The sequence below is a fragment of the Gorilla gorilla genome, chromosome 10, assembly GCF_029281585.2.
Source record: "Gorilla gorilla gorilla isolate KB3781 chromosome 10, NHGRI_mGorGor1-v2.1_pri, whole genome shotgun sequence".
Taxonomy (NCBI): domain Eukaryota; kingdom Metazoa; phylum Chordata; class Mammalia; order Primates; family Hominidae; genus Gorilla; species Gorilla gorilla.
The window spans coordinates 46,476,538-46,620,716 of NC_073234.2; the positions used below are offsets into that span (position 1 = coordinate 46,476,538).

Here is a 144,179-nt window from a genome sequence, read left to right on the forward strand (position 1 = left end):
AAGGCTCCTAGATCTGATAAACAACTCTAGCAAAATTTCAGGATACAAAATCAATTTTTAAAAGCTGGTAGCATTTCTATACACTAACAACATCCAAGCTGAGAGCCAAATCAAGAACACAATTCCATTCATAATAACCACCAAAGGAATGTTGAAAAAAAATACCCAGGAACACAGGTAGCCAGGGAAGTGAAGATCTCCACAATGAGAATTACAAAACACTGCTGAAAGAAAACAGAGATAACACAAACAAATAGAAAAACATTCCATGCTCATGAATAGGAAGAATCAACATTGGCAAAATGGCCATACTACCCAAAGCAATTTACAGATTCAAGGCTATTTCTATGGAACTAATGACGTTTTTCATAGAATTAGAAAAAAACTTTTCTAAAATTAATATGAAAACCAAAAAGGAGCCCAAATAGCCAAAGCAATCATAAGCAAAAAGAACAAAACTGGATGCATCACGCTACCTGACTTCAAACTATACTACAAGGCTACAGTAACCAAATGGCATAGAACAATACAAAAAAGAGACATATAGACCTATGGAACAGGGTAGAGAAATAATGCCGCACACCTCCAACCATCTGATCTTTGACAAAGCCAACAAAATAAGCAATGGAGAAGGGATTCCCTATTCAATAAATGGTGCTGAGATAACATGGTAGCCGTATGCAGAAGATTGAAACTGGACCCTTTCCTTTCACCATATACAAAAATCAACTCACGATGAACTAGAAACTTAAATATAAAACCTAAAACTATAAAAACCCTAGAAGAAAACCTAGGAAATACCATTCTGGACATCAGCCCTGGCAAAGATTTCATTATGAAGACTCCAAAAGCAATTGCAACAAAAACAAAAAATTAACAAGTGAGACCTAATTAAACAAAAGAGCATCTCTTCACAGCAAAAGAAACGATCAACTGAGTAAACAGACAACCTGCAGATTGAGAGAAGGTATTTGCAAACTATGCATCTGACAAAGGTCCAATGTCCAAAATCTATAAGGAACTTGAACAAATCAACAAGCAGAAAACAAACAACCCCATTTAAAAAATGGACAAAGAACATGAACGGACATTTCTTAGAAGACATACACACAGCCAACAAATTTACAAAAACATGCTCAGCATCTCTAATCATTAGAGCAATGCAAATCAAAACCACAATGAGATACCATCTCACACCAGTCAAAATGGCTGTTATTAAAAAGTCAGGAAAATAACAGATGCTGGTAAGGTTGCAGAGAAAAGAGAACACTTATACAATGTTGGCAGGAGTGTAAATTAATTCAGCCACTGTGGAAAGCAGTTTGGCAATTTCTCGAAGAACTTAAAACAGAGCTACCAGTCAACCCAGCAATCCCATTACTGCATATTTACCCAAATGAATATAAACTGTTCGCCATGAAGACACATGCATGTGTATGTTCATCCCAGCACTATTAACAATAATAGCAAAGACATGGAATCAACCTAGATGCCTATCAATTATGGACTGGATTAAGAAAAGGTGGTACATATACACCATGGAATACCATGCAGCCCTAAAAAAATAAAATAAAATAAAATCTTGTCATTTGCCGCAACATGGATGGAGCTGGTGGCCATTATCCTAAATTAATACAAGAACAGAAAACCAAATACCACGTTTTCACTTATAAATGGAAGCTAAACATTTAGTACACATGGACACAAAGAATGGAACAATGGACACTGGGACCTACTCGAGGGTTGAGGGTGAGGATGAGAATCAAAAAACTACCTATCAGAAGGCAAAGAAGTCCAGGCATGGTGGCTCACACCTGTAATCTCAGCCCTTTGGGAGGCTGAGGAGAGTGGATCACTTGAGGTCAGGAGTTCAAAACCAGCCTGTCCAACATGGCAAAACCCTGTCTCTACTAAAAATACAAAAATTAGCCAGGCGTGGTGTTGCATGCCTGTAATCCCAGCTATTCAGGAGGCTAAGGCATGAGAATCGCTTGAACCCCAACGGCGGAGGTTGCAGTGAGCTGAGATTGTGCCACTGCACTCTAGCCTGGGTAACAGAGCAAGACTTCTTCTCAAAAATAAAATAAAATAAAAAAGAAGGCAAAGGAGGAGCAAAGTCACATCTTACATGGTGGCAGGCAAGGGAGCTTGTGCAGGGGAACTCCCATTTTTATAACCATCGGAACTCATGAGACTTATTCACTACCATGAGAACAGTGTGGGTGAAACTGCTCCTGTGATTCAATTATCTTCACCTGGCCCTGCCCTTGACACATGGGAATTATTACAATTCAGTGTGGGATTTGGGTGGGAACACTGCCAAACCATATCAAATGAGGAAGGACATCTTGAGTTTAGGGCCCAATGCTCCCCTCTCTGCATCCCTAAACCCACTGTTTTTTTCCATCGCAATCACCACATTCCAACCTACAAACATTGGGTTGGGTATAAACTACTGTGTTTTGCAACCTGAGATCATTTCAGGGGATGAACACTATTTATGAGGTTTCCCCAGCCGTGTGGAACTGTGAGTCAATTAAACCTCTTTCTTTTATAGACTACCCAGCCTTGGGTATGTCTTTATTAGCAGTGTGAGAACAGACTAATACACCACTCTAGCTGCCTTCCTGATTGCTGGAGATCCATTCAAAGAATAAAACAAGAAGCTTTATCCTAATTATCATGTAAGTCTTCCCCCTAAAATATCAAGAACTAAGTGGAAAATCCTTCAAATACATCTTCAAATTAAAGCATCTAAAAGTCTAAATTAAAGCGTCTAAAAGCATCATGTCAAGGCTTGAATGGAATGACATAAATGCAGTTTATTGGGTTTTCTTCTTTCAATCAAAATTCAAGGTTAATTTTAGCAGTGCTTCAGATCATTTTGGACATCTTTTATTAGCAAGTCAGAACTTTTAATTATGAATAAATTTGGTGCCACAGAGAAAATGATAGGACTCTTCCAGAAAGGTTTTTATTAGCTAGAGACAAAATTAATTTGAATACTTGATTTTTTTTTTCCACGGAGGAAATACTTTTACTTAAAGATTGTTTTTGTTTGTTTCTCTGCTTGTTTTATATTTGGTAAATTCCCAGAAAACCCCTATTACTGGTATAATAATGTATATAATTGAACCAAGTAATAAAGCATGCAAATAATTGTTTGAAACAAAAAGAAAGAAAAACTACCTATTGGATACCAGGCTCATTACCTGGGTGACAAAATGATCTGTACACCAAACATCTGCAACACACAATTTACCCATGTAACAAACCTGCACATGTATCCTCAAAGCTAAAATAAAAGTCAGAAGAAAAAAAAGAAGGTTTTTATTCTCACAAGTCAATATTTTCTTATCCCTAGCCTTTGACAATCTGAGTCTTTCTAGCATTTCTAAGAGACGATCTGAACATAGCAATTTGATACAAGAAGATTACACTCGAATTTATTTCATTCCTTCACCTGCTTATTGGAACAAACAATAATTCTTACTCCTTTATGAGACTTGAAGAAAATTACTCCCCAGAAGTTTAAGGGGACTTTTCTTCTATTCATTAAATTCAGGGCTGTGGAGAAAGCAGCTTCTTAATAAATGCTGTTTAACCATGAAGTCTCTGAAAACTAGATCTTACAAAATTTGCAAATATCTATATTTTATTTCCAGTAGAAAATGGGAAATAAGAGTGTGGTCTGACAAGACATCAGGGAGTACTGAATGTAAAGTAAGAATTTCCTACCTGTAGCAGAATTATTATTATTGTCTTAATGTCTTTGCACATTAGCAATGTAAATGGCTGAGTTAGCAATTCAATTAGCATATGGAAAAAGACAAGACAAAGTCACTGCAACCCAGGTTTTGGAGAGTAAAGGCCAGATGTGTGTACAGTCCTAGCAGCTCATCAATAGATAAGTGCATTAAAATGAGTGGTTTTATGAAGAATGTGGTTTCATTAAGAAAATCCCCATATGTTAATTTTCTGGAGAAACTCAAAAGTTAATTTAAACAGACTCTGTCTCTCCCACTCATAAGCAGCATAGGTCTCCAAGGAAGATCGTTCAACCACAACCAGTAATTGTAACTGTACGTTTATTTTGGACTTTCTTAATTACTGCTAATGCTTTTAAATATTTTATTTTCCTAGTAATGAATTATGTATGCAAATGAGGAAAACCATATTACTGTAGTCTCTGTATTTCCACTGAGTTTATTTGAAAATGACTCATATAAAGAGTTTGATTTTTAAAATATGTAAGAAAGTTAGCTGGAGATGCAGCTTCTCAGCTGTTGACAATGTTTTTGTACCTGAATTTAAATGTATGTGGTTTTTCTCACTGGGAAAAAAAAAATTGCTAAGGAGTAAGATTCCGAAAGGTGCTAGGAACTGTTAGTGCTTGAAAGACAGGGGCATTGGAGTTGAGAGGGGAAGAGAAGATCACTATAAGGCATCTCTCAGACCTTGAACTTTGAAATCCTAAGGTAGAATTCTAAGATAGGAGAAAAGGAGAGATCCAATATCAACTGCTTTTGAGAAATGTCTATTGAGGTCTTTTTCTCATTTTAAAATTGGGTTACTTGGTTTTCTTTGCTGTTAAGTTCCTTATATATTCTGGATCTTAACCCCTTGTCAGATGCATAGTTTGCAAATATTTTCTCTCATTCTATGAGTTGTCTCTGTTAATTTTTTCTTTTGCTTTGCAAATATTTTTTAATGTAATCCCATTTATTTATTCCTGCTTTGTTGCCTGTGTTTTTGAGTTCTTGTTTAAAACATACTTGCCCAGCTCAGTTTTGAGGGACTTCTCTTCTGTTTTCATTTAGTATTTTTATAGTTTCAGGTTTTATATTTCAGTCTTTAAGCCATTTTTAGCTTACTTCTGTATATGGTGAGAAGTAGGGGTCTAGTCTCATTCATCTACATGTGGCCATACAATTTTCTCAGTATCACTTATTGAAGAGACTGTCTTTTCCCCAAGGTGCTGTTCTTGGCACCTTTGTTGAAAATCAGTTGGCCGTAGGTGTGAGAATAACTTGTATCTAATTCTACAGAGGACACTCTCTGGAAATTCATGGTGCACATGCCTTAAAATATTCTCCCTAAAGGCCACTCCTATTCTCATGTCATACCAGATACTACCATGTTTTCTGGTGAATGTCCAAACTTTGTCCTGCCATGGTCTGATTTCCTACGATTTTCTTCACTTACCACTGAAATTATAGACAGCTTGAAATGGGAACTCAGGCAATGGTCAATCCCTTACTTTTTAGGAGGGTCTCCTTGACTTCTTGTATGATCACATAAACCTTGATAGGAGTATTATGCCTAGATCAAACGGAGACAGAACTAAAGAGGCTAGTAAGCTTTTTTTCTTCTTCTTTCTACTTTTCTCCACCATACAATACCTCAGTGGAATTTGTTTGAACTGAGAAATGTCTAACTGAATCTTTCTACAGCCTATGAAAAGGTATTCCATGGCCTGAGCTTCATCCACCAACTTGGATACAGCATACAGAATTCTCTGGATTCCTTTAGCTCTGAGAAACACTATCACAATGAGTTCAGTGTTCCCACATACTACATCCACTGTTGCCTACACCTCAAAAATGGCCAACAAATATGTTTTTTAAATGCTCAACATCACTAATCATCAGGGAAATGCAAATCAAAATCACAAGATATTATCTCACACCAACTACAATGGCTAGTATCAAAAAGACAAAAGAAAACAAGTGTTCGCAAGGATGTGAAGAAAAGGGAACACTTGCACACTGTTGGTGAGATTGTAAATTAGCACAACCATTGTGTAAAAACAGTGTGGCGTTTCCTCAAAAAGTTAAAAATAGAACTACCATGTAATCTAGCAATCTCACTACTGAGTATGTAGCCAAACGAAATGAAGTCAGTATGTCAAAGAAATACGTGAACTCCCATGTTTATTGTAGTAGTATTCACAGTAGCCAAGATATGGAATCAACCTAAGTGTCCAACAATGGATGAATGGATTTCAAAATTTGTGATATATATACACAATGGAATAGTATTTATCCATAAAAAAAGAATGAAATCCTGTCATCTGCAAAACATGGATGAACATGTATGACATTATGTTAAGTGAAATAAGCCAGACACAGGAAGACAAATACCACATGAGCTCAGTCATCTGTGGAATCCAATTTTCTTAAGTTGATATCCTAGAAGTTACTAGAACAGTGGTTACTAGACTGAGGAAAGGAGGGGGAAGTACAAGGAGGGAAGGGGTTGGTAAATGACTACCAAGTTGCAATTAGATAAGAATAAGTTCTGGTGTTCTATTGCTCAGAAGAGTAACTATGGTTAACAGTTAGATATTGTATATTGCAAAATAGCAGGAAGAGAGGCTTTTCAATGTTATCACCTGGGAGAAAAAATAAAGGCATGAGGTGACGAATGCACAAATTGTCCTGATTTGATCATTAGACAACATGTATATATGTATCAAAACATCAAATTGTGCCCCATAAAGATATACTATCATAACGCATTAAGAAATAAAACAGCAATTTCTTCAGGTTCATCCTAATACAATCTTTGTGGTAAGTAATTTGACAACACATATGATTATTTAAAATCTATCTATACTTTAGCAATTCTATTCCTAGGATTTTATCCTACAGCTTTATTTGCTCATGTGTAAAATCACTCTTGTACAAGAATATTCATCATCTCACTGTTTATAATGGGAAATATTGGTAACTATTTACATCTATACACACAAAAAGTTTAAATAAATTGCAATACATTTCTAGTCTAAAAAAGAAATTATTAATGAATATGTATTACCTAACTTAGCATAGCTCTTAGGTTGCTAGTCACTTAAGTTTTGAAACTCTTTTTAGGCAGACATACTGTAACACCAAATAAAACTAGTCATCATTCACAAATTAGTATCTGTTAAATTATTTTTACAACACATACATGTTAGGCATGCATTACAAAAGCAAACACCTAAAAAGCTAAGTACATGGGATTTGTTTTCTCTTTACTACTGTCCTTCATATATTAAGTAATAGATATCAAGCACAGTTGGCCCTGGAACAACACAGGTTTGAACTGTGAAGGTCCACTTACACACAGATGTTTTTCAACCAAAGTTGGATTGAAAATACAGTATTCGCAGGTGGCGAGTGGATGGGAAGTGTCTTGGAGCCAATCCCTTGCACACAGCATGAGATAATCGTATTTCATTTTTACTGCATCTTTGCTTGTACATTTGTCTTTAGATTGAATTTGTAAATGTTATAATCTTAAACATCGAGTATATATAATATTAGTTTGACTAGTAAGCTCAAGAGGAATAAAAAGGTATGTTCATATACTTAATGCTAATCAGTCAGAAAATGTAGCTGTTTTTATTGAACCAACAATATTAAAATAATCTTATTTACCAAAAATGCACCTAAGTCACCTGAACTTGAAAGATATTTGGGTTAGTCCTTACATATCTGGGAGTTTGGGGAATATTTAATATATATAAGCACGGACCAATCTCTAAGCCAATTGAATACAAGTTCTTTAAGAGAGTTTGTACATTAATCTGGTAATCCAGCAATAGAAAAATGTCACATATACATAACATACATACATAAACATACATAAATATGCATAAACATGCATGCTTACTGATGAAAACAGATATTCTATAGCTTTCATTTTAAAGATTAGTTATGAGTCAATAATATAAAACACTGCTTTGTATAAAACAGTTGAATCTCATCTTTTTACCATTTTAAATGTTTATCCTAATTGCGTTTCTAGCAAAAATGGAACATGGTAAATTTGCCTGTTCAACATAAGGCTAAAGTTCTTACCATTATTTGTTGAAATAAGTATTATTTGTTGAAACATCTTTAAGATTTTCATTGCTCTGATGGACAATTTAATGGAGGCTGGGACTAGATTCTAGTCCAGGGACTAAGGAGACATCAAGCACCTGTTTGGAGAGCTTCAATACCCGTCTAAATGGATAATAAAATATCCGGTGTGTTTCCAATTAGCCTTTTACGTCTTAAGCCTCAGGTAGTTGCTACTGGGGGAAGCTGAGTCCCTTAAAAGCCCCCAATGGTAGCAGAAGGTTTAGAGTTCAAGTGATTATAAGGAGCTGAGGGATTGAAGTATGAAGCAAAAAGTCCAGCAGAAGTGAACAGAGGAGTAGAAACGGTAGGGTTTAAAGGGAGACATATCAAAGGATTCAAAGGTGCTGAAGGGAAGATTCAAGGTGGTAAGAAGAAGGAAGAGAGGAACTGATGGAAAAGGAGAAGTCTTAGAGAAGCCAGTTTGGGGAGATCATAAGTTTCCCAAAGAGGTCAATGAAGTTCTAAATTATCCTTAGCAAAATCATGCCAACTGAAAGGAGGTAGACAGATTCAGAGAAGCATAAAGTCTGCAGGAGTTCAAGGAGGGGATTTTAGTCAACTAAAACGTTCCCATGAGAGAGACAGGATCAAATAGAGAAAACAAAGAGACCTCACAAAGAACCGGGGAAAAAAAGTGTTCAGCCCAGGAGTCACGGAGTGCATCCTCCCTTGAAACAAATGAGCTAAGAATTTTCCAGCCCATGGCCAGGGTCAGAGCCAGGAGTCAGGAAAAGAATCATCCTTACTCCAAACAAAGAAGCAGTAAGAAAGACCTTCAGCCCCACAGGTATTTGAAACAATGAAACCTGAGCCTCTGACATAACTTCTGCTTTCCTGGGACTCTAACCTAGCTTCTTACAAACAGAAAGCACAGAATCCTAATGCAGCCTCCATCTGCGACTCTAACTCAGCTTCTAGAATACACACAGAATCCTAATAACAATCTGTCCTCACTGATTATCAACATCATCCAGAGTAATGCTTCAAGAGTCTGACCCACCAATGGATCCGTGATCAATCAGTCGGGAGTGAAGACGAAGCCTTCAAAGGTACACAATTAGAGTCCTAAGTGAGATGTCCAAGGTTCCAGTGATGAATCTGATCATAACCAAGTCAGTGAAAAAAACCAACATACCATGTCTTATTCATATATAATAGTCATCCCAATTATGCATTCAGGTGTCAAAGTCCTCTAGCCAGTGACAACCAGGAGCACATCTGGATTGAAAAAGTTGGATTTCTTACTTGTTTCAATGGGAGACAGCACACACCATGGGGAACTGAGAGAGGTGTCTTATTGTCAGGGTGTTAGAAAAGAGTATTTTAGGATTTGGGCTTGAGTCAGGAGATTTGAGGGAGTGATCAGGGAAGTGAGGCTAACCTCTGGATTGGATGCTGTCAGCAAACACAAATAATGCTAAGATTAGGTGTGTTGATAAACAGTATCTAAAAGGAGGGCAGACTACAGTGAAGCTTAACCTATAATTCATAATGAAGCAGCAACCACTGAATGAGAGAGAGGAATGTTTAGTATTCTATGGTTTGCACACTAACTCCGGTTTTGTCTGTGCTTAAAAAAATATGCATTGGTTTTTCTTTTTACTCTCAATTCATCAGTCACTGAATGGCCTTGTCTGATGCTGGTATTTTGTGAGATTGTGTCCAACAGGAAAACACCATTGCCTAACTGTGAGCATCCAGTCACCTTCTAACAACTCTGAAACTTGGCTGTGTCAAACCAGTACCCAGATGCCAGGAGTTCCTTTCTTCTTTCTTACCACACATGCTAAGTCATTACGGGTAAGAAAAAAATTCTGTCAGTTGATAGGAGAGTTTGGCAGAATCAAACTGAACATTTGTACCTAGTAAGTATTGATCAGTCTATCCATATTAGAGAAATCTCTAGTCCTTAGTATTATGCCCAAAACTAGTGTCTTATTTAAAAAAGAAACTGAAATAAATAGGAAATCTAGTTATTAGTAGGAGCACAAGGAAGTATTAGGTAAAATCTGAAGTGTCTGTCACTTGGATTGTCTAAACACTGGACAACCACCCCATAGCCCTTAAGAAATACCATTTTTATGTTGCTCATAGTTATTTTTTATTTGAAAGAAAATAAACTGATTAGAGATAAAGGGGATATCGTAGGCAAGGTAAGTAGTTGGATGAAATCACAGGAAGCATGAATAGTTGTGACCAATTGCAGAAGACTCAAGCTGATTCCATCTCAGGGACACACTCTACCATTCAGGAGATCCCCAATCCACTTGGGTAAAACTGCAAGAGAAAAACATATTGTCAAGGGGCTTCGACAAAGGATGAAGAATGTGGATTTATTCTTCAGAATCTGAGGGAACTAACAAGTGTCAAATGTCAACTAAACTCAGGGGATTCGAAAGGAACATGGGATTGTAATTACGGGAAGATAAACAACCAATTTCTGTCCTTAAAGATTTTGGAAATATAGCCCTAGACGGAAGCCCAGGTAGGTTGGAACTTTAGAGAGAACTAGAAGAAAGTCAATACGTATGAGTTTTCCTATAACATGGCACAGAGATCCTGCCTTCTTCTGGTAAGAGAGAAAAGCCATTTTCTCACTCACAGTCTACTTTACAGATTATTGACAGAGTTCCAAGCACTGATTCAGACATGAAAAAGTATAAAGCAATATTTGAAGAAAATTTCTTAGGGACTTTGATTGTATGGGTGTAATTTGAATCCTTTTTCCTTCTGCCCGTGTGCTCAAAGGAAAGTTTCTCATTGTAACTCTCCATTTGTTTGAGTGCAATTTCCTTTTTCTTTCTGCCTGTGTGCTCAAAGGAAAGTTTCTCATTGCAACTCTTCCATTTCCTCATCTTTAAAATGTTTATTTCATAGAATGACTGTGATATTTAAATTATAATATATATGTAAATTTTATGACACAGTTCCTGGCATATGTTCCGATTGAATAAATGTTGTAATCAACACTACGTGAAAGTTAAAGGTCAAGAAAAAGTGAACCCAGAATAGGAAGAATGTACCTTGATCCTCAATGAATGTCCAAAACCCCAGAAATACCCTGAATAGCACTCAAAATAATCTGCCTCAAGAAAGATTGTAAAATCATTCATTGTTAAGCTATTTTCTATTTCGGGAAAATTCTCTAAAGGAAACAAAGATTTTACTTGATTACCTGATTTTTAAATTGGCTGATTTAAACACACACACACACACACACACACACTACCTGATTTAAAAAAATAATAATAATAAGCGGTTACCTAGCTTCATGGAGACACTTATTTTGGTCTTTCCAATGATGTTTCTACTAAGGAAGAGTTTTCCTTAATAAATGCCAATATTTCAAGATCCATTCAGGTAATATTGGTAACCTAGGAGTCAGGTAACCTCCTGACTCCTCTGATATTTATCTGTTGACTTGACTTAGAAACTACAAGGATTTAGAGAACAATGTAAAGAAGAGTTCTCCCTGACCTCAGAAACAGAGTCTCTGTGAGAATAGAGAACCCAAGGAATCAAGGAGCCACATAAAGGAAGCACACAGATGGAGGAGTCTTGCTACCTGGAATGTCTTTCCGAGCAGTGGTAGAAGCAGCGGTGGTTGCAGTGGTAGGAGCAGCAGTGGTCGCAGTGGTTGCAGCAGTGGTGGTCGCAGTGGTTGCAGCAGTGGTGGTCGCAGTGGTTGCAGCAGTGGTGGTCGCAGTGGTTGCAGCAGCAGTGGTTTCAGCATCAGGGGCTTCATCATCAGCAGGACCAGCTGAAATTAGAAGGAAAAGCTCTAGGTGAGACTGACTCCTTCTGGAACAAAATTTATCCCACCCAGGGGTAGACATACATTCCTCATCCTGAATTCATCTCTGCAAATCTGTCATCAGTTCTGTCTTACCTTTAGCCTACCTGTCCACTTTCCTTGTGCTTCATCCTTCCCTGTCTTGTCTTTGCTGGGACAGAAAGAATTTGGGATTTCCCTCCAAGGGCAATGACACTGATTAAAGAGACAAGCAAGTACTTTGTCCCAGGTATGAGCACAAAAGACCAAGGCCACGAGTGTTCTTATTCACAGGGACTACTGCTCAGAAGCAATAAGGAAATCTCTAGTAGCCTGATATTCTGATGCCTTCCCACAGAATAACCTAAGACAGCATACATTCCAATGTAGCATGAATGAGGATGAGTAAAGGGATGAACTCTAGAGGGAAAGAGGAGGCAGACTAAGAAGATGTATCTCATCTTAGAGTCACATCTCCTGTCTTAGAGTGCAGTAAGATATCTTCTATCAGGTTCTAGAATGAAAAGAGCCATATTTGTCTCACCCTCTGTGGCAGCTTGGACTCTGTTTATTAGAGAGGTAATTGTGAGAGCCACATTAGATATAACAGGAGAAATTAGTACACTTCTGATAGTAAAAAAATTCCCCATCAATTACTATATGTACAAAGGGGACTGGGTAAGAGTTTTGAAAATTATCTCTCTTTCTCTAGACCTTACACCAGAGCTATTGATAAGGATCAAGACTCAGGCCCCACATTTGTGAGTTAGACTCACCTCAGCAAATAAGTAGCTCCACCTCCAAACCCACACTCTATCCATGCTGTCTCAGGCTTTATTTAAGAGAGAAAATATTTTTTAAATGGGGCCTCACATGGCAGGAAAAATATATGTGAGGTCTGGCTAAAGCTAATGCCCTTGTGACCAAAGGATGCAAATTCCCAAGATGTGAAGGATAAAGACAGACCTCCTTAACTTGTGCATGGGCACAACACACACACAGTACAGAATGTGAAGAACACTTTGGGAGAAGCCCAAGAATGACTAAAGGCTTTGGTCTACCACCTTCGTTTTCAGGTTAGAGAAGGGAAACAAACATCAGCCTGGGAATAAGGAATATAGACCATTACAAAGAGTAAAGCTTAGACCTGACCCGTGCACTCCACATCCCACACACCTCCCTCACTTGTGATCCAAATGGACTTATTTTCATATCACTTCAAATTCTGAGACCCACTGGTCTCTTTTTGACACTGGCTATATATTCAGTCCTTCCATTTATTAGAGGCATCTCTCAAAAATTCTCAGGCTACAACATCAGACCTCATGCTCTTGTGCCTTATGCTGAAAAACAATGAATAATAAGTCCACATTTGTATAAGTCTATGGCCTAGATTTCATATATTCTAAGAATGTATAAGAAATAAGCAGATTCACTATGTTTGTGGTGAATTTTAAAATCAGGAATATAGCTTTCACAGACTTTTACTTAGGATTCCTTATAACAAAGACTATGCACATGGAAACTGGCTGTTTGACATGAGGCTGGAAGTGGAAAATGGCTATTGCAGGAAAGAGATGACATTCAAGTGCAGACTCACTAGCTGGATACGTGTCAGCTGGAGCAGCTGTTGTCGGACTCTCTGAAAGAGAAGAAGGAAAAATTAAGATGTTAGCTGAATACCAGTTTGGAGGATGGAGGTAAGAGAGAATATGGGCAATATTCCAGACTTTACAATGGGAGACCCTCAGTCCTTGGTGTACCAGTTGAGGAAGAACAAGTGCACAGATAAGATAAAACCCATGAAAACCAATAAAAACCTAATATGTGGTCATTTTTCCTTTCCTGAAATAAACCTCTGATTACCTTCTTGAACATATTTTACTAACAGTAACAATAAACTTGGGTTCCAAGGTATTATTGAATTAAGATCTGACTGAATTAAGAAGAGCCTAAGGATAACCATCTCCATCTTGAACGGTCAGTCAAAATGGTGATAGAACAAGTTAGGAGAGGTAAAAAAGCACATTCTAAGCAACCATAAGCCCACATCTTTAGAGGAGATATTTTATGTATATTCCCACAAAACATGTTCAGGTAAGAATCTTTACTTACGGGCAGAGACCAGAAAGATGGAAACTCCCAAGAGCACCAGGACTGCTAAGAACTTCATGGTGGTGACCTGAAGATCAGGGAGCACAGACAAAAATGCTTCAAAGCCTAAGAGAAGGCAAGGCGCTGACTTCAGGATTCCACATCCTGACAATATATATGCAGAGGGCACCAATCAGAAGCTGTCAACCAGAATCCAGGTTAGGTAATGCCAGGAAACGTTGGGACACAAACCACTGGAGAATCAACAACACAGCCAGGGGCCCTTTGGAAAGGTTGTGAATTCAAATCATTGGTTCTGGCTAAACACGTTTCAATTCGAGTCTCTCATATTAAATATGCTCCAGGCAACTTCTCTTCCAGGCATCCTCTTACATGTAGGGTATAGTGTCTCCATAATTACCAGCTCCTCTGACAGGTTGGAGATGCCCCATAACCAGCCTTCCTGAAATCTGCAGTGCTCTTTTCATAGATTCTAGGAGTCATACACTTACAGAGTGCTTAGACCTCTGTCTCCCCCTAGGGGAATAATCGGGGTAGAGCAGCCTGATCCAAAGACCATCCTGTGTAACTCAGGCTGTGCATTCTTCGAGTCATGGCCTCTCTCCTGAACATGTAATTAGGTTATCTGACACTGGTGCAGAGTGAGTCCAACACTGAATGATCTAAAGAACGAACTATGACCTTACTGGATTTAGCAAGCATTGTGTAAAAATTCAAAATCAAGGAGTAAGTATACAGAATAAACTAACATTTGTTAATTCATGCATCCATTTAATCAATTTTTTCATTCAAAAAACATTCATTGAGCATTATTGTGTGCCAGACACAATGCTAGATGTTAGAAAAATAACAGCGAACAAAGCACACAAAAATTTTATTTAATACATGGTTTTGCAGGAATTCATACACTAAAAAAGTAAAGAAAAAGAAAACACAATGTATTATGTGTGAGGTGATAAGGCCTAATAAAAAAAGAAGGCAGGAAAGAAGAAAGTAGAGTTTAGAGATGGAAAATGGGAAGCAATTTTATATAAGGTGACCAAAAAAGGCATTACTGAATAGGTGATATTTGAACAGAATCTTAAGGAGCTGAGGAATCAACAACGTGGTATATTTGGATAATGCAACGGAAAGGAAATGGTCAGTCTGAAGGAAAGCAATGGTGAGTGCATGTAGAATATGGTCATCCAGACTTCTCTGCAGTTGTTGAGTAGGGCCCAGCACTGCCCCAAGTTCCATCAATCTACTTGCCCTTTGTCATAATGGAGCCAAGCTGCTAAGTAAAGACAGCAAGGGAGGAAAACAATCCACATTTACAGCACAATCAAGTGCTGGACCCAACTGAGGCCTCAAAGAGGGGTGATGAACATTTGGAATACCCAGAATCATAGGGAATTCTCTACATTTTAAAGATTTCCCTAGCTTTAAAGTTCTTCTTGTTCATACAAAGTATGCCTTTTGGGGTCATACCCTCATTGGAAGGATCTCTGTAATCTGGAACAGCACTGAACATCTATTTCTCCTTTTATTGGAGAGTCTGTCTGATAACAGCAACCAGTCTACTCCCCCAAACATGCTAAGGGGTCCCCATCAGGTGAATGACGAAAGGCAGAGGAAATTCCTGAGGGAGTGGTCTTCAACCTCGGAAAGACAAGTCAGTGTCCTCATCCTGGGTAAACTCATATCTGCCATGAGGCACAGAGTTGTCATAATATGGTGAGAGATTAGCATAAATAACGCTAAGAAAAAAACACATATTCTGAAGGAAAAGTGAAAGAGAGAAATATTTAAAAGAGACAAAGAAGGAAGGAAGACTTAAAAGACAGATACTATCTGATTATACCCCGTAGGGAATAAGCCCTACAGTCACCCTTGTAAGGCCTCCCAACAACACTGACACAAATTGAAGGGTCTTCTAGGACATGGTTACTTATTGAGAGCCCACTGTGTCCCTCCACAGAGGCAGAGACCCACCACACAGACTTAAGACAATGACTGGCTTGCTAAGAAAAAAAGATTAAACATATGTATCAGTTAGGGTCCCCTTAAGAGATCAAAACCGCACAGTGGATTAAACAGGAAAAGTGTGATACAAAGAATTTCTAAAGTTTGATAAATGAGTAGTTTTTCATCTTGAATGAATTTTTGTATAAGGTGTAAGGAAGGGATCCAGTTTCAGCTTTCTACATATGGCTAGCCAGATTTCCCAGCACCATTTATTAAATAGGGAATCCTTTCCCCATTGCTTGTTTTTGTCAGGTTTCTCAAAGATCAGATGGTTGTAGATGTGTGGCATTATTTCTGAGGGCTCTGTTCTGTTCCATTGGTCTATAACTCTGTTTTGGTACTAGTACCATGCTGTTTTGGTTACTGTAGCCTTGTAGTATAGTTTGAAGTCAGGTAGCGTGATGCCTCCAGCTTTGTTCTTTTGGCTTAGGATTGATTTGGCAATGTGGGCTCTTTTTTGCTTCCATATGAACTTTAAAGTAGTTTTTTCCAATTCTGTGAAGAAAGTCATTGGTAGCTTGATGGGGATGGCATTGAATCTATAAATTACCTTGGGCAGTATGGCCATTTTCACGATATTGATTCTTCCTACCGATGAGGATGGAATGTTCTTCCATTTGCTTGTATCCTCTTTTATTTCGTTGAGCAGTGGTTTGTAGTTCTCTTTGGAGAGGTCCTTCACATCCCTTGTAAGTTGGATTCCTAGGTATTTTATTCTCTTTGAAGCAATTGTGAATGGGAGTTCACTCATGATTTGGCTCTCTGTCTGTTGTTGGTGTATTAGAATGGTTGTGATTTTTGCACATTGATTTTGGTATCCTGAGACTTTGCTGAAGTTGCTTATCAGCTTAAGGAGATTTTGGGCTGAGACGATGGGGTTTTCTAGATATACAATCATGTCATCTGCAAACAAGGACAATTTGACTTCCTCTTTTCCTAATTGAATACCCTTTATTTCCTTCCCCTGCCTGATTGCCCTGGCCAGAACTTCCAACACTATGTTGAATAGGAGTGGTGAAAGAGGGCATCCCTGTCTTGTGCCAGTTTTCAAAGGGAATGCTTCCAGTTTTTGCCCATTCAGTATGATATTGGCTGTGGGTTTGTCATAGATAGCTCTAATTATTTTGAGATACATCCCATCAATACCTAATTTATTGAGAGTTTTTAGCATGAAGGTTGTTGAATTTTGTCAAAGGCCTTTTCTGCATCTATTGAGATAATCATGTGGTTTTCGTCTTTGGTTCTGTTTATATGCTGGATTACGTGTATTGATTTGCATATGTTAAACAGCCTTGCATCCCAGAGATTAATTCAAGATGATTTAAAGACTTACATGTTAGACCTAAAACCATAAAAATCCTAGAAGAAAACCTAGGCAATACCATTCAGGACATAGGCATGGGCAAGGACTTCATGTCCAAAACACCAAAAGCAATGGCAACAAAACCAAAATTGACAAATGGGATGTAATTAAACTAAAGAGCTTCTGCACAGCAAAAGAAACTACCATCCGAGTGAACAGGCAACTTACAGAATGGGAGAAAATTTTTGCAATCTATCCATCTGACAAAGGGCTAATATCCAGAATCTACAATGAACTCAAACAAATTTACAAGAAAAAATCAAACAACCCCATCAACAAGTGGGTGAAGGATATGAACAGACACTTCTCAAAAGAAGACATTTATGCAGCCAATAGACACATGAAAAAATGCTCATCATCACTGGCCATCAGAGAAATGCAAATAAAAACCACAATGAGATACCATCTCACACCAGTTAGAATGGCGATCATTAAAAAGTCAGGAAACAACAGGTACTGGAGAGGATGTGGAGAAATAGGAACACTTTTACACTGTTGGTGGGACTGTAAACTAGTTCAACCATTGTGGAAGTCAGTGTGGTGATTCCTCAAGGATCTAGAACTAGAAATACCATTTGACCCAGCCATCCCATTACTGGGCATATACCCAAAGGATTATAAATCATGCTGCTATAAAGACACATGCACACGTATGTTTATTGCGGTACTATTCACAATAGCAAAGACTTGGAACCAACCCAAATGTCCAACAATGATAGACTGGATTAAGAAAATGTGGCACGTATACACCATGGAATACTATGTAGCCATAAAAAATGATGAGTTCATGTCCTTTGTAGGGACATGGATGAAGCTGGAAACCATCATTCTCGGCAAACCATCGCAAGGACAAAAAACCAAACACCGCATATTCTCACTCATAGGTGGCAACTGAACAATGAGAACACATGGACACAGGAAGGGGAACATCACACACCGGGGCCTGTGGTGGGGTGGGGGGAGGGGGGAGGGATAGCATTAGGAGATATACCTAATGTAAATGACGAGTTAATGGGTGCAGCACACCAACATGGCACATGTATACATATGTAACAAACCTGCACGTTGTGCACATGTACCCAAAACTTAAAGTATAATAATAAAAAAAATGAGTAGTTATAAGGAAGTTTTATGAAACCCTAGGGTTGAGGGAGAATATCCAAGGAAGGACAACAATAAAGAGCCCTCCTCCCTGAAGCTCATATTCAGAACTTATTGGAGAAGCAGCCCTCTGGGTGGCAGAGAACAGTGCTTGTTTGCCCAAGCTGAAGCTGGTCTGCAGTTGCTGGGGAAGCAGACAATCTGCAACCAGTGGCCTGAGTGTGCAGAGGACATGAAGGCTCAGGGTGTAGGGGAGCCCCGTGGGGCCTACAACAGTTTTGAGGCTTTATTTTTCTGAAGTTATTAGATTTTGATAATATTATAATGCTTCAAATTGTAGGTTTTTAATATTATCACTTTAAGAGGGATCTAAAATTCAAGCATAAAGTATCATATGTGAGTATATAAAATATACTCAGATCTAACACCAAATTTGTTCATTAAAATGAACAGCATTATATATAGGGCATGTTATGTTAAAATTAAACTGAGATCTTTCTAATATCTACATTGTGTAACATCTGTCAAATATTACACAATATATTCTATATAAAATCATATATCGTATGTATAACCAAACTTTATCTCTCTCTATATGTATATACTATATACTAGTAGATATGTAATTTTAAGAGTGAAATTCAATGGATGACATAGCTCCAAAACTTTTTACTACTTCTATTTCCCATTACAAGATTATTTTTGCATTTTTTATAAAAATTAAAATAGAAGTATACATAAGAAAGTAAAAGTCTCTAGATGGGCCAAAACAATGAGATAACTGCCATTTTTACTTGGTAATTATATATTTGTGAAAATTTTATGCATATATGAACTTATATGTAGTTATTTATTCCTACTCCTTTATGGCTAATATTTCATACACTGCTATCATCAATACCAAAAAGCAAATTTTAAATAAATTTCCCCATATTCCTATTATAATAGGCAAATATATGTAGATGCAAGTGACCATATATTTGTGTTTGTACACAAATTCTTTTAAAATGCTGTACAAAATGGCCTTAAATTATAAACCATTCTTTCTTCTTTTTGCACTCAACACTACTTCTTAGAACTCTAACTCAGTCCCTATATATCTGTATCTTTCCTTTCAGTAGCTTGATTATGTCATAATTTATTCTAGCATTACCTGCTTACAGGAATTCAGGTCATTTGTATTCTTTTGCTATTATCAAATCGTGAACCCACTGATATACTTTTTAATGTACCCTTATGTACAAAGTCTCTATTTTATAAATGTTCAGAGGTTTTTTACTCACAATATATGTATACACTTAATTTAATATGTATTACCAACAGCTTTCTCAAAGAGTTCTAAAAATTAAAATAACAAGAACAAATATCAGAGCATATTTTTATGACCATTTCTGCAAGTAGTAAAGGTTGTCTCAGTTGAATTTTGCTGGACTGTTATGCCAGAAGCAATATTTGTTATGTTAACTTGCATTTCCCTGAATGCAGTAAGTTTGGGCTTACTGACAACTTGAATTTCCTCTTCCATGATTTACATATTCTAATCTTTTTATCTATTGCATTTCCTGTGTTTATCCCTTTAAGGATTCTGAGTATATACGAAATATTAACTTATTATCTTTTATAGAAATAAAAAAGTTTTCCAATCTAATACATTTTAATTTTATTCACAATATACGATTAGAGCTTTTAAATTAAGTGGAACTGCCGTTTTCATTATAATTTCTACATTAAACAATTTGAAAAACACACAGCTGGGTCATCTTATAACTGTGATAACTTAATATTCCTCCACACAAAAATCATATCTATTATTAATCCCCAGATTTACTCAAGGATCACAAACCTGCCCTAATCATTACTGCACACTCTAATGTAGAGCATATCACAAAGGGAGACAGGCTCTTAGAGAAAGCACCACAGAAGCCCCAACCTGAAGAGAGGTCTTCAGGGAGCATCAGGAACTTGGTCCAAAACCAGACTCCTCACTCCTCACCATATACCACAGAGAAATTGGAAGAACCTGCAGCAGCCGTGGCCTGGGATCATCAAGGACACACAGCTGAGTTTCAGCAAAACAAGAATTAACTAGACACAGACTAACAATGGGTTCAGATACTGCATTTATTAAAATAAAAAAAAAGAATTGAAATGAAGGGAAGTCCTAGGATGATGGGAGATGAAATAGGATTTGCTGTTAGTACCAAAGGTAAGATCTCATCCTGTGATCATGCCAAGGGAGCTGGGGCATACACAGGGCTGTGCAGTGACTGTCTAGCATTAGAAATCTGAATGCATGCCCCAAGCATGATCTATAGACACAGCATGTTTCTTCAATGCATGACCCGTAACTTCTGTCGTACTTTATTGCCATTCAATCTCAAATTAAATACATCTTCAGGCAACCTTCGATGGCTTCCAAACTAAAGTAATCCCCAAAATTATCATTACATAATTTGATTCTGTTCTTATCATAATACCCATTATTGCCTGATATTTGCTTGTCTCTTTCTTTCTTTGCTTTTTGTGTTTTGTTTTGTTGTTTTGTTTTGTTGAGATGGAGTTTCACTCTTGATGCCCATGCTGGAGTGCAATGGCGTGATCTTGGCTCACTGCAACCTCTGCCTCCTGGGTTCAAGCAATTCTCCTGCCTTAGCCTCCCAAGTAGCTGGGAGTACAGGCATGCACCACCAAGACCGGCTAATTTTGTATCTTTAGTAGAGACGGAGTTTCACCATGTTGGTCAGGCTGGTCTTGAACTCCTGACCTCAGACGATCCACCTGCCTCATCCTCCCAAAGTGCAGGGATTACAGGCGTGAGCCACTGTGCCCGGCCTTTCTTTGCTCTTTGCTTGTCAGTTTTCTGCCTCCCTCTCAGTAAATAAACTCTAAGAGACAGAGAGAAAAATAGGTTCGTTGCTCAACACTATTTCACAATACTTAGAAGAGTGCCCAGCACTTGGTTACTTCTTGATATATGAGAGTTAACTAGAGGAAAAGAAAGAAGGAGGGAAGGAAGGCAGACAGGCTGAAAGAAGCAAGACAAATTCATATGATAAGCATGAGACAAAAATGGATGGCTTTTCATAAAGTATTCAGGAGGGAGCGTAGGTCTATGAAAAGGACTAAGCAGGATGTGGATGACATCTTGGAAGGCAGAACCTCAGGCTGTGAAAGGGTAGGCAGGCAGGAAAACCACAAACAGAATTAACTAAATAAAACTCAAATAGTGTTTAGGTACAGGAATGTTTTATTGCCTGGAAGATCCTATAGTCCCAGAAATCTGGAAATAAACAGTTACACAGGAAAAACAGCATACACCTAAAGCTGAAAGTACAAGTTACCCACACAAGTGAGCATAGTCATTATTCAGTTACCCTAATAAACCTCACAGGCACTTCCTATGATGAAAAGCAAGGGAAGTTCTTTCCAGAGCTCTGTGTGTCCTGATTCATTATTTTACCACCAGGAAAGATCTTTCTTAAACACAAATTCTCTCTACCACTGGCTCTTTGCAGTTAAGTAAAAGAACTTCCAGTCTTTCTCCTACTTCTCATTGTTTCCCCAGTCTTGGCTCATCCCACTCACTGCTATATACTCATTTCCTATCATTGCCCTATCTTTCTCCCACTAATGTTGAAGGGCTGCCCCAAGCTGGAAACCCGGGAACAAACCACAAAATACTCTCCCATGAAGTGAAACAATCAGAAGAATGATATTTTCAACTATTATTGAAATGGGAGAGTTCCCTGATCCCCTTCGCAGGTCATGCCACAGGGATGTGGCTCGCTCCTTCAGTTGCCCTAGTAGTCAAACCCCTAGGAGGAACATGCAGACGGGCAGGTGCAGAGGCCATGGGGAGCACTTTTGGGATCTAGCCCCATGGCAGCATCTAGGGATGGGTGTCTGTGACTCCTGAAGCCCAAGAGGGTGTGTGTTACAGTGTGCTTTTTCAGTTTTGCCATCTGCAGACGGCTTGTGTTAACCAGCTCAATGGACCCTCCGCCTATGGCAAGCGTAGAGGGCCAGTGTGACCATTTTCTGTATCCCAAGCTCTCGCCCAGTGTACCGGAAAAACTGGATCACATATGGGCTCGAAGGACAGGTGCAAGGTTTTATTGAGTGGTGAAGGTGGCTCCCAGTGAGATGGATGGTGAGCCGAAGGGGAGGGTGGAGTGGGAAGGTGGTCTTCCCCTGGAGTCGGGCCGCCCAGCGGCCAGACTCTTCTCTGACTGCCTCGCCCCACCCCCACCTAATTCCCCTCGGCATCCAGATATCCCTTCCCTCTTTCTCTGCCGCAGTTCCACCATCACTGGTCTGCCGATCTACTGGTCTCTGCTGGTGTGTGTTGGTCTGTTCCTCTGCTCCTCTCAACATTCAGTTGATTTGTCTGTGCCCTCTAAGGTCTGGTGTTTACATGGACACAAGATGTGGGGTGTAGTGGGCCAGAGCAGTCTTGGAAAATGCAACCTTTGGGTGTGAAAACAGGAGTGCCTGTTCTCATTTAGATCTGTGGGCACAGGCCCAAGGGTGGAGCCCTCACCAGGGACACTGCTGTTCTCTACCCAGCATTTCCCTGCCCCACTCCTGTATCATCATCACTTCACTCTTCTTCTGTCTTTCTGAGAACTATCGCACTCTTTCTTCCTCCTATATTATTTGTTGCATTCTTTTCCTTTTTATGAATTCGCAGCTCTTACTCTTTCTCTCTAAATGTCTCTCTGTCTCTCTGAATGTCTTTCTCATACTCAGTTTACCTATCAGTCAGATCATCTTTTACCCCATCTTAAGCTTTGCTAACACATTGCCTTTATTTTATTTAAATAAATGTTGTAGACTGTGCAATATTTGCAGGCTTCCACAATTCCCTATATGAAAATCTGAAATAATTACAGTCTGTGAATCTTCTCCCTAACACCTTGAGGAAATACCATTTCAAATACAGTATCAGCCTCACCCTAGAATACTTAAGAGAGCCTCCTTCTTTCTCCCCTTACCTCTCTCTACCATTGCACTCACCCTGTCAGTCTTTGATCATCACTTGACCCTTCTGGGCATTGACAACACTTGCAAGCCTCCTTCCTGACACTTTGGAGCACTATCATTCAAATAGAGTGCCAGACTGACCTTGATACACTTAAAGGAGACTCTTCCTCTAGCTAAACTCCGTCTACCCTAACATTTGCATTGTCAGTCTTTGACCATCACACTTGCTGGATGTTTACTTTGTACACTGTGAAATATTTATTCAGAAACTTAGTCAAGTTTCTTGATCATTCTGGTAGTTTTTGCCTGGGCGGGAAAGCAAAACCTAAATCAAATTGTGAGAAATCATCCAACAAACCCCTAATGAGGAATATTTTGTTTATTTAAAAAAAAGTATTCCTGAATTTGTCAATGCCTTAAAACATAAAAAAACTACAAGGTTTTTTTTTTTTTGCAGAATAAAGGAAACAAAAGAGATGAGGCAATTAAATGCAGTACATTATCTTGAACCTGATTGTGTACTGGAGAAAAACAGTTTTATAAGGAAACTCACTGGATCAAAAATAACATCAGAAACACTTTTAGAGGAGAAAGAACACATTGCACCCATGTTAAATTTACTAAAATTGAAAACTGTACTGTAGGTATGTAAGAAAATTTTGGCTAAAACATACACTAAATATTTAGCAGTACAGAAATTATAACAGCAGAACCAGTCCAGTCCAGTTCACTTTGTCAGTAACAAAATGTAACCAAATGATGAGTTGTTTTTGGGTGCAATGGCCGTCAAGTTGCAGGTCACATAACCTGAGCATGCCCAGATGAACCAAGTGTACCCTACTGGTAACCCCAGAGTCAGCTGGAACAAAAAAGTCAACCACAAGCAGAATCTAAGTACTTGGTTTGAGAATGGGGACCAAATTATGAAGTGAAGGGTGCCTTGTTTTGTTGCAGAACAGACTTAAGAGACAGGAAACCGTCATCACCTCTTTGCATTATCCAATCAGATCACATCTTGTTGCATTTTCCTATCTCTCTCATTGTTATTCTCTGCCTGTAAAACCTGCCCCAAGACCACAGCTCGGGGAGACAAATTTGAGTGTTACCTCCTGTCTCCTTGCCAGTCAACTCACTATAAAGGCCCTCCTTTTCTCAAAAGCTGGTGCTATAGCATTGACTGCTATATGCATTGGGCAGAGAGCTCCTTAACAAAGTATACCCAATGAAAGTATCTGACTAAGAAGATGAACCATCTCCATTGTGTTAACTACCTTGAGGCCATCATACTGAGGCAGTTCAAGCTGCAAGGAAAGGCCATGTGTGGGCATTCTGGCCGACAGTCCCAGCTGAGCTCAACCTTAATGTCATCTGAGACCAAGTGCAAGAAATATGTCTGAAGGATCCTCCAAATGATTTCTACCTCCAGCCATTTAATTAGTCCCAAGTGTGCCCCATACATAGTCAAGAAGAGATAAGACATTCCTTCAGTGCCTTACCCAGCTTCTTCACCCACAGTGTCTGTGAGTCTATTAAAATAGTTTTTGTATAGTGTCATGATATTTTGCAGTGGTTTTTTCCTGCAGAAATAAGTGATCAAAATAAAATTTGGCACCAAAATTGGGATGCTGTAATAACAAAAACATAAAACATGTAGCTTTGGCTTTGGACAAATTGCAAGAAAGAAGATGTAAAAGATATGTGGAGAAAATAGTCCAACACCTGACAAGACCAAAGCTTGTTGTTGAGGGCTTAAAGGAAATTGAGTAAGATGTTATTAAGGGCTGGGAGAAATTGGCAAAACTCTTGCCTAAAGAAAGGTAAGACATAAAAATATACCTAATGAACTGCTAGATCTAGTTAAGGAGATTTCCTGACAAAATGTGAAAAGTGTCATCAGTTTCTCTTTTAGGTGCACATCACAACTAGAGAGAGATGAGATTTATAAAGATATTGTGCTAAGATCTCAGAAATTCAGTGTCACCTTTCAGCCAGATCCTTAGGCTGTCTTAGGATTTTATAAATGTGTGTCATGGGTCATCCCTGTTAAGCATGAAGCTCCTAGGAATCATAAGGGCATTGTTCCTCAGCAACCTCTTAAGGCATCAAAAAAATCTATCTAAAAGAAACCTTAATTTGCATTACCATAGATCTATTAAATAAATTAAATTCATAATACATTATCCCCCAATAAAAAAAATCTGGGGCCCCAGGTAGCTTCATCAAGACTTTCTACCTAAAATTTGAAAAGGAAAAAACATTCATCTTATCAAAATGCTTCCCAAATGTTGAGAAAATGATGGAAGACTTCTAATATAATTTGATGACACCAGTATATCCTTGATGCCAAAGCCTCAAAAATATAAGAAAGAAAATTTACAAAACATTCATTACCATGACCATAAAAGCAAAATTTATAAACAATAAATTACCAAATCCAGTGATAAATAAAAAGGTTAAGACATTACCTAATTCAATTTATTTCAAGAATGCAAGATAGGATCAATATTTGAAAATCAATGAATGTCAGTGTATTACTTTCGTATTTCTGCATAAGAAATTACCACCAACTTAGTGCCTTCAAAAAACATAAATGTATTATCTTACAGTTCTGGAGTCCAGAAGTCTGAAATGGGTCTCACTAGGCCAAAATCAAGGGTTGCATTCTTTCTGAAGTCTCTATAGAAGAATCCATTTTCTTTCCTTCTACAGTTTCTGGAGGCTGCTCACATTACTTGCCTTGTGGGCCCTTTCTAAGCTCAGAGGCAGCAATGATTATTTGAGTTTGTCTCATTCTGTATGACCCTGACCCTGACTTTCCTGTCTCCCTCTTCCACATTTAAAAGTCCCTTGCAATTACACTGTGCCTACCTGAATAATCCAGGATAACTTGCTCATTATATGTTCAGCTAATTAACAAGTTTAACTTCATCTACGACATTAATCACACCTTTCCATACCATCTAACATAAATGCAGGTTTCGGGCATTAAAATGTGGACCATCTTTGGGGCCCCAATATTCTGTCTTTCAAAGTTAGTCATCTAATTAACAGAATTTTTAAAAATCATAGGATTATCTTAACTGATGCATAAAAACATTTGATAAAATTCAATACCCATTCATTATTTTAAAGCTCTTACAAAAATATAAATAGAAAAGTATTGTTTTAATTAACAGCAAACATCATACTAAAGACTGAAGCATCAAAAGCATTCTCCTGGGACAACAATAGATACCATTTACAGTCCTGCATCATTTAATGACGGGAATACATCCTGAGAAACACGTCATTAGGTGATTAGGTGATTTCATCATTGCACAAACATCCCAGGGTGTACTTACACAAATGTGGATGTTATAACCTAGTACATACGTAAGCTATATAGTATAGCCTATTGCTCCTAGGCTGCAAACCTGTACAGCATGTTTCTACACTGAATACTGTAGGTTATTGTAACACAGCGGGAATATTTATGTGTCTAAACGTATCTAAACATAGAAAAGATACAATAAAAACACGGTATTATAATCTTATGGGGCCACCATCCTGTATGTAATCTGTTGCTGACCAAAGCACTGTTACATGGTGCATGACTGTATATTGATAATGTGCTAGAGATTCAAACAGGGCAATCAGGCAGGAAGTAGAAAAAAAGAAAAGATGAATAGAAAGAAATTACGAAAAGATAATTACTTATAGATGAAGCAATTGTATTCATAGAACATCTAAAACAATCTACAGAAAAACAATGAGAATTTAAAATCAACTATAAGATGTTGGTCAAAGATACAAAGTTTCAGTTAGACAGGAAGAATAAGTTCAAGGATCTACTGTACAAAATGGTGACTATAACAATGTATGTATTTGTGTATTTATGGCAACATGGATGAACCTGGAGGACATTATGCTTAGTGAAACAAACCAGGCACAGAAAGACAAATATTATCCTTGAAAATTGCTGAGAGTATATTTTAAGGGTTCTCATTACAAAAAAAGATAAGTATGTGAGGTAATGCATATGCTAATTAACTTGATTTAGCAATCCCCCAGTATAAATTTCAAAACATGTTGTACGTGATAAACATAAACAATTTTTGTCAATTAAAAGTAAATAAATTTTAAAAATAAAAATAAAATTAACTGTAGCCATTTTCTATCTACAAGGTCAATATACAAAACTAAATTGTATCTATATATATATGCAGCAAACAACTAGAATTTTTAATGATATAATTTATAGAAACAGCAATGTAACCAAGTAAATAGTAATAAATACAGATGCTCAAAGCATCTCTGCAGGAACTATGCAAAATAAATGGAGGGATAAAATACAAATGAACAGGAAAACTCAATATTATAAAGATGTTGTTCTCTCCAAAGTAATTTATAGATTGAAGGCAATTGCATAAATTGTAGGGAATTTGTTTTTGGAAACTAATTAGTTGATTCTTTTCTGTATTAAAATTCAAAGCCACATAGAGTCAAGATAATCTTGAAGAAAAATTACAGAAATTGCTCTAATACTTGTATAGAATTATTGAGGCCTGTAACTGTAAAACTCCAAGAAGAAAACATAAGAGAATGCCTGCTGAATGTTGATCATGGTGATAATTTTTTGGATATGATACCAAAAGCACAGGCAACAAAAGCAAAAATAAATGGGACTACATCAAACCAAAAAGCTTCTACACAGCACAGCAAAGGAAACAATCGACAAAATGAAATGAAACTTAAGGACTTGTAAATCATATATCTGATAAAGGGTTAATATTCAAAATCAACAACTAAAAATACTAATAGTAAGCTAATTAAAAAGTAGACAAAGGACCTGAATAGACATTTTTCCAAAGAACACATACACTTAGCCAACAAGGATTTGAAAAGGTGTTCAACATCATTCATTTCAGAAAAATGCAAATCAAAACCACAATGTGATATCACCTCCCACCTAGTGGAATGGCTATTATTGAAAAGACAAAGTACAGCAGGGTTGGTGAGGATGTGGAGGAAAAGGAACATTTGTATACTGTTTGTAGGAATGAAAATTGGTACAACCATTATGGAAAACTGTATGGAGGTTTCTCAAAAACTTAAAAAAATAACTACCATATGACCCAGCAATACATCTATGTATATACTCAAAGGAAATCAGCATCTTATAGAGATATCTGTGCCCCTTCAAGTGTTGATTGCAACATCGTTCTACAATAGCCATGATATGAAAAAACAATCTAAGTGTCGGTTAATAAATGAATAAAGAAATTCTGAGACAGATAGATAACTATATATATATATATGTATAGATAACTATATATATATATATATATGTATTATTTAGGCTAAAAAAAGAAGGAAGCCCTTCCATTTTATGGCAACATGGATGAACCTGGAGGACATTATGCTTAGTGAAATAAACCAGGCACAGAAAGACAAATATTACATGATCTCACTTACATGTGGAAGGTTAAAAATAATTGAACTCATAGAGGCAGAGAGTAGAATGGTGGATACCGGGGACACAGGAGTGAGAGAAAAGGGGAGCTACTGGTCAAATTACACAGTTTCATCCCTGGGGAGGGTTTATGGCATGGGGCAGTTTTGAGTTCTGAGCACAGACTACCTGGAAGCTTGCTAGCTGCTACTAGTGGAATACTGCAGGTATGAGGCCTGCTTTGCCAAATGCGTGGGAGCTGGGTGGGGTTTACTGCCACCTGCTACTCCCCACTCCCCATGTGGATTCTTTTGTGTGGCAGAGGCAGCTGTGCTCCTCCCTGGAACATTATGCCAGCAGCCAGAGAACTGCCCTCCAATCCCCACTGGAGTCACTGCTTATACCTACATATGGATAGCCAGAGTGTGGGACTTGCCTGACCCAGACATAACCTGGCTTTTCCCCTCCACCTGCCCTGGTAGCTTAATGCAAAGGACAGAAACTTGTGGAAACTTTATGACCCCGCTCATTGCCTGAGGCACTAGAGTACCTCCCTTGGGTAATGTAAGGAAAACACCAATCCCACTGCTACCACCACAGCTGAGCTCTTTTGCAAGTGCCACCTCCTGGCTAGAGGCCAACTGACACAGTCCATTACAGCATCTGCAGGCAGAATAATACAGCATTCTGGAAGGAAACTTATTCATATCATCAGCTATCACCATTGTCTGCATCACTCTAGCTGAGCAGGAGGTCCTGAGTCTGTGCACATGACCAGTTTATTATTACTGCAGCTGGTATTTGAGAAAGCCAACACACTAAGGCTATCTACAACCAAGGAATTTCACAGACTGTACATCACTCTTGTGCCATCGCCATCAGAACTGGTCCTGGTACCTGCTTCTGGGAGACTTGAGGACATATCACATCACTGGATTCCTTGCAGACATTCCTTAGCACCAGCCTGGAGTGTGGCAACCCCACTGGGCAGCAAGAGCCAGAGGAGCAGTAGAACTCACAGTAGTCTGACCCTCAGGGACTCTTACTTCTAGGGGCAGGGGGAACTCACCACATCAAGGGAATACCAGGTGGGACAAAAGAATCCAGACAGCAGGCCTTGAGTCCCAGAACTTTCTGCTTGTGAAAAGCGACTCTAAGCAAAGGCACAGGTGCAGTGCAGGGCTTAGCACAGAAAGTCTGCAGCTCTGCCACAACAGTCAGGCAGCCCTGGTGCTCAAGGAGTGTTTGCCCACCACAGGTGACACAGTTGGAGCTTCTCCTATGGGAACTGAGCATGGGTGCACCTGTACACAGCCTTTCTGGAACACTTCAGGGTGACTATATCCCTACACAAGGAGTGCCCTCCAGGCTCAGGCTTCCACAAGGAGTAGTCACAATCCCTTCCTACATGGAACATCAGCATTCCTGAAGAAGAAAAGAGGTACCTGTCTGATCTAAATAGCTGAAACACTGGTCAGCAGTGTGACTGGGAGGCAAATCATTTTCCTGCGACTTGACAGGAGGATGAGGTTGCTCCCTCCCTACCCCCATGAAAAGACCTCAGTGCATTTCACTGAGACCTCCCCCAGCTGCCTCTGTCAAGGCTGGGATCTCTGTCCACAATTGGATATCACATTTACCCACCTGCTTTAGTCACAGCCAGTTGATACCCATGGTCACCTCCCATACTGGCCAGAAGCCTGAACTGTTCAATCCAGTAAATAAAATACTGAGGGAGAAAATTAATAAATAAATAAGTGCATGCCACTGGAGAATGAGATAAGCAAGACACCCCCACCATTCCAATCTCACCTGCTCACACACCAAGCATATTGTACTACAACCAGTAGCTGAGTAAGCCACTATACAAAGACTCTCTATAACCAAGGAATTCCTACAGAGTCTTCATATCTGAAAGCACCCAGAGCCAAATTAAGTTCTAATAAACTATAATGATAAGGTCACATCCTCAATGAGAAAAAAATTTAAGAAGACATACTAAAATTAAAAATAAATTTAAAAATAATTAGGAGAAACAGTCTACTCAAGTGAGAAGGAACTAGAAAAATAATTCTGGCAATATGACAAAACAGTGTTCTATAACCCATCCAGAAGATCACATTACCTCTCCAGCAATGAATCCAAACCAATATGAAATCTTTGAGATGCCAGATAAAGAATTCAAAATGTTGATTATGAAGCCACTCAAGGAGTTACAAGAGAAAGGTGAAACCCAACATAAAGAAATTTAAAAAACAGTTCAGGATAATAATGAAAAATTTTCTAAAGAGATAGATATCTTAAAGAAAAACAAATCAGAACTTCTGGAAATGAAAGACACATTTAGGGAATTACAAAGTGCAATGGAAAGTTTTAACAATAGACTAGACCAAGAATTTTGGAACTCAAAGACATGCCTTTTGAATTAACTCAATCAGAAAAAATAAAGAAAAAAAATATAAAGAAATGAACAAGAGCTCCAAGAAATATGGGATTATGTAAAACAGCCAAACCTAAGAATCATTTGTGCTCCTGAGGGAGAAGAAAAAGCAAAAAGTTTCAAAAACTTATTTGAGAGAATAATTGAGGAAAGCTTCCCTAGCCTTGCTAAAGATTTAGACATACAAATATAAAAAGCTCAAAGAACACCTGTGGGATTCATGACAAAAAGACATTACCAAGACATATAGTCATCAGGCCATCTAAAGTCAATGTGAAGGAAGATATTCTAAGAGCAGTGAGACAAAAGCATCAGATAACCCATAAAGGAAAACATATCAAACTAACAGCAGACTTCTCAGCAGAATCCTTACAAACCAGAAAGGATTAGGGTCCTATCTCTAGCCTCCTTAAATGATATAACTGTTAGCAAAGAATTCTGTATCAAGCAAAACTAAGTTTTATAAATGGAGAGAAATAGTCTTTTTCAGACAAGCAAATGCTGAGGGAGTTTGTCACTACCAGACCAGTCCTACAAGAAATGCTAAAAGGAGTTCCCAATCTTGAAAGAAAAGATGGATATGCACCAGAATAGAACCACTTGAAGCATAAAACTCACAAAGCCTATAAAACAATAATGCAAAGAAGATAGCAAAGTATCAAGGTAACAATAAATATGATGACTGAAACTACTACTTCATGTCTCAATGTTAAATATGTATATGAATGTAACTGAATGTAAATGGTCTAAATGCTCCACTTAAAAGATACAAATTGGCAGAACGTATTAAAAAATCACAAACCAAATATCTTCTGTTTTCAAGAGATTCACCTAACATATAAGCATTGATTTTTTTTGTTTTTGTTTTTGTTTTTTTTGAGATGGAGTCTTGCTCTGTCACCCAGGCTGGAGTGCAGTGGCATGATCTCAGCTCACTGCAAGCTCCGCCTCCTGGGTTCACGCCATTCTCCTGCCTCAGCCTCCCGAGTAGCTGGGACTACAGGCACCCACCACCACGCCTGGCTAATTTTTTGTATTTTTTTTTAGTAGAGACGGGTTTTCTCCATGTTAGTCAGGATGGTCTCAATCTCCTGACCTCGTGGTCTGCCTGCCTTGGCCTCCCAAAGTACTGGGATTACAGGCGTGAGCCACCACACCCAGCCCATAAGGATTCTTATAGACTTGAGGTAAAGGGGTGGAAAACGATATTCCACACAAATGGAAACCAAAAGCAAGCAGGAGTAACTATTCTTATATCAGATAAAACAGGTTTTAAAGCAACAACAGTAAAAACATAAAAACCCAAAAAAAGTCATTATATAATGGTAAAAGGATCAATCCAACAAGAAAACATTACAATCCTCAATATATTGCACCTAACTCTGGAGCTCCTAGATTCATAAAACAATTACTACTAAACCTAATAAAAGAAATAGACAGCAGCACAATAGTAGTTGGGGACTTCAACTCTCTACTGACAGCACTAGATAGACCATTGAAGCAGAAAGTCAACAAAGAAACACTGGACTTAAACTGCACTCTAGAAAAAATGGACCTGACAAATATTTACAGAACATTCTACTCAAGAACTGCAGAATATACATTCTTCTCCTCAGTGCATGAAATATTCTCCAAGATAGACCATATAATAAGAGATAAAACAAGTCAATATATTTTAAAAAATTGAAATCATATCAAGTGTTTTCTCAGACCACAGTGGAATTAAACTAAAAATAAACTCCAAAAAGAACCCTCAAAACTATACAAATATATGGAAATTAAATAATTTGCTCCTGAATGATTTTGAGGTTAACTATGAAATCAAGATGAAAATTGAAAAATTCTTCAAAATGAATGATAATAGTTGCACAAGTCATCAAAACCTCTGGCATATAGCAAAAGCAGTGCTAAGAGGAAAGTTTACAATTCTAAATGCCTACATTAAAAAGTTCAAAAGATCACAAGTTGACAACCTAACATCACACTGCAAGAAACTAAAGAAACAAAGACAAACCAAACCCAAAACTAGCAGAAGAAAAGAAATAATAAAGATCAGAACAGAACTAAATGAAACTGAAACAAATACAAAAAAGATCAATGAAACAAAAAGTTGTTTCTTTGACAAGATAAACACAATTGAAAAACCATTAGCTAGATTAACCAAGAAAAGAGAGAAGATTCAAATAAGCTCAATTAGACATGAAAATTGAGACATTACAACCAACAACACAGAAATACAAAAGATAATTCAAGATTACTATAACACCTCTATGTACACTACTAGAAAATCTAGAGGAAATGGATAAATTTCTAGAAACATACAACCGTCCTAACTTGAATTAGGAAGAAACAGAAATCCTTAACAAACCAATAACAAACAAGCAATTAGACTGAATTAGTAATTTAAAAGTTGCCAGCAACAACAACTACAAAAAAGCCCACAGCCATACAGATTCACAGCCAAATTCTACCAGACCTTCAAAGAAAAATTGATACCAATCTTACTGAAACTATTCCAAAAGGTTGAGAAAGAGGCAATCCTCCCTAACTCATTCTGTGAAACCAGTATGCCCTGATACCAAAGCATGAAGAGGACATAACAACAAAAAAAGAAAACTACAGACCAATATTCCTGATGAACACAGATGCAAAAGTCCTCAACAAAATAATAGCAACCCAAATCCAACAGTTCGTCAAAAAGATAGTTCATCATGATCAAGCGGGTTTCATCCCAGGGATGCAGGGATGGTTCCACATATGCAAATTAATAAATGTGGCAGGATTTATAAATAGGCAGAATTTAAAACAAAAATCACATGATCATCTCGATGGACACAGAAAAAGCATTCAATCAAATCCATTGCCCCTTTATGATAGAAACTCTCAACAAACTAGACACAGAAAGAACATACTTCAAAATAATAAAAGCCATATATGACAAATCCACAGTCAGCATCATACTGAACGGGGAAAAGTTGAAAGCATTCCCACGAAGACCTGGAACAAGACAAGGAACTCAAACAAATCAGCCAGAAAAAAAAAACAATCCCATCAAAAAGTGGACACATGACATGAATAGACACTTCTCAAAAGAAGATATACAAATGGCCAATAAATATATGAAAAAAATACTCAACATTGCTAATCATCAGGGAAATGCAAATTAAAAGTACAATGAGACACCACCTTAACCCAGCCAAAATGGCCATTATTAAAAAGTCAAAAAAACAGTAGATGTTGGTGTAGAGGTGGTGAAAAGGGGATGCTTACACACTGCTGATGAGAATGTAAATTAGTACAACCTCTATGGAAAACAATACGGAGAGTTCTCAAAGAACAAAAAGTAGATCTACTGTTTGATCCAGCAATCCCACTACTGGCTATCTACCTAAAGGAAAATAAGTCATTATATCAAAAAGACACATGCGTGTATATGTTTATCATAGCAGAATTCAACATTGCAAAGATATGGAACCAATATAAGTGCCCATCAACGAATGAGTGAATAAAGAAAAGCTGGTATATGTACACCATGGAATACTACTCAGCCATAAAAGAGAATGAAATAGTGCCTTTTGCAGCAACTAGCAACTTGGATGGAGCTGGAAGCCATTATTCTAAGTGAAGTAACTCAAGAATGGAAAACAAAATACCGTATGTTCTCACTTATAACTGGAAGCTAAACTATCTGTATGCAAAGTCATACAGATTGGCATAATGGATATTGGAAGCTCAGAATGGAGGAGAGTGGAAGGAAGGTGAGGAATAAAAACCTACGTATTGGATACAATGTACACTGCTCGGGTGACAGGTGCACCAAAATCTCAGACTTCACCACTCTACAATTCATCCATATAACCAAAAACCACTTTTACCCCCAAAATTATTGAAATAAAAAATATATATATTTATTTTTAGTGTATAAAATTTCAATCATGTAGGATGAATAAATTCTAGAGATGCACAGCTAGTTCATTATGATTAATGATACTGTATTGTATACTTAAAATTTGCTAAGAGAGTGGATTTTAAGTATTCTCACCACAAAAAATAGTAACTATGTAAAGAGAATGTTATGCTAATTAGTTGGATTGTGGTAACAACTTCACTGTGTATATCAAAACATTACATTGTTTACCTTAAATATACAAAACTTTAAAGATAAATTTTAAAAATAAAATATAATAAAATTGCACCAGTGAAACAGTATGGCTTGTGATGAGGATTTACAATTAGACGATGAAAAGAAGAGAGAGACCAGAAGGTAATTCACAAATATACAGTGACTGATTGAATTTTAAAATAAAGTGAAGAAAAGATAGTTTAAAAATGCTGATAGGTAAATTCAAGATTCATATAAAAGGCAAAAAATACTCAACTTCACTCAATACACTAAAATAAATTCCATACAGTTTATTATGTAGAGAATATATCTAAATAATAAGTGTAACAGTAAACCTTCTAAAAGAGAATATAGAAAAATAAGTTCATGAAGTTCATGCAAATATGTCTTATATAGAACAAAATCAAAGCACTAACCCTGAAGAGATAGGTTGATGAATTAAACTACAATGAATATAAAAGCTCTTACATCCAAATGACTATTCAAGCCACACATTCAGAGGGTATAGTTATAATGCATGTAATTAACAAACGACTGTTAAGTAGACTTTTTTTTATTATACTTTAAGTTTTAGGGTACATGTGCACAACGTGCTGGTTTGTTACATATTTATACATGTGCCATGTTGGTGTGCTGCACCCATTAACTCATCATTTAGCATTAGGTATATTTCCTAATGCCATCCCTCCCCCTTCCCCCCACCCCACAACAGTCCCCAGTGTGTGATGTTCCCCTTTCTGTGTCCATGTGTTCTCATTGTTCAATTCTCACCTATGAGTGAGAACATGCGGTGTTTGGTTTTTTGTCCTTGCGATAGTTTGCTGAGAATGATGGTTTCCAGCTTCATCCATGTCCCTATAAAGGACATTAACTCATCATTTTTTATGGCTGCATAGTATTCCATGGTGTATAAATTCCTTAGAAAAAGATAATCCAATATAACCATTGGGGAAAAGTTTTGAATAAGACTTCAGAAAAGGGGATATCTTTATGACCAATAAATTTATGAAAATGTGCTCTAATTTGTTTGACATAAGGAAAAAAATTAAAATAATTAGATAGCACTAGGCATCATCAGATGGGTTGAAATTTTATGAACTGAAAATACCAAGTATTGGAAAGGTGTATATAACTGTAAAGATATGTGGATCTCATCTATACAAAAAACTAGAAGATATTATTGAAACTAAATAAAAGGAAAAATAAACTAAGAAATAAAACATTTGCATAGATTAGAAAATTCCAGTTCTCCTCATATAATTCTGTATATTCGATGCAAAACTCGACAAAATTTCAAAAGGTTGGATGTGTGTGTGTAGGTAAATATGAATGCATGCACAACAGAATATGCTTTATTAAAACATACATAAAAAGCCAAGGAAAAAGGACCTAGAATGGACAGGACAGCTCTAAGGAAAGTCAAATGAGCAACGCTTACTCTTCTAGATATCAAAAATTAATATAAAGTTACAGTAACCAATAGTGCTGTACTGGTACAGGAATTTAAAAAGAAAAACATAATATAAATCCAGGTTAAAGATCTGATGATAGTTCATTTAATAAGAAAGCTTGGTTATTTTGTGACATACAAAGTTTAAAATAATAACTCAAATTATAACTGATCACTTTATACCAGGACATACAAAATTTCTAGAAATTTTATATGATTTCTTGAAAATAGCATTTTACCTATACAAATGTAACCTAGGGAAGGTTAAGCATCACTTCTTATTTGACACATTTTCATGCAGCTTAACATATCAAATAATCTAAATTATTTTTACCAGATTCCTTTGCAAAATGAAAGAAAAATTCTCTTGGATATTTTCCAGGGGCTGTCTGTGATGTCTCAGTCAGTTTTAGGTCAAAAAGACCTCATAAAGCATCCGATTGTTAGAGATTGTCAAAAATGTCAAAAGGTTCAAATAGACGAGTAAGTAGGATCACAGGCCACCATGAAACAACAGTTATCCGTTTAACCAAAGTGACAATAAAAGATTTTAAAGGCAAATACAGAAGCTTACATAGTTGTAAACAAAACCCTTAGCTCTTTTAATATTGTGAAGACTCTTAAGTAATCAAAGACATGATAAAGACAACATAAAACAGAGGAAATTATTCAGAAAAGACACAAAACATTGGTTTCCCAGGCAGATTATGCAAAAGTTAAAGAAAAGCCTTTCACAATCTCTTATTAAGAGCAAACCAATAATCCCCCCACCCAAAATTTGTCTTTTTAACAGAAAGAAAGCCATATCCTAGCTTTGCATTAGTGTATTTTGATGTTAAGGCTCATATTTTTAAATGTGTAAACAAAGGAATTCAGATCTTAGCCAGCTTGACTACACATAAATTTCATTTTCCACAAGCCTTCTGCAACTTCCTATATCCTTTAGTTTTTGCTCTATATTTTTCTTATTCCTCATTCTGGAACAACTAGTCATCTAACTTTAGGATAAAATTACTCTCTTTTTCCCTTAACAAAAACACATCCTTCATACTCGTATATTTCCTATCAAAGATATATCCTATTTTCCCTGAAAACTTTTGATGAAGAATTGTTTTCCTAATTATTTTCACATATTAATTGTAATGTTTAACCATTAGTAAGCTTTCTTTTATAGAGAAAATTAGGAGGTAGATAACTGTGAAATGTCTTTGTTACATGGCAGCATTCTGTAGCAAGCTTGCAAATGTGATGAATATACCATTTCACAATTTTAGAGGCATATGCTTCCTCATAGTATAATTTTTCAATGTGACAAAAATTAACAGACTCAAATATATTTGGTCTCTTTATACTGTATAAAAGCAAGATGCCAAAAATATATAAACTTAAACTTATGCTCAGTAATTGTTTCAGTATTTTATCTTATTTGGAAATAATCTAGATATTCAATGAATATGCATCATTTAACTTAGTATAACTTAAGGTTTCAAGTTACCAAAAAGAAACTATTTTTCAGGTAGACTTATTGTAACATTAAGCAAAGTTAGTCATCATCTCAAGTTATTTCCCCCTTAACTATTTTAACCTTATATGACTATTAAACCCACGTAGAATATAAATGTATGTTTCTATTATACTTAATGCTGATTACCCAGAACACAGCTGTTTTTACTAAACTAACAATATTAAACTAATCTTATTTACCAAAGACTTACCCAAGTCACATGAACTTGAAAGACATTTGAGTTTCTAAATTTCTGTGAGTTTTAGGAATATTTAATTTATATAAGCACTCATTTATCTCTAAGTCAATTTGCACAGAATTCCTCTAAGAAATTCCATAAATTAATTTGATAATACCATTTGGGAGTAGAAAAATATCACATAAACATAACATACATGCATATACACATACAGAAATATACAGACTGTAGAGATCTTAGTGCTTTCATTTTCAAAGTTTAGCCATAAGTTAGTAATACAAAACTCTCTGGTTTATATAAAATAATTGCCTCTCACCTTTCTTCTACTTTATATTTTTATCCAAATCACGTTTCTGGCAAATAGGACAAATTAAGGATATCTGTTCACCAACATCTGTAGTAGACATTTTTAAGACTTTCTTTGTTAGGGAAGTTGTGGGCTAAAATTTTGGTGAATTATTATGAAGCTGTTTGTGTGTATCCAACACTCACCTGAGTGGACAAAACATCCAGTCTGTTTCCAAAGTTTTTTTTTTCTGTTTTCAGCCTCTAATCATTGCTTTTGGGGATCCCTCAGGGATCCCTCAGTCTCTTAAGGAGAGCCCCCAATGGAGGCCAAGGGGTCTATAGTTCAAGTGACTGTTGGGAGCTGAGAGGTTGAAGTGGGAAATGAAAAGCCTGGCAGAATGAACAGAGGGATGAAGGTGGTAGAGTTAAAAGGGGGATATATCAAAGGCTTCAAGGTCGCTGAAGGGAAGATCAAAAGTGGTTAAAGAACAAAGGAGGAATGGGAAGGGAGAGGCCTTACAGAAGCCAGTTTGGGGAGATCATAAGTTTCCCAAAGAGGACAATGAAGTTCCAAATTATTCTCTGCAAATTTATGCCAACAGGAAGGAGGTGGACAGATTGGTAGAGCATATAGTCAGTAGGAGTTCAAGAAGGGAGTTTCAGCCAACTGAGAATTTTCCATGAGAGAGACAGGATAAAATAGAGAGAATGGAGAGGCCTCACGAAGAGCCAAGAAAAATTTCCCACTCAAGACTGAGAGCCAGGAAGAAAAACTACCAACCCAGGAAGTCAGGGATCAATCCTCCCTCCAGACAGAGAGAGACAGGAAGAAAGACTGCTAGTCCAGCAGATATCTTTCAAACAAAGAAGTCTAGGGCTCTAACCCACCTCCTTTTACCTGGGACTAACCTAGTTTCTTATAAACAGCTGCTTATAGCGCAACTTCTTGCAAACAAAGAAACGTGGGCCTCAAATTCAGCTTCTGTTATTCTGAGACTCTAATCCAGATTTTTTAGTATACTCAGAATCTTAAGAATCAAAATCTGTCCTTAGCCTCAGTGAACTGTCATCTAGAGCAATGGTTCAGGAATCTGACTCACCAACGGATTCCTGACCAGTCCCTGGGGATTGAAGACAAAGGGTTCAAAGGAACACATGTAAGGCCCTGGATGAGAGGTTGGGGTACAATGATGACGACTCTGACTCTACGCAAGTCACAGGCACCATAGATGTTCAAAGAAGAAAATATTTATGGCACTTGTTAAAGTAGACTTTATTTAAGGGGGGAATATGATGATAAATGTAGGTTCCATCTCAATGGGATTTTACAACATATAAAGAGGAAAGTACTTCCCCTTCCAGCACATAACTGCTGGGAAAAAAATAAAAGGAAGATATACAATGACCAAATAAGACTTATCCCAGAATGCAAGACTTCTTCAACACATGAAAAAGTCAATCAAAGGAGGGCACCATGTTAAAGGAATAATGGACAAAAACCACATGATCATCTCAATAACCACAGAAAAAGCATTTGAAAAAAACCTGTGCCCTTTTTTGATTAAAACACATACACACACACACACACACACACACACACACACACACACACACACACACACTGAATAAGATAGAAATAGAAGGATATTTCCTCAACCTGATAAAAGACGTCTACAAAAAAACCTACAAGTAACATCATAATGGTGAAAGATGGATGCTTTCCCCTTAATATCACGAAAAAAACAAGAATGTCTATTTTTACCTCTTCTGTTCATTGTTTTGGAAGTCTATCTAGGGCAATTACACAAGAAAAAGGTAGGCAAGATTCAATATCAAGATTGGAAAGAAATAAGTAAAACTATCTCTCTTTGCAGATGATATGACCTGGTATATATAAAATACTGAGGGGTATACTAAAAAGAAATATTATTAAAACTTAAGAACTAGCCAGGCATGATGGCTCACACCTGTAATCCTAACACTTTGGGAGGCCAAGGCAGGCAGATCACTTGAGGCCAGGAGTTCCAGACCAGCCTGGCCAACATGGTGAAACCCTATCTGTACTAAAAATACAAAAATTAGTTAGGCGTGGTGGCACACACCTGTAACCCCAGCTACAGGGGAGGCTGAGGCAGGAGAATTGCTTGAACTCAGGAGGTGGATCACGACAGTGCGCTCCAGTCTGGGCAACAGAGTGAGACCCTATCTCAAAAAGAAAAAAAAAAAGAACTAATGAACTAGTTCAGCAATGTTTCAGGATAATACAATAAATATTAATAAATCAATAGCACTTGTAAACATCAGCAATGTATAATCCAAAAGTGAAATTAAGAAAATAATTTCATTTGTAATAGCATCAAAAATAATGAAATACTTAAGAATAAATTTAACCGAAAAAGTGTGTGATGGTTAATTTTATGTGTCAACTTGAATGGGTTAAGGAATACCTAAATAGCTGGCAAAGCACTATTTCTAGATGTGTTATGAGGATGCTTCCAGAGGAGATTCGTTTGTAAGTCAGTGGACTGAGTGGGGAAGATCCACCCTCAATGTGGGTGAGTACCACCCAACTGGCTGGGGGACCTGACAGAACAAAAAGGCAGAGAGGAGGTCAGTTCATTTTCTCTCTCATTCTCTCTCTCTGTCTCTCTCTCTGTCTCTCTTTATCTCTACTGGACCTGAGACATCTGTCTTCTCCTGCCCTTGGACATTACAACTTCATCCTCTCCAGCCTTTGGACTCCATAACTCAGACTAGCAGCCCTCCAGTTTCTCAGGCCTTTGGCCATGAACTGAAAATTACACCATTGGCTTCCCTGGTTCTAGGCTTTTGGACTTGGACTGAGCCATGCTACCAGCATCCCAGGATGTCCAGCTTGCAGACAGCCTATCATGGGTCTTCTCAGCCTCCGTAATTGCATGAGAAAATTCTCCTAATAAATTCCCTCTCATATCTATATCTATAACTATAGTTATGTCTATTTGTATCTTCTATTGGTTCATTCTCTCTGGAGAACTCTAATAGAGTGTCCAAAACTTGTACATTAAAAACTAAACAACATAATTAAAAGAAATTTTAAAAGACCCAAATAATTGGAAGAACATCCTTCATTTATGGATCAAAAGACTTCATATTGTTAAGATGGCAATACTTAACTAACATTTGTTAGTTCACAACCATTTAATTCACTCTCTCAACAAATATTTATGAAGCATTATCATATGCCAGTTGTGATGCTAGGCAATAGGAAAACAATAATGAAAAAAAAAAACACAGAAAAATTCCTGCCTTCATGAAATGTAGATACTATTTCAGGAAATATCATAAACAACATGCATAGTGCATAGTACATTCAGTGGCAATAAGAATAAAGAGAAAAATAATATAGAAAAAAAGAGATTGGAAGAATGAGTGATGACTGCTGGGGAGTCAGAGTTACAATTGTTAGAGTTGCTAAAGGAAAACTTACTGATCAGGTGACATTTGAACAAAGACTTGAAGAACCTGGAATTTACCGTGTAGTATCTATAGGAACTGTATCCCAGGAAGAGAAAAGAGAACATTAAAAAACCCTTCCAGTGTTTGTAGTCTCTCTACAATAGCTAAGATCGAGCTATGCACCATGATATAAGTAACATGCCCTTCACTGGAAGAGGAAAGAAAGAATCATTTCAGTTGCTACAACACATCAGGATAGCCAACCGTGAGATGGCATATGTCCTTATCATAACCATAAGCAGGCCTCACCGAGGTAAAATGTCTTCTCTATTGTGCTTGGCAGAGAAACAGCTGCCCTACATTTCCTGAGTCACCTAAAGAGGTGGATAACTTTTTACCTGTTACAAAAAAGCATTGTCTGCAGCTGGATAACTCTGGTGACTTAAAGCTTCTTCTTTTACAGAAAAAAAAAAAACTTTATAATACTAAAAGAAATCAGATGTTGGAATTGTCTGACAAGGATACCCACTCGCTGGGTGGGTATCTGCCCTTTGGAGCAACACTGAACAAGCCTCTTCTTGTTTTCACAGGAGAATTCATCAGGCAACTGCAGATACTGGAATTATCAAGAGGTGGTAGCAGGTCTCCATCAGATAAATTGAGCAGGGCACATGGATATCCTGAGAGAATGATCTGTAAACTCAAGAATACAGGTTGACCATCACATCTTAGATAACCTCATCTCTACCATGAGAAACAGGGCTACCATCAGAATGTAAGAGGCAGCAAGGAGTTAGAATTGACAGAAAAGGTTATATATTTCTTTTTAAATTAATGTATATCAGGGCATAATACAGTGCTCAATAAACACATTCTGAGGACAAACAAAAAAGATGGAAAGATTGAAAGATGGTGTAGAAGTTTCCAGTTCAGACAATGTGATATACAATTGTTCTTCTCTACTCCTCCCTGCTAAATACAACTGTAACCCCTAGAAATAATAGAAGAGGCATCAAACAACAACTCTGAAATGGGAAAAAAGAGAAAGTTAGACAGGTTAGAGACCACGTGACTGGAGAAGCAATATAGTGTCAAAGCATCTTAGGACCTTTGCCTGTCCTCCAACAGAAAAGGGTGACCCAGGTCTAAAGATTCCCAGTCTCAAACCTAGCAACAGATGGTGTCCAAGCCCCCAAAGTACCAGTTGAGTCTGGCAATAAAAATTTGTTGGAATCCCCACTGACAATCAGTAGCCAGGAAAAGTGCTCTCCTTTTCATTCGGGCCTAAGAATCCACAGCTCAACCAAGAGACCCTTGACTTCCAGGGAACAGCAGCAAGAAACACTCCACCACAATCAGCAGCCCAACCTAAAAAAAAAAAAAAAAAAACAACTCTTTGTACCTCAAAGTGAAGAGGGAAGAGGGAACCTGGCCCACCTGTACTTTTGTTTCTGTTGGGCCTGAGACTCCCCTCTGCTATCAAAAGACCATGTGTTTGGGAGACAACAGCAAGGGGAATCTGTCCACAAGTGGCCTGGAAGCTTCTTTGTCCCCACAGACCAGAGACCCCCTTCTCCAACTTACAGGTACCAGGCAGACTGGCCTAAGAAAGTGCCAGCAGGAACCAGAGGGAGCCACAGCAGTAACAAATACACCAAGAAAACCAAAACAGCTCTTCAAAGGCTTTGGAAATTCAATGTAATTGGAACCACAACTCACAAAAGTAAAACAGACTCTGTGTGCTACACCTAAACACGGTGACCATCTGCTAAAATAAAAGATTTAAATAGAATCCAGAGTCTCCTAACATAATAGTAAAACTATCTAGCATACAATTAAAAACCATCATGATACGAAGAACCAGGACAATCATATCTTGAATGAGAAAAGACAATTCATTGATGCCAATACTGAAAGGAATCAGATGTTGGAATTGTCTGACAAGGATATTAAAGAAGCCATCATTAAAATGTTTCAAAAAATACTTACAAATTTTTCTGACACAAATGAAGAAAAAAAAATTAGCAAAATAAAATGAGGTTATAAAAATGCTGAATTTAAATTATGGAACTAGAAAATACAATAACAAATGAAAAACTCAATGTATGCGCTCAATAGTAGAGAGGAGATGACAGAGCACGAAATCAGGGAACTTCAGGACAGATAAACAGAATTTATCCAATCTGAACAATAGACAGAAATTAGACTGAAATAAAAGAACTGAGCCTGGGAGAATAGGGCAATAACTAAAGAGCCAATATTCACATCATTGGTGTTTAAGAAGGAGAGGAGAAAGAAAGTGGATCTTAAAGCAAATTCAAATAAATAAAGACAAAACTTCCTAAAATTGGGTAAAGATATAAACCTAGAGATTGAAGAAGCTGAGTGAACCCCAGATACGATAAATCTTTTTAAAAATCCAGGTCAAGGTACATTTTAATTAAACTTTTGGAAACAAAGCAAAATTTGATAAAGAAAATTTTGAAAGCAGGTAGGGAGAAATGACACATTATCTATAAGGGAACAAGACACATACTAAATAATTTTTCAACTGAAACTAAACTACGAAGGCTAAAACAGAAAGAGGCATATTTTTCAAGTGCTAAAAAAAAAAGAACCATCAACTGTAAGCTCCATAGCCAGCAAAACAGTTCTTCAGGAATAAAGGAGAAATGAAGACATTCTCAGATAAAGAAAAACTAAAAAAATAAATAAACAAAAATTTTAAAAAGTCACTAGCAGACTTACCTATCCTCAAGGAAGTTTCTTCAAACAAAAAGCTATTGATAATAGAAAAAATATTGGAGCATCAAGAAGGAAGGACAATGGTAAGAGTAGAAATATGGGTACATAAAATAGACCATCCTTCTCTGCATAAATTTTATAAATCATATTAGATGACTAAAAAAATAACAACATGTGATACTCAAGAAAAGTTGTAAAGAGACCTAAATGGAAATAAGATTTCCACATTTCACTCAAAGTGTTAAAATGTTGATACCATTAGACTGTGGTAAGTCACACATGCACATTGTAATACCCAAAGCAACCACTAAGAAACCTACAAAGAGATACACTGGAAACTGCAATAAATAAATCAAGATGAAATTCTAAAATGTATTCAAGAAACCTACAGAAAAGAAAGGAGATAAACAAAAGAACAAGAAACAGAGGAAACAAATAGAAAACAAATAATAAAATGACAGATTTTTGGAAGGCCGAGGCAGGTGGATCACGAGGTCAGGAGATCTAGACCATCCTGGCTAGCACAATGAAACCCGGTCTTTACTAAAAATACAAAAAAATTAGCTGGGCATGGTAGCAGGCGCCTGTAGTCCCAGCTACTCGGGAGGCTGAGGCAGGAGAATGGCATGAACCTGAGGGGCAGAGCTTGCAGTGAGCGGACATCATGCCACTGCAGTCCAGCCTGGGAACAGAACGAGACTCCATCTCAAAAAAAAAAAAATGACAGATTTAATTGTAATTACCATAAACATAAATAGTCCAAATATACCAATTAAAGGGCAGAGATTTTAAGGGAGATTAAAAGTATATATACATATATGTATATAAAATACAATAAAATGGAAAATAAAAAAGGATAATAAGGGAATACTATGAACAGCCTTATGCTCATAAATTTGACAATTTAGAAGAATTGTTCTCACTCATAGGTGGGAATTGAACAATGAAAACACATGGACACAGGAAGGGGAACATCACACACCGGGGCCTGTTGTGGGGTCAGGGGAGGGGGAAGGGATAGCATTTGGAGATATAACTAATGTTAAATGACGAGTTACTGGGTGCAGCACACCAACATGGCACATGTATACATACGTAACTAACCTGCACATTGTGCACATGTACCCTAAAACTTAAAGTATAATAAAAAAAAGAAGAAGAATTAGACCAATCTCTTAAAAAACACAAAGTACCCAAACTTGATATGAAATAAGTAATATGAAAAAGGCCATAACAATTAAATAAATTGAATTCATAATATAAAATCTCCTTTAAAGATGACTCCACGTCCAAATGGTTTCCCTGGAGAATTCTACCAAACATTTAAAGACATTACCAACAATTTTACATAATCTCTTCCAGAATATAAGAGGTGTGGGAACACTTCCCAACTCATTTTATGAAGCCAGTATTACTCCAATAGTAAATCCAGACAAAGGCAGTATAATTAAAAAAAAGTAAAAACTAAAGATCAATATTTCTCATGATGCAGTTATCAACAAAGTATTAGCAAATCAAATCCAAACCATATAAAGAGAATCATACATCATACTGAAGCAGTGTAATTTATCTGGGGTAAATACCTGAGGTTCATCATCTCATGCCAAGGAAATTGAGTACACAGACATACAAGAAGTGGGTTTAGGAGTGGTTTAATAGGCAAAAGAAAGAGAAAGGAGATTAGCTCTCTCTCTTCTGCCAGAGAGAGGGGTACCCAAGTGGGACCTCCAGCCCACAGTGGACTGCACAGGGTTTTATAGACTGGCTTGAGGAGGTGGTGTCTGATTTATATAGGGCCCAAAGATTGGTTGGACCAGGTGTGACATTTACGTAGCACAAGGAGAAGCTGGCCACCCCACACTAATATTATGCAAATGGTATCTTTGCCTGGTCAGCACCATGTTGTCTGCTTCTGACTGCACACATTGTTGGCAAGGAAAAGGGAAGATGGAACCACCATTTTGAACATGCCTAACCCCTAGGTAGCCCCTTTCCTATTGACACAACTGCCAGCATTCACCTGTGCAGGTTTCCAGCTTACTTGTCTATGTCTGTAGCTCAATTTTACTGGCTGCTCTTTGTTAGAAAAGAAAATGATTTGGGGGCTGCTTTTCACTAAAAGAAAAGCCTTACTGAGGACTTCCTTACCCTCACTATCTGCCTAAATAATTTCTTTTTAATTCCTATATCAATGCCAAGTGGTATTTATTCCAGGTATGCAAGGCTGGTGCAATATTCAAAATTCAATCAATGTAATCCCTCACATGAACAGGCTAAATGATAAAAATCATATGATCACATCAATTCATGCAGCAAAAATCATTTGACAAAATTCAGTACTAATCGTGATAAAAATTCTCAGAAAACTAAGAATATAGCTATTGTCTTAGTTCATTTAATGTTGCTATAACAGAATACCACAGACTGAGTAATTTATAATGAATGGAAATTTATTTGGCTTGTGGTTCTAGAGGCTGGGAAGTCCAAGAGCATGGCACTAGCCTCTGGTAAGAGCCTTTGTGCTGCATGCTCCCAAGAACAATGACAGAAGGGCAAAAGAGGGAGCAAGTGAGAAAGCAAACTCACTTTTATGACCATTTACTCTTGTAATAATGAACTCATTCTCATGACAATGACATTAATCCATTCATGAAGGCAGAGCCCTCTTGGCCTAACAGCCCTCTTAACAGTCCCACTTTGCAGTACTATCCCAAAAGTAATTAAATTTCAACATAAGTTTTGAACTTATGTTTCTATTTGCTGAGCAAATAGAAAGTGACATTACTTATGCAGCGCCTTGAGGGAGTGGAAAGAGCTCATGGCAGCCCCTAGCTAAGGCCTCTCCAGGCTCCCACCTCAGCCCTCTACCCCTGGCTCCCCAAAACTCATGTTTTCTCACATGCAAAATACATCCAGAGAGTGGGTGGAAGATGCCGTGCCAGCAGGATGCAGCCTGAGGATCCTGGAGGTGGAGTAGGCAGAGCCCCAGAGCCAGGCCAGGGCTGGCCCAAGAAAGTGCCACAGCCAGAGCAGGCCGCCCACTTGCCTCAAGCTCATCAGCTGCCCCTCCTCTCCCTGTGACCACTCCCCCACAGGGCCAGAGAGGCTGCCACCACAGCTCAGAGGGAGTCGTGGCAAAGGGAAGCCAAGAAGCAGGTCTTGGGGAGGAGCTCACCGTGCTCCTCCAGGAACTGGCAATAAGATGGCAGGTCCAATGGGGAGACAGAGGCCAAGTCACTCAGCCTATCGTGGAAGGCCAGGATGCTGCCTTTCTAATGTGACTGTCCTGCTATCAGCCCTCACCATCATGGCAACTCTCACAACTTCGGTCCTGCTGTTCACACAGACTGTGGTGTCCAAGGCAACATTATCCTGGAAGATCCTACGGTCCGTCTTCTTGGAAATCAGACACCACCTCCTCACCACCACCACCTGGGCCAGAGCACAGGTGCACCTTGTAGATGTGCCTGCGAGGGGACAGGATTCAGTGGCAAGCACTTAACCCAGCAGTTTCAGGTTCTCGGTTGTTGTTTCTACACCTGTAACAAATGACAGGGCCAGACACACTATATTGTAGAAGAAACCTCGGTAGAGGAGCAGGATACAGCAGTCATGATGTGGCCCAAACAGTAGCTGTCAGGCAGATAGACCCTGCATCCACTCAATTTGTCCAAAGAAGCCCCCATATTCTCTGTGAAAAAGATTTCCAGAAGGTGTTGTCGACAACAAAGTCTAAAAAAACACACACACACAAAACCACCAACTCTAAAGATCATTCTTGCAAGTGATTTGAAAATCAATGTCAAATTCAAGTGGCAAGATACCACCCTAATAGCCAGATCTGTAGAGCCTACCCATCATGCCAGGGAAAATGCTCTATTCATCATTCCTTAGCTTCTGGTTCTGTTCAGAGTTCTCTCTATGTCAGAAGGGTTTTAAAGCTAGAGGGGCCTTTACCCATTTACTCATATTTACAGATCTGCATATGGAGGTCAAGAGGGGAAGTGACATGTCCCAAGTGAGAGCAGAGTCAAAAAGAAAACAAGACAAAAAATGACTGATCCTCTAGTGTATACTGGGCATTGGCTAGCTACTGGCGATATGGAGATGAAGAAAACATAGCCCCTTCTTCAAGGAGCTCAATCTAGCAAGATAGACAGACTCTTTGTAGCCAAAAGAAGGCTTCCCTGCAGCAGAAGGAAATGTGAAATCAGGGTAATGAGCCTCACCAGGGACAGGTCACCACACTGCACCAAGAGAATCATTTGTGGACCCGGCGCTATGGCATGGCCCTTCTTTGAACCTCTAGCTGTGCTGTAGTGTGAGGTGGGAGCCTGGAGTAGCCTGAGCTGGGGGCTGCCATGAGCTCTTTCCACTCCCTCAAGGCACTGCAGCATAAGTAATGTTGCTTTCTATTTGCTCAGCAAAATCAGAGACATAGTTTTCTAGAACATGAGGTGCCTCCCCTCCTCCCAGCTCAGTAGATGGTCTACTCTGCTTTGTGGGCCCTTGTTTGTGTTAGAGAAAGAACACTCCACATGGTTCTGAGTGGTCACTTGTGGCCCACAGGCCACTGGCAAGTGGAGCCAGAGCTGTGAAGCCCTTAGGAGCCATGGTGGGCCTGCTGCCCACCACGAAATACATACTCAGCTGCTGCTGGCCCATGTGTGGGCAGTTGGGCAGTACTACTAGTAACGTACAGAATCCTGGGACTAGCATCAGTTACCCTGTATATACTCTGGGTGATCCAGGCATGCACTGCTGTGTTGGCCTCTATGAGCAGGAGATAACATATGGTGAGAAAAAAGGAAGAGCTGGCCGGAAGAGATTCAACCCAGGGTGAGGTTCACGGAAAGGCCAAAGCCAAGATGGGGCCAGCATCCCAGGCCAGTGATGGCCTCACATCCACCATGCCAAGGCCAGTCCTCAGTTGCTCCAAACCCTCTGCTTGAGGTTTCTAAATGAAATGAACAGGTCTTCCCTTCAGGGCATAAGTGAGCTTCTGAAGACAGTACAAAAACGCAAGCCTCCTGAACTTCCCCAAGTGACTGATGCAGAACAATTCCCACATGCTGCACAGCACAGTGGAGATCTTCGGGGGCAAACCGCGATGATCTGAATGACAGCACTGACTGTTGGCAACCTGCAGAGATGCCTGACCAAGAAATTGCAAGATGGAAGCAAAGGCTGGAGCAGGCCAAGGCAGAAATGAAACAGGCCACAGATGTTGGAGTGAGGCAACTGACCTCTCTGGCCCACAACCCGCAGAGCATCCTGCATCTGCTGGAGGGTGGTAGAGACCATGTAGAGAACAGGGACTTGGCAAAGGAGGGGAACAAGAAAGCAAGACAGGGATTGCTGGCAAGATGGCCAAATAGGAACAGCTCCAGTCTGCAGCTCCCAGTGAGATCAATGCAGACAGCAGGTGAATTCTGCACTTCCAACTGAAGCACCCAGTTCATCTCACTGGGACTGGTTGGACAGTGGGTGAAGCCCAAAAACAGTGAGCCAAAGCAGGGTGGGGCGTTGCCTCACACAGGAAGCATAAGGGGTTGGGGAACTTCTCTCTCCTAGCCAAGGGAAGCCATTAGGGACTTTGCCATGAGGAATGGTATATTCCAGCCCAGATACTGCACTTTTCCCATGGTCTTCACAACCCACAGACCAGGAGATTCCCTCCAGTGCCTACACCAACAGGGCCTGGGGTTTCAATCACAAAACTGGGTGACCATTTGGGCAGACACTGAGCTAGCTACAGGAGATTTTTGTTTGTTTGTTTGTTTTTCATACCCCAGTGGTGCCTGGAACACCAGAGAGACAGAATCATTTACTCCCCTGGAAAGGGGGCTGAAACCAGGGAGTCAAGTGGTCTGGTTCGGTGGGTCCCACTCCCACAGAGCCCAGAAAACTAAGATCCACTGGCTTGAAATTCTCACCACCAGCACAACAGTCTGAGGTTGATATGGGACACTTGAGCTTGGTGGGGAGAGGGGCCTCCACCATTCCTGAGGCTTAAGTAGGCGGTTTTATAATCACAGTGTAAATAAGGCTGCTCGGGAAGTTTGAAATGGGCAGAGCCCACCACAGCTCAGGAAGGCTGCTGCAGCCAGACTGCCTCTCTAGATTCCTCCCCTCTGGGCAAGGCATCTCTGGAAAAAAAAAAAAAAAAAAAGGAGGGGTGGAGCCAAGATGGCCAAATAGGAACTAATCCAGTCTACAGCTCCCAGCGTGAGCAACACAGAAGATGGGTGATTTCTGCATTTCCAACTGAGGTACCCGGTTCATCTCAATGGGGAGTGTCGGAAAGTGGGTGCAGGACAGTGGGTGCAGCCCACCAAGCATGAGCCAAAGCAGGGTGAGGCATTGCCTCAACTGGGAAGTGCAACGGGTCAGGAAATTCCCTTTCTTAGACAAAGAAAGGGGTGACAGATGGCACCTGGAAAATCGGGTCACTCCCAGCCTAATACTGCGCTTTTCCAAAGTCTTAGCAAACGGCACACCAGGAGATTATATCCTGCGCATGGCTCAGAGGGTCATATGGCTATGGAGCCTCGCTCATTGCTAGCATAGCAGTCTGAGACCAAATTGCAAGGTGGCAGCGAGGCTGGGGGAGGGGCACTGAACATTGCCCAGGCTTGAGTAGGTAAACAAAGTGGCCTGGAAGCTAGAACTGGGTAGAGCCCACCGCAGCTCAAGGAAGCCTGCATGCCTCTCTAGAGTCCACCTCTGGGGGCAGGGCATTGCCAAACAAAAGGCAGCAGAATCCTCTGCAGACTTAAATGTCCCGGTCTAAAAGCTTTGAAGAGAGTAGTGGTTCTCCCAGCATGCAGCTGGAGATCTGAGAACAGACAGACTGCCTCCTCAAGTGGGTCCCTGACCCCCAAGTAGCCTAACAGGGAGGCACCCCCCAGTAGGGGCAGACTGACACCTCACACGGCCGGGTACTCCTCTGAGACAAAACTTCCAGAGGAATGATCAGGCAGCAACATTTCCTGCTCACCAGTATCCGCTGTTCTGCAGCCTCCACTGCTGATACCCAGGCAAACAGGGTCTGGAGTGGACCTCCAGCAAACTCCCACAGACCTGCAGCTGAGGGTCCTGATGCTTAGAAGGAAAACTAACAAACAAAAAGGACATCCACACCAAAACCCCATCTGTACATCACCATCATCAAAGACCAAAGGTAGACAAAACCACAAAGTTGGGAAAAAATGGAGCAGAAAAACTGGAAACTCTAAAAATCAGAGTGCCTCTCCTCCTCCAAAGGAACGCAGCTCCTCACCAGCAATGGAACAAAGCTGGATGGAGAATGACTTTGACGAGCTGAGAGGAGAAGTCTTCAGACAATCAAACCACTCCGAGCTAAAGGAGGAAGTTTGAACCCATGGCAAAGAAGTTAAAAACCTTGAAAAAAATTAGAAGAATGGCTAACTAGAATCACCAATGCAGAGAAGTCCTTAAAGGAGCTAATGGAGCTGAAAACCAAGGCATGAGAACTACATGAGGAATGCAGAAGCCTCAGTAGCTGATTTGATCAACTGAGAGAAAGGGTATCAGTGATGGAAGATCAAATGAATGAAATGAAGTGAGAAAAGAAGTTTAGAGAAAAAAGAATAAAAAGAAATGAGCAAAGCCTCCAAGAAATATGGGACTATGGGAAAAGACCAAATCTATGTCTGATTGGTGTACCTGAAAGTGACGGGGAGAATGGAACCAAGTTGGAAAACACTCTGCAGGATATTATCCAGGAGAACTTCCCCAATCTAACAAGGCAGGCCAACATTCAAATTCAGGAAATACAGAGAATGCCACAAAGATACTCCTCGAGAAGAGCACTCCAAGACACATAATTGTCAGATTCACCAAAGTTGAAATGAAGGAAAAAATGTCAAGGGCAGCCAGAGAGAAGGGTCAGGTTACCCACAAAGGGAAGCCCATCAGACTAACAGCGGATCTCTCGGCAGAAACTCTACAAGCCAGAAGAGAGTGGGGGCCAATATTCAACATTCTTAAAGAAAAGAATTTTCAACCCAGAATTTCATATCCAGCCAAACTAAGCTTCATAAGTGAAGGAGAAATAAAATACTTTACAGACAAGCAAATGCTGAGAGATTTTGTCACCACCAGGCCTGCCCTAAAAGAACTCCTGAAGGAAGCACTAAAGATGGAAAGGAGCAACTGGTACCAGCCACTGCAAAAACATGCCAAATTGTAAAGACCATCAAGGCTAGCAAGAAACTGCATCAACTAACCAGCAAAACAACCAGCTAACATCATAATGACAGGATCAAATTCACACCGAACAATATTAACCTTAAATGCAAATGGGCTAAATGCTCCAATTAAAAGACACAGACTGGCAAATTGGATTAAGAGTCAAGACCCATCAGTGTGCTGTATTCAGGAAACCCATCTCACGTGCAGAGACACACATAGGCTCAAAATAAAAGGATGGAGGAAGATCTACCAAGCAAATGGAAAACAAAAAAAGGCGGGGGTTGCAATCCTAGTCTCTGAAAAAACAGACTTTAAACCAACAAAGGTCAAAAGACAAAGAAGACCATTACATAATGGTAAAGGGATCAATTCAACAAGAAGAGCTAACTATCCTAAATATATATGCACCCAATACAGGAGCACCCAGATTCATAAAGCAAGTCCTTAGAGACCTACAAAGAGACTTAGACTCCCACACAATAATAATGGGAGACTTTAACACCCCACTGTCAACATTAGATAGATCAACCAGACAGAAAGTTAACAAGGATATCCAGGAATTGAACTCAGCTCTGCACCAAGCAGACCTAATAGACATCTACAGAACTCTCCACCCCAAATCAACAGAATATACATTCTTCTCAGCACCACACCACACTTATTCCAAAATTGACCACATAGTTGGAAGTAAAGCATTCCTCAGCACATGGAAAAGAACAGAAATTATAACAAACTGTCTCTCAGACCACAGCACAATCAAACTAGAACTCAGGATTAAGAAACTCACTCAAAACTGCTCAGCTACTTGGAAACAGAACAACCTGCTCCTGAATGACTACTGGGTACATAAGAAAATGAAGGCAGAAATAAAGATGTTCTTTGAAACCAACGAGAACAAAGACACAACATACCAGAATCTCTGGGACACATTCAAAGCAGTGTGTAGAGGGAAATTTGTAGCACAAAATGCCCACAAGAGAAAGCAGGAAAGATCCAAAATTGACACCCTAACATCACAATTAAAAGAACTAGAGAAGCAAGAGGAAACACATTCAAAAGCTAGCAGAAGGCAAGAAATAACTAACATCAGAGCAGAACTGAAGGAGATAGAGACACAAAAAAACCCTTCAAAAAATTAATGAATCCAGGAGCTGGTTTTTTGAAAAGATCAACAAAATTGATAGACCACTAGCAAGACTAATAGAGAAGAAAAGAGAGAAGAATCAAATAGATGCAATAAAAAATGATAAAAGGGGATATCACCAGCGATCCCACAGAAATACAAACTACCATCAGAGAATACTATAAACACCTCTACGCAAATAAACTAGAAAATCTAGAAGAAATGGATAAATTCCTCGACACATACACCCTCCTAAGACTAAACCAGGAAGAAGTTGAATCTCTGAATACACCAATAACACACTCTGAAATTGAGGCAATAATTAATAGATTACCAACCAAAAAAAGTCCAGGACCAGATGGATTCACAGCCATATTCTACCAGAGGTACGATTAGGAGCTGGTACCATTCCTTCTGAAATTATTCCAATCAACAGAAAAAGAGGGAATCCTCCCTAACTCATTTTATGAGGCCAGCATCATCCTGATACCAAAGCCTGGCAGAGACAAAAAAAAAAAAGGGAATTTTAGACCAATATCCTTGATGAACATTGATGCAAAAATTCTCAATAAAATACTGGCAAACCAAATGCAGCAGCACATCAAAAAGCTTATCCACCACGATCAAGTGGGCTTCATCCCTGGGATGCAAGGCAGGTTCGACATATGCAAATCAATAAACGTAATCCAGCATATAAACAGAACCAAAGACAAAAACCACATGATTATCTCAATAGATGCAGAAAAGGCCTTTGACAAAATTCAACAACACTTCATGCTAAAATCTCTCAATAAATTAGGTATTGATGGGATGTATCTCAAAATAATTAGAGCTATCTATGACAAACCCACAGCCAATATCATACTGAACGGGCAAAAACTGGAAGCATTCCCTTTGAAAACTGGCACAAGACAGGGATGCCCTCTCTCACCACTCCTATTCAACATAGTGTTGGAAGTTCTGGCCAGGGCAATCAGGCAGGGGAAGGAAATAAAGGGTACTCAATTAGGAAAAGAGGAAGTCAAATTCTCCCTGTTTGCAGATGACATGATTGTATATCTAGAAAAACCATTGTCTCAGCCCAAAATCTCCTTAAGCTGATAGGCAACTTCAGCAAAGTCTCAGGATACAAAATCAATGTGCAAAAATCACAAGCATTCTTATACACCAATAACAGACAAACAGAGAGCCAAATCATGAGTGAACTTCCATTCACAATTGCTTCAAAGAGAATAAAATATCTAAGAATCCAACTTACAAGGGACGTGAAGGACCTCTTCAAGGAGAACTACAAACCACTGCTCAGTGAAATAAAAGAGGATACAAACAAATGGAAGAACATTCCATGCTCATGGGTAAGAAGAATCAGTATCATGAAAATGGCCATACTGCCCAAGGTAATTTATAGATTCAATGCCATCCTCATCCAGCTACCAATGACTTTCTTCACAGAATTGGAAAAAACTACTTTAAAGTTCATATGGAAGCAAAAAAGAGCCCACATTGCCAAGTCAATCCTAAGCCAAAAGAACAAAGCTGGAGGCATCACGCTACCTGACTTCAAACTATACTAAAAGGCTACAGCAACCAAAACAGCATGGTACTGGTACCAAAACAGAGATATAGACAATGGAACAGAACAGAGCCCTCAGGAATAATACCACATATCTACAACCATCTGATCTTTGACAAACCTGACACAAACTAGAAATAGGGAAAGGATTCCCTGTTTAATAAATGGTGCTGGGAAAACTGGCTAGCCATATGTAGAAAGCTGAAACTGGATCCCTTTGTTACGCCTTATTCAAAAATTAATTCAAGATGGATTAAAGACTTAAATGTTAGACCTAAAACCATAAAAGCCCGAGAAGAGAACCTAGGCAATATCATTCAGGACATAGGCATGGGCAAGGACTTCATGTCTAAAACACCAAAAGCAATGGCAACAAAAGCCAAAATTGACAAATGGGATCTAATTAAACTAAAGAGCTTCTGCACAGCAAAAGAAACTACCATCAGAGTGAACAGGCAACTCACAGAATGGGAGAAAATTTTTGCAATCTACTCATCTGACAAGGGGCTAATATCCAGAATCTACAATGGACTCCAACAAATTTACAAGAAAAGACAAACAACCCCATCAAAAAGTGGGCAAAGGATATGAGCAGACACTTCTCAAAAGAAGACATTTATGCAGCCAACAGACACATGAAAAAATGCTCATCATCACTGGCCATCAGAGAAATGCAAATCAAAACCACAATGAGATACCATCTCACACCAGTTAGAATGGCGATCATTAAAAAGTCAGGAAACAATAGGTGTTGGAGAGGATGTGGAGAAATAGGAACACTTTTACACTGTTGGTGGGACTGTAAACTAGTTCAACCATTGTGGAAGTCAGTGTGGCGATTCCTCAGGGATCTAGAACTAAAAATACCATTTGACCTAGTCATCCCATTACTGGGTATATATCCAAAGGATTATAAATCATGCTACTATAAAGACACATGCACACGTATGTTTATTGTGGCATTATTCACAATAGCAAAGACTTGGAATCAACCCAAATGTCCAACAATGATAGACTAGATTATGAAAATGTGGCACATATACACCATGGAATACTATGCAGCCATAAAAAATGATGCGTTCATGTCATTAGTAGGGACATGGATGAAGCTGGAAATCATCATTCTCAGCAAACTATCACAAGGACAAAAAAGCAAACACCGCATGTTCTCACTCACAGGTGGGAATTGAACAATGAGAACACATGGACACAGGAAGGGGAACATCACACACCAGGGCCTGTTGTGGGGTGGCGGGAGCGGGGAGGGATAGCATTTGGAGATATACCTAATGTTAAATGACGAGTTCCTTGGTGCAGCACACCAACATGGCACATGTATACATATGTAACTAACCTGCACAGTGTGCACATGTACCCTAAAACTTAAAATATAATAATAATAAAAAAAGACAGCAGCCCCAGTCAGGGACTTATAGATAAAACCCCCATCTTAAACATCCCTGCCTGATGGCTCTGAAGAGAGCATCAGACCTCCCAGCACAATGTTCAAGCTCTGCTAAGGGTCAGACTGCCTCCTCTAGTGGATCCCTGACCCCAGTGTATCCTAACTGGGAGACACCTCCCAGCAGGGGTTGACAGACACCTCATACCGGAGAGCTCTGGCTGACATCTGGCAGATGCCCCTCTGGGATGAAGCTTCCAGAGGAAAGAACAGGCAGAACTATTTGCTCTTCTGCAGCCTCTGCTGGTGGTACCCAGGCAAACAGGGTCTAGAGTGGACCTCCAGCAAACTCCAGCAGACCTGCAGCAGAGGGGCCTGACTAGTAGAAGGAAAGCTAACAAAAAGAAATGAATAGAATCAACATCACAAAAAGGACGTCCAATCAGAGACCCTGTCTGAAGGTCACCAACATCAAAGACCAAGGGTAGATAAATCCATGAATATGGGGAGAAACCAGCGCAAAAATGTTGAAAATTCCAAAAACCAGAAACCCTCTTCTTCAAAGGATCACAGCTCCTCATCAGCAAGGGAACAAAATTAAACAGAAAATGGACTTGACGAATTGACAGAAGTAGGCTTCAGAAGGTGGGTAATAACAAATTCCTCCGAGCTAAAGGAGCATGTTCCAACCCAATGCAAGGAAGCTAAGAACCTTGAAAAAAGGTTAGATGAATTGCTAACTAGAATAACCAGTATACAGAAGAACATAAATGACTTGATGCAGCTGGAAAACACAGCATGAGAACTTTGTGAAGCATACACAGGTATCAATAGCCAAATCGATCAAGCAGAAGAAAGGATATTAGAGATTGAAGATCAACTTAATGAAATAAAGCAAGAAGACAACATAAGAGAAAAAGTAATGAAAAGGACAAAGAAAGACTCCAAGAAATATGGGACAGTGTGAAAAGACCAGATCTACATTTGATTGGTGTACCTGAAAGTGATGGGGAGAATGGAACCAGGTTGGAAAACAATCTTCAGGATATTATCCAGGAGAACTTCTCCAACTTAGAAAGACAGGCCAACATTCAAATTCAGGAAATACAGAGAACACCACAAAGATACTCCTCAAGAGGAGCAACCCAAAGACACATAATCATCAGATTCACCAGGGTTGAAATGAAGGAAAAAGTTTTAAGGGCAGCCAGAGAGAAAAGGTGGGTTACCCACAAAGGAAGCCCATCAGACTAACAGCGGATCTCTCTGCAGAAGCCCTATAAGCTAGAAGAGAGTAGGGGCCAATATTCAACATTCTTAAAGAGAAGAATTTTCAACCCAGAATTTCATATCCAGCCAAACTAAGCTTCATAAGCAAAGGAGAAATAAAATCCTTTACAGACAAGCAAATGCTGAGAGATTTTGTCACCATCAGGCCTGCCTTATAAGAGCTCCCAAAGAAAGCACTAAACGTGGAAAGGAACAACCTCTACCAGCCACTGCAAAAACATGCCAAATTGTAAAGGCCATTGACACTATGAAGAAACTGCATCAACTAACAGGCAAAATAACCTGCTAGCATCATAATGACAGGGTCAAATTTACACATAACGGTATTATGTGTAAGCCCTTAAATGTAAATGGGCTTAATACCCCAATTAAAAGACACAGACTGGCAAATTGGATAAACAATCAAGACCCATCAGTGTGCTGTATTCAGGAGACCAATCTCATGTGCAAAGACACACATAGACTCACAATAAAGTGAGGGAGGAAGATTTACCAAGCAATGGAAAGCAAAAAAAAGCAGGGGTTGCAATCCTAGTCTTTCATAAAACAGACTTTAAACCAACAAAGATCAAAAGAGACAAAGAAGGCCATTAATAATGATAAAGGGATCAATGCAACAAGAAGAACTAACTATCCTAAATATATATGTACCCAATACAGGAGCACCCAGATTCATAAACCAAGTTCTTAGAGATCTACAAACAGACTTAGACTCTCACAGAATAACAGTGGGAGACTTTAATGCCCCACTGTCAATATTAGACAGATCAACGAGATAGAAAATTCACAAGGACATTCAGGACTTGAACGCAGCTCTGGACCAACCAGAACTAATAGACATCTACATAAATTTCCACCCCAAATCAACAGAATATACATTCTTCTCAGCACCACATCACACTTATTCTAAAATTGACCACATAATTGGAAGTAAAACACTCAGCAAATGCAAAAGAATGGAAATCATAACAAACAGCCTCTCAGACCACAGTGCCATCAAATTAGAACTCAGGATTAAGAAACTCATTAAAAACTGCACAACTACATGGAAACTGAACAACCTGCTCCTGAATGACTACTGGGTAAATAACAAAATTAAGGCAGAAATCAAGAAGTTCTTTGAAACCAATAAGAACAAAGACACAACATGCCAGAATCTCTGGGACACATTTAAAGCAGTGCGTAGAGGAAAATTTATAGCACTAAATGCCCACAAGAGAAAACAGGAAAGATCTAAAATCAACACCCTAACATCACAATTAAAAGAACTAGAGAAGCAAGAGCAAACAAATTCAAAAGCTAGCAGAAGGCAAGAAATAACTAAGATCAGAGCAGAACTGAAGAAGATAGAGACATGAAAAACCCTTCAAAAAAATCAATGAATCCAGGAGCTGGTTTTTTGAAGAGACCAACAAAATAGATAGACTGCTAGCAAGACTAATAAAGAAGGAAAAACAGAAGAATCAAATAGACGCAATAAAAAATGATAAACAGGATATCACCACTAATCCCACAGAAATACAAACCACCATCAGAGATTACTATAAACACCTCTATGCAAATAAACTGGAAAATCTAGAAGAAATGGATAAATTCCTGGAAACATACACCCTCCCAAGTCTAAACCAGGAAGAAGTCGAATCCCTGAATAGACCAATAACGAGTTCTGAAGTTGAGGCAGTAATTAATAGCCTACAAAGAAAAATAAGTCCAGGACCGGACGGATTTCCAGCCAAATTCTACCAGAGGTACAGAGAGGAGCTGGTGCCATTCCTTCTGAAACTATTCCAAACAATAGAAAAAAGAGGGAATCCTCCCTAACTCATTTTATGAAGCCAGCATCCTTCTGATATCAAAACCTGGCAGAGACGCAACAAAAAAAAAAGAAAATTTATGACCAATATCCCTGATGAACATCAATGCAAAAATCCTGAGTGAAATACTGGCAAACCGAATCCAGCAGCAAATCAAAAAGCTTATCCCCTATGACCAAGTCATCTTCATCCCTGGGATGCAAGGCTGGTTCAACATATGCAAATCAATAAATGTAATCCATCAAATAAACTGAACCAATGACAAGAACCACATGATTATATCAATAGATGAAGAAAAGGCCTTTGACAAAATTCAACAGCCCTTCATGCTAAAAACTCTCAATAAACTAGGTATTGATGGAACGTATCTCAAAATTATAAGAGCTATTTATGACAAACGTAGCCAATATCCTACTGAATGGGCAAAAGCTGGAAGCATTCCTTTTGAAAACCAGCACAAGACAAGGATTCCCTCTCTCATCACTCTTGTTCAACATAGTATTGGAAGTTCTGGCCAGGGCAATCAGGCAAGAGAAAAAAATATAGGATATTCAAATAGGAAGAGAGGAAGTCAAATTGTCTCTGTTTGCAGATGACATGATTGTATATTTAGAAAACCCCATTGTCTCAGCCCAAAATCTCCTTAAGCTAATAAGAAACTACAGCAAAGTCTCAGGATATAAAATCAATGTGCAAAAATCAAAAGCATTTCTATACACCAATAATAGACAAACATAGAGCCAAATCATGAGTGAACTCCCATTCACAATTGCTACAAAGAGAATAAAACACCCAAGAAAACAACTTACAAGGAATGTGAAGGACCTCTTCAAGGAGAACTACAAACCACTGCTCAAGGAAATAAGAGAGAATACAAACAAAAGGAAAAAACATTCCATCCTCATGGATAGGAAGAATCAACATCATGAAAATGGCCACACTTTCCAAAGTAATTTATAGATTCAATGCTATCCTCATCAAGCTACCATCGACTTTCTTCACAGAATTAGAAAAAAGCTGTTTTAAATTTCATATGGAACCAAGAAAGAGATCACATAGCCAAGATAATCCTATGCAAAAAGAACAAAGCTGGAGGCATCAGCTACCTGACTTCAAACTATACTATCAAAAGAAACTATCAGGCCTACAGAAACCAAGACAGCATGGTACTGGTACCAAAACAGACATATAGACCAATGGAACAGAACAGAGGCCTCAGAAATAACACCACACATCTACAGCCATCCGATCTTTGACAAACCTGTCAAAAACAAGCAATGGTGGGCCGAGCATGGTGGCTCACGCCTGTAATCCCAGCACTTTGGGAGGCCAAGGTGGGCAGATCACAATGTCAGGAGATTGAGACCATCCTGGCTAACATGGTGAAACCCTGTCTCTACTAAAAATACAAAAAATTAGCCAGGCATGGTGGCAGGCACCTGTAGTCCCAGCTACTCGGGAGGTTGAGGCAGAAGAATGGCATGAACCAAGGAGGCGGAATTTGCAGTAAGCTGAGATCGCACCACTGCACTCCAGCCTGGGAGATAGAGTGAGACTCCATCTCAAAACAAACAAACAAACAAGCAATGGAGAAAGGATTCCCTATTTAATAAATGGTGTTGAGAAAACTAGCTAGCCATATGCAGAAAACTGAAACTGGACCCCTTCCTTATACCTTATACAAAAGTTAACTCAAGATGGATTAAAGACTTAAATGTAAAACCCCAAACCATAAAAACCCTAGAAGAAAACCTTGGCAATACCATTCAGGATATAGGCATGGCCAAAGACTTCATGACTAAAACACCAAAAGCAATGGCAACAAAAGCCCAAATTGACAAATGGGATCTAATTAAACTAAAGAGCTTCTGCACAGCAAAAGAAACTATCATCACAGTGAACAGGTAACCTACAAAATGGGAGGAAATTTTTGCAATCTATCCATCTGACAAAAGGCTAATATCCAGGATCTACAAAGAACTTAAATAAATTTACAAGAAAAAAACAACCCCATCAAAAAGTGGGCAAAGGATATAAACAGACACTTTTCAAAAGAAGACATTTATGTGGCCAACAAACATATGAAAAAAGCTCATCATCACTGGTCATTAGAGAAATGGAAATCAAAACCACAATGAGATAGCATCTCACACCAGTTAGAATGGCGATTATTAAAAAGACAGGAAACAACAGATGCTGGAGAGAATGTGGAGAAATAGGAACACTTTTACACTGTTGATGGGAGTGTAAATTAGTTCAACCATTGTGGAATACAGTGTGGCAATTCCTCAAGGATCTAAAACCAGAAATACAATTTGACCCAGCAATCCCATTACTGGGTATATACCAAAGGATTGTAAATCATTCTACTATAAAGACACATGCACAACGTATGTTTATTGCAACACTATTCACAATAGCAAAGACTTGGAACCAACCCAAATCCCCATCAATGATAGACTGGATAAAGAAAATGTGGCACATATACACCATGGAACACTACGCAGCCATAAAAAAGGATGAGTTCAAGTTATTTGCGGGGACATGGATGAGACTGGAAACCATCATTCTCAGCAAATTAACACAAGAACAGAAAACCAAACACTGCATGTTCTCACTCATAAGTGGGAGTTGAACAATGAGAACACACAGGCACAGGGAGGGGAATATCACACAGTGGGACCTGTCGGGGGCTGGGGTGCTAGGGGAGGGATAGCCTTAGGAGAAATACCTAATGTAGGTGACGGTTTGATGGGTGCAGCAAACCACCATGGCACGTGTATACCTATGTAACAAACCTGCGCATTCTGCACTTGTATCCCAGAACGTAAAGTATAATTTTAAAACTAAATTAATTAATTAAAATTAAAATTAGAATAAACAAATAATAAAATAAAAAGCATGATTATCTCAATAGATGCAAAAAAAAGTCTTTTGATAAAATTCAACATCCCTTCATGTTAAAAACCCTCAATAAACTAGACATTGAAGGAAAATACTTCAAAATATAAGAGCCTTTTCTGACAAAGCCACAACCAACATCATACTGAATGGGTAAAAGCTGGAAGCCTTTCCCTTGAAAACTGGCACAAGAGAAGGATGTCCTCTCTCACCACTCACATTCAATATAGTATTGGAAGTCCTGGTGAGAACAATCAGGCAAAAGAAAGAAAGAAAAAGCATCCAAATGGGAAGATAGAAAGTCAAACTATACCTGTTTGCAGATTACATGATTCTTCGTCTGGAAAACCCCATAGTCTCTGCCCAAAAGCTCCTTGATCTGATAAACAACTTCAGCACAGTTTCAGGATACAAAATCAATGTCTAAAAATCAGTAGCATTCCTATACATCAACAACATCCAAGCCAACAGCCAAATCAGAAATGCAATCCCATTCACAATTGCCAGAAAAAGAATACAATACCTAAGAATACAGCTAACCAAGGAGATGAAAGATCTCTACAGTTAGAATTACAAAACACTGTTCAGAGAAATCAGAGATGACACAAACAAATAGAAAAACATTGCATGCTCACAGATAGGAAGAACCAATATCATTAAAATGGCCATACTGCCCAAAGCAATTTACAGATTCAAAACTATTCCTATCAAATTGCCAATGACATTCTTCACAGAACTAGAAAATACTACTTTAAAATTCATATGGAGCCAAAAAAAGAGTCCAAATAGCCAAAGCAATCCTAACCAAACAGAACAAAGCAGGAGGCATCATGCTACCGGACTTCAAGTGATAATACAGGGCTACAGTAACCAAAACAACACAGTACTGGTACAAAAACAGACACATAGGCCAACGGAACAGAATAAAGAACCGGCAAATGAGGTCGCACACCTATAACCATCTGATCTTTGACAAAGCTGACAAAAACAAGCAATGGATAAACAACTCCTCATTCAATAAACTGTGCTGCAGTAAATGTCTAGCCATATGCGGAAGATTGAAACTGGACCCCTAGTTTACATCACATACAAAAATCAACTCAAGATCTATTAAAGACTTAAATGTACAACCTAAAACTATAAAAACCTTGGAAGATAACCTAGGAAATACCATTCTGGACATCAGCCCTGGCAAAGATTTCATGACATAGACACCAAAAGCAATTGCAGCAAAAACAAAAACTGACAGATTGGATCTAATTAAATCTCAGAGCTTCTGCACATCAAAAGAAGCTATCAATTGAGTAAACAAACAACCTACAGAATGGTAGAAAATACGTTCAAACTAAGCATCCAACAAAGGTTCAATATCCACAACTTATAAGGAACTTAAACTTACAAGCAAAAAACAAATAAACCCATTTAAAAGTGGGCAAAGGAAGGACATAAACAGACACTTTTTAAAAGCAGACATACATATGACAAACAAGCATATGAAAACATGCTCAACATCACTAATCATTAGAGAAATGCAATCAAAACCACCATGAGATACCATCTCACACCAGCAAGAATGGCTAATATTAAAAAGTCTAAATATAACAGATACTGGTGAGGTTGCAGAGAAAAGGGAACACTTACACAGTGCTGCTGACAGTGTAAATTAGTTCAGCTACTGTGGAAAACAGTGTGGTGACTCCTCAAAGAACTTAAAACAGAATTACCATTTGACCCAGCAATCTTATTATTGGTTATATACCCAAAGGAATATAAATTGTTCTTCCATAAAGATAAAGACACATGCACATGTACCTTCATCACAGCACTATTCACAGTAGCAAAGACATGGAATCAACCTAAATCCCCATCAATGGTAGAGTGCATAAAGAAAATGTGGTACATATATACCAGAGAATAATATGCAGCCATAAAAAGAATGAGATCATGTCCTTTGCCAGACCATGGATGGAGCTGGAGGGCATTATCCTAAGCAAAATAACACGGGAACAAAAAACCAAATACCACATGTTCTCACTTAAAAGTGGGAGCTGAACATTGAGTACACATGGACACAAAAAAGGGAAAAATAGACACTGGGGCCTACTTGAGGGTGGAGGGTGGGAAGAGGGTGAGGATTGAAAAACTACCTATTGAGTATCATGCTTATTACCTGGGTGATGAAATAACCTGTACACCAAACCCTCATGATATGTAATTTACCTATATAACAAACCTGAACATGTACCCCAGTTTAAAAGGTTCCTCCACATCTTATCAGGGCTTGATAGATTATTTCTTTTTTTAGCACTGAATAGTGTTCCATTGTTTAGATGTACCACAGTTTATTTATCTACTTACTGAAGAACATCTTGGTTGCATCCAAGTTTTGGCAATCATGAATAAAGCTGCTATTAATATGAATATCAATGTACAAAAAAAAATCAGTGAGATGTTTCGTGTGCTGGTACTCTCCCATTTAATAATCAGTTTGAACACCACAGATACACTGAGCTATAAATTTATATTCATTACACTTTTCTTTATGTGAGACACATTTCACAGTAATGGAAAGATTTAAAAGAATGAGAATACATAAAAAACAAAACACAAATTCAAGTCAGAAAACTAATTGAAAAACATCAATATCAGTTATTCTATATAGCATTATTGAATCTATATGGAAATAGTTATCATAATAGGTGGCCTATGCAGCATTATTAGTTTGACAATGTAATCATTTAACAGGTTTTCTGTCTTCTTTTTTCATTAACTTGCTGCTTTTCCCCTCTATGCCCATCCATGGTAGGGATGAGGTAGTTTGGTATATTATTAATGTTTTGAGATTATACCATTAATGAATATATTCTGATACAGATTAGAGAAAGGAAATGTATCCTTAGATCTTCCACTCTGAATAACAGAAGTATCTACAATCGGTAGCCGCTGCGGAGCCTGCCGCCACCGCCTCTGAGCAGAAGATGGCTGTGCCACTCACGTATGCCAATCTTGGCAAATCTGCCAGGGATGTCTTCACCAAAGGTTATGGATTTGGCTTAATAAAGCTTGATTTGAAAACAAAATCTGAGAATGGATTGGAATTTCCAAGCTCAGACTCTGCCAACACTGTGACCACCAAAGTGATGGGCAGTCTGGAAACCAAGTACAGATGGACTGAGTACGGCCTGACATTTACACAGAAATGGAACACCGACAATACACCAGGCACTGAGATTACCGTGGAAGATCAGCTTGCACGTGTACTGAAGCTGACCTTTGATTCATCCTTCTCATCTAACACTGGGGGAAAAAAAGCTAAAATCAAGACAGGGTACAAGTGGGAACACATCAATCTGGGCTGCGACATGGATTTCGACATTGCTGGGCCTTCCATCCAGTGTGCTCTGGTGCTGGGTTACGGCAGCTGGCTGGCCAACTACCAGATGAATTTTGAGACTGCAAAGTCCCGAGTTACTCAGAGCAACTTTGCAGTTGGCTACAAGACTGATGAATTCCAGCTTCACACTAATGTCTGACAGAACAGAGTTTGGTGGCTCCATTTACCAGAAGGTGAACAAGAAGTTGGAGACCGCTGTCAGTCTCGTCTGGACAGCAGGAAACAGTAATACGCTTCAGAATAGCAGCCAAGTATCAGATTGACCCTGACGTTTGCTTCTTGGCTAAAGTGAACAATTCCAGCCTGATAGGTTTAGGATAAACTCAGACCCTAAAGCCAGGTATCAAACTGACACTGTCAGCTCTTCTGGATCTCAAGAAGGTCAGTGCTGGTGGCCCCACGCTTGGTCTAGGACTGGAATTTCAAGCATAAATGAATACTGTACAATTGTTCAATTTTAAACTATTTTGCAGCACAGCTACCTTCAGAATTTGGTGTATCCTTTAATGTTGTATGTCTGGGATGCAAGTATTGCTAAATATGTTAGACCGCCAGGTTAAAGATGATTCAGCTTTAAGACGTTACCCTTTCAGAGGTACAGAAGAAACCCGTTTCCAAAAAAGGTCTTTTCAGTGGTAGAGTTGGGGGAAACTTGGTGGCCCCTGTGAGAGGCCAGTTTTCTTTTTTATCTAGAAATGGCTGCAAGTGGAAGCTGATAATATGTAGGCACTTTATAAATTCATATTGAGTAAATGAATGAAATTGTGATTTCCTGATAATCAAACTTTGGTTTCCTAACCCTGATTGATGAGAGGCTCACTGCTTGATGGTGTGTATAAACTCGCCTGAATGGGACTTTTTTAGGCAGATCTTCATGACCTGTTCCCACCCCAGTTCATCGTCACCTCTTTTACACCAAAAGGTCTGCGGGGTGTGGTCACTGTTTCTTTTGTGCCATTTTGGGGTGGAGAGGGTGGATGTGAGGAAGCCAATAATTCTGGACTTATTCCTTCTCGTGTTGTGTTTTTTTGCCCTTGCACCAAAGTATGAAATAGCTTCCAGGAGCTCCAGTTATAAGCTTAGAAGAGTCTGTGTGATTGTAATCACATGGTAACAACACTCAGAATCTAAATTGGACTTCTGTTGTATTCTCACCACTCAATTTGTTTTTCAGCAGTTTAATGGGTACATTTTAGAGTCTTCCATTTTGTGTGGAATTAGATCCTCCTCTTCAAATGCTGTAATTAACATCACTTTAAAAAACTTGAAAAAATATTGAAACCTCAAAAAAAAAAAAGAAGTATCTACAATCACCACCCCAGAGGAGAGTCAGAAATGAGTGAAGCCAAGCCTCAGAAACAAAGATTCAGTACATCATGTCAGAATAAAAACCAAAAACTGAACCAATGACCATAGCTTTGTCTGGAAAGATGGGATAAAGGATGGAAACAGGAATCTTGAGAAAAAGCAAAAGATGAAAAAGGAAATGAGGGAAGGAGACTACAAAAAATCATCACTCAGGTCATGTCAGAATAAAAACCAAAAACTGAACCAATGACCATAGCTTTGTCTGGAAAGATGGGATAAAGGATGGACACAGGGATCTTGAGAAAAAGCAAAAGATGAAAAAGGAAATGAGGGAAGGAGACTACAAAAAATCCATTTCCAGAAGTTATCTGATTTTGACTATGAACTTAAAAGTGATATATGAGAGAAACAAATAAACACTGAATAACAGCCTCAGGTGCCCAATGAGTTTGTTATCAGACACAGGAAAATAGATTCTCTCTAAAGGAGTAAAAAAATCTCCCAGACACTGCATAGCATAATGAATGAATGAAAATTTTGTTTCATGACGAATTAATGACTGATTGATTTTATTATTAAATCTTAATTTTTTGGTTCCTCTTACCAAGGAATAGAGTGATTCTCCAAGTTGAGATGTAATTACAAAATTAATATTTTGTAGAAGTTACATTATTTCAGGAAAGTAAGCCAGTGTGAGCCTTCAGAAAGACAGCAAATCAAAACCTCTATTGCTATAAAAAGAAAATTACATAAAAGCCTGGTGAAATACAGTGAAAGCTGAACAGAGCGCTGAAGTGACACCAAGCAAAGAGCATAATCAAGGAACCCTTTCAGCAGAGACAAAAGTGGACCTAACAGGAGATCTCCAGGCTATTTTCCTTTGCTAGCCTGACCATGTGACTCAACTGACATTTTTGCCAACATTATATGGCTTCTTGTTTCTTGCAGGCTGCTAAGTGTTGCCAGGCACCTATGCCAATGCAAAATTGGCATTTTCTCTGACATCACTGTTGCCCAGTTTGTTGGCTCCAACGATGAAGGAAGGTTAGTGACAGAGCATGAAAGCAGGCATAAATTCTGGGGACAAAATGGTTCCCCAAGGTACCTGAGGCCTTAGTCCCAAGGTCGCACTGCTCTGAGCTGGGAGCATACATTTTGATATTGGGAACATTAAGAGATAGAAGCAAGAAGAAGAAAATGACATGGTGAGCCTCCTTTCAGTTAAGCCCCTATGGGGCATTTTCTTTTTTGTTTGTTTGTTTTGCATTTTTTTTTATACTTTAAGTTCTAGGGTACATGTGCACAATGTGCAGGTTTCTTACATATGTATACATGTGCCATGTTGGTGTGCTGCACCCGTTAACTCGTCATTTACATTAGGTATATCTCCTAATGCTCTCCCTCCCCTGCTCCCCCCATCCCATGACAGGCCTGGTGTGTGATGCTCCCCACCCTGTGTCCAAGTGTTCTCACTGTTCAATTCCCACCTATGAGTGAGAACATGTGGTATTTGGTTTTCTGTCCTTGCCATAGTTTGCTCAGAATATGGTTTCCAGCTTCATCCATGTCCACGCAAAGAACTTGAGCTCATCCTTTTTTATGGCTGCATAGTATTCCATGGTGTATATGTGCCACATTTTCTTAATCCAGTCTATCATTGTTGGACATTTGGGTTGGTCCCAAGTCTTTGCTATTGTGAATAGTGCCACAATAAACATACGTGCGCATATGTCTTTATAGCAGCATGATTTATAGTCTTTTGGGTATATACCCAGTAATGGGATGGCTGGGTCAAATGGTATTTCTAGTTCTAGATCCTTGAGGAATCGCCACACTGTCTTCCACAATGGTTGAACTAGTTTATAGTCCCACCAACAGTGTAAAAGCGTTTCTGTTTCTCCACATCCTCTCCAGTACCTGTTGTTTCCTGACTTTTTAATGATCGCCATTCTAACTGGTGTGAGATGATATCTCATTGTGGTTTTGATTTGCATTTCTCTGATGACCAGTGATGATGAGCATTTTTTCATGTGTCTGTTGGCTGCATAAATGTCTTCTTTTGAGAAGTGTCTGTTCATATCCTTCACCCACTTTTTGATGGGGTTGTTTGATTTTTTTCTTGTAAATTTGTTTGAGTTCTTTGTAGATTCTGGATATTAGCCCTTTGTCATATGGGTAGATTGTAAAAATTTTCTCCCATTCTCTAGGTTGCCTGTTCACTCTGATGGTAGTTTCTTTTGCTGTGCAGAAGCTCTTTAGTTTAATTAGATCCCTATGGGGCATTTTCAAGTCCAGAGAACCCTCACTGCATGGCCCATGAAGTCAAACGCCTTTATGCTATTTCTTAAATTTGTCAGCATCTTCGCTGCTCCTTGGGATTCAAACTATGGAATATTTTATGATCAATTAATTTTTAAACCATAAAAGACAAATCATGAATTAGCAAGCGAATACACAAAGTAGCCTGTGCATATACAACTGTATAAAATATATATAATAAAGAATAAAATAGTATGAAAAGAAACCTCATCTAAGAATAGTTTAAAAAGAAAAGTGATTTAAAGAACAGCAGACTAGAAGGAAGCTCACAAAGTCCTTGGGGTCTTGGACAAACAGATTAAGCCTATGCTTTCAGGAACAATGCCAACAACTCTACCTGACAGGACTGGGCTGATGAGAAAACAACCACAACATCTACTGGTGCTGCCAAACACTAAATTCCAAAAGTTTACAAGTAACAGTGAATGATGTTAGCATAATGCACTTCTGAATGAGAATCCAATCTTGCAATCACTATAGCCTTGAAAGTTGGATGCTTTTGAAACCAGTATATGCCCAGGAAACGGAAGCTCCCTATAAAGCCTGTTATCACATGCTGTTCACATCCAGAATTAAATCCTGGGGAGATTGGCCAGATTGGCAGAGTTTAGTACACAAGCCTGAGCCTTGGCTGCAAGGATGGTTGGGAAACTGTATTTCAACCTTTCTTTTAGGGTTGGGTTTATATTTGTCCCAAACATAGAAAAGCTATTCAGAAGATGACAAGCAGCCTCAAATTTCACAATTTTGCATCATTGATACTATTAGGGTTGTGCAGTTGTTCGTTTTAATACAAATTCTGAAATGTTTCCTTTAATCTAATTATTTTTCCAATACAGTGAAAACTGCTTGAAATCACATGATAATATTTTTATTAAAAGAAGCATTTTTCAATTTAACAGTTTATTATAAAGTTGAGCAAACATTCACCATATAACCCAGCAATTCCACTCCCAGTTATTCACCTGAGAGAAATGAAAACTTATGTTCACACAAAAAACTTGTACACAAATTTTCATAGCAGCTTTATCTGTGACAGTTAAAAGCTGGAAATAACCTTGATATCCTCCAGTGGGTGAATGGATAAACAAACTGTGTATGTCCACATGACAGAATATTACTCAGCAGTAAAAAAGAACTATTGATACACTCAAAAACTTGGACAAATCTCAAAGACATTATGTTGAGTGAAAGAAGCCAGTCTCAAAAGATTACATACTGTTTGATTCCATTGATTTGACATTCTCAAAAAAACAAAACTATAGTGATAAGAAAGACATCAGTGGTTTCCAGGAATAATGGGTGGGGTAAGGCTGTGACTACAAGGGGACAACACAAAGGAGTTTTGGGGGTTGATAGAACTGTTCTATGTCCTGATTGTTGTGATGGTTACATAATCTGTGCACAAATCTACCCAAAAATGTGACCAAACACTAATGGGAAAGAAAAGCAAAATTTACTGTATGATGTTTTGTAATGTAAAATTTTAAAATAATATAGATTTTTGTGGTGGAAATATAAGGACTGCAAGAATTCAGAAAGAAGAGACTGGCATGGACAAGAACTGAGGAGGAAAAGCAGTATGAAGGCTCCCTCATCACATACAGAGGGACACTGCCTCAAGGACAAAGAACAAGTACTAAGTCATCAGAGCACTCGGAGGACAACAGAGTGAGCAACAGAATGATAGATTTTTTATTAAAGGCTTCTAGATAGAAAAAAAGTTTGAAAAAACAACTTTGAAAAACTTAGCAGAACTGCTCATAACCCAGATTTACAAGAGATGGGACGAGTGGAGTCCAGCTCCTACTTAAAGACCTATGTGTGATTTTTCAAGCCTGATCACAGGCAATGGTTTCACCTGGCAGATTTCATGGGAGAAAACTGACGTCCCCACACCAAAACTGGTGCACGACCAGTGCTCTGCAGTCCCTGAAGAGGGGTGCAGGCTGGCCATGCTCTTTCACATATTTGCAGTTTTTGACTAATGCCCAAATTCTTAAGTCTCTTTATCTGAGACCCTGGGCAGAGGTCCTCTTCAGGCACTTCTGCTAAGACCTCCTTATGGAGGGAGAAGGGAGAAACCGTGAAGACATTTTTCCCCACTCTGACTCTGTTCCCATTATTTTTCCATTCTAAGCCCCATCCCCCTGTTCTCCACCCCTCCCACCTCAGAATCCATAAAACTGTAGAAGCCTTTTGAGCTACAGTGAGACAATCTCAGTGTCTGAGCTGATCCACCTGACCCTTGACTAGTGTGCCATTCAATGGCGGAAAATGGAACAGGTGGACTGAGCATTTTCTCCAGTGTTAGCCTCTTGCTTATACCATTGCAGTAAATGAGTAAAGTCTTAACTCTCATTTTTGACTTCTTGTTTTAATCCACTACCTGAAAGCTCAGCTCTCTCTCACCTAGGACCTAACAGGACACAGAAAATAGGAGAAGGGTTGCCAGTACCCAGAAGGATACAATTACCCAAATTTGTGCCAGGGCCTCAAGAACCAGCAGAATCCCAATGCTGGGCAAAGTAAACAAACAGTAGCCATGGCTGAAGCCAAGGACATGCTGCTCCTTTCTGAGAACAAACAGTGTTTCTGTATTCACAGGACTCGTGAGTGGGAAGATGCAGAAGCACCCTGGGTGCCAGGGCAGATTCTGCAGCAAATCATGGAGCCAGTGAGAATAGGAAATAATAATATGAAAAATTATATTACTGAGTCATTATAAGATACATTTTAGTGTAACACTTTATTTTTATATCAAGTATACACACATCAACTTATTTAATTCTCATAAAATCATTCAATATTATTCTTACCTGGATTTTTAAAATATGGAATTTGAGGCATCCAAGTGATAACAGGATATGAGGACTTGCTCAAGATAATAAACCTCCTGATCACTGAAACTCAAACACAAACCAGGACGTGAAATTTGTTTCCAATTTAGCATAGCTTTGGGTCTCTTAGGTTAGAATTGAAGCCCCAATCAGGATATCTGGGGTGTCCAGGTCAGGAATACACTTGTCTATTTTCCATCTTCACTCACCTTTAAAGGACATAAAAGTGAAGTCCTTGACTTCTAAGTACACGGTAATGTAAGAGATAGAAGATGCTTTTCCTTTATCTCTATATTTAATTTTTTATTGTGCACTATTTATCATAGTTTGTACCATATTAATGTTGTTTTAATTTTACTAATTATTTTATAATGCTATTTGTTTAATGCCAAATTGTTAACACTTCAATATTTATAAACTAATGAAATACAAATTTATGTTTTTGTCTATTATGTTTTAGAGAAATGTGGTAGGATAATGCAAATATTTCCCAAGTTCAGATATTTGAAAGTCCTCTCTAAACCCCACAGGGAATACTAAGATATTTAAAGGCAAAGGATATGGTGCAGCAAGAGAAAGAGCGTATAAACGAGCATTGGAGTCCGAGAGACAATCATGCAGAAGTTCCCAGGGTTCTCATTCACACAGAGAGGTACTCTGTTTCCAGATGAACCACCAAGATCTGTGCAAGAAATCCTAGCTTCAGGAAAGCGTAACACAGAAGTTCCCAGCGGGGTTGTTATGCCCCATTGGGCACATATTTGAGCCAGTTTATGACACTTGTAAATTATCAACAAACAAACTGGCCTGGGGAGTTTCTGACATCATAAATCCCACTGCCCTTATTTTGACCAAGATCCAAAGGCAGACATCCAGGAGCCTCCAGAGATAAAGTTAGAGTTTTTTCGATTCAGCTGTAAGTCAACTAAATCCCCTACATTTCACCCTCTGACTCTTGGGCAAGGCTTTTTAAATAAAAATTGCTCCTCATCACTCCTCCTTCTGCATCTTTGGCAACATTTAGAAGACAAAAAAAAGCAAAGGAATAACTGCCAAAACTCTAATTAATTTGTATCATCAGATAAGGTTTAAGTAAATCAGTAAAATTAATTTTGCCAGTAACGTGAGTATTACACCAGATAGTTGTATTATAAGTTGAACGAAGATTATGATAATATAAATCAGTAATCTTACCAATGACACCAATATTACACCAAAGAGTAGTTATGAGTTCAACTAAGATCACTGTAAAATAAATCAGTCCAAATTACAACAGTGTTTTCTCAGCCTTCCCTATAGAGTGGCCCTTGTTGATATACCAAACGCTATCATGGATTGGTGTATGAATCAAGGGCTAAGTTCAAGTTAATTTTGGATTCCAAGTTTCTTATGGGCCTCATCATATACCCTGTTTCATTCTGTCTTTCCCAAGATAACGTCATATGGGTAATAATCACCTCCAATTACATTTTAGTTTCAGGGTGCCAAACAACTTCCCGTAAGCATGCTCAGCAGATGTTATGGTTATGCACTGTGTGAATGAGCCCCCAGGAAGTAACCTCTAAACTGCCTGTCTTAGTCATCTCAGGATACCACAACAAAATGCCATAGACTAGGTGACTTAAACAACAGAAGTTTATTTTCTCATAATTCTGGAGGCTGGAAGCTCAATATTGGAATGCCAGCATGGTGGGGTTCTAGTGAGGGCTCTTATCCTGGCTTGTAGACTGCCACCTTCTTCCTGTGTCTTCACATAATGGAGAGAGAAAGCAAACTCTCTGCTGTCTCTTTTTACAAGGGTCCTAATCCGATCACAAGGACCCCATACTAGGACCTCATCTAGACCTAATTAACTCCCAAAGGTCCTATTTCTAAGTACCATTACATTGGGTGATGGGTTCATTCAACAATGAATTTTGGGGGACGCAACTAAGTCCATAGCATTGGCATTAGTTTCTGTTTCTTGATTATTGCTATCCATTCACAAAAACATGGTTTATAGGCACATGATACTATGACAAGTTAGGCACAGCAAATATTTTATCTGGGAAACTTTTTCAACTAGGCTAATGGTTACATAGTGATCTGTGACTCTGTTGTTAAAGTCCTTTGTGCACATCCATGAGACAAAATTTCCCACATGCTACCTCTCAAAAGGAATCCTCTGTAATAGATATAACCCACAAAATAGGAGCCAAAAGACAAAGTTACATTAGATTTATTCCAGGTGTTCACTCACGAGATGTTGTTAATGTCATCAAGATACATCATGGAGATGAATCCAGATTGAATGCCTTTATTTTCACTGGGGCCTATCCTGAACCTCCTGCTTCAAACTAAGAAGAGCGTTTCTGCAGAAAAATAGCTCCACCTTTATGGTCATCTATAAATATAGCTAAAAGATAATATTCTCTTGCTCCCAACCTCTCACAAGACACCAAGGTAACATTAGCTTTTTCTTTTGCGTTATATATTGATTGAATTCCTTTTCATCAACAGTCGTTCCTCTTTCTTTCCATTTGATATTAATTTTCACCCTCTTCAGACCCTCTTCTCAGAATAGGACCATAGAACTAGGTATGAGTCTGACCAATGCCTCCCCTTTGTCCATTCTCAGTTAAATGGAATAGGGCAGAATTAGCGCAAGCTTCAAAGGTTATCTTGGGATCCCCAAATAGCCAAAACAATCTCAAAAAAGAACAAAGTTGAAGGACTTACACTACCTGATGTCAAAACTTATTATGAAGTTCCAGTAATCAAAACAGTGTAGTACTGGCATGAAGTCAGACATATAAACCAATGGAATAGAATAGACAGCTCAGAAATCAACTCTCCTGTATAAGGTCAAATGATTTTCAATAAGGGTGCCAAGACTACTCAATGGGGAAAGGACAGTTTGTTAACAAATGGTGCTGGGGAAATAGTATCCACATACAAAAGAATAAAGTTGGACTCCTATCCTACACCACATACAAAGTTTAACTCAAAATGGATCAAAGACTTAAGTGTAAGAGGTAAAACTATAAAACTCTTAAAAGAAAACGTATGTAAAAACTTCATGGCATGAGATTTGGCAATGATTTCTTGGGCATAACACCAAAACATGGGTAGCAAAAGAAAATATAGATAAACTGAAGTTTATCAAGATCGAAAGTTTTCATGCATCAAAGGACACTGTAAACAGAGTGAAAAAGTACCCAACAGAATGCAGAAAATATTTTTAATCATATATCTGATAAGAGGTTAATATCCAGAATATACAGAGAATTCCTAAAACTCAACTATAATAAAACAACCCAACTGAAAAATGATCAAAGCCTTGAATAAACACTTCTCCAAAGATGTACAAATGGCCAATAAGCACATGAAAAGATGCTAAACATCACTAATCTTTAGGGAAATAAAAATCAAAACCACAATGAGACACCACTTTGTACCCATTAGGATGGCTTTATAAGAAAAACAGAAAATAACAAAGTGTTAGAGATGATGTGGAGATATTGGAACCCCATGTGCCATTGGTCTATGCAGCTGCTATAGAACAGAGTGTGGTGGTTTCGGAAAACATTAAAAAAAAAAACTACTATATGATTCAGTAATTTCATTTCTATATAATACCCAAAATAATTACAAGTAGGGTCTGAAAGAGATATTTATACACCCATATTCATAGCAGCATTATTCACAATAACTAAAAAGTGAAAACAGCCCAAGTGTCCATCAGCAAATGAATGGATAAGCAAAATGTATCTACATACAATGAAACAAAGAATGAAAATTTTAAAAAGAATGAAATTCTGAAATGCTACAACATGGATATATATTAAAGGTATTATGCTAAGTAAAATAAGCTAGATGCAAATATTGTATGACTCCATTTATATGAGCTCCGTATAGTAGTCAAATTCATAAAGACAAAGCAAGAGGGGCTTTAAGATGGCTGACTACAGGCACCCAGCACCTGCTGCACAAAAAAGGACTAAAACAATGAGGAGATAAGCACGTATCTAATAAAGCATCTCAGAGACAACAATGGCATTCAGGAGGGAAGTTGACAGAGAACTTCTGAGGCATAGAAGGAGAGGAAAACAAAACAGCCATCCCAGCCAGGATTGCCTCAAAGCCAAGAGGAACTTCCCATTGTGAGGAAAGATAAGCGAGAGATCGCAGTGGTCTAAATTCCTATTTGGAGACTCCTGAAATCCTAGCCATGGGAGAGCCCCTCGGCCCTCATGGGCACTGAGACCAGTACAGGGAGCTACCTGGAGTCCATATGACAGCACTGTTCCAGAAAGTTAGGTTGCACTGGGTCCCACACACCACCCAAAATCCAAGCAGCCACAGCACAGTGCCATTTTGAGAGCCCAACCCCTGCCAGACTACGTCGTGCCCTGGGGCCCAATAGCCTTTCCATCTCCACATCCCTGAAGCCCCATTGACATTCCCCATGTCCACCCAGAAGACTATAGAATCGTTATGCCAGCTAGACCCAGCAGTTCACCTGAATCTCCAGCAATCTAGCTCATGCAATGTCCTACACTCCAGGGAACATATGGAGCGGCACATCAGGGAGGCTGTCGCTGGAACAAAGGGAGCTTGAGTGTATACTCCCCAGAGCCTGAGAGCTACCCACCTGGGGCTGCTGCCACTGACAGCAACCCTGTTCCCTCCAGCAGCAGGGTACCACTTACCTGCATGTGCGTTTAGGGAACCTGAAAACAGGCCTGCACCCCCCATTACTGCCAGTACCCACATGTGCCACCCAGGGCCAGAGAACAGGGCTACCAAGGCCTCCACCAGCATACACCCACGTGTGCCTCATGGGGGCTGAAGTTTTGGCGCATCACCACTACTGCCACTGCCAACACCATGTACGCTACCCAGGAGCTTGAGGACCCACCCACCTGGTCTGCTACTGTCACCACCAACACCCAAGCATGTCATCTGGAGGCCTGAGAACCAGCCCACCCAAACCTGCCACCACCGATGCCTGTGTATGACACCTAGAGGACTGAGGACTGACACTACCAGCCCATTGTTGCCACCAATAGTGTCTGAGGACTGACCCACCTTGTGTGCCCATCTCTATAAATCCTCACTACAGCCTCCACTAACAACTGCACCCTAAGCCACTAAGGACATCACAGATACCACTGACAGTAATTACAACTGAAGAAATTATATGGAGACTACACTACTGTTCCCACCCAGAATCAAAGCCAAAGCAACCTACTAAACCAACACTATAGATATATCTACAGGAAAAAATTGATTCCCAATGAAACCCAACCCATAAAATTGGAAGAAGCAACTGTTATACCAGATGAGCAGATATCAACACAAGAACAAAAGAGACATGAAAAAGTAAAGCATATGATACCTAAAAAGATCATAATAAATGTGCACTAACAAGTCCCAAAAGAAAGGAAATCTATGAAATGCCTTTAAAAATTCAGAATAATAATATTAAAGAAACTCAGTGAGACACAGAGAACAAAGATAAACAATACAAGCAAATCAGAAAAACAATCTATGATCTGAATGAGAAATTCCACAGAGACAGATATGATTTTTTAAAAGAACCAAGCAGAAATTCTGGAACTGAATAATTTGGTGAATGGAATAAAACCTATAATCAAGATATTCAAGAATAGACTAGATCAAGAAGAATTTCTAAACTTGAAAACAGTTATTTGGAAGTAATCCAATCAGACAAAAAACAGTTTTTTAAGAATGAAGAAAGCCCATCTGACACATGGGACACCACAAAGTGGCCAAATATTCAAATGTTGAGAGTTCCAGAAAGAGAAGAGATGAGCAAAGGCATAGAAAATCTATTTAACAAAATAATAGCTGAAAACTTCCCAAGCCTCATAAGACATGTAGACATACATCCAGATATAGGAAGCTCAAAATCTCCAAATACATTCAACCCAAGAAGGTTTTCTCCAAGGTACATTATAGCCAAATTGTCAAAAGTCAAAGACAAAGAGATAATTCTAAAAACAGCAAAAGAAGAGCATCTAGTCACATACATGGGAATCCCCATCAGACTAACAGCCTATTTCTCAGCAGAAACTTTACAAGCTGGAAGAGAATGGGAAAATATATTCAAAGTCCTGATGGAAAAAAACTGCCATTCACTGGAAGGCCATGCAAAACAAAACAAAACTAAACTAAACAAAAACTGTCAGCCAAGAATAATGTACCCAGCAAAGCTACCCTTCAAAAATAGAGGAAAAATAAAGGCTTTCCTACACAATCAAAAACAAAGGGAATTCATTGCCACTAGATTAGATCTACAAAAAAAAAATGCTTAAAAGAGTCCTATATCTGGAAGCAAAAGGACAAGGACAATATCTACCATCATGGAAATATAAGAAAATATAAAACTCACTGATAGAACAGATACCCAAATGAGAAAGAGAAAGGAGTCAAATGTTATCACTACAAAAAACCACCAGTCAGTAAAGATAAGCAAAAAAGAAGAAGAGAGAATATACAAAACAGTCAGAAAACAATTAACAAAATGACAGGAGTAAGTCCTCACCAATGAATAACAACCTTGAAATTCCCCAATTAAATAATATAGATTGGCTGAAGAAGTTTTTTAAAAAGACTCAATTATTTGCTGCCTCCAAGAAACTCACTTTATTGTAAAGACACACATAGACAGAAAGTAAAGAGATGGGGGAAATTATTCTAGACAAAGAGAAGCCAAAAGTGTGCAGGAGTAGCTATACTTATATCAGACCAAATGGACTTTAAGTGAAAAAAACATAAAAAGAGACAGGAAGGTCATTATATAATGATAAAGGGATCAAGTCAGCAAGAGCCTATAACAATTCTAAATATATTTCCCCTAAACATTGGAGCATCCATATATATAAAACAATACTATTAGAGCTAAAGTAAGAGATAGACCAATTACAATAATAGTTGAGGAATTCAACACCCTACTTCCAGCATTGAACAGATCATCAAAGCAGAAAATCAACAAAGAAACATTGGACTTAATCTGTACTATAGATCAAACAGACCTAAAAGAAATTTACAGAACATTTTATTCAACAGCTACAGAATACACATTCCTCTCATCAGTACACAGAACAGTCCCCAAGATAGACTATATGTTAAGACACAAAACAAGTCTCTTTTTAAACATTGAAATCAGGCCCAGTGTGGTGGTTCATGCCTGTAATCCCAGCACTTTGGGAGGCCAAGGAGGGCAGATTGCTTGAGCTCAGAAGTTCAAGATAAGCCTGAGTAACATGGCAAAACCCTGTCTATACACAAAAAAAATTTTAATTAGCTAGGTGTGGTGGCATGCACCTGTACTCCCAGCTACTCAGAAGGCTGAGGTGGGAGGATCTTCTGATCCTGGGAGGCCAAGGCTGCAGTGAGTCATGATTGTGCCACTGCACTTCAGCCTGGGCAACAGAGTGACATTCTGTCTCAAAAAAAAAAACATTATATCAAGTATCCCCTCAGACCTCAATGGAATAACACTAGTAATCAATAACAAGTATACTCCTTGAACCCTTTGGAGTTCCTTTCCTGACAGTAGCCAAGGCACACATTTCAATTCTCGGAATACTTAATGCTGGGATCTTTTTTATTGTTTTTATTTTTCTAATTTTTTTATTATACTTTAAGTTCTAGGGTACATGTGCACAACGTGCAGGTTTGTTACATATGTATACATGTGCCATGTTGGTGTGCTGCACCCATTAACTCATCATTTACATTAGGTATGTCTCCTAATGCTATCCCTCCCCTCTCCCGCAACCCCATGACAGGCCCCAATGTGTGAGGTTCCCCTTCCTGTGTCCAAGTGTTCTCATTGTTCAATTCCCACCTATGAGTGAGAACATGTGGTGTTTGGTTTTCTGACCTTGCAATAGTTTGCGGAGTGTGATGGTTTCCAGCTTCATCCATGTCCCTACAAAGGACATGAACTCATCCTTTTTTATGGCTGCATAGTATTCCATGCCGTATATGTGCCACATTTTCTTAATCCAGTCTATCACTGATGGACATTTGGGTTAGTTCCAAGTCTTTGCTATTGTGAATAGTGCCACAATAAACATACGTGTGCCTGTGTCCTGATAGCAGCATGATTTATAATCCTTTGGGTATATACCCAGTAATGGGATGGCTGGGTCAAATGGCATTTCTAGTTCTAGATCCTTGAGAAATTGCCACACTGTCTTCCACAATGGTTGAACTAGTTTACAGTCACACCAACAGTGTAAAAGTGTTCCTATTTCTCCACATCCTCTCCAGCACCTGTTGTTTCCTGAATTTTTAATGATTGCCATTCTAACTGGTGTGAGATAGTATCTCATTGTAGTTTTGATTTGCATTTCTCTGATGGCCAGTGATGATGAGCATTTTTTCATGTGTCTGTGGGCTGCATAAATGTCCTCTTGTGAGAAGTTTTTGTTCATATCCTTTGCCCACTTTTTAATGGGGTCATTTGTTTTTTTCTTGAAATTTGTTTGAGTTCTTTGTAGATTCTGGATATTACCCTTTGTCAGATGAGTAGATGGCAAAAATTTTCTCCCATTCTGTAGGTTGCCTGTTCACTCTGATAGTAGTTTCTTTTGCTGTGCAGAAGCACTTTAGTTTAATTAGATCCCATTTGTCAATTTTGACTTTTGTTGTCATTGCTTTTGTTGTTTTAGACATGAAGTCCTTGCCCATGCCTATGTCCTGAATGATATTGCCTAGGTTTTCTTATAGGGTTTTTATGGTTTTAGGTCTAACATTTAAGTCTTTAATCCATCTTGAATTAATTTTTGTATAAGGTGTAATGAAGGGATCCAGTTTCAGCTTTCTACATATGGCTAGCCAGTTTTCCCAGCACCATTTATTAAATAGGGAATCCTTTCCCCATTGCTTGTTTTTGTCAGGTTTCTCAAAGATCAGATGGTTGTAGATGTGTGGTATAATTTCTGAGGGCTCTGTTCTGTTCCATTGTCTATATCTCTGTTTTGGTACCAGTACCATGCTGTTTTGGTTACTGCAGCCTTGTAGTATAGTTGGAAGTCAGGTAGCATGATGCCTCCAGCTTTGTTCTTTTGGCTTAGGATTGACTTGGCAATGTGGGCTCTTTTTTGCTTCCATATGAACTTTAAAGTAGTTTTTTCCAATTCTGTGAAGAAAGTCATTGGTAGCTTGATGGGGATGGCATTAAATCTATAAATTACCTTGGGCAGAATGGCCATTTTCACAATATTGATTCTTCCTATCCATGAGTATGGAATGTTCTTCCATTTGTTTGTGCCCTCTTTTATTTCATTGAGCTGTGGTTTGCAGTTCTCCTTGAAGAGGTTCTTCACATCTCTTGTAAGTTGGATTCCCAGGTATTTTATCTCTTTGAAGCAATTGTGAATGGGAGTTCACTCATGATTTGCCTCTCTGTTTGTCTGTTATTGGTGTATAAGAATGCTTGTGATTTTTGCACATTGATTCTGTATCCTGAGACTTTGCTGAAGTTGCTTATCAGCTTAAGGAGATTTTGGGCTGAGACAATGGGGTTTTCTTAATATACAATCATGTCATCTGCAAACAGGGATAATTTGGCTTCCTCTTTCCTAATTGAATACCCTTTATTTCTTCCTCCTGCCTGATTGCCCTGGCCAGAACTTCCAACACTATGTTGAATAGGAGTGGTGAGAGAGGGCATCCCCGTCTTGTGCCAGTTTTCAAAGGGAATGCTTCCAGTTTTTGCCCATTCAGTATGATATTGGCTGTGGGTTTGTCATAGATAGCTCTTATTATTTTGAGATATGTCCCATCAATACCTAATTTATTGAGAGTTTTTAGCATGAAGCATTGTTGAATTTTGTCAAAGGCTCTTTCTGCATCTATAGAGATAATCATGTGGTTTTTGTCTTTGGTTCTGTTTATATGCTGGATTATGTTTATTCATTTGCGTATGTTGAACCAGCCTTGCATCCCAGGGATGAAGCCCACTTGATCATGGTGGATAAGCTTTTTGATGTGCTGCTGGATTCAGTTTGCCAGTATTTTATTGAGGATTTTTGCGTCGATGTTCATCAGGGATATTGGTGTAAAATTCTCTTTTTTTGTTGTGTCTCTGCCAGACTTTGGTATCAGGATGATGCTGGGCTCATAAAATGAGTTAGGGAGGATTCCCTCTTTTTCTATTGATTAGAATCATTTCAGAAGGAATGGTACCAGCTCCTCCTCGTACCTCTGGTAGAATTTGGCTGTGAACCCATCTGGTCCTGGACTTTTTTTGGTTGGTAAGCTATTAATTATTGGCTCAATTTCAGAGCCTGTTATTGATCTATTCAGGGATTCTTCCTGGTTTAGTCTTGGAAGGGTGTATGTGTTGAGGAATTTATCCATTTCTTCTAGAATTTCTAGTTTATTTGTGTCGAGGTGTTTATAGTATTCTCTGATGGTAGTTTGTATTCCTGTGGGATCGGTGGTGATGTCCCCTTTTATCATTTTTTATTGTGTCTATTTGATTCTTCTCTCTTTTCTTCTTTATTAATCTTGCTAGCAGCCTATGAATTTTGTTGATCTTTTCAAAAAACCAGCTCCTGGATTCATTAATTTTTTGAAGGGATTTTTGTGTCTCTATCTCCTTCAGTTCTGCTCTAATCTTAGTTATTTCTTGCCTTCTGCTAGCTTTTGAATGTGTTTGCTCTTGCTTTTCTAGTTCTTTTAATTGTGATGTTAGGGTGTCAGTTTTAGATCTTTCCTGCTTTCTCTTGTGGGTATTTAGTGCTATAAATTTCCCTCTACACACTGCTTTAAATGTGTCCCAGAGATTCTGGTATGTTGTGTCTCTGTTCTCATTGGTTTCAAAGAACATCTTTATTTCTGCCTTCATTTCGTTATGTACCCAGTAGTCATTCAGGAGCAGGTTGTTCAGTTTCCATGTAGTTGAGCGGTTTTGAGTGAGTTTCTTAATCCTGAGTTCTAGTTTGATTGTGCTGTGGTCTGAGAGACAGTTTGTGATAATTTCTGTTCTTTTACTTTTGCTGAGGAGTGCTTTATTTCCAACTATGTGGTCAATTTTGGAATAAGTGTGGTGTGGTGCTGAGAAGAATGTATATTCTGTTGATTTGGGGTGGAGAGTTCTGTAGATGTCTATTAGGTCTGCTTGGTGCAGAGCTGAGTTCAATTCCTGGACATCATTGTTAATTTTCTGTCTCGTTGATCTGTCTAATTTTGACAGTGGGGTGTTAAAGTCTCCCATTATTATTGTGTGGGAGTCTAAGTCTCTTTGTAAGTCTCTAAGGACTTGCTTTGTGAATCTGGGTGCTCCTGTATTGGGTGCATATATATTTAGGATAGTTAGCTCTTCTTGTTGAATTGATCCCTTTACCATTATGTAATGGCCTTCTTTGTCTCTTTTGATCTTTGCTGGTTTAAAGTCTGTTTTTTCAGAGACTAGGATTGCAACCTCTGCCTTTTTTTGTTTTCCATTTGCTTGGTAGATCTTCCTCTGTCCCTTTATTTTGAGCCTCTGTGTGTCTCTGCACATGAGATGGGTCTCCTGAATACAGCACACTGATGGGTCTTGACTCTTTATCCAATTTGCCAGTCTGTGTCTTTTAATTGGAGCATTTAGCCCATTTGCATTTAAGGTTAATATTATGTGTGAATTTGATCCTGTCATTATGATGTTAGCTGGTTATTTTGCTCATTAGTTAATGCAGTTTCTTCCTAGTATCGATGGCCTTTACAATTTGGTATGTTTTTGCAGTGGCTGGTACCGGTTGTTCCTTTCCATGTTTAGTGCTTCCTTCAGGAGCTCTTGTAAGGCAAGCCTGGTGATGACAAAATCCCTCAGCATTTGCTTGTCTGTAAAGGATTTTATTTCTCCTTCACTTATGAAGCTTAGTTTGGCTGGATATGAAATTCTGGGTTGAAAATTCTTTTCTTTAAGAATGTTGAATTTTGGCCCCCACTCTCTTCTGGCTTGCAGAGTTTCTGCCGAGAGATCCGCTGTTAGTCTGATGGGCTTCGCTTTGTGGGTAACCCAACCTTTCTCTCTGGCTGCTGTTAACATTTTTTCCTTGATTTCAACTTCAGTGAATCTGACAATTACGTGTCTTGGAGTTGCTCTTCTTGAGGAGTATCTTTGTGGTGTTCTCTGTATTTCCTGAATTTGAATGTTGGCCTGCCTTGCTAGGTAAGGGAAGTTCTCCTGCGTAATATCCTGCAGAGTGTTTTCCAACTTGGTTCCATTCTCCCCGTCACTTGCAGGTACACCAATCAGACATAGATTTGCTCTTTTCCCATAGTCCCATATTTCTTGGAGGCTTTGTTCATTTCTTTTTACTCTTCTTTCTCTAAACTTCTCTTCTCACTTCATTTCATTCATTTGATCTCCAATCACTGATACCCTTTCTTCTAGTTGGTTGAATTGGCTACCGAAGCTTGTGCATTCATCACATAGTTCTTATGCCATGGCTTTCAGCTTCTTTTAAGGACTTCTCTACATTGGTTATTCTAGTTAGCCATTTGTCTAATCTTTTTTCAAGGTTTTTATCTTCTTTGCAATGGGTTCGAACTTCCTCCTTTAGCTCGGAGAAGTTTGATCATCTGAAGCCTTCTTCTCTCAACTCATCAAAGCCATTCTCCATCCAGCTTTGTTCTGTTGCTGGTGAGGAGCTGCACTCCTTTTGAGGGGGAGGGGCGCTCTGATTTTTAGAATTTTCAGCTTTTCTGCTCTGTTTTTTCCCCATCTTTGTGGTTTTATCTACCTTTGGTCTTTGATGATGGTGATGTACAGATGCGGTTTTGGTGTGGATGTCCTGTTTGTTAGTTTTCCTTCTAACAGTCAGGACCCTTAGCTGCAGGTCTGTTGGAGTTTGCTGGAGGTCCACTCCAGACCCTGTTTGCCTGTTTATCAGCAGTGGAGGCTGCAGAAAAGTGAATATTGCTGAACAGCAAATGTTGCTGCCTGATTGTTCCTCTGGAATCTTCATCTCAGAGGGGTACCTGGCCATGTGAGGTGTCAGCCTGCCCCTACTGGGGGGTGCCTCCCAGTTAGGCTACTCAGGAGTCAAGGACCCACTTGTGGAGGCAGTCTGTCCATTTTCAGTTCTCAGATTCCATGTTGGGAGAACCACTACTGTCTTCAAAGCTTTCAGACAGGGACATTTAAGTCTGCAGAGGTTTCTGCTGCCTTTTGTTCGGCTATGCCCTGCCCCCAGAGGTGGAGTCTACAGAGGCAGGCAGGCCTCCTTGAGCTGTGGTGGGCTCCACCCAGTTAGAGCTACCCAGCCACTTTGTTTTCCTACTCAAGCCTCAGCAATAATGGGCGTCCCTCCCCCAGCTTTGCTGCAGCCTTGCAGTTCGATCTCAGACTGCTCTGTGAGCAATAAGCAAGGTTCTGTGGGCATGGGACCCTCTGATCCAGGCGCCGGATATAATCTCCTGGTATGCCCTTTGCTAAGACCACTGGAAAAGCGCAGTATTAGGGTGGGAGTGACCCAATTTCCCAGGTGCGGTCTGTCACAGCTTCCCTTGGCTAGGAAAGGGAATTCCCTGACCCCTTGTGCTTCCTGGGTGAGGCAATGCCTCACCCTGCTTCAACTCATGCTCGGTGGGCTGTACCCACTGTCCTGCACCCATTGTCCAACAAGCTCCAGTGAGATGAACCCAGTACCTCAGTTGGAAATGCAGAAATCACCCATCTTTTGCATCGCTCACACTGGGAGCTGTAGACTGGAGCTGTTCCTATTTAGCCATCTTGGAACTGCCCCCAGGCTCTTTTTCATAAAGGCATCAGTAGAATTTTCATGTCCCTGATAGATACCAGACAGCTGGTTTAATTGATAGACATAATAATCTCCTCAAACAATCCTTTTTCAAATTTCATCACGTAAAATGGACCCTGGAATGGGTCTCTATATTGCCCCAGGCCTTAATCTCCATTAAATCAAGGACCTTTCAGTGACTCATGTCTCACACCAATTTTTTAAAAACTTTCCCATTGCCCTTTCCTACATCTAAAGGGGGGATATATCTCCCCTTCACATATATAAATATTCATTACACGTGAGACTCCTAAATATATCTTCCTCATACTTATAAATGTTTAATCTTGCCTCTATCCCATAAATGCTGGAGGCCAATTCAAAGGTGCGTAGTCTTCCCAGGACCTATTTGAGTCTAAATTCTCACCACCACTACCACAAAAAAAAAAAAAAGAAAGAAAAAGAAAAAACACTGTCAAGTGCAGCTGTACACCATTTTGTTAACTGTGGGTATCACTACTATTGGTCTGGATGCTTTCATTGGTCTGCAGTCCAGACCTTCCAAGTAATTGCTCAATCGATTATGGGAAATGCTGAGGCCCACTTGCCATCAAGTTTAGTTAATACGAGCCCTCCAACCCAAACCTTGCAAGCTTGCTCATCACCAACCAAACCAACAATTGAGGCAAAGAGCCCACAGTCATTTAACAAATTAGAGGTCTGCCCATAGGATAATGCTGGAGCTCCAATCTCAGCCATAGATATTTTAATTGGCAAACAGCCTGACATCCTATTAATAACTTATACCTAAACCGAGCCATATGATTTAAAACTTATTTGCAACAGAACCCTTCTTATCACCCATCTGGGCAAAACCTCTAATTGTTGGAAATTGTGAGACTCAGCCACTCTTAATTGGGGTTTTATCTGTCCCAATTAAGTTCTAGAATTTCAGCTTTGCTAGGTGTGCACCCACAAGGCCCTACATGTAAGAAATATTTACAAGTCAAACTTCCAGTTCCAATGTTGTCTTCAAATTATGCAAACAGCTCAGACTTGTTATAATACTATAAAAGATACAAACACAGTACCCACATCAACCTGAGCAGGTCTCTACTTGGAATGTATTCCCCATTCCCACATTCCAGTTGGTATCACCTCAGCCCAGGAGCTCACTTCTGTAAGTGACACCACCTCAGATGACATCATCCCAGCGCAAGACTTCATCTTTGGAAATTACTTTGCACCCTGTGCTGGAGATGTATTTACCCCAGACATTAAAACCTCTGTCCCAGTAATGTCCATGGACTGCTTCTCCTAAGGTGCTAAAAAATTGTACACAGAACATTTATTGCTCTTCTTTTTTTGATATTAGGGATTCTATTTGTTTTCTGAGCTCACAGTCTGTTTAGCACATGATGTTGGTAAACTCCTTGCTCTCTACCAAAACATGCACTCCTACACACCCATGCACAGAGGGAAATCTGGGTGAGGTTACTACTATCTGTTCCATTCTAAAAAATCAGTAGATATGATTGCCTTCCCCAGGAGGCAACCACCTCATATAAGTAAGTCCCCCCGGAGAAAAAAACTCCCATTACTTCCCACTTCTAGCTTTCTACCAAGGCCTCCATATGATGTCAAAATATCACAGGGGCAATTGTATTAACCATGTTCTTTATTTTCTGTATTCTGATACTTTGATATCTGGGATTTTGCTGACTTCAGAGGGACTGCCCCTCCTAGGTTAGCCAATTCCTAGAAATAGTAAACTACTTGACTAAGAGTACACCTTTCAAATACAAACCAACCATTCCAGAACCCACACAGTCCTAACCATCACCTTCACCAGGCTCTCGTGCTCTGGACCACTATCCACTTGCTCTACTTAGCCCAGGGCCAACTACTAGATGATTAGGGATTGCCCCTAGGCTCCAGAGTGTGCTGAAATTATTCAAACTAGGCAATCCTAGGCCTGCTTACCCTGCCTTAATCATTCCTTCCTTCCACAGAAACTACAAAAAGCCTTTTGCCCAGTTTCCTCCTCTCCCTCTCTGCCTCCTGACCAACCTGTGCTTCTCCATGTGGCCCCTCATGGTGTTGCAATGGCAATTGTCTCCTGATCTGTTGGTCTGATTATACCTCAAATTTTCTGTTAATGCACTGTAGTTTAGAGCACTTTCTGAGTTCAGAAGGGTATTCACTAAATGAGGAGCTAACATACACCTTTTTTATTTTTCCTCTTCAAATCCATAAAATTTTCTGTAACAAAGTAGCCCACACTTGGATTTCTTTTATTTTGCAGTAAAAGAAGACCCATTTTCCAAACTATACTGCCAGTCCATTGGCTACTACCAAAAAAATCAAAAACCAAAAAAATCCATACCATATCATTATTGTTATCTAGTTCCTCTGATGCCATGAGGATACTCCTCTTAATTCTATCCATTGAGCACACTTGTCTCTTCCCTCCTCAATTAAAATTGAGCCATCAAGTAGTCACAGTGCTGGTGCTTTCTACATTGAGTTTTACCCTTCTGTCCTCAAGCTATCATCTATAAGTCATGCTACTTGTTTGGCACTCTCTGATAATTGGTCAGGGAGAAAGGGGTATGCATTTAGCTATGGCATTAGGTAACTTATCAGGAGATCTAATGTAGGGAGCAAAGACAGAGACACCACCTGTTCATGTATATGGATCAGTAGCCCCAGTGGTACCCAGTGTCATATGTTCTTGAATATGTTGTTTCCATTTAATGAGGGAGTGCCTCTGTGCCTCATCCCTATTGGGATGATATCCCATGACATGATGTACATTTTCACTCTCAAAATAATTTTATGTCCATCAGTTTGGACATAAATTTGATTGAAGCATGTTCAACCAGAGCCCAATAATAAGCTAGTAATTACCTTTCAAATGGAGTGTACCTTGAAGCTGCTAGTCCAAAGTTTCTAGTCTAAAAATACCAGTAATTGCCACTAGGTAGCAATAACAGGCATTTGCCAAAGGCTCCAGTCGAGTGACAATGAGTGCTAAAACTTCCAAAATCATTTCAGCACAAGAGTCATAAGATATTAAAGATCTAGGTATTACTAGAACTCATTGAAGCCAGGTGCAGTGGCACATGCCAGTAGCTCTCGCTACTTGGGAGGCTGAGGCAAGAAGATCACTTGAGCCCAGGAGTTCAAGGCTGCAGTAACCTATGATCACACCACTGCACTCCAACTTGGGGGTCAGAGAAAGACTCTGTCTCTGAAATAAATAAATAAACCATTTTGAGACTATACAGTTTAGTATTTAATTGTTCATTCAACCAACAGTTTTTGAGGCAACCAAAGCAAAAACAGACAAATGGGATTACATTAAGTTAAAGAGTTTCTGCATAAAAAGGAAACAATTCAACAAAGTGAAGAGACAACACACAGAAAGTGAGAAAATATTTGCAAACTACCTGTCTGACAAGAGATTAACAATCAGAATTTATAAGGAGTTTAAACAACTCTATAGGAAAAAATCTAATAATCCAATTTGAAAATCTGCAAAAAGATATGAACAAATATTCCTTAAAAGGAGACATACAAATAGCAAACAGGTATATGAAAAAGGGCTTAATATCATTGATCATCAGAGAAATGCAAATCAAAACTACAATGAGATATCATCTCACCCCAGTTAAAACGGTTTATATCCAAAAGACGGGCAATAAGAAATGCAGGCAAGGATATGGAGAAATTGGAACTTGCACACACTGTTGGTGGGAATGTAAATTAGTACAACCACTATGGTGAACAGTTTGCAGCTTCTTCAGAAAACTAAAAGTAGAGCTAACATACAATCCAGCAATCTTACTCCTAGGTACATAAACACAATGGAGTACTATTTAGCCATAAAAAAGAATGAGATCCTATCATTTGCAGCAACATGGACGGAACTGGAGTCACTTTGTTAGTGAAATAAGCCAGGCACAGAAAGACAAACATTGCATGTTTTGACTTATCTGTGGGGTCTAAAAATAAAGACAATTGAACTTACGTAGATAAAGAGTAGAAGGATGTTTATGGCTGGGAAGGGTGGTGGGGGGCTGGTGGGGAGGTGGGGATGGTTAATGGGTACAAAAAGTAGAATGAATAAGACCTACTATTTTATAGCACAACAGGAAGACTATAGTCAATAACTTAATTTTACATTTAAAAATAACTAAAAGAGTATAATTGGATTGTTTGAAACACAAGGGACAAATGCTTGAGGTGATGGATACTCTGTTTACCCTGATGTGATTATTACACTTGTATCAAAATATCTCATGTAATCCGTAAATATATACACTTACTATGTACTTACAAAAACTTAACAAATAAAGACTAAACATGAAGCTGCAGTACAGTCGAACAATGGAACATTATATAGCACTAAAAATAAAGAAGTTATCAAGCCATGAATAGATATAGAGGATCCTTAAATGCATATTACCAAGTGAAAGAAGCCAATCTGAAAAGCCTATGTGCTATATGACTCCAACTATATGACATTCTGGAAAAGGTCAAACTATGGAGACAGTCAAAAGAGAAATGCCAGGGGATGGAGGAATGAATAGGCAGAGCACAGAGGATTTTGAAGGCAGTGAAACTACTCTGTATAACCCTATAATGATAGATGCGTGTTATTATAAATTTGTCAAAACCCAAAGAATGTACAACATCAAGAGTTAACCTTAATGTAAACTACGGACAGTGGGTGATAATGATGTGTCAATGTGGGTTCATCAATTATAACAAATGCACCACTCTAGTGGAGCATGCATGTGAGGGGACAGGTGATATTTGAAAAATATTTGTACCTTCCATTCAATTTTGCTGTGAATCCAAAACAACTCTTAAAAATAAAGTCTAATTTTTAAAGCCATATAATGGGGGAAATATTGTCGGCTAACATTACAAAACGAGACTTTCATATAAAATATGCAAATAATTCCTACAAATCAATAAGAAAATAATATGAACAACCACATAGAAAAAAATTTAAGACATTTAAACAGGCACATCACACACATACACACACAAACACGCACACACACACACACACACACCCCATCCAAATGGCCTACAAACATTTGCAAAGGTGCTCAACCTCATTCGTAATCAGGAAAATTACTTTCCCAGAGTAATGACACAAGTGAGTGGACCAAGCCTTAAAAACAAGAATTCACCCAGTTTTGACCAGAAAGACTCATGTAGTATGAATACCAGGGTCCTGTGAAGAAGGCAAGAGAGAAAACAAAGGAGAGAAGCAGAAGCAGGAAGAATCAAATTCCAGACCTCCATGCAAAACATATTTAATATAAACCTAAAGATGACTCAATAGGAAAAAGAAATACTTTGCAAATGAATTTCTTCCAGAAATGGACAACATGGCTTCACAGATATTCCCTGACATAAATAGATGAAAATAGTGTAAAATTGAAGGCTTTATTACTCTATCCTATAATGTTCTTTAAATTTGTTATTTTACCTTCCCTATAATAGAAAAGTTATTTTAAAGAATGAAGATGTAAAATAATAAAAAGATAGAGATGAAGAAAAAACTAGTAGTCACCAGGAGTCAGGGATGGTAGGAGAAGCGGGGTGGATGTGGCCACAGAGGGGTAGAGGGATATCTTTGTAATTATGAAAACATTCTGGATCTTTATTGTGATGGTGGTTACATGAATCTATATGTGTCATAAAATATCACAGAACTGGCGGGGCGCGGTGGCTCACACCTACAGTCCCAGCACTTTGGGAGTCTGAAGCAGGCGGATCACCTGAGATCGGGAGTTTGAGACCAGCCTGGCCAACATGGTGAAATCCCATCTCTACTGAAAGTAGAAACGTTAGCTGGGTGTGGCGGTGCACTGTAGTCCCAGCAACTAGGGAGGCTGAGATGGGAGAATCGCTTGAACCTGGGATGAGGAAGTTGCAGTGAGCCGAGACCGGGCCATTACACTCCAGCCTGGGTGACAGAGTGAGACTCCATCTAAAAAAAAAAAAAAAAAAATTTATAGAACTACACCCGTTACATTGATGTTAATTTCCTAGCTTTGATATTGTCCTACAATTCTTTAAGATGTAACCATTAAAAGAAATTGGATGAAGGGTAGATGGGATCTCTCTGTACTATCTTTGCAAGTTCATGTGATTCTATATAAATTTCAAAAAAGTTTTAAAATATTTTTTTAAAGGAAAATGTAAGTTACATGATACGCCACTGGATTCCAGGAATGGTAAACCTAGCATGAGCCTCCAGAAAGGCAGGAAGTAAGAGCGCCTATTGTGTCACAAACCCAGAAAGGCCAAACAAATGTAGTCAAATCTGAAACGAGCCCTGAGGGCACACAGAGTAACAGGGACAATTATTACTCTCCTTGTCCTTCCCTTCCTCAACCTGACCTTGTGCATCAGTTGCCACATGTCCATATTTCACTTGGCCTGATGTGCACCTCACTCACAAGCTGTCAAGAATACTCACAATAGCAAAGACATGGAACCAACCCAAATGTCCAAAAATGATAGACTGGATTAAGAAAATGTGGTACGAAATGAAGGCAGGAATAAAGATGTTCTTTGAAACCAACGAGAACAAAGACACAACATACCAGAATCTCTGGGACACATTCAAAGCAGTGTGTAGAGGGAAATTTATAGCACTAAATGCCCACAAGAGAAAGCAGGAAAGATCCAAAATTGACACCCTAACATCACAATTAAAAGAACTAGAAAAGCAAGAGCAAACACATTCAAAAGCTAGCAGAAGGCAAGAAATAAGTAAAATCAGAGCAGAACTGAAGGAGATAGAGACACAAAAAAACCCTTCAAAAAATTAATGAATCCAGGAGCTGGTTTTTTGAAAGGATCAACAAAATTGATAGACTGTTAGCAAGACTAATAAAGAATAAAACAGAGAAGAATCAAATAGACACAATAAAAAATGATAAAAGGGGATATCACCATCGATCCCACAGAAATACAAACTACCATCAGAGAATACTATAAACACCTCTACGGAAATAAACCAGAAAATCTAGAAGAAATGGATAAATTCCTCGACACATACACCCTCCCAAGACTAAACCAGGAAGAAGTTGAATCTCTGAATGGACCAATAACAGGATCTGAAATTGTGGCAATAATCAATAGCTTACCAAACAAAAAGAGTCCAGGACCAGATGGATTCACAGCCAAATTCTACCAGAGGTACAAAGAGGAGCTGGTACCATTCCTTCTGAAACTATTCCAATCAATAGAAAAAGAGGGAATCCTCCCTAACTCATTTTATGAGGCCAGCATCATCCTGATAGCAAAGCCTGGCAGAGACAAAACCAAAAAAGAGAATTTTAGACCAATATCCTTGATGAACATTGATGCAAAAACCCTCGATAAAATACTGGCAAACCGAATCCAGCAGCACATCAAAAAGCTTATCCACCATGATCAAGTAGGCTTCATCCCTGGGATGCAAGGCTGGTTCAACATACGCAAATGAATAAACATAATCCAGCATATAAACAGAACCAAAGACAAAAACCACATGATTATCTCTATAGATGCAGAAAGAGCCTTTGACAAAATTCAACAACCTTCGTGCTAAAAACTCTCAATAAATTAGGTACTGATGGGATGTGTCTCAAAATAGTCAGGGCTATCTATGACAAACCCACAGCCAATATCATACTGACTGGGCAAAAACTGGAAGCATTCCCTTTGAAAACTGGCACAAGACAGGGATGCCCTCTCTCACCACTCCTATTCAACATAGTGTTGGAAGTTCTGGCCAGGGCAATCAGGCAGGAGAAGGAAATAAAGGGTATTCAATTAGGAAAAGAGGAAGTCAAATTGTCCCTGTTTGCAGATGACATGATTGTATATCTAGAAAACCCCATTCTCTCAGCCCAAAATCTTCTTAAGCTGATAAGCAACTTCAGCAAAGTCCCAGGAATCAATGTACAAAATCAATGTACAAAAATCACAAGCATTCTTATATACCAATAACAGACAAACAGAGAGCCAAATCATGAGTGAACTCCCATTCACAATTGCTTCAAAGAGAATAAAATACCTAGGAATCCAACTTACAAGGGATGTGAAGGACCTCTTCAAGGAGAACTACAAACCACTGCTCAAGGAAATAAAAGAGGATACAAACAAATGGAAGAACATTCCATGCTCATGGGTTGGGAGAATCAATATGGTGAAAATGGCCATACTGCCCAAGGTAATTTACAGATTTAATGCCATCCCCATCAAGCTACCAATGACTTTCTTCACAGAATTGGAAAAAACTACTTTAAAGTTCATATGGGAGCAAAAAAGAGCCCACATTGCCAAGTCAATCCTAAGCCAAAAGAACAAAGCTGGAGGCATCATGCTACCTGACTTCAAACTATACTACAAGGCTACAGTAACCAAAACAGCATGGTACTGGTACCAAAACAGAGATATACACAATGGAACAGAACAGAGCCCTCAGAAATAATGCCGCATATCTACAACTATCTGATCTTTGAGAAACCTGACAAAAACAAGCAATGGGGAAAGGATTCCCTATTTAATAAATGGTGCTGGGAAAACTGGCTAGCCATATGTAGAAAGCTGAAACTGGATCCCTTCCTTACACCTTATACAAAAATTAATTCAAGATGGATTAAAGACTTACATGTCAGACCTAAAACCATAAAAACCCTAGAAGAAAACCTAGGCATTACCATTCAGGCATAGGAATGGCAAGGACTTCATGTCTAAAACACCAAAAGCAATGGCAACAAAAGCCAAAATTGACAAATGGTATCTAATTAAACTAAAGCGCTTCTGCACAGCAAAAGAAACTACCATCAGAGTGAACAGGCAACCTACAAAATGGGAGAAAATTTTTGCAACCTACTCATCTGACAAAGGGCTAATATCCAGAATCTACAAAGAACTCAAACAAATTTACAAGAAAAAATCAAACAACCCCATCAAAAAGTGGGCGAAGGATATGAACAGACACTTCTCAAAAGAAGACATTTATGCAGCCAAAAAACACATGAAAAAATGCTCATCATCACTGGCCATCAGAGAAATACAAATCAAAACCACAATGAGATACCATCTCACACCAGTTAGAATGGCAATCATTAAAAAGTCAGGAAACAACAGGTGCTGGAGAGGATGTGCAGAAATAGGAACACTTTTACACTGTTGGTGGGACTGTAAACTAGTTCAACCATTGTGGAAGTCAGTGTGGTGATTCCTCAGGGATCTAGAACTAGAAATACCATTTGACCCAGCCATCCCATTACTGGGTATATACCCAAAGAACTATAAATCATGCTGCTTTAAAGACACATGCACATGTATGTTTATAGCGGCACTATTCACAATAGCAAAGACTTGGAACCAACCCAAATGTCCAGCAACGATAGACTGGATTAAGAAAATGTGGCACATATACACCATGGAATACTATGCAGCCATAAAAAGTGATGAGTTCATGTCCTTTGTAGGGACATGGATGAAACTGGAAATCATCATTCTCAGAAAACTATTGCAAGGACAAAAAAACCAAACACCGCATGTTCTCACTCACAGGTGGGAATTGAACAAAGAGAACACATGGACACAGGAAGGGGAACATCACACTCCGGGGACTGTTGTGGGGTTGGGGGAGGGGGGAGGGATAGCATTAGATATACCTAATGTAAGTGACGAGTTCCTTGGTGCAGCACACCAACATGGCACATGTATACACATGTAACAAACCTGCACGTTGTGCACATGTACCCCAGAACTTAAAGTATAATAAAAAAAAAGAATTCTAAGTATTGGAAGTACCACAGTACCTATTACTGAAAACAATAAACAATATATGTGTATAAAAAAAGACTCATAATATCTCAAAGGTGCTGGTAATATTCTATTTTTATTCTGGGTAGTGAGTATAAAAAATCCATATATTATTTAAATTGCATGGCTATGTGTGTATGTGTATATGTATTCTTCTGTATGTATGTCATATTTCACAATAAAAGTTTTTGTTAGAAAAAAAAAGAATATGCCAAGACCCACTGGCACTTTCTCTTTAATCACGATACCCAGCTTTTGTGGGGATGGGGAACAGTGAGATTCCAGTCTCAGCTCTCTTGGGCAGGATAATTCTTGTTGTCAAGGAAGCCCTGGGCATTATGGCAGCCTCCTTGGCCTCTGCCCACTACATGCCAGTAGCACTGCCCCACCAACAAGTTACAACAATAAGAAACGTCTCCAGATATTGCCAGATGTTCCTGGGAAAGCAAGATTCCACCCAGTTGAGAACAATTGGTCTAGGTATTTCACTGGGCCAATCATAAAAAAATGATAAACCAACCGTTAAAATAATGAAATAAAAGTTTGCAAAATCATACTCTTAAAAATATTTTCCTTTTTGGCTTGGTGCAGTGGCTCATGCCTGTAATCCCAGTGCTTTGAGAGGCCAAGGAGGGAGGATCACTTGAGGCCAGAAGTGCAAGACCAGCCTGAGTAACACAGCAAGACCTTGTCTCTACAGAAATTTAAAAAATTAAAACATGAGCCAAGCATGGTGGCATGCGCCTATATTCCTAGCTACGTGAAAGGCTGAGGCAGGAGGATTGCTTGAGCCCAGGTGTTTGAGGCTGCAGTGAGCTATGATCAAACCACTGCATTCTAGCCTGGTTGATAGAGTAAGACCCTGTCCCTTACAAAAAAAAAATCCCGTTTTGAAATTTATTATGATATTTCTATCAGGAACTCCAGACCCTGTTTCTTAAAAAAAAAAAAAAAAATCCCTTTCTGAAATTTATTGTGCTATTTCTATCAGGAACTCCTAATAAATCATTTTTGTAACTCTATAAATCTTGTTCACTCTTCAAACTGTAAATATTTACCCATGCCCCAAGTAGGTCATAGTCCTTCATACATATCTCAATAAACATAGGAGAGGAAGAAGGAGAAATTGAAACTGAAATAAGATAGAAAAGAGAGAGGCAGACAAGTAGGAAGGAAGAAGACAAAAAGAATTATCAGTTCATACAAACACTGAAGTTTCAGATAAGCAACTGATATCTACAGAAAATGCCATATGATTAATTCCTTATCTCATTAGGCCAACACACACACACACACACACACACACACACACACACTTCAGAGAATTACAATCTCTCCCTCAAATACAGCCATTTCCAGTCCTAAAAACACAAAGCCCTGAATCTATATGAAAAAAAAGTGTTGCTAAAATTGATTTATTTCATTGCATAGCCATTTTGAATTCTATAGTCAAATATTCTATAAATTATAGTTATGACATTTCTAGCTATCAAAACTGACCATGTTTTTGAACTGCACACAAACATAAATGCTCACATTTGTAAAGAAACACACAAGGATGCTCACACTAATGTATGTGAGCAGATAGTGCAAATTCCACCCTTGCTTCTCTGATTGTTCACAAGTGGCCAAATTTAGTGGTGGAAGGATGGGGATAGATATGTGTACATCTTCCACACACACAAAAAAAATAGGATAAGAAAGGTAAAGAATATGTTATTAAGGTAATTAGGCTTTTTAAGTCTAAGAGACAGAATTTATACCAATTTTTTCAGATCAGCAATTATTATATAACTTTTCATTAATAAGAAACAAAAACAAACGAACTGCTATTTAAATACAAGGTTCTATTAAGACATCTTTCAAATGACAGTTCACTCAGAGAAACGATATTTTGAGAAACTACAGAGGTAAGGTGTAGGATTTCACACTGTTAACTAGGTTGAAGTATCTGAAATCTCTGTTATCAGCCCTCTAAACCTTAAAAACAGAGGCATGAAACTTTAAAGGACACCCTACAGAATACACATTGTTCTTGCTTAGAAGCAAAACTAACATTAGGTCCTCCATTTTGGTAAAGCAAAAGAGGATAAGATTAAAGCAAAATGAAAATCATGCGAGGATGAATAAGGCAAACAATATTGATTTTACAACTCTATAAGCTACAGTCAGGTAATGTTACAAGACTGAAACGACACATTTCATCCAAAAGTCTATTCATCTCTTAGCTTTTCAATAGCAGGGACCATGCTTTATTTCTCTTTATAGCTACAGCGTTTAGCACAATGTCTGACATGTAGCACAGTTTTGAAAATATTTGATGAATGAAAAAGCAAATTAGATAAATGAAGGAATAAACAAGTGAGTAAGTGAGTGAAATCCTCATTTAGTTCAGACATAAACCCGCCTAATGTTACACAGAACTCATTCTGACAATAGAAGGATGTGCCTGTAAAGTGCCGAGTGGGATGAACAGTATAACAGTGTATAACAAGTAAGATGTAAAAGTAAGATTATTATTGGCCAGGGCGGTGGCTCACTCCTATAATCCCAACACTTTGGGAGGGCGAGGCGGGAGGATCATGAGGTCAGGAGATCGAGACCATCCTGGCTAACACGGTGAAACCCCATCTCTACTAAAAAATACAAAAAATTAGCCAGGTGTGGTGGCGGGCACCTCTAGTCCCAACAACTCAGGAGGCTGAGGCAGGAGAATAGAGTGAACCCGGGAGGTGGAGGCTGCAGTGAGCTGAGATCATGCCACTGCACTCCAGCCTGGGCACCAGAGCCAGACTCCATCAAAAAAAAAAAAAGTAAAATTATTATCAATTTAACTAGGATTATCTTGACACATTTGAAGATATACCTCCACAGAAACATCAAAATGGAAACTGTATCTAAATGACTCATCTATTTAGCAGGACTTTCATGACACAGTTATCTGAAATTATCCCCTTTGTTTCTTGTCTCATGGAAGGTAAATTCCATGAGAGTAAGAACTTTTTTTCACCTTGTCTTGCTCACAGCTATAGCCCCATAGCTTAGAACAGTGTTCGGAATCAAGTAGGTGCTTGAGGGAAATTAAAGGCATCAGAAATAGACTACTGGCATCACGGAGTTCTCATGTCAGCTCTCCTACCAACAGGGTAAAAACTGGGCACATCATGAAAAAATCTGAAGCTCAGTTTATCGACTGAAAGAATTTAATGAAACCTGCCCTGTCAAACACAGAATTTTTTCGGATAAACAAGGCAATGGGTATAAAAATTCTCTGAAAATATGTTACATTCCAGGGTTTCAAAAGTTATGTTCAGAAACGTGAGGCAATATTTTGGAAATCAACAGAGCAGTAGGTACAAAATGCACACCACGGGAATTATCCTAAGAATGGATTCAAAGAAGGGGAAAAAGTTAAATGCATAAAAGTGATTATTGCTACATTGGTTAAAATAGCCATAACCTGGAAATAACCTAAGTGTCCTGCAGCAAAATGGATCTAACACAATGTTCAATTATCTTATAATCATTAAAATAAAAAACAGTGAAAAGCAAATAATGTAGAACGAATACTCATGGTAAATTAATTGGTAAGAAATATAAATTCTGACTTCCACAATGGTTGAACTAGTTTACAGTCCCACCAACAGTGTAAAAGTTCCTATTTCTCCACATCCTCTCCAGTACCTGTTGTTTCCTGACTTTTTAATGATTGCCATTCTAACTGGTGTGAGATGGTATCTCATTGTGGTTTTGATTTGCATTTCTCTGATGGCCAGTGATGGTGAGCATTTTTTCATGTGTTTTTTGGCTGCATAAATGTCTTCGGAGGGGGGGAGGGATAGCATTAGGAGATATACCTAATGCTAAATGACGAGTTAATGGATGCAGTACACCAACATGGCACGTGTATACATATGTAACAAACCTGCACATTGTGCACATGTACCCTAAAATTTAAAGTATAATAATAATAAAATAAAATAAAATTTAAAAAAGAAATATAAATTCTATATTGTCTACACACAACTAATTCAACCCTGTAAAATAAGCATACATGATACAGATTTTTAAAAGTGAAAGTAATTGTGTATTAGTCAAGGTAGTTATTGCAAACTATCCTAGTCTAAGGCTAACTTAAACAAAAAAGTAATTTAATAAAGACTATCAGTTCCTGAAATTATTAGAAAGGCTGGAGAAAAAGATGTCCAAGCTTCTGGTAAAAATGCTAACAACTTTGCCACAGGACTGGTTTGATGAGAAAACCTCCTGCATGGCCATGGGTGCTGCCAAGTACTAAATGCCAAGAATTTGATTAAAACAACAGTAAAACGTATTTCCTTATCAGAAATCAGTCCTGCAATCATTGCTGTCCTTTCAACCTGTATGTTTTGGCAGGCAATATATGCCAGCAAAATGAAGGCTGTTTTCACACACTGCTCATCTCCAGGCTAAGGTCTTGTGAAAGTTCCTAAAATTAGAAGAGCTAGTTCACAAGTCTGCATTCTGGTTGCAGGAGAAGCTGAGAAACTGCAGTATAATTTCAATGTCGTAGGACTATACACAGCATTTTATTTAATTCTCATAAACAGAGTGGACATTATTATATATATTTTATAAATGAAGATATTGAAGTATATCAATTTTGATAAATTATAGGTTATTTTGATTTTTGATTTTATAATCAGGCCATCCACAAATAACGACATTTTTGTCTTTCTTCCTTTCCAACTATTTGACCCTTTATTTCCTTTTCTTACTTTAATAATCAGGCTAGAAACTCTAGTATAATGAGAATAAATGTAGTAATAGCAGCATTCTCTGAATTATTTCTGATTTTTTTTCATGTTCCAAAGCTTTCTTTTTTACTATTCTTATTATACTTTAAGTTCTAGGGTACATTTGCACAACGTGCAGGTTTGTTACATATGCATACATGTGCCATGTTGGTGTGCTGCACCCGTTAACTCGTCATTTACATTAGGCATATCTTCTGATGCTACCCCTCCCCTCTCCCCTCACCACATGACAGGCCCTGGTGTGTGACGTTCCCCATCCTGTGTCCAAATGTTCTCATTGTTCAATTCCCACCTATGAGTGAGAACATGCGGTGTTTGTTTTTCTGTCCTTGCAATGGTTTGCTCAGAATGATGGTTTCCAGCTTCATCCATGTCCCTACAAAGGACATGAACTCATCCATTTTTATGGCTGCATAGTATTCCATGCTGTATATGTGCCACATTTTCTTAATCCAGTCTATCATTGATGGGCATTTGGGTTGGTTCCAAATCTTTGCTATTGTGAATTTTTTTTTTTGAAACGGTGTTTTGCTTTTGTTGCCCAGGCTGGAGTGTAATGTCATGAACTCGGCTCACTGCAAACTCCACCTCCTGGGTTCGAGAAATTCTTCTGCCTCAGCCTCCTGAGTAGCTGGGATTACAGGCGCCTCCTGAGTAGCTGGGATTACAGGCATGCACTACCACTCCCGGCTAATTTTGTATTTTTAGTAAAGATGGGGTTTCTGCATGTTGGTCAGGCTGGTCTCAAACTCCCAACCTCAGGTGATTTGCCTGCCTCAGCCACAGAAGTGCTCGGATTACAGGCATGAGCCACCGCACCCGGCCTATTTCTGATTTTAAGATAAGTGCATTCAGTAATTTACAATTGAATATGATGTTTCCTGTAAATTATTTGTAAATAACCTTAATTTTTCATGTTAAGAAAGTTTCCTCTATTCCTTGTTTTCTAAGACTTTTAACAATGAATGGATGTTGAATGCTACCAATGCTATTTCTACATTTAATTAGATAATCATATATGTTTTATTTTAATATCTAAATATGATGAGTAATAATAACACACTTCTTTTTAAAAAATTCTTTTCAGAAAGAAGTCTAGTTTTCCTGAAGTAATGTCTTGTCTTTAAGATAGTTAGGCTCACTTTGCTGCTAATTTGACCATATTTTTGCATCTTTATATAAACAAGATTAGCCTGTGATACATTATTCTTATATTTTCCTTAAAAGATTTTAGTATCAAAGGATGTCATCAAAATGGTACAGCAGAAACAATCTGACTTTGCTCTCCCCAACAGAAAACCAAGAACAAATATCCAGCATCAAGATTATCACCAGGGGCCAGGTACAGTGGTTCACACCTGTAATCCCAGAATTTTTGGAGGCTGAGGTGGGCAGATTGCTTGAGTCCAGGAGTGTGAGACAAACCTGGACAATATGGCAAAACCCTGCCTCCACAAAAACACAAAAAATTAGCCAGGTGTGGTGGTGCACACCTGTAGTCCCAGCTACTTGGGGGGCTGAGGTGGGAGGATCACTTGAGCCCAGGAAGTTAAGGCTGCAGTGAGCCATATTGGAGCCACTCCACTCCACTCCACTCCTGCCTGGGTGACAAAGCAAGACCCTGTCCCCGCCTCCAAAAAAAAAAAAAAATATATATATATATATATATATATTATAACCAGCAAAATCCTAAAACTCAAATCTGAGGCTGGGGCAATCCCTACAGCCACAGAGAAGTGAGAAACTCCGAGTTTCGGGTAAGAGAAACAAACCTGTCTATCTTTGATACCGATCCTCAATCTGCCAGGCACCATTTGTGGAAAATTCCCCCCAGACTCATGGTTTCTAGATCGGAAAAAGTGAGATTGAGGTAGATAGCCAGCTTCTCCACCATCATGGATTCCCTTGTAGGAAAAGCATTCCTGCCTCAACTCATGGGAAATACCTGTAGGAAGGAAAACCCCAAGGGCAGCTGGAGATAAAGAGGGAAAGTGGGACTAGAAACCCCAGCCTGTGAAACCCTGGTCTTTAAGGCAAAGGAGATGCCAAATCAGAGTGTCTGTTCAGCAGTACGACATTGTATGAGGCACATTCTACCAGTCTTTTGAGCACAAATCCCTAGCCAGGTTTCCCTCATGGGTATGGTAACTTCTTTGAGACTTCCTCTCTCTCCTCAGTCAGGGATGGGCAACACTCTGAGCAGTTGCAAGAAGCCCAAGCCAAACCTGGGCTTAAGGCACCATCTAGTGTTGAAAAGGAGGCAACAATGTAGGATAAGGAGACCAACAGGCAGCTAAAAATTACCCCATAGCAAACATACCCTAGGAAGACCAAAACAAGCCAGACAGCAAAAACTGTAAGTAATCCTCCAATGCAAAGCCATAGATGTATATCCATAAGAAACAACAGCAAACAGGGAACTCTGATCTCCACAAATGAGCAAAGCAATGAGCCAAAGACTGATCCTAATGAGACAGTGATGTATAAGCTCTGTTAAAGAATCCAAAGTAGCAGTTCAAAGGAAACTCAGTGAACTCCAAGATAACACAGAAAAGCAATTCAGAAATTTACTAGAGATATTTAACAAAGATATTCAAATAATTTAAAAATTTAAACAGAAATCCTGGAATTGAGAAATATGTTTGCTAAACTGAAAAATACATTATAGGCTCTCAACAGCACAATGGATCAACAGTGGGAAAACTCAGTTAGTTCAAAGACAGGCTATTGGAAAATACACAGTCAAAGGAGAAGAAAGAAAAAAGAATGGAAAGAAATGAAGAACATTGGCGAAATATAGAGAATACCTTTAAGAGAGCAAATCTACATGTCATCGCCATTAAAGGGGAAATTGGGAAAGAGAAAGTGTTAGAAAGGTTATTTAAACAAATAATAACAGAAAAGTTTCCAAACCTAGAGAAAGGTATAATCTAGCTACAGGAAGGCTAGAGATCACCAAATGACTTCAATCCAAATAATACCACCGAAGGCATATAAGACTTTGAGAGTTTACCCTCAAAGGTCAAGGACAAAGAAACGATCATAAAAACAGCAAGAGAAAGAGGCAAATAACATATAAAAGGGCTCTGATTCATCTGGCAATAGACTTCTCAGGAGAAAACATAAAGGCCAAAAGGAAGTAGAATGACATATTCAATGTGCTAATGGGGAAAAAAAAAAAAAACCTCCAACCAAGAATACTGTACCCAGAAAAAGCTTTCCCTCAAACATGAAGGGGCGATTAAGTCTTTCCCAAACAAACAAAAGCTGACAGAAGGAATTCATCACCACTAGACCCATCTTACAAGAAATGCTAAAAGTACTTCAGTCTGAAAGAAAATGATGCTATCATGCAAAAGCAAAACATTTGAAGATATGAAACTCACTGGTTGAGTGCGGTGGTTCACACCTGTAATCCCAGCACTTTGGGAGGCCAAGGGGGGAGGATCACCTGAGGTCAGGAGTTCAAGACAAGCCTGGCCAACATGGCGAAACCCCATCTCTACTAAAAATACAAAAATTATCTGGGTGTGGTGGTGGTGCCTGTAATCCCAGCTACTTGGGAAGCTGAGGCAGGAGAATCACTTGAACCCAGGAGGCAGAGGTTGCAGTGAGCCGAGATCATACCACTGCACTCCAGCCTGGGTGACAGAGTGAGACTCCATCTCAAAAAAAAGAAAAAGGAAAGAAAGAAAGAAACTCACTGGTAAAAGAAAGTACACAGACAAACAGACAAATTAACAATATTCTAATATTGTCATTGTGTAATCTACTCAAAAATCTAGAAAGAAGACCAAAAGAAAAATCTATAAAAAATAGCTACTGCAGCCTTTTAAGAGATAGGCAATATAAAAAGATGTAAATTGAAAAAACAAAAAGTCAGAATGTGGGGTGGAATTAAAGTATAGAGTTTTTTAGTTTTTCCTTCCGTTCTGTTCTATTCTGTGATAAAAGTTAAGTTGTCATCTGTTTAAAATAACTTATTATATTTATAAGATAATTTTGTAAGCCTCATGGCAACCTCAAAGCAAAAACCTATATTAAATATACCAAAAATAAAGCTCAGTGTATTAAAATGTATTACCAGAAAACATTACCTAACCACAAAGGAAGACACTCAGAAAGGAAGGAAGAGAGGAGTTAAAAAACAACCAGAAAACAAGTAACAAAATGACAGTAAGTCCTTACCTATCAATTATTATACTGAATGTTAATGGACTAAATACTCCAATTAAAATACATGAATGGGCCGGGCATAGTGGCTCACACCTGTAATTCCAGCACTTTGGGAGGGCGAGACGGGGGATCAGAAACCCTGTCTCTACTAAAAATACAAAAATTAGCCAGTGGCAGTCACCTCTAGTCCCAGCTACTCGGGAGGCTGAGGCAGGAGAATCACTTCAACCAAGGAGGCAGAGGTTGCAGTGAGCCAAGATCACACCACTGCACTCCAGCATGGGCAACAGAGTGAGACTCCATCGCAAAATCAATTAATTAATTTTAAAAATAAGATACATGAATGAATCGATTTAAAAACAGGGTTCAGGCTGGGCATGGTGGCTCATGCCTATAATCCTAGCACTTTGGGAGGCCGAGGCAGGCAGATCACAAGGTCAAGAGATCAAGACCATCCTGGCCAACATAGTGAAACCTCATCTCTACTAAAAATACAAAAATTAGCCGGGTGTGGGGTTGCACACCTGTAGTCCCAGCTACTCGGGAGGCTGAGGCAGGAGAATCACTTGAACCTGGGAGGCGGAGGTTGCCGTGAGCCGAGATTGTGCCACTGCACTCCAGCCTGGCGACAGAGCAAGACTGTGTCTCAAAATACAAAAAAAAAAAAAAAAAAAAACAGGGTTCAAATATATGCTGCCTAAAGAAACTCACCTTACCTATAAAGACACACATAGTCTGAAATGAAGAGATACAAAAAAAATTCCATACAAATGGACACCAAAATCTTCAAGTCAAAGATTATCAAAAGAGAAAAGAATGTCATTATGTGATAATAAAAGGGCCAATTCAGCAAGAGTCTATAACAATTGTAAATATATATGCACTCAACACCAGAGCAGCCAAATATGTAAAGCAAACATTAATAGATATGGAGTCAGAGATAGACTTCAATACAATAATGTTAGGGGACTTTAAACCCTTCTCTCAGTAAAGAACAAATTATCCAGACAGAAATCAATTTTTTAAAATCCAGGTTAAACTTCACACTAGACCCAATGGACCTAACTAATATTTACAGAACATTTCATCCAAGTGATATGGAATATGCATTGTTATCATCAGCACATGGAACATTTTCTAGGATAGATCATATTTTAAGTCACAAAACAAGTCTCAACAAATTCAAAAAAGTCAAAATTATATCAAATATCTTTTCTGACCACAATAGAATACAACTAGAAATTATTAACAAGAGGATCTGAAGAAATTATACAAGCACATGGAAATTAAACATGTTCCTGAATGATCAATGGGCCCATGAAGAAATTAAGAAGGAAATTTTTTAATATTTTGAAACAAAAGAAATGGAAACACAATAATAAAATCTATGGGCTATGGTGTAAGCAGTACTAAGAGGGATGTTTATAGCAATAAATGTTCCAAAAAATAGAAAGAGTTCAAATAAACAACCTAATGGTGCACCTCAAGAAACTAAAAAAGCAAGAGCGAATGAAACCCAAAACTAATAGAAAGAAAATAATAATAAAGACGAGAGCCAGATGAAATGAACAGAGACTAAAAAACAATACCAAGTACAGACAAAACAAAAAGTTGATTTTTGAAAAGATGAAATTGGCAAACCTTCGGTAAGAACAATTAAGAAAAAATAGAGAAAACTCAAAATGAAACTTGAAGAAGGAAACATAACAACTGATACCACAGAAATACAAGGGATCATTAGAGACTATTATGAACAAGTATATGCCAACAAAATGGAAAGCCTAGAAGAAATGTATAAATTCCCAGACACATACAATCTGCCTAAATTGCATTGAAAAGAAATAGAAAACCTGAACATACCAATAACAAATTGAAGCAGTAATATGTCTCCTATCAAAGAAAAGCCCAGGACCAGATGAATTTACTGCTGAATTTTACCAAACATTTAAATTGCCAATTCTACTCAAACTATTCCAAAAAATTGAAGAGGGAATATTTCCAAACTTATTATATGAGTCCAGCATTACCCTGATATCAAAACCAGACAAGGATACATCAGAAAAGAAAACTACAGGACAATGTCCCTGAAGAACATGGACACAAAAATTCTCAAATAAACACTAGCAAACTGAATCCAGCAACAAATTAAAAAGATCATTCACTATGACCAAATGGGATTAATTCCAGCAATACGAGAATGATTCAACATACATGAATCAATAAGTGTAATAAATCACATCAACAGAGTCTAGGAAAAAAACATGATCATTTCAAAAGATGCTGAAAAAGCATTCAACAAAATTCAACATCCTTTTATGATAAAAAACTCTCTATAAACTGTTAGAAGGAACATACCTCAAAATAATAAAGGCTACATCTAACAAACTTACAGCTAACATCATACCGAACTGAAAAAAAATTGAAAGGCTTTCCTCCAAGATCTAGAACAAGAAAAGAAAGCCCCCTTTCACAAGTTTTATTTAACACAGCACTGGAAGTCCTCGCAAGAACAATTAGGCAGAAGAAAGAAATAAGGTCATCCAAATTTGTAAGGAAGAAGTCAAATTAGCCTTGTTCACAGATAACATAGCATATTTAGAAAAACCTAAAGACTACCAAAAAACTGTTAAAACTAATAAACAAATTCAGAAAAGTTGCAAGACATAAAATCAACATAAAAAATTAATAGCATTTATAAATGCCAACAGTGAACAATCTGAAAAAGAAATGAAGAAAACAATCCCATTTAGAAAGCTAAACAAAATATAAAATATCTAGGAATAAATTTAACCAAAGAAGTAAAAAAATTCTACAATGAAAACTATTTAAAAACTGATGAAAGAAACTGAAATGAACACAAAAATGAAAAGATTTCCAATGCTCATGGGTTGGAAGAATTAATATGGTTAAAATGTCAATATTACCCAAAGCAATCTACAAATTCAATGCAATCCCTATCAAAGTAATAATGACATTCTTCACAGAAATAGAAAAACAATTCTAAAATTCATATGAATCACAAAAGACCCCAAATAGACTAAGCAATCCTGAGCAAAAAGAATAAAGCTGAGGATATCACACTACCTGACTTCAAAATATCTTATAAAGCCATAGTAACCAAAACAGCCTGGCACTGGCATAAAAACAAACAGATAGGCCAATGGAACAGAATACATATTAATATCTGCATTTATATCCAATTTATTTTCAACAAAAGTGCCAATAATATTATTTGGGGAAAGGACAGTCCCTTCAATAAATAGTGCTGGGAAAACTGGGTAACCATATGGAGAAAAATGAAGCTAGATGCCTATCACTCACCATATACAACAATCAAATCAAAATACAGACTTCAGTTTAAGACCTGAAACTGAAAATATTAGAAAACAAGAAAACATTGGGGAAATGCTTCAGGACATTGGTCTGGGCAAAGACTTTCTGGGTAACAGCTCAAAAGCATAGGAAACAAAAGCAAAACTAGACAAATGGGATTACATCGAGCTAAAAAGTGTCTTCACTGCAAAGGAAACAATCAACAAAGTGAAGAGACAACCTACAGAATAGAAGAAAATATTTGCAAACTATCAATTTGACAAGGGATAAATTACCAAAATATATAAAGAACTCGATAGCAAAAAAAGCAAATAATCCAATTTAAAAATGGGCAAAAATCGGAGTAAACATTTCTCAAAAGAAGACATACAGATGGCCAACAGGTATTTGAAAGAATGTTCAACATCACTAATCATCAGGGAAATGCAAATCAAAACCACAGTAAGATGTCATCTGATCCCATGGGTTTTAACAAAAAGACAACAAAAAAAATGCAGAGAAAGGGGAGCACTTATATACTGTTGGTGGGAATGGAAATTAGTATAGCCACTATGGAAAACAGTATGACGATTCCTCAGAAAACTAAAAATGGAACTACCGTGTGATCTAGCAATCCCACTATTTGGTATATGTCCAAAAGAAAGGAAATCAGTATATCAAGGAGAGATCTATATTCCCATGTTTATTGTAGCACTGTTCATAATACCCAAGACATAGAATCAAGCTAAATGTTCATCAACAGACAAATATATGAAGAATATGTGGTACATATAGACAATAAAATATTATTCAGCCATTTAAAAAGAATGAAACCCTGTCACTTGCAGTAAAATGAATGTAACTGGAGGTCATTATATTCAGTGAAATAAACCAGGCACAGAAAGACAAATACTTCATATTCTCACTTGTACATGGTGATCTCATGAAGGTAGAGGGTTGACTGCTGGTTACCAGAGGCTAGGAAGGAAGGAGGAGGAGAGATTGGCTAATGGGTACAAAAATACAGTTAAAAGGGATAAGAGGCACTGTTTGATAGTACAATATGGTGACTATAGTTAACTATAATATATTGTACATTTCAAAATAGCTAGGAGAGAAGAATTGGAATGTTCCCAACATAGAGAAGAGATCAATGTTTAAGGTGATGGATATCTCAATTACCCTGATTTGATCATTACACATTGCATGCATGTATCAAAACATTACACGTACTTCAAAAAATGTGTGACTATTACATACCAGTAAAAAACATTCAAAAAAAGATTTTAGTGTCAAAGTTATGCTATTTTTATAAAGTAAGTAGATAGTATTCCCTCTTAATTTATATTGTCAAAAAGAGTTGTATATGTTTGGAATTATTTATTCTTGAAATTATCGGTATGACATGTGTAAAACCTCCTACTGTAATCTGTTTGCTTGTTTGCTTGCTTTTTATGGAAAGATGTTTAATTACAGATTCCATTTGTTTGTCATAACACCATTGAGGTTTTCTATTTTTGAGTTGGTTTCATTAATTTACATTTTATGAAACTTTGCACATTTCATGTTTTCAAATTCATTACCATGAAATTATTCATGACATCTTCATTATATTTTTAGTCTCTGCAGCATTTGTGATTATCTCTTCTCCCACTACTAATATAGTTTATCTGTTCATAAGCAATGTCCATCTTTAGTCAGAAGTAATTTCACTGCTGATTCCTTCTCGTTCTCCTAAATCCACAGCACAACAGAGAAAGCCCAGAGCCAGGGAACACACTATAATCTTTGACTTTACAGATACCTAAGCAGCCTTAAGTATTCATTTGTTCCTTATTAACCAAACTGTAATGCCTATGAGCCACTTGGACAATCACCCAATTTTAAAGCATCCAATATAAAATATTAGAAAATTTAACAAATTAATCACCAAAATAATCAAGAATAAACAGGACAAATTTTGAGAAATCTCCCACATTCTTAGGCAGGGAAACACATACATAAAAAGAAAATAATAATGTAACAATTGTTGAATTTTATAGTAGTTTCATGGCAAATGTTCAAATTGTGAACCTGGATTTGGCATGCCACAACTCAATACATAGCATAGTATAATGTACACATTATAATGCGTGTATAACCCATAATAGTCACTAAGCATATCTAAACATATCTACCATTCAAATTAAAATAGTTTTCATAAGATATCCCCCCAAAAAGGAATGTATTTCACTAAAATTATATAAGCATGTCCAAATTTGTTATTCACAGGTTCACTGATTTTATTCCTTAGATTCATAGTATCATTTGCTGGTCTCTGATTGCTGTACAAACTCCTTCCTCACTGTTTCTATTGACAACTGATACCTCACTTATTCTCTAGGAGTGCTGCTCTGAATGATCAAAGCTCAGAACAAGTATGAAGACATGTTTTCAGTGGGTAGAGGCAATGGGGAAATTCTCACTTTGGCTCTTTCTCCTCTAACATTTATAGATTTAAACTGTCATCGTACTAATGTAGTAACTTCTAAAATTCAATCTTGAGCAAGAGCAGAAGGGGGCCATTTAGGCCTGGAGTCAAAGGAGATACTCTGTGGCCCAGCCCAGTGATTCCTAAACATTTACTCACAAGCACCCTAAAAAGATGTGGAAAAACTATATCTCCTCTCGTACATTTTGTAATTGGCATTTAAGATTTTTAAAGAAACTATTTAAGCTTAAATAGTTGCAAGTGATATAACTTCTTGCACATTATAATACTGACATTTTAAATAAAACTGCTACTTCACTCTTTTAAATGTATCCAGTGGAATCTAAATGCCACAGCAATTTGACACCCACCATCAAACATTTTTAAAAGACAAGGTACTTTTAAAGCTAAAAATTTCACAAGATTCTTTTTTCTTCTTGAACTTGTATTTATATTCTATCCTCCCACAGAATTTTATCCTAATATATATTTGTACTTGAAAGTATTATTGATTACCTCATCATATTCTTCTGCAATGAACATATGTGTATTATTTAAATTTTTCTGTTGCCGTAAGTTTCCAAATGCTAAAAATTTACTTTTGATACAATTTTTATTTATTCACTGTTGATCAAAATAGTACATGCAACTTATAAATCCTGACAAATATCAAACATAATATTGGAAATGTATCTCATAGATGGGACTTTCTCCAATTAGTTCATGAAGCTAAGAATGAATGTTACTTAATTATACAGAGTTCAGCATCAAAGCTACTTCTATTTCCTACTTTTATTTGTAAGCACTGACCATATCATTTCAAATAAATCAGTTGACAAAAATAGATAAACGTTTTCAACAATGTAACTCAATTCTTTGAACCCTTTTTAAGTTATATGTTTGAAACATCACACAGACATCTATTATCAAAAAAGTAAAAGTCTATTAGTTGACAAAAAGTTAGACGCCACTTGATTTGGAAAATGACTGGTTATTCAGTCGTTAAAGTCATTCACTTTCTTAACACTGGCAACACATTTCAAATATCCCTCTGATGTCTTAGAGATTTTTTTGCATCAGTGTAATGCATCTACACCGTTCTGCATAGGTGAGAAACTTGCTTTTCTTTTTCAAATAGAAGGATAATTGGAAAAGGGAGAAGGGAAAGACACATCAGCAGGATTTCTTGGTTACAGGCTGGTTCTCAGGCAAACAAATTTTAGAAAAGAGTATGTGGAAACTGAGTATCTGGAAATGTATTCCCTTTAAGCTACCAGTAGCAGTATATAGCCAAGGTGTGCATGAGGATTACTGGTATCACAGTTTCCTAGACATCTCTACTTTAGGAACCACGTGCAAGATAATAAGCAGTTCAATCAATCTAATCCAATAACTATTTAATAGCTGGCTACAGGTTGTGAAATAACAGGTTGTAAAAATGTAAAACAAAGAATAAGAAGAACATGATTTGGGCCCTCCCAGAAAGAGGTAGTCGAAAAGCTCTGGGAAGACAAATAGGAGTAGGGACACTAGATGATGGTGATGCGAGGGCTTAAAATACAGCAGATGATGGAGCAAGTACTGAAGGCGTCCATGTGTGCCGGGAAAGTCTGAAAATGAGGAAGGTGGAAGCTGGTATAGGTGAAAAAAAAAAAAAGATCCTTGGTTTGAATGTGAAATGTGGGATCAGGAGCAGTCTCCCATTAAGAGGTTATAAAAATATGAGCATCTACAAGAGAGAGACAGACCTCAGTCAAGGAAAGAAAGTAGGGAGGTTGTGCCATTGCACTCTAGCCTAGGCAACAAGAGCAAAACTCCATCTCGGAAAAAAAAAAAAAAAAAGAAGAAGAAGAAAGTAGGGAGAAAGCAGTTGTTAAAAGGAGTTTGTTAACCACAAACCAAAAAACCTTGCTGCTTTGCTTTTCTTGACTCCTTTGCACATTTATCTTTCTAAGGAGCACTTGCTTAGAAGAAAAATGGCTTGGCCAAGGCAGAATATTCTTTGATTTTTCTGGCATAAAAACCTTCTTGGGAGCTATGGCAGTAATTGTAAATGACATGATGCTGGAAATATCCTTGAGTTCCTTCAAGAAAGAGAGAAACAGAATGAGCAGAACAGGTGAGTAAGGCTGTAGGAATGTGATACCATGGTAGTGCCCATAGATAGCACCAACACTAATGTAGCATCAAGATGCCAGGATTCCTGGAACCACAGGAAGGGAGAAAGTCAGAATTTTAAGCTTCATCTATAGACCCAAAGGGAGAACAAGGAGGCTTCAGTAAATCCCTGGGGTGGGGTAACGATATTAGTGCTTTTGATGCAATTATTTGAAAAATGAAACACTTTATTTCCATCGATAGTTGGATGTGTTTCACCAATAAGCTTTTTTTAATCGACAAATAATAATTGTATATATCTATGGGGTACAGTGTGCTGTTTTGATATATGTATAGATTGTAGAAAGATTGACTCAAGCTGATTAATATATCCATCACCTTCCCTAAATAAGCTTCTGACGTAGGTGCTGAAAGTGAAAATGTAACCAGTAGAAGCCCAGGGTCTGAGGCAGCTGCAGAGGAAGCCACCCAGATTCCACCCACACCCACCCTCCCCGGAAAGGATTCATGTGGCTGTAATTGGGGAAAAAAAGAAATATTCTTAAAAGCTAATTTCTCTGTGGGATCAGGGTGCAGAATATGCAATTTAGAGACATAACTTTTGTATGGAGATATGAAAATGGGAGGAAAACAGAACCATTCAATAGAGGGCATTTTCTATTACTGGCATTGTATTAAATTGGGCTATACTGCCATCTGCAGGTCACTGTAAAACTGTGCAGTAACGAAACTTACGACGCTGTATCCAAAAGTAAAATCAGGAAGAATGAACAAGCAGCAGAGATAAACTCCATTGCACTGTGTTCGAATTAACTGATTTCAGTTCTACATGGACATATTAAGTAAGCATCTCTGGAAACATCAAAGAACATGTATAATCAATTGTTTGGTCTCAAGTGAATGTATGTGTAATATTTTTTCACAGCATCAGCTACTTTACCATCTTTGCCATCAGAATAATGGTAGAGTGCAGGCTCTAAGCCAGGCTGCCTGAGTTTGAATCCCAACTTGACAACTAGAAGATCTTGGACAAGTTATGAAACTTTCTCTTGGCCCCATTTTCCTCATCTAAAAAATAAAGTTAATAATAATGCTTAATTCAAAAGATGAGTTTGAGAATCAAGCTAAATTGTACATGTAAATTGTTTAGAATAGAGCCTGGCACATTGTAAGTGATCAATAAATTTTAACTATTATTCTTCCAAGAAGCTGAAACACATGGGATAACAGGAGAAAAAATAAAGGTTAATAGTCCCAATCCCCCTCACCATCACTCTTGCCCAGAAAATAGGAATCTGCTACGAGTTTATGATTGGTCAGATCCCAGGATGCTATATAGAAAATTGGGATATTAACAGGCCTCTACTTGTGAGTAACACTAATTTAGTTTCTTTTTTTAATTATTATTTCAACAGTTTGGGGAACAGGTGGTATTTGGTTACATGGATAAGTTCTTTAGTGGTGAGATTTTGGTGCACCTGTCACCCGAGCAGTGTACACTATACCCAATGTGTAGACTTTTACCTCTCACCCCCCTCCCACCCTTGCCCCAAGTCCCCAGAGTCCATTATATTATTTTTATGCCTTTGCGTCCTCATAGCTTAGCTCCCACATATCAGTGAGAACACACAATGTTTGGTTTCCCATTTCTGAGTTACTTCACTTAGAATAATGGTCTCCAACTCCAGCCAGGTTGCTGTGAATGCCATTATTTCATTCCTTTTAATGGCTGAGTAGAATTCATATATGTATTCCATGGAATTATATATATTATATAATATATATATAAAATATCACGTTTTCTTCATCCACTCTTTCATTGGTGGGCATTTAGGCTGGTTTCATATTTTTGCAATTGCAAATCGTGCTACTATAAACATGCATGTGCAAGTATCTTTTTCATATAATGGCTTATTTCCTCTGGGCAGATACCCAGTAGTGGGATTGCCGGATCAAATGGTAGTTCTACTTTTAGTTCTTTAAGGAATCTCCATACTCTTTTCCATAGTGGTTGTACTATTTTACATTCCCACCAGCAGTGAAAAAGTACTCCTTTTTCACCACATCCACGCCTATAATTTTTTTTATTTTTCAGTTATGGCCATTCTTACAAGACTGTAGTATCACACTGTGGTTTTAATTTGAATTTCCCTGATCATTAGTGATGTTGGGCATTTTTTAATGTGTTTCTTGGCCATTTGCATATCTTCTTTTGAGAATTGTCTGTTCATGTCCTGAGCCCACTTTTTGATGAGATTATTTGTTTTTTTCATTCTGACTTGTTTGAGTTACTTGCAGATTCTGGATATTAGTTCTTTGTTGGATGCATAGTTTGCGAATATTTTCTCCCACTCTGTGGGTTTTCTGTTTGCTGATTATTTGTTTTGCTGTGCAGCAGTTTTTTGTTTTAATTAAGTCCTATCTCTTTATCTTTGTTTTTGTTGCATTTGCTTTTGGGTTGTTGGTCATGAACTCTTTGCCTAAGCCAATGTCTAGAAGACCTTTTCCTACATTATCTTCTAGAATTTTTATGGTATCAGGTCTTAGATTCAAGTCTTTGATCCATCTTGAGTTGATTTTTGTACAAGGTGAGAGATGAGGATCATTCTACATGTGTTTTGCTAATTATCCCAGCACCATTTGTTGAATTGAGTGTCCTTTCCCCACTTTATGCTTTTGTTTGCTTTGTCAAAGATCAGTTGGCTGTAAGTATTTGGCTTTATTTCTGGGTTCTCTATTCTGTTCGCATGGTCTATGGGCCTGTTTTTTACCAATGTCATGCTGTTTTTGTTTTTTGTTGTTGTTGTTTGCTTGTTTGTTTGTTTTGAGGCAAAGTCTCACTCTGTCCCCCAGGCTGGGATGCAGTGGCACAATCTCGGCTCACTGCAACTTCTGCCCCCTGGGTTCAAGCAATTCTTCCACCTCAACCTCCCAAGTAGCTAGGATTACAGGCACGTGCCACCATGCCCAGCTAATTTTTGTATTTTTAGTAGAGACTGGGTTTCACTATGTTGGCCAGGCTGGTCTTGAACTCCTGACCTCAAGTGATCTGCCCGCCTCAGCTTCCCAAAGTGCTGGGACTATAGGCATGAGCCACCGTACACTGCCTACCAAGCTGTTTTGGTAACTATAGCCTTGTAGTAGAGTTTGAAGTCAGGTAATGTGATGCCTCCAGATTTGTTCTTTTTGCTTAGTCTTGATTTGGCTACATGGGCTCTTTTTTGGTTCCATATGAATGTTAGGATTGTCTTTTCTAGTTCTGTGAAGAATGATAGCGGCATTTTGATGGGAATTGCATTGAACTTACAGATTGCTTTTGGCAGTATGGCCATTTTCACAATATTGATTTTACCCATCCATGAGCATGGGATGTGTTACCATTTGTTTGTGTGGTCTATGATTTCTTTCAGCAGTGTTTTGCAGTTTTACTTGCAGAAATCTTTCCTTGGATAGGTGTATTCCTAGATACTTTATGTTTTTGAAGCTGTTTTAAAAGGGATTGAGTTCAGCCAGGCATGGTGGCTCACACTTGTAATCCCAGCACTTTGGGAGGCTGAGGGAGGCAGATCACAAGGTCAGGAGTTCAAGACCAGCCTGGCCAATATGGTGAAACCCCGTCTCTACTAAAAATACAAAAAAAATTAGCTGGGCATGGTGGTGGGTGCCTGTAGTCTAGCTACTCAGGAGGCTGAGGCAGGAGAATAGCTTGAACTCGGGAGGCAGAGGTTGCAGTGAGCCAAGATCACGCCACTGCACTCCAGCCTGGGTGACAGAGTGAGACTCTGTTTCAAAAAAAAAAAAAGGCAGGGGTTGAGTTCTTGATTTGATTCCCAGCTAGGTTGCTGTTGGTGTGTAGCAGTGCTACTGATTTGTGTACATTGATTTTGTAACCTGGGACTTTATTGAATTCATTTATCAAATCTAGGAGTCTAGGTGGTTTTAGTGCCAAATTCTACCAAATCTTTAAAGAGAAACTAACACCAATTCTCCTCAAATTATTTCAAAAAATTCAAGAGGAAAGAATTCTCCCTAACTTATTCTGTGAGGCCTGCATTACCTGATACCAAAACTAGACAAGGACACAACAAAAAAGAAACTACAGGCCAATATTTCCGATGAATATAGATGCAAAAATTCTCAACAAAATATTAGCAAACTGAATCCTACAGAACATCAAAAGATCATACACCATGATCAAGTAAGATTCATCCCAGGGATCTAAGAATGCTTCAACATATGCAAATCATTAAACATGATACATCACATCAACAAAATGAAGGACAAAAACCATATGATCATCTCAAAAGATGCAGAAAAATAATTTGATAAAATTCAACATCCTTCATGATAAAAACTCTCAACAAACCAGGCATAGAAGGAACGTACCTCAAAACAATAAAGGCCATATGTGACAAATATCATACTGAATGGTAGAAAGCTGAAAGCCTTTCCTCTAACAACTGGGACAAGATAAGGATGCCCACTTTCACCAAGTGGCTTCAAATATCACATTCTCACTCATATGTGAGTGCTAAATACTTGATCTTGAGAAGGCAGAAAGTAGAAGATAGATACCAGAGGCTGGGAACAGAATGTGGGTGGAAGAAGTGATGAAGAGAGGTTGGTTAATGGCTACAAAAATACAGTCAGATAGAAGATATAAGTCCTAATGTTCAATAGCAGAGTAGGGTGACTATAGTTGCAACATATACTTCCAAGTAGCTAGAAGAGAGTACTTGAATTGTTCCCAATGCAGAGATAATACTGAAGGTGATACATAACCCAAATACCCTGACTTTATCATTATGCATTCTGTGCATACAACAAAATATCATATTTATGCCATAAATATGTAAAGTATTATATATCAATAAAAATAAATAATTTTTAGATGCATTTTTATAAAAAAGTCTCTTTTGTCTTTGAATCTGCTCTTCAAATTTGACTTCAACTTCTGCCTTTATCTGAATACCTACTTCCACATCCATTTCTGGCATTACTGAACATCTGCATGACCAATGATCATATTATCCTAAAGATTCCTTGATAGCCAATAACCTAACAATATCAATAATACAAACTTGTGCCATTCAGATGCATTGCAAACCCTCATAGCATTCTGTGTGAAGAGTAAATTCTGCAAGTGCAGTAAATTCTGTAAATACAGTAAAAGGTTAGCTCAGCTAGGCCTGGTGTGTTCAAACCCTGCACGTTCCAAACAAAGGACTGGCCTTTGATCAGCTCCTGGGAGATAACCTCTGAGCCTTTTGGAATAGCCTTCTTAATGAATGTCTTTGTAAACCCAAGACCTTGAGCCACACCAGATAATTTATGCGAACAATGTGATTTATGTTGAATTCATGTTTCTGTTTATCTGTTTCTGGGCCACAATGCATCAGTTTGACCTCTGGGGGAGCTGGCAACTGAGTAGCTTAGGTCAGTCAAGTGGATGTTCCACGCTCATGCAACTGACCCCCAGTAAAAACTCTGGACAACAAGGCTCCAATGAGCCAAGCTGGTTGGCAGTACTTCAAAAATGATGTCACACATTAGACTTAAAATATCATCATGGTGGATGGGACGCAGGACTAGCTTGCTGCATGCGGAAGCTTGCATTGTGAATTTTAGCTCCAGAATGACTGCAGGAATAAATCAGGAAACCTGAGAGGATCTACAAATCATCCAAAGGAAGCAGACTGTTCCTGCAGGACCTGGGAGACATCCCAAATACTGTGACTGCCCAAACTGCAGAAGTGAGAAAGGGAGATCCTCCATCCCAGAACACACACCCCTACTGGGGAAACTGAAGGTCTAGTTTGCAGAAGATTCCGACCTTACCTGTAGCTGAGTCAATTTAGAGAGCTGAGTGAAACACAAGGGTAGAAGAAGCATCAGGAAAGGCCCTGGAAGTTGACTGGGTCCCGAAGCAGGCTATTCCTGCCTGGCATCACAGGGATCCTTTGGGAGGGAAGCCAGAGGTGTGGGGAAAATGCCACAGGGAGAAGGAAACCTCCAGCTAACTTTGTAACAATTTGAAACACTCCAGAAGCCTCCTGGCCAGAACTCAGGGGAAGGCATGAATCTGGCCTGCAGACTCCACAGGCGGAGGAAGAACTAAAGCCCTATTCTTTTGTAGCTGGGAGGTAGGTAGTCTGGGGTAGGTCCTCAGCCCTGCTTGCCCACTGCCTGGAAACAGAGGCGGTGCTGTTAGGTGGGGCACAGTGGGAGTGAGACCAGCCCTACAGATTGCATGGGAGCTGGGTGAGGCCTGTGACTGCCAGCTTTCCCCAACTTCCCTGACAACCTGCATGACTCAGCAGAGGCAGCCATAATCCTCCTAGGTACATAACTCCATTCAACTGGTAACCTCGCCCCCATCCCCCACAGCAGCCACAACTGACCCGTCCAAGGAGTCTGAGCTCAGACACACCTAGCCCTGCCCCCACCTGATGGTCCTTCCCTATCCACCCAGGTATCTGAACACAAAGGGCATGTACTTTTGGGAGTTCTAGGGCCCTGCCCACCACTGGTTCCTCTTCATACTACCACAGCTGATGCTCTCTGGAAAGCACCACCTCCTGGCAGGAGGCCAACCAGCACCAAAATAGAGCGTTAAACCAAGAAATCTAAGAACCCTCACAGAGTCCATTTCACCTACCTGCCACCTCCACCGGAAAAGGTGCTTGTATCCATGGGATGTGACCCATAGACAGGTCACATCACAGGACTCTGTGCAAACAACCCCCAGCACCAGCCTGGATATTGATGGATTTGCTGGGTGGCTAGACCCAGAAGAGAGATAACAATCACTACAGCTCACCTCTCAGGAAGCCACATCCATAGGAAAAGGGGAGAGTACTACATCAAGGGAACACCCCATGGGACAAAAGAATCTGAACAACAGCCTTCAGCCCTAGACCTTCCCTCTGACAGAGCCTACCCCAATGAGAAGGAATTAGAAAACCAATTCTGGTAGTATGACAAAACAAGGCTCTTTTGCACCCCCAGAAAATCACACTACCTCACCAGTAATGGATCCAAACCAAGAAGAAATCCCCAATTTACCTGAAAAAGAATTCAAGAGGTTAGTTATTAAGCTAATCAGGGAGGCAACAGAGAAAGGCAAAAACCCAATGCAAGGAAATAAAAAGAAAAAAATTCAAGAAGTGAAGGGAGAAATATTCAAGGAAATAGATAGCATAAATAAAAAAACAATTAAAACTGCAGGAAACGCTGGACACATAGAATTGCAAAATGCTCTGGAAAGTCTCAGCAATAGATTGAACAAGTAGAAGAAAGAAATTCAGAGCTGAAGGCAAAGTCTTTGAATTAACTCAATCCAACAAAGACAAAGAAAAAAGAATAAGAAAACATAAACAAAGCCTCCAAGAAGTCTGGAATTATGTTAAATGACTGAACCTAAGAATAATTGGCATCGCTGAGGAAGAGAAATCTAAAGTTTGGAAAATATATTTGGAGTAATAATCAAGGAAAACTTCCCCAGCCTTGCCAGAGACCTAGACATCCAAATACAAGAAATACAAAGAACACCTAGGACATTCATCACAAAAAGATCTTCACCTAGGCACATTGTCATCAGGTTATCCAAAGTTAAGACAAATGAAAGAATCTTAAGGGCTGTGAGACAAAAGCACCAGGTAACCTATAAAGGAAAACCTATCAGATCAACAGCAGATTCCTCAGCAGAAACCCTACATGCTAGAAGGGATTGGGGCCCTGTTTTCAGCCTCTTCAAACAAAACAATTATCAGCCAAGAACTTTTTATCCAGTAAAACTAAACATTATATGTAAAGGAAGATACAGTCTTTTCCAGAAAAACAAATGCTGAGCGAATTCGCCACTACCAAGCCACCACTACAAGAACTGCTAAAAGGAGCTCTAAATCTTGAGACAAATCCTGGAAATACACCAAAACAGAGCATCTTTAAAGTATACATCTCACAGGACCTATAAAACAAAAACACAAGTTAAAAAGCAAAAACAAAAACACCAAGGTACACAGTCAAGAAATAGCAAGATGAATGGAATGGTACCTCACATCTCAATACTAACATTGAATGTAAATGGCCTAAATGCCCCACTTAAAAGATACAGAACTGCAGAATGAATAAGAATTCACCAACCAACTATGTGCTGCCTTGAAGAGACTCATCTAACACACAAGGACTCATATAAACTTAAAGGGGTGGAAAAGGGCATTTCATGTGAATGGACACCAAAAGCAAGCAAGAGTAGCTATTATTATATCAGACAAAACAAACTTTAAAGCAAGAGCAGTTAAAAAAAACAAAGGGGACATTATATAATGGTAAAAGGTGTTGTCCAACGGGAAAATATCACAATCCTAAACATATAAGCACCTAACATTGCAGCTCATAAATTTATAAAACAATTACTAATAGACCTAAGAAATGAAAAAGATAGCAACACAATAATAGTGGGGGACTTCATCAATACTCCACTGACAGCACTAGACAGGTCATCAAGACAGACAGTCAACAAAGAAATAATGGATTTAAACTATACCTTGAAACAAATAAACTTAATAGATATATACAGAACATTCCATCCAACAACTGCAGAATATACATTCTATTCAACAGTGCATGTAACTTTCTCCAAGATAGACCATAAGATAGGCCACGAAATGAGCCTCAATAAATTTAAGAAAATTTAAATTATGTCAAGCACTTTCTTAGACCACAGTGAAATAAAACTGGAAATCACCTCCAAAAGGAACCTTTGAAACTATGCAAATACATGGAAATTAAATAACCTGCTCCTGAATGATCATCAGGTCAAAAACAAAATCAAGATGGAAATTTAAAAATTATTCGAACTGAATGACAATAGTGACATAACCTATCAATCCTCTGCGATACAACAAAGGCAGTGCTAAGAAGAAAGTACATAGCCCTAAATACCTACATCAAAAAGACTGAAAGAGTGCAAACTGACACTCTGAGGTTACACCTCAAGGAGCTAGAGAAACAAGAACAAACCAAACCCAAACCCAGCAGAAGAAAGGAAATAACCAAGATAAGAGCAAAACTAAATGAAATTGAAACCAAAAAAATACAAAAGATAAATAAAACAAAAAGCTGGTTCTTTGAAAAGATAAATAAAATTGATAGACCAATAGCAAGATTAACAAAGAAAAGAAGAGAGAAATCCAAATAGCATCAATAAGAAATAAAACAGGAGATGTTACATCTGACACCACAGAAATATAGAAGGTTATTTAAGGCTGCTATGAACACCTTTATGTACATAAACTAGAAAACCTAGAAGATATGGATAAATTTCTGAAAAAATACAACCCTGCTAGCTTAAATCAGGAAGAATTAGATACCCTGGTCAGACCAATAACAAGCAGCAAGATTGAAATGGTAATTTAAAAATTACCAACAGAGAAAAGTCCAGGACCAGACAGATTCATAGCAGAATTCTACCAGACATTCGAAGACCAATTGGTACCAATCCTTTTGACACTATTCCACAAGTTAGAAAAAAAGGGAACCTGCCCTAATTCATTCTATGAAGCTAGCATCAACCTAATACCAAAACCAGGAAATGACATAACCAAAAAAGAAAACTATAGACCGATATCCTTGATGAACATAAATGTTAAAATCCTTAACAAAATATTAGCTAACAGAATCCAACAACATATCAAAAAGATAATCTGCCATGATCAAGTGGCTTCATACCAGGGATGCAGGGATGATTTAACATATGCAAGTCAATAAATGTGATACACCACATAAATAGAATTAAAAACAAAAATCACATGATTATCTCAATAGATGCAGAAAAGGCATTTGACAAAATCCAGCATCCCTTTTAATTAAAACTCTGAGCAAAATCAGCATACAAGGGGCATACCTCAATGTAATAAAAGCCATCTATGACAAACCCACAGCCAACATAATAGTGAATGGGAAAAGTTGAAAGCATTCCCTCTGAGAACTGGAACAAGACAAGGATGCCCACTCTCACTATTCCTCTTCACCATAGTACTGTAAGTCCTAGCCAGAGCAATCAGACAACAGAAAGAAATAAAGGGCATCCAATTAGTAAAGAGGAAGTCAAACTGTCACTGTTTGCTGATGATATGATTGTTTACCTCGAAAACCCTAAAGACTCCTCCAGAAGGCTCCGAGAACTGATACAATAATTCAGCAAAATTTCTGGATACAAGATTAATGTACACTAATCAGTAGCTCTTCTATACACCAACAGCGATCAAGCAGAGAATCAAATCAAGAACTCAACCCCTTTTACAATAGCTGCAAAAAAAATTTAAAAAAATACTTAGGAATATACCTAACCAAGGAGTTGAAAGACCTCTACAAGGAAAACTACAAAACACTGCTGAAAGAAATCATAGATGACACAAACAAATGGAAACACAAACCATGCTCATGGATGGGCAGAATCAGTATTGCGAAAATGACCATACTACCAAAAGCAATCTACAAATTCAATGCAATCCCCATCAAAATGCCAACATCATTCTTCACAGAATTAGAAAAAAAAATTCTAAAATTCATATGAAACCAAAAAAGAGCCCACATAGCCAAAGCAAGACTAAGCAAAAAGAACAAATCTGGAGGCATCACACTGCCTGATTGCAAACTATATTATAAGGCCATAGTCACAAAAACAGCATGGTATTGGTATAAAAATAGGCACATAGAAAAATGGAACAGAATAGAGAATTCAGAAATAAACCCAAATACAGCTAACTGATCTTCAACAAAGCAAACAAAAACATAACATGGGGAAAGGACACCCTTTTCAACAAATAGTGATGGGAAAATTGGCTAGCCACGTGTAAGAGAATGAAACTGGATCCTCATCTCTCTCCTTATACAATAATCACCTCAAGATGGATTAAGGACTTAAATCTAAGACCCAAAACTATAAAAATTCTAGAAGATAACCTTGGTAAAACCCTTCTAGACATTGGCTTAGGCAAGGATTTCATGACCAAGAACCCAAAAGCAAATGCAATAAAAACAAAGATAAATAGCTGGGACTTAATTAAACCAAAGAGATTTTGCATGGCAAAAGGAACAGTCAGCAGAGTAAACACACAACCCACAGAGTGGGAGAAAATCTTTACAATCTATACATCTGACAAAGGACTAATAACCAGAATCTACAATGAACTCAAACAAATCAGAAAAAAAAAAAAAACAATCCCATCAAAAAGTGGGCTAATGACATGAATAGACAATTCTCAAAAAAAGATATACAAGTGGCCAACAAACATATTTAAAAAAGCTCAACATCACTAATGATCAGGGAAATGCAAATCAAAACCACAATGTGATACCACCTTACTTCTGCAAGACTGGCCATAATCAAAACATCAAAAAACAGTAGATGTTGGAGTGGATGAGGTGATCAGGGAACACTTCTACACTGCTGGTGGGAATATAAAATAGCACAACCACTATGAAAAACAGTGTGGAGATTCCTTAAAGAACTAAAAGTAGAACTACCATTTGATCCAGCAATCCCACTACTGGGTATCTAGCTAGAGGAAAAGAAGCCATTATACGGAAAAGATACTTGCACTTGCTTGTTTATAGTAGCACAATTCACAGTTGCAGAAATATGGAACCAGCCCAAACTCCCACCAGTCAATGAGTGGATAAAGAAACTGTGATAGATGATAGATAGATAGATAGATAGATAGATAGATAGATAGATAGATAGATAGATAGATAGACAGACAGATAGATAGACAGACATACAGATAGATAGAATACTACTCAGCCACAAAAGGAATGAATTAATTGCATTCACAGTGACCTGGATGAGATTGGAGAGTATTATTCTAAGTGAAGTAACTCAGGAATGGAAAACCAAACATTGTATGTTCTCACTGTCATGTGGGAGATAAGCTATGAGGATGCAAAGGCATAAGAATGATACACTGGACTTTGGGGACTTGGGGGGAAGAGTAGGAGGAGAGTGAGGGATAAAAGACTACAAATATGGTGCAGTTTACTGCTTGTGTGATGGATGCATCAAAATCTCACAAATCACCATTAAAGAAATTACTCATATCATCAAACACCACGTGCACCCCAATAACCTATGGAAAAATAAAATTTTTTAAAAAAGAAAAAGAAAAAAATGATATCACACATTACTGCTGGGAGAATTAAGCACTATCCATTCAACTCCACTGGCAGAAGACAACTGAAAGCTCATTCTTGGTTTATCCTGGATTCTGCCTACACACCTTTTCGTTTGCTGGTTTTAATCTGTTTCCTTTTCCTGTAATAAACTATAACTGTGTAACTATAACAGCCTTTCTGAATTCCGTGGGTCCTTCCAGAGAATCATCAAATCTAAGGTTAGTCTTCGGGACCCCTGACACAGCAAGGATTAATGATGATTACAAAATCCACTCATTTATGTAGAAAAATAGTTCTTAAGAACTTTTAAATCGTTCAATAAATTGATTGTTGGTTAATACAAATATGAAAAGAGTAAATTGGCTACTTGAATTTAGAAAGAATATTATATCCTTTTGAGCAAAAAGATAATATATTTTAAATAATAAAATTAAGAGGAAGACTAATCAAAATTAATATTTGTAGAATTGTTTAGTATACCAGCATGTTTGACATTAAGCAAAATAGTTTTTAATAATCATATTTTATTTTTATTTTATTATTTTAATTGCATCTAGGCATGAGTCTTACATGAAAACAATCTTATTTGGAAATTCTTCACATTATATTATGTTGAATTAAAAGCAAAATATCAACTTTCCCACCTTAATATTTCATGAAAAAGAAAAACAGCAAAATCATGTAAGTCACATTTCAAGTACTTGTCAGACACATCCACACTCATACACAAACAAGGTTTGTTTTTCCTAGTACCAATCCAGCCATAATAAAGAACACAAGCAGTAAGAATAAAACAGGAATGTGAACAAGGGACACTATATGAAGCATTGGAAAAACACATTGTGTTCTCATTAATCAAACTTCAAACCCACAGATTTTACAAGAATAATTTAAGAAGATGCTGCCTCAGTTCTCAGGCTATCAAAAACTTCAAACTAAAAGACTTTTTAAAATTATTATTAAGGGCTGGGCATGGTGGCTCATGCCTGTAATCCCAACACTGGGAGATCAAAGCAAGTGGATCACTGGAGCCTAGAAGTTCAAGACCAGCCTGGGCAACATGGCAAAAAAACATCTCTACCAAGAAATAGCTGGGTGTGGTGGTGCACATCTGTGGTCCCAGCTACTCAGGAAGCTGAGGTGGGAGGATCACTAGAGCCCAGGGAGGTTGAGGCTGCAGTGAGCCATGATCACACCCCTGTACTCCAGCCAGCACAACAGAGCGAAACCCTGTCTCAAAAAAATAAAATAATATTATTACTGTTACACACGTCTGTGTGAAGAGACCGCCAAACAGGCTTTGTGTGAGCAATAAAGCTTTTTGATTCCCTGGGTGCAGGCAGACTGAGTCTGAAAAAGGAGTCAGCAAAGGGAGATGGGGTGGGCCAGTTTTATAGGATTTGGGTAGGTAGCGGAAAATTACAGTTAAAGGGGTTTTCTCTTGCGGGTAGGGGTGGGGGTCACAAGGTGCTCGGTGGGGAGCTCCTGAGACTCATTGTCCAGGAGAAGGAACGTCACAAGGTCAATTGATCAGTTAGGGTGGGACAGGAACAAATCACAGTGGTAGAATGTCATCAGTTAAGGCAGGAATTGACTATTTCACTTCTTTTGTGGTTCTTCAGTTGCTTCAGGTCATCTGGATGTATCCGTGCAGGTCACAGGGGTTATGATGGTTTAGCTTAGGCTCAGAGGCCTGACAATTACTATAGACTGAAAACCACTTTCAGATGTTGAAGAAAAGTTTGTAAGATTTTTCCAAGCCTATCAATCCTAGATACAAAGTTCTTTTTAGAAAATTTGTCACTGAGTTATATTTTATTGGTGCTAACAAGTATTTCACTTCAGTCTTTTGTACATCAGACACTTGTATAGCAAGGCAGGTTTGTGATAAATTCTTCTTGATCTTCCTCACTTGTGTATGGGCATTGGAGGAGCTTTCCCCTTGCCCTCAGAGGGTTCGCTGAAAAAAATCAATTTACAGTAAGGCAGATTAATAGGATAAAATCATACAAATTTATTTAACCATGTGCACGAGAAGAATCATAGAGTGATTACCCAATTTCCCAACAGGGCCCAGACACTTCTATAACCTCTTTCAGAGGGGAGGGGGAAGATGGGGAATATAGAGGTAATTCTGGTTGAGGGGCATAAAATAATTACTAAGGAAAAATGAATAGGTACTTAGGAGAATGAATGGAAGGTGAGAACAGAAATTGACTTGTAAATGGTTTTCTTTGGAAGTTAAAAGAACCTGAGAGACAGGTATTATTTTGTAAAATGGTTGGTTCTGGTATGGTTATATTCTTCCTCTTCTTTCCTGAAATAGTGAGATAACAGGGAAGGGAAGAAAAGGCAATTGTTCTTGATGGGCCTATCTGATCTTTTTGAAGTTAGGGGATAAGTTTCTTCTGAGGCCTGTTGATTTATAAAGTCTTTTAATTCAAAATATGCATTATACCAAGGAGCTTATTCATTCTCCCTGTCTAGAACTCCCCTAGAAGTTTCACACATAAAAAGCTGAGTTAGGCCGGGCACGGTGGCTCATGCCTATAATCCCAGCACTTTGGGAGGCCAAGGCAGGTGGATCACGAGGTCAGGAGTTCAAGACCAGCCTGGCCAAGATGGTGAAACCCCGTCTCTACTAAAAATACAAAAATTAGCTGGGTATGGATTATAGGCGGGTGCCTGTAATCCCAGCTACTTGGAAGGCTGAGGCAGAGAATTGCTTGAACCTGGGAGGCGGAAGTTGCAGTGAGCCAAGATCACACCACTGCACTCCAGCCTGGGTGACAGAGCAAGACTCTGTCTCAAAAAAAAAAAAAAAAAAATCCTAAGTTAGTGGCTCTGGAGAGAGAAGTTGGTTTAGTAGCTGGGTAGTAAGAGATCTGAAAAGGAAGAAAAGAACATAGATTAAAATGAGAAAAGAACATATCTAAGCACACTTCCCCACACCCCATTAAACCAGTCTCCCATTCCCAGGAATAGGTCACACCAATAGAACAGTTTAGCCTTGTTTACCTGATGGATAATATTTTACCTTGACCTTCAAGAGGTGCAGATCAGTCTCTACTTGCCCTGAGCGGTTTATGTAGAAACAGCATTTGTCACCAATAGCTGCACAAGCTCCTCCCTGTTGGGCTGTCAGCACATTCAGGCTGCAGCAGTTCTAAAGTACAGCAGAAGCTGGACTGTTGACTTCTGACTGGAGTGCTCCCAAGGCTTGGGTAGTGATATTGAAGTCTTGTTCTATTGCCATGGAAAGATTTTAAACTGCCCTTTCATTTTCTTAAGTTCCAAATGCCAGGGGAAAAGTTCTGAGGACTGAAAAGAACATAGATTTGTGATATATAGGTGGGTTTTTTACAAAGTCACATTCATTACCTCTGTGTGGCACCACTTTATGAACAAAAAGGCCCATTTGTAATTTGGCTGACATTTAAAGTGGAGTACCTAGTAACAGAGGATGTCAGATAACTGAGTCCACAGCACCCTGAGTATCTAGGTGGGAACCACTTGTATATCTTGTCACCACGCAATATTAAAAGGCCACTGTTATTTACAGATAGGGTCAGGGTGGAGCCTGTGGCACCTCAGCCTGGAGTTTGCTGTGCCTCATCTTTGTTATTGGCATTTCCACATCTCCAGCTATCATGTCTCCCTGTCAATCTGTGGGAGCAAAACAGGTTGTGAAATATTTTATATAAAAGACCTTTAGTTTTGACTGTTATAGGGCTTGGTTTTGTCACCTAGCCAAATCAGTCCAGACTTTGGGTCTATCCATATGTAATCTTTAGTATCTGACAGGTAAGCTACCCCAAGTTGCACACCAGGGCTGGCTTGTGAGCCATCCATAACATCTGGTGATTTGATAAATATTGATTTCATGAGTCAGCATCAGGACCATCTATGGTCTGTGTAAGAAGTGCAAGAATGCCATCTGTGGAATCAAACTATAAGGTCTGATTTCAATATTGCCTAGTATGTCACCTAGCAAGGGTCCAGCATCATTCCTGTTTTCAATGCAGAAGGAAAATTTTCTTTCTAGTAATTTTATCTAAGCAAAAGACAGTTTTGAGCTTCCATGGTGGCTTTTCTGTGTCCAGCTGACTTACCATAAGAGAGGCAATGTGACTTTGTTTCTCTGGTTCTGGATGCCATATCTTGTCATACATCCATCTTCTAGACTGAATCCACCAGGTGCTCATACTGGCAGAAACAAAAATAAGTTCAGGTTCTTTTGCATCATCTAGATATTGGCATAACCAAAATTAGACTGACTAGTTAATGTTGTCAGGATTTAAAAGACTGGTGCAAAGGGTTTGTGCCCGACCATCTAGAAAAATAGCAAGAATTAGTAAAAGCAAAGCACAGTTCAAAAGAAGAGTCACAGCGAGAGATCAAAGGGAGTATGAGAGAGATAAGTTCAGGCAATCTTTAATCACCTTTCAATTAAAAAGTCAAGAAACAATAGATGCTGGTGAGGCTGTGGAGAAATAGGGATGCTTTTACACTGTTGGTGGGAGTGTAAATTAGTTCAACCATTGTGGAAGACGGTGTGGCCATTCCTCAAGGATCTAGAACCGGAAATATCATTTGACCCAGCAATCCTATTATTGGGTATACACCCAAAGAAATACAAATCATTCTACTATAAAGAGACATGAACAGGTATGTTTATTGTGGCACTATTTATAATAGTAAAGACACAGAACCCACCCAAATGCCCACTGATGATAGACTGGATAAAGAAAATGTGGCACATATACACCACGGATTACTATGCATCCATAAAAAGGAATGAGATCATGTCCTTTGCAGGGACATGGGTGGAGCTGGAAGCCATCATCCTCAGCAAACTAATACAGGAACAGAAAATTAAACACCACATGTTCTCACTCATAAGTGGGAGTTGAAAGATGAGATCACATGGACACAGGGAGGGGAAAAACACATACCGGGTCCTGTCGGGGGGTGGGGGACAAGGGGAGGGAGAGCATTAGGACAAATACCTAATGCATGCAGGGTTTAAAACCTAGATGATGGGTTGATAGGCGCAGCAACCCACCATGGCACATGTATACCTATGTAACAAACCTGCACGTTCTGCACATGTATCCCAGAACGTAAAGTAAAATTTTTAATAAAAATCCCCATGGTGTTCATTCAGCCCAAGAAGAGAAGGTTTAGAGGTGTCAGTAGGTATGGAGTGACTGAACACTATTTTAAAAGGGGCTAATCCATGTCTCCTATTTGAAGTATTAGAGATTTTTATAAGGGCCAGAGATAATGCTTCTGGCCATTTAAGTCCACTATCTTGACAAAATTTTCCCAAAATTCTTTTTATGTCTAAATTTTTAGGTTCCACTTGCCCTGAGGATTGGGGATGATGTGGGGTATAAAATTTTAATGAGTACCCCAGAGCTTCTGCAAGCAAGTGGTTTATTTCTGCTGTGAAATAAGTCCATGGGTCTGACCCAATCCATAAGGGAATAGCAAAATGAGGAATAATCTGCTACTTATTTATTTACCACAGCTGTAACATCAGGACACCTAGTTGGATAATATTCAGTCCACCCACTGAACATGCAGAAAAATAACGGAGCAGTGAGAAAAGCACAAAGCTGGAGGTAAATCCATAAAGTCTATTTGGAGCGCGGCAAGGGGCAACATGGGCCTTTGGGGGCTTCCTGAGGAATATTGGTTTCCTCTAGAGATTTGGTGAGATTTATAAATAGTGCACTGGGAAATAATTTGGCCATAAATTTTATAGTTCCCAGGGCAGTACCAACTATCTTTTAATTTCTTAATTATTCCCCATTTGCATATACATCCCATCTGATGGGAGATAAGTGCAAGGCAAAGAGTTAAAAGGAAAGGGGCTATGGGGGTCCATTTGGCCCAGTATACAACCCATCTGATAATTGCTTGGCACCCTTTAATATCCATTTATCCTTTTTCACATTGTGAGGCATTAGCCTGATAATCAATAATGTTAGACAGGGATAAGGGCAGATTAATAAATTGAGTATAAAAAGGATATGGAGGGCCATTTGGCCACAGATTTAGCAGCCCTGTCTGTTCAATCATTTTCTTGGCGTAGAGTATCCATATCCTTGGTATAAGCTGGGTAATGAACAACAGCAATCTTAGTGGGAAGGTGGATAGCCTATAATAGGCCAGCAGTTATAGGCCCATTGGCAATAGAAGTGCCAGCAGAGGTTAAGAAACTACAGGATTTCCAAATTGTACTAAGTGTATGACAGTTTCCAAAGGCATATTTGGAGTCTGCATAAATAGTGGCAGTTTTTTGGTTTTTGTTTTTGTTTGTTTGTTTGTTTGTTTCTTGCCAATGTGCAAGCTCTAGTAAGGGCGACAAGTTCAGCAACTTCAGCTGACTTTATGGTAGGCAGATGGTCTGCCTACCAGAGAGGGTTTCATGTGAGGAAACTGTAGCGTAGCCAGTTATATTCCCTTTGAAATCTCATTTACAAGAGCCATCACAAAAAAATAAGTAAATCTCGGTTGTCTAAAGAAATGTCTGAGGGACCCTCTTGTGACTTTCAAACCATACCAACAGCTGCAAGGTAATCATGTGAAATGGAGTGAGGGTCTCCATCCTCAGGGAGAGGCAGGAGGGTAGCTGGATTTATAGGCTTGCAATGATATAAAATAATGGAGGGATTGGTCAATGGGGGTTGCTCATAGGTGGCCTGTCATCACGTAGAGAGGTGCTGTGTTTTATGAACTTGTAAGACAGCAGACACAGTATGAGGAACATAAGAGTGAATAGGGAAACCTAATGTGACAGTGCTGACTTTATCAATTAAAGTGGCAGCTGCTGCTACTGCACATAGACCTGGTGGCACACCTGCTGCCACAGGGTCCTGCTGGCCTGAAAAATATGCTATAAGGGTCCGGGCGCAGTGACTTATGCCTGTAATCCCAGCACTTTGGGAGGCCGAGGTGGGTGGATCACGAGGTCAAGAGATCAAGACCATCCTGGCCAACATGGTGAAACCCCGTCTGTACTAAAAATACAAAAATTAGCTGGGCATGGTGGCGTGCGCCTGTAGTCCCAGGTACTTGGGGGCGGGAGAATTACTTGAACCTGTGAGGCAGAGGTTGCAGTGAGCTGAGATCACGCCACTGCACTCCAGCCTGGCAACAAAGCGAAACTGTCTCAACAAAAAAAAAAGAAAGAAAAGAAAAAAGAGAAGGGAAGGGAAGGGGAAGGGGAAGAGAAAGGGAAAGGGGAAGGGGAGGAAAGAAAAATTTGCTATAGGATGGATCTGGGAGGAAGAGGACTGTCCTAAAATACCAGCAGCAGTCCCATTATTTTCATGGCAATGTAAGTGGAAGGGTTTATCAAAATTAAGTGAGATAAGAGGTAAGCTGAGAGCAGGGGATATGAATAATGCTGATTTCCGGAATGGTATTCGGGAGGAGGGCATATAAAAATTTTGCGAGAGCACCAAAATTGGGAATTCACCGGCGGCAATAGCCAGCTGCTGCTAGAAATTAATAGGTGTTTCATAGTTTGGGGAACAGAAGTAGACAAAATAGACTCGTGGCATTTTCAGAGTGAGCTTTTTGAGTGCCTTGAAATATCTCATGTCCTAAGTAAATAACAGTTGTCTGCGCCCATTGAAGTTTAGACTTAGAGGCTTTGTGGCTTCATTCAGCTACAGCCTTCAAGAGTGTGAGGGACTCTAGAAGGGCAGCCTACTTGGTCAGGTTACAGAGCAAAAGACTGTCAACATACTGAGCAACAATGGAACCTTAGGTAAAGGTTACAGAGTCTACATCAGCTTTGAGGATTTGAGCGAATATTGAAGGAGACTCATATCCCTGAGGTATTCGAGTCCGTGTTAACTGTCTCCCTCTGAAGTTAAAGGCAAAGAGAAATTTTGAGTCAGGGTGCAACAAAATTGAAAAGAATGCTGGGCAAAGGTCAATTTCTATAAACCAGACTGCATCAGTGGGAACTGAGGTCAGGAGAGCAGCAGGATTAGGCACAATAGGGTGGCAACGAATTACAAAGTTACAGCTCTTAGATCCTGAACAAATGGATAGATTTGATTTCCATCTGAATCAAACTTTCCTTCCTTTTTTACTGGTAAAATTGGGGTGTTACAGGATGAAGTAGTAAAAACAAGTGAAAGAGTGTTGGAAAGATTTGTTCTTTTTTTTTTTTTTTTTTTGAGACAAGATGTCACTTTGTCACCCAGGCTAGAGTGCACTGATGTGATCTGGGCTCACTGTAGCCTCAGCTCCTGGGCTCAAGCAATCCTCCTGCCTCAGCCCTCCACATAGCTGGGACTACAGGCACACCACCAAGCCAGGTTAATTTTTTGGTTTTTTTGTAAAGATGGAGTTTCACCATGTTGCCCAGTTTGGTCTTAAACTCCTGAGCTCAAGCAATCTGTCTGCCTCCCCTCCCAGGTTCTAGGATTATAGACCCACTGCACCTGGCTGATTTGTTCCTTTTTCAGGAAGTGTACATAGACTCTACACTCAACAGCAATTTGACTTCATTTGCATGCGAGTACTAGAAACTAGATGGAGCATTCTTTAAGATTTTATCTTCAGAGGAATTTAAATCAGAGTGGGTCTCCATTAGGGAGAGTAGAAAGTTTGGAGTTTTGTCTGAGGGCAGAGAACAGTCATGGTGTGTGTTCAGAGGGCCTAGGAATATCGGGATGATCTGAGAGATAAATAATGAAATGAAATAGGTTGCCCAGAGACTTGAATAGAATTAGAGGTGAGAGGTAGAGGTAATTCTTCTGGTCAAACGGTAGAGAACATAACCCCCAGTATCAATTTTAAAATCCAGTTCTTGATCCTCTATCTTTTTTTATTCTTTTTTTTTTTTTTTTTTTTCTGAGATGGAGTTTCAGTCATCCAGGTTGAAATGCAGTGGTGTAATCTTGGCTCATTGCAACCTCTGTCTCTTGGGTTCAAGCGATTCTCTTGCCTCAGCCTCTCATGTAGCTGGGATTACAGGTGCCTACCACCACGCCTGGCTAATTTTTGTATTTTTAGTAGAATCGGGGTTTCACCACGTTAGCCAGGCTGATCTCGAACTCACTCCTGACTTCAGGTGATCCACCTGCCTCAGCCTCCCAAAGTGCTGGGATTACAGGCATGAGCCACCGTGCCCAGCCTGATGCTCTATCTTAACTTTAATGGTAAGTTCTGGAGTGCAGCTGAAGATTGGCTGACCCTGCCAATCAACAAGATATTGTCCCACAGAAGGAGAGAAACAAACATTGAGTCAGATGGAGGAATTTTTTAAGTTTTCTTTTACTTTAAGGGCTAGACAATTGTTTTTCAAATGTCCAGAATTCCTACAGCATCTGCAGACATCTGGAGGAATGTTCTGTGACTGATGAGAGAATTTTGATCTGCTCTCAGGGGTCTGATTTTACTTTTGCAGTGACTCAACCTGCAAACCAAGGGCTGCATATTTTAAATCTTTCTCTTTTGTTGTTGTTCTGTGAGTTGTTTTCAAAGAACTGTGTAGCTGCTTCCATAATAATGCTTAGAGGCTGAGATGGTTTGGCTCTGTGTCCCCACCCAAATCTCATGTTGAATTTAATTCCTAATGTTAGGGCCAGGACCTGGTGGGAGGTGATCGGATCATGGGGGCTAATTTCCTCCTTGCTCTCATGATAGTCAGTGAATTCTCACAAGATCGAATGGTTTATAAGTGTGCGACACTTCCGTCTTTTCTCTCTCTCCTGCAGCCTCGTGAAGGTGCCCACTTTCCCTTCACCTTATGCCATGATTGTAAGTTTCCTGATACCTCCAGGTCATGCTTCCTGTACAGCCTGTGGAACTGTGAGTCAAACCCCTTTTCTTCATAAATTACCTGGTCTCAGGTAGGTCTTTATAGTGGTGTCAGAGCAGAGAAATACAGAAAATTGGTACCAGAAAATTGGGGCATTGCTATTAAGATACCTGAAAATGTAGAAGCAACTTTGGAACTGGGTAACAGGAGGAGGTTGGAACCATTTGGAGTGCTCAAAAGAGACAGTAAGATGAGGGAAGTTTTGGAATTTCCTAGAGACTTGTCAACTGCTTGTGACCAAGATGCTGATAGTGATATGGACAATGAAGTCCAGGCTGAGGTGATCTCAGATGGAAATAAGGCACTTATTGGGAACTTGAGTAAAGATCACTCTTACTATGTTTTAGCAAAGAGACTGGTGGCATTTTGCACCCCCTAGAGATCTGTGGAACTTTGAATTTGAGAAAGATGATTTAGGGTTTCTGGCAGAAGAAATGTCTAAGCAGAAAAGCATTCAAAATTGACCTGACTGTTTCTAAAAGTATATGCTCAAATACCTGAACAAAGAGATTATCTGAAATTGGGATTTATATTTTAAGAAGAAGCAGAGCATAAAAGTTTGAAAAATTTGTAGCCCAGCCACATAGTAGAAAATAACACCCATTTTCTGGGGAGAAATTCAAGCCTGCTGCAGAAATTTGCAATAGTAAAGAGGATCCTAATGTTAATAGCTAAGGCAACAGGGAAAATGTCTTCAGGGCATGTCAGAGACCTTCACAGCAGCCCCTCCCATCACAGGCCAGAAGGCCTAGAAGAAAAAAATGGTTTTGTTGGCCAGGCCCAGGGCCTTGCTGCTCTCTGCAGCCTCAAGACATGGTACCCTGTGTCCCAGCTGCTCTAGCTCCAGCTATGGCTAAAAGAGGCCAAGGTACAGCTTGGGTCATTGCTTCAGAGGGTGCAAGTCACAAACCTTGGCAGTTTCCATATGGTGTTGGGCCTATGGATACACAGAAGGCAGGAGTTGAGGTTTGGGAATCCCCACCTAGATTTCAGAGGATGTATGGAAATGCCTGGATGTCCAAGTAGAAGTCTACTGCAGGGGCAGACCATTCATGGAGAATCTCTACTAGTGGAGGGGAAATGTGGGGTTGGAGCCCCACACAAATTCCCCACTGGGGCACTGCCTAGTGGAACTGTGAAAAAAGGGCTACCGTCTTCCAGACCCCAGAATGGTAGATCTACCAACAACTTGCACCATGTACCTGGAAAAGCTGCAGGCACTCAATGCTAGCCCATGAAAGCAGCCAAGGGGGCTGTACCCTGCAAAACTACAGGGGTGTAGCTGCCCAAGGCCTTGGAAGCCCATGCTTTGCATCAGTGGGCCGTGAATGTGAGACATGGAGTCAAAGGAGATTATTTTGGAGCCTTAAGATTTAATACTGCCCTGCTGAGTTTTAGACTTGCATGGGGCCTGTAGCCCCTTTCATTTGGCCAATTTCTCCCTTTTGGAATGGGAGCATTTACCCAATGCCTGTCCCTGCATTGTATCTTGGAAGTAACTAACTTGTTTTAGATTTTACAAGCCCATAGGTGGAAAGGACTTGCCTTGTCTCAGATGAGACTTTGGACTTGGACTTTTGAGTTAATGCTAGAATGAGTTAAGACTTTGGGGGAATGTTGGGAAAGCATGATTATGTTTTGAAATGTGAGAAGGACATGAGATTTGAGAGGGCTCTGGATTGCAATGATATGGTTTGGCTCTATGTCACCACCCAAATTTCATGTTGATTTGTAATTCCCAATGTTGGGGAAGGGACTTGGTGGGAGGTGATTGGATCATGGGGTGGATTTCCTCCTGGTTGTTCTCATAATAGTGAGTGAATTCTCATGAGATCTGATGGTTTAAAAGTGTATGGCACCCCCTCCTTTTCTGTCTCTCTCTCCTGCCGCAATGTGAAGAAAGTGCTTGCCTCCCCTTCACCTTCTGCCATGATTGTAGGTTTCTTAAAGCCTCCCAGTCATGCTTCCTATTCCGCCTGTGCAACTGTGCATGAATTAAACCTCTTTTCTTCATAAATTACCCAGTCTCAGGTAGTTATTTATAGCAGTGTGAGAACAGACTAATAGAGAGGCTGACTAGCCCAAGCAACTATACTGTTCTAGATATGTGTGTGTGTGTGTGTGGGTGTGTGTGTGTGTGTGTGTGTGTGTGTGTGTGTGTGTGTGGTTATGGAAGTAGATTTTCAACAAGGGCAGAAATTTAAAGATTTCTGTGTTCTGATGCATCGGGTTTTAATCCAGTATGCCCCTCAAAAGTTTGCATAAACCCCTCAATAAAAGCCTTAGGGTGTTCTCCCTCCTTCTGGTTACATAATTGGAACTTAGACCAATTAACCTTAGGAGGGAAAGCCTCTAATATCACCACATCAGACCCTGAATATTAGCCTCCAGCTGAGCCATTTCCTGGTCATCCATAGGGAGGCCAGGGAGAGGATCTGGCCACCTGTTCCCCCTGTGTTTAGGGTTTTCCCCTGCAGGCCTTCTGACCTGTCTATGGACTACAGGATAATCATGGGTGGGATGGGTGGGAAGTACACCCCTTAGTAGCCAGTCAAGGTCCCTGTGAGTGAGACTGTAAATGGCTACTAGCCTCTCTGATTCGGTAGGATCTTAAGAAAGTAGGAGCAAAAGGGTTTCATAATTCAGAAGATTTGCTGCCATCTAGGGGACATAAATTCTTTGTCATGGAGGCCATGGATATATTCTCAGGGGGCACTGCCTAGGAAAGCCTGGAGCTGTTGGAGTTACTTATATAGCCTGGAAAGGAAGAAGCATCATATGGCACAAGAAGTCAAGCACTGCCTGGTTTATCTAACGGGTTTCTCTTGCTTGTCAGCTCTTATACAATTGACCTGTATGCATCCGGACTTTAAATTAGGTCTAAGTGTTTTCTGCAAATCCTGCAGAGACACAGAAGTCAGATTAGGCAGTTGGTTAGCTAAAGGATTTTCTGGAGACATTAGGGGTGTAATTGTTTTAGGGGTTATTACAGAAGTTTGCTGTGGGGTTAAGACTGGATTTTGAGGAGGGGGATTTTGACCAGGGGCCCAGATGATCAAAGAATCTTCTTGGGGGGTCTGGGACACGTAGTTGAGGATAAAGAAGAGTATAAGTTGTAGGGAAATTTAAATTGGGGGCAGATTTTAACTTTTGTTCTAGATTAGATTTCTGTTTTTTAATCTTGTCAGGAGAGTTCTTAAAGCTAGCCACAACACTAGTGCATGTCTTTCTTTCAATTTGATCTTCTCATAAATACAAATAAGGCAAATGCTTAGAATGAGAGCTCTTTAAAATTTTCCTTAAATTTAAGCCTTTCTCATTCAAAAGATCCTCTGCTGGCCACTTATAATTAGAATTTTCAATGGTTTATTTATTCCAATAGCGACTTAATCCAATAAGCCTCTTCATAGTAAGCCCAGGTGGTAATTTCCCAGGTTGAGAATAGGTTGTCACTGTATAAGCAAGATGTGTTTCTGGAGAGGACACAGAAGAGGCAGTCCCCATAATGCCCAAAAATTCACTCTCAGAAGTAGGCTGAAAGTAACAAAAGACAACAAAAGTCCCATAAAAATGGGACCTTTTATGGCAAATCTCCCCTAAAAGCTTGGCACATTTGGTATAAATAATGTGCTGCTTAAAATCGTACATGTCTCAGACTCCCAGTCTTTTCAGATTGGTCACCTAACATGAACCCAAAAATTCATACCCTCCTGATGGCAGAGACTAAGAGAGTACCCACACTTAGTCACAAAGACAAGCTCCCAAGGTTATAAACCAAAAAAAAAAAATCCAGTTTTTGTTTCAGGGACTAAAAGCAGTTTATCTTTACAGATGCTTGCTCATCTAGTCAGCTCAGCAAAAAACTAACCAGTCTGCAGGGCCAGCCGGAACAGTGGGCTTATAGGGGATCTAGGCTCATGTTCTACCCTGTGGTACCCCTCTTTATAAAAGAATAACACAGAAAGACAAACGAAAATGGAACAACAACAAAAAAAGGCTATTTCTGAGAGAAAAAGAGTGCAAACTGTCAAAGGCATTTGAACCACAGTGCCTCCATCTTGAATAGGGACGGGGTAAAATAAGGCTGAGACCTACTGGGCTGCATTCCCAGGAGGTTAAGGCATTCTTAGTCACAGGATGAGATGGGAGGTCGGCACATGATACAGGTCATAAAGACCTTGCTGATACAACAGGTTGCAGTAAAGAAGCCAGCCAAAACCTCCCAAAACCAAGATGGCAATGACAGTGACCTCTGCTGGTCCTCATTGCTCATTACACACTAATTATAATGCATTAGCATGCTAAGGCACACTCCCAACAGCACTGTGACAGTTTACAAATGTCATGGCAATGTCAGGAAGTTACCCTAAATGTTCTAAAAAAAAAAAAAAAGGGGGAGGAACCCTCAGTTCTAGGAATTGCCCACCCCTCTCCCGGAAAACTCATGAATAATCCATACCTTCTTTAGCATATAATCAAGAAATAACCATAAAAATGGGCTGCTCTGCATATAGAGTAGCCATTCTCTTATTCCTTTACTTTCTTAATAAACTTGCTTTCAGCTTACGCTATGGACTTGCCCCAGATTCTTTCTTGCACAAGATCAAAGAACCCTCTTTTGGGGTCTGATTGGGACCCCTTTCCAGTAATAAAACAATATGAATATTCATACCCCAAATTAAATACACCAGAGTTGCTAAAACCCAACTAGTCCCATATAAAACCTTTTCTCTCACTAATCTTAAATTTGGAAAGGAAAAGGGAGAGAGTGATTTTTTTTTTCTTTTACCATTCACTCGACCAGAGAGTTCATGGAAAGAAAGAAACTGGGAGGCTGACCAGTAAGGAATTCTTACCATTTCTTTGCCAACTTTGTTGGGTCCTGGATTCCCTTCACTGTGGTCTCCAGAAGTGCACAATGGCTTTGATGATTCTGCCAACTATGCCAAAACCGTAGGGGCCATGGGGAAGCTTCCCCCTTGCCCTAGAAATGTTCACAGAAAAAAAAATCAACAAACCCTTTTCAGTGAAAAAATCAGCGAACCATTATTGACTATGCCAAAACTGTAGGGGCCATGGGGAAGCTTCCCCCTTGCCCTAGAAAGGTTCACTGAAAAAAAAAAATCAGCAAATTCTTTTCAATGAAAAAATCAGGGAACCATTTTTGCCTCACAATAAGGCTGACTAATAAGAGAAAAGGCGTACAAATTTATTTAACCGTGTGCATGGGGAGAATCACAGAGTGATTACCCAATTTCCCAATGGGGCCCAAACACTTATATAATCTTCTTTCAGAGGGAAGGGGGAAGATAGGGAATATAGTAACTGTGGAGAGACAGTAAATGATTACCAAAGGAAAAAGAATGGGTACTTGGGAGAATGAATGAAAGGGAGACCAGAGATGGACTTTCAAATGGTTCTCTTTGGAAGTTGAATGAACTGAGAGACAGGAATTATTTTGTAAAATGGTTGGGCCAGGTCTGGTTATATTCTTTCCTTACCTGAAATATTAATAGATAATGAGATAACAGCGAAGGAAAGGAAAAGCAATTGTTCTTGATGGATCCATCTGATCTTTATGGAGACAGGAGAAAAGTCTCTTCTAGGGCCCATTGATTCCTAAAGGTTTTTAATTCAAAATATGCATTATACTGGGGTGCTCCTTCATTTGATTTCAGAGCGATTTCAGGGTTTCACACAGCTATAGCAAAGTTGGCTATAGAAATATTTATAAACTGTAAAGGCATTAAGCAAACTCACACAATTGTAACATCATGTTTGGTTCATGCTCTTCAGTTGTTTATTCAGAAAGTAGTAAAGCATAGTGTAATTAACAAAATTACTGGCTGGAAACAGAAAAATAATGAGCCACTGTCACCACATTTTCTGTCTGTCACAAGAATTATTTTGGAAGCTCTCTGTCATGTAATTATGTTCAAACAAAATGGAATCACAGCTATTATTTTTTAAAAGAACAAGGACTGACTGAGGAGGGAGATGGAAACGGTAAAAGGCAGGGGAAGAGTGAATGACGAGCAGAATATTGGATATGTGTATTATGAAATGCCTTACAAATGTAGGGCCAAAAACATGGTAAAGACCTAGATAAATTTATGTGACCTCAAGAACTCCACTTACTGGTTGTGGCTGTTTTATGAGCAACAAATGGCGTGCCTGCTCACCCTTCCACAGGGCAGTCTGTCAACTAACAGCAGAGACTAGCCTTACCAAGCTGTCAGAGCATCCCTATCAGATGAATGGACTAGACTAAATCCTGAGGCAGGACTACAGAATCAGGCAGGTCTGACTGCCCTCACCTCTCACACCAGATTGGGTTGGATGGTAGAGCTGTCATCCCAATGAAGACAGCTGGATAGAGCAAGAGGTGTTAGAGCTCTGGAGATGCCTTCTCACCATTGTATCTCAGAGCACAGAACAGGGCTCTGTCAGTTTCAGAAAGGATTATAAGATGAAGGAGGAGGAGGAGGAGGGGAAGGAGAAGGAGGAGGAGAAGAAGAAAAAGAGGAGGAAGAGGAGGAGGAAAGGAGGAGTGGGAGAAGGAGGGGGAGGGGAGGAGGGGAAGGAGAGAAGAAGAAGGAGGAGGAGGCGGAGGAGGAGGAAGAGAAGAAGAAGAAGGCAGCGACTGAGGAGGAGGAGGGGAGGAGGAGGGGAGGAGGAGTGGGAGAAGGAGGGGGAGGGGAAGAGGGGGAGGAGAGAAGAAGAAGGAGGCAGCCGCTGAGGAGGAGGAGGGGAGGAGGAGTGGCAGAAGGAGGGGGAGGAGAGGAGGGGGAGGAGAGAAGAAGAAGAAGAGGGAGGAGAAGAAAAAGAAAAGAAGAGAGGAGAAGGAGGGGGAGAGGAGGAGGAGAAGAAGAAGAAATTTTAAATTAAAAAGAATTAAGAAAAATTATTTAAAACTTGAAATAAGACAGGAAGACTACTATGCACCCTTTCAAAGTCGTACTAGTGTTAGAGTAGGTAGCTAGGCAGAAATTAGCAGAGTGGAGAGCCCCCCCACCAAGAAATGTCAGGTGACCATCAGGTGATGGTCAGGTAGTTGTTAAACTGTCTCTCTAAAATAATTGTTGGTCACAGCTGGCACCAGGAAAAGACAGCCTCCCAATAGATAGAAAACACCTGAAGCTGGTGATCAGCAGCTGTGGGCTCAAGTATGCTCACTGAGAAGCAAAATGGCAGCGTTTAACTGGTATCTGACCTTCCTTGAGGAGCGCTCGTTAAGGAAAAAATGCTTCAAGTGAGCATGTGCATAACTTCAGTAGACACACTGGGCGTGTGGCCTCTCCCAAGTGCTGGCAGGCCACCATGCATGCGAACAGCCCGCTCCAAGGGAAGAATCAAGGGAGAAGAAACGCAAACCCCAGAACCATGCCAATGTATAAAACCCCAAGTCAAGGGCCAGACTGGGCACTTGGATCTCTCAAGTTGCCTGCGCGGCCCTCTTCCAAGTGTACTTTACTTCGTTTCATTCCTGCTCTAAAATGTTTGATAAATAAACTCTGACTCCTGCTCTAAAACTTGCCTCCGTTTCTCCTTTTGCCTTAAAACTACTTCTGCTCCTTGGCCAAATTCTTTCCTCCAGGGAGGCAAGAATTGAGTAGGCTGCGGACTCACGTAAATTTGCTGCTGGTAACACTAGGACATTGTCTAACAAGCTCACTCAATGGTCATCTGATTCTAGGGAATATGGTATTGTTTGGCTTACTATTTATTATTCTGTAAAGTTAGATGTTAATTTGGAGGAGACTGGTAAGTCACAAATGAGTTTCTGTCCAGCAGAAAAAATTACTCCAAAGTTAATATCCTGTAGGATATTAACGAATTTTGTATCTAATTTTGCAACCTTATTCCAGCATTTTTCTTTAATTTAACAAGTATATCAATCCCTCCTATATTGCTGGTTTCCTCCTTAATGACTTAAGTAAGTCTTTTACATAGTCTCATATTATATCGTGAGTCTTTTTTTAATTTCTTGAAAAGTATAGTTTGATAGAAGTTAGAAAGGAAAGAAAGAAGAAAGAAACTCTTATCAGATTACTCTAAATAAGGAGTAAAACTGACACTTCCCTTCCCCTTCATCACCTCTCGTTTCCCTTCTCTGTCCCTCTCGCACCTGCAGGCTCTCTCTAGCATACCCAGCAAACAAATCAGAGTTATACAGAAGGCACTTCCTGACAGAAGTCCTACCCTGGGCCATAACACTACAGAGCTCCTGAGACAGACCAATCACAGTGAGGATTCTCAGTGCGCATGACATAACCACCCAATGGGTTCTTCCTGCCCACTGCACAAACAAAGCCAATTCACAGTGTTGCAATAAAGAAAGAGTTTAGTTGACATGAGGCTGGCCATGTCACACGGGAGATGGAGTTATTCCTCAAATCAATCTCATCAAAGGCTCAGAGGTTAGGGGTTTTTCAAAGTGTTTTGGGGGAAGGGGTGGGAGTAGCTAGGCAATAGGTGCTTGCTACTGATTGGTTGGGTAGGAGATGAAATTATAAGGAGTCGAAGCTGTCTCTTTCACTGAGTTGCTTCTGGGTAGGGTCACAGGAGTAGTTGGAGGGTCCAGATGGAGCCAGGTGTCAGACACGCAAAAAACCTGAAAAGATATCACAAAAGGGGGA

General features: G+C 39.0%; 1 protein-coding gene and 1 pseudogene across 1 annotated transcript; one reads left to right on the forward strand and one right to left on the reverse strand.

The window, feature by feature from the left end:
• Positions 1-9,977: 9,977 nt before the first annotated feature.
• On the reverse strand, positions 9,978-119,473 carry MUCL1 (mucin like 1). The gene is made up of 5 exons (XM_019038054.4): positions 119,352-119,473; positions 13,780-13,846; positions 13,265-13,306; positions 11,458-11,652; positions 9,978-10,169 (listed from the first exon to the last, which is right to left on the reverse strand). The coding sequence occupies exons 1-5, from the start codon at positions 119,403-119,405 to the stop codon at positions 10,120-10,122; spliced, it is 408 nt and encodes a 135-aa protein (XP_018893599.2). The 5' UTR covers positions 119,406-119,473; the 3' UTR covers positions 9,978-10,119.
• On the forward strand, positions 66,150-67,101 carry LOC101144170 (voltage-dependent anion-selective channel protein 1-like; annotated as a pseudogene).
• Positions 119,474-144,179: the final 24,706 nt, after the last annotated feature.

Coding starts and splice junctions, on each gene's coding strand:
- MUCL1 (XM_019038054.4), bottom strand. CDS start 119,405: ATGCTTCTTCTACCCTTGTGTTTCACTCAGCTCTCTAAATTGACTCAG. Junction 11,653..13,264: donor AGCTGACACGTATCCAGCTA/GTGAGTCTGCAC, acceptor TTCTAATTTCAG/CTGGTCCTGCTGATGATGAA. Junction 10,170..11,457: donor TGCTCGGAAAGACATTCCAG/GTAGCAAGACTC, acceptor TTTCTCTTGCAG/TTTTACCCAAGTGGATTGGG.